The 144,179-nt window shown below is 33.2% G+C and overlaps 1 long non-coding RNA gene across 1 annotated transcript; it reads right to left on the minus strand.

The window, feature by feature from the left end:
* Nucleotides 1-6,045: 6,045 nt before the first annotated feature.
* Nucleotides 6,046-81,797, minus strand: LOC123614942 (uncharacterized). The gene is made up of 4 exons (XR_006722448.2): nucleotides 81,670-81,797; nucleotides 14,484-14,533; nucleotides 13,224-13,310; nucleotides 6,046-10,423 (listed from the first exon to the last, which is right to left on the minus strand). It is a non-coding gene; the product is annotated as an uncharacterized LOC123614942 (long non-coding RNA).
* Between the last annotated feature and the right edge of the window lie 62,382 nt (nucleotides 81,798-144,179).

A 144,179-nucleotide genomic window follows, 5' to 3' on the forward strand; every position in this document is an offset into this window, starting at 1 on the left:
AGGTTCAACAAAACAATCTGTTCCATTACCCAACACTCAGTCCCATCTTCATTTTTCTTTCTTTTCCTCATCTCTTTATGGAGAGTATTTTTCATTCCCATCAATTCATTGGCTAACCCTTTTGTTAAACTATATGTTTTATTTTTAGATTTATCTTATCTTTCCTTAATTTAAGTAATAATATGACATTTTTCCTTTTTATTAATTTATTTTTTTGTCAGGAGAGTAATGTATCTAAATTTAGGGTTTCAGTGAATAAACCTAAAAATGCAGCATTTAAAGACATAGTATTAAGTTCACTTCTATTAGATTACCAGATTTTTCTGTGTTACCCTGAGATAATATAATGTTCATATTTAAGCATAATAAATTCTACATGCTATAATGATTCATATTCAAAATAATTGAAATCATGCTGCTTCATAATTATTCAAACCCAATATAAATCCTTGAAACGTTTAAAATAATGTAAATGAATAGAGGAAGAAATTGGTTTTGGTAAAAAGCCTTGGGTAATAGTTACATGCCTATAAATTTGGAGGACAAATTATAGGTGACTGGATGACTGAAATGACTGCTTATTTCATAATGTGGGGGACATTTGCTTTTTTAAACTTGGAATCTTAAATAGATTACTGCACTAAGCAACAGTTCTGGCTGTATGCGTTTCTATTTTAAGGAGCAAGGAAACATGAAGCTGAGTTCTGAGAACTGGGAATAAACACAGTTAAAATATTTTTAGATTTCAAAATACTGAGAGATGGCCACACAACCCTGGCATCCCATAAAGTCCTACAGGGTGACAAATGAATTACCTCAGTCTCTCACAAGAACTCTGTCTTTCTTGAAAACTCTTGAGATTTAACTCCTTTGGCTATGGTGAATATTTAATCACTACCCCACTTTTTCTATCCGTTACTTCCTAATAGATTTCCTCCACTCCAGTCAAGTTGAGCCCAGTTTTTTTTCTCACCAGAAATACCTTTGATCTTACTCTTCTTTTAAAATACGTAGTGTTTTCATGTTTCTTTCAAGCCTTTTTTTCTTCCAATGCAGAAGTTAGTCTCTAAGAGAACAGGGGTATTGTCAACAATTCTTACCACTGAACCCCCAAGACAAGAATAGTGCTTGGGACATTTAGATGATTAATAAGTGTTGTTTAATTGATAACAATACATGAAAGATTATAATCAATCAATAAAAACATGATAGCCTTGATAATACAATTTAGTGAGTACATACTGTATGCCAGGTTTCTCATTTATTCTTTAATACTTATAATGACTTCCTGAGATAGAAAGCATTAGTCTCACCTTCACATATGAAACTAAAGCCCTAAGATTATTTTGACAATAATGTTTGAAGGTATATACCTTCAGGGTCATCTAGAATCTTTCCTCTTATACTCTTGATTAAGTGTATGTAATGGTGATATTCTGTATATCTCTACTGCCACATCACATCATGGATTGTTAGTGCTCTCTTTACTACTGGAGGTAGAGTCATAGTGCTTTTAACATTAATCAGGTCAAAGAACCAATTCCAGAAACATCAGAACCAATTCAGAAAACTGATCCTTAAGATTGTGGTCCTCTAGAACAACTCTTGGCACCAAAATTTTTATTAGTCAGGGTTCTTTAAGGATATAGAAGTAATTATATATATAATATATATATATATAAAACTCTATATATGGATATATAATTCCTTATATATAGATATCTATATGTGTGCTTTCCTCTTATACTCTTGATTAAGTGTATCTAATGGTGATATTCTGTATATCTCCACTGCCACATCACATCATGGATTGTTAGTCCTCTCTTTACTACTGGAGGTAGAGTCATAGTGCTTTTAACTCTAATCATGTCAAAGAACCAATTCTGTCTATATCTGTCTATATCTATCTATTCATCTATTTATTTACCTATATATATATAATTTATTTATACACACACACACACACACACACACACATATATAATTGGGAATTTGCTCACACTATTGTGGAGGTTAGCAAATACAAATTCTGCAGGGTAGGCTGGCAGACTGGAGACCAAGAGAAGAGTTGACACCTTGATTCCCAAGGCAATCTGGAGGCAGAATTTCCTCTTCCTCCAAGGACTTCTGTTTTTTTCTTCTTAAGACCTTCAACTGATTGGATGAGGCCCACCATGTTATGGAGTGTCATCTGCTTTTCTCAAAATTTATTGATCTAAATGTTATATGTTAATCTCATCTAATAAATACCTTACAGTGATATTTAGACTGATGTTTGACCAAATAGCTGAGTACTGTGGCCTATGTTGACACATGAGATTAAGTATCACTAGGCAGCAAAACTCAGTTGCTCTGGACTTCCAGAAAGCATACTCAGAATGCTTTCAGAATTAACTGTATGAAGGAATGGGAGGGGGCATTTACTCACTGGTCACTACCCCACCACCACACACACATCCTCACACACACACACAAAAACACACAAATTGGTTGAAGTATACCTTCAGGGGCACTAGACTCTTAATTCTTCCTGGCTGGACTAAATGAGTTTCTGTGGCATTGGAGATGCTCGTGGACAAATTTATAAAGACCTAGTTGCATCTGAGCTTGTAGATAACTGACCTTCAAGTAGCTGAGCTGAAATTGGGAGGGGGTAGAGAAAATGTACCTTTGAACATTTCCCTAGCCATATTTCTAGCCCTGACAACTTCACCTCTGTATCTATAATCTTAATTGTCTAATAATCACCTCAGACATTACATATCCTGATTAGCAACATGTTTTTCTCCACTTGCTGGTCTTCCAGTATTTTTCTAATTAGTGAATGTTGCCAATGCTCATCAATTTGCAGAGCCTGTACAGAGGAAGTTATCTCGATTCTATTCTTTGCCTGTACCAATGTATTATCTTGGCTTTACTTATCTTCAGTGTGTATCATAAACCTGGGTGTTTTTCCCCACTTGCACTGCTGTCATGGTACTCCAAGTCACTGTCAATTCTTTCTCAACAAACCAAAATACACTGCAGAATGAGCATTGAAAAATGTAAATCAGATCCTGACACTCATGTTCAAAAGAAGCTAGTATCTTTCCATTGCAATTATAATAAAACCCAAAGACTGTACATAATCTGCCCCTTCCCTATCCTTGAGCTCTTTCTTTTTCCTTTTCCCATTCCCTCATCCATTCTACTCCAGTTATCTTTCACTCTAGTGTCTGCTCAGTGCAGTCTTCTCAAGCAAGCCTGCTCATAGCCCCTTATCTAAAATTACCATCTTTTCCCTGCTTCTCACCACACTCTGTGAGTCACCCTGTTTTCTTGGTTTCATAGATTTATTAATATCTGACATTGTATTATATATTTCTTTATGTTTGCTTTTCCCCCTCATTAAAATGTAAACTTCACAAGGGCAAAGTTTTGCGTTATTTATGTCTTTATTTCCTATACCTAGAAAATGAGATGAGCACACAATTACACAAAATAAATAGTTGCTGAGTGAAAGAATTTTTATTAAATTCAGATGTGTTCAATAGTGGCTAAGAGGGAAATTTAAATATTACAATCAATTTTTGTATGACGTAATTATAATACAAAGGGATTCATTTGAAAAACATCCCGGATACTTTTGAAAAAAAATGTAAGCATAATAGTTGGAGTATGTTCTTACGTTAATAGGCGACTTACTAAGAAATATACAAATGTTAAATTTACTAACAATGCTATTCTTAATTTACATAGACTTTTAACTACTCAGATCTTTCCACCTAAACAATTACATAAGGCAAAGGGCTACAAAACTATACAGACATGTAATATGTATTTTTGTTTATATCTGTTTTGAAATTTAAAAATATAATTACAAGACTCTGTGGAATATATATTTTTTCTCATTTTAAGATAAAAATTATAAATAATTTCTCTGTTGTTTTAACATTTTTTCCTTAGTAGAATTACTTTTCATTCTTCCTATCACTTCTTTGTAAACAAGGATTTGGCATCTTCGATTCCATCCAATTTTGCCTCAGTAAATATGCACTTAAATGTCTAATTAAATGACAACAACTAACACTGAAATTTGAGGCAGATTCTATGCTAGACTTGCTATATTAAAGCATCCTGAAAATAACTCATACTGAAAATAAAACAAAGAACAGAAAATATTTCTCTGGCCTTAACAGTATTAAATTATTATTTGAATTCATAGCTTATTATTTGACATTCTCAAAAGAAGAACAATAACATTTTGAATGTTTAGTTGTAGTGCAAAAAAAAAGACGGCCTTATATTTAACCTTGAAATTAAAGTATCAAAAGAGTCATTGCTGTTATGTTTATAATTGATTCATGGTTTTTACTTAATATTTATTGAATGAATGAATAAGTAAGTTAGAAAGAAAATATCTTCCATCTTTTGTTTTATGAGCAGTCTGAAGTCATTCATGACCAAATTTGACTTTCGACAAAGTACCTTGAGGAACTAGAGAAGTATTTTAAAAGTTTTTTCAAATGGCAGATTTCAGACCTTCCTTAAAAAATCTCCAAATTCAAAAGCAGTTCCCCATTATGATGTTGACTTAATGGTCTGTTTTTCTCTATCTTACACAGTCTTCTCTTTATTCTTAATTATATAGGTTTAGACAGTTTTATATAAATTTTCTCCTATATCCAGTGTGTAGTAATATTTTCTCATGAAAATTTTTGAAAAGATAATTTTGTCAAAGAATCAATTCTCCATTCATATTGTTTCTATTTTTATTTCTTCCTCGCTGTCCTCCAATTCATCAACACTTTTCCTACAATTAGGTATCTGAATAAGATATCAGTTAGGTCAGACATTGCAAGAAATCATGTTTTCAAATGCCATGTCTCATTTCCGATACATACCAAGTCTGATTTCTGTTATCAATCCAGTACTTTCAGCCTAACTTGGTTTCAGATTCCATTTGACCATTAAGTGTTTCAATGTTATGTTCTGTTATTTTCCTCCAGGCACAATTCTTTTCTCAAATTGAATTTCTTTCTACTTTTTTCAAACCAAGGAGTGAAACTGATAGTTTTGAACACCCTTAGATGCTATCTTCGGCTTCACAGTGTAGCATCATCACCATCCTACATCTGCACAACACCATCCTGCACAAATCTGCCACTCCATATGTTGCATCATGCAAGGAGATTACAATGGGCTTGAATTTGGATCTCAGTCAGAGATTCCCTGGAGACATTCCACAGGAAAAAATATTGCTCAAGACAACATTTAAATCTTTGCCTAGAGCTACCCCCTACTCCAGAGAGAAATATAATGAGAATGGAAGCACAGGTCCCCAAATTCAATGGCCACTTTTGTTGTTGTTGTTTTTTGTTCTTGGTTTTTTAATCTTCTTTTTGAGGAATTTGTCCTGTTCTCCTTGCTGTGATTCCTTTCTGTTGGTACTGGCAGTTGCCAGATGGGCTTTATTTTTAAATTTAAATACTTTATATTGTGGCAGTGTTGCCCATTGCATCATATCCAATGCCAGCTCTTATTCCTTCAAAATACAAACACTTGGCACATCCTTAAATTGTTTAAAAATCAGTTACTAGGAACTTAATGTAGAGAAAGGGGGGAAAGTATATGTTTCTATCACTCCAATACTAAGAATTACTGAAGCATAGAATGGTTATTAAAGGGAATCTTTGCACCTAGCTACATGTTTCTTTCAGTCACAACTGGTGGGTAAATACAGCTCACAACATGCCAACAAATAATAAAATCTAGGAGAAGGTGAGCTATTAAAAAGATTCAACAATGCAGAGAACAGAGATACCTCAAAAAAACAAAGCTGATATATTCCAGTGCTCAGACTTTTCCCTTACCAATATACACACAATGGGCAGAAACTGGGAGAGCATTGCAATTTAGAAAGTCATTTACTAATAGCAAGAAGTATTCAACTTGAAAATACAAGCAAAAAATCTACTGTGTTGAAACACTTTTCTCTTATATGAATATATTTATATATTCATATTTATTAAAATGAGTAGAATTTATTTTTTAGTTACATAAATTTTTCAATAATATTCTTTAAATCTGGTTTGGCCGACTAGTTAGAGACTAAAATCATGTATAAAGGTACCTTCTAAATACCAATGACCAGTTCCATTATGTGTGCAAATTACTACCTGGGTCTCAGGTAGAATCCGTGAGTGAGCAAACCATCTTCTCATTATATCTTTCTGGTACTGAAAATTATTTATTTTTCCAACTTATTCATTCCAGTGGTCAATAGTATAAAGTGCACCTCACTTCTGTCTTTCATCTTTATTTAAAGTACCATCATCTGACAATTTCATCATTTCAGAACATATTTCACATGGAAAGGAGAATCATTGGCCTCTACACAATGACAAAATCATTACAAATCCATACACTAATGTGTGTACTCCTTTAGCAATTACTTTTCCCTTAGCCTTTACCCACTCCTCTCTAAAACTCTCTCTGCCTAGAGACACATTTTTCTCCTTTCAAAACTCAACTTAAATGCTTCTCTGACTCACAGGCAAAATTAGTTGCTCCCTCCTCTGCTTTGCCATTTCATTTATATTATACCTCTTCATTATGTGTTTCTCTTTAATTATGCTAAAGTGTAAGAATTAATGAGCAGAGGCAAAATGGATTTATCTTTATATTTGCCAACAAACTTATTTATTTCAAAGTAAACCTCAATAATAACTAATTATTGCAAAAATGAATTCAAAATGTCACTAGGTAAAGTTTTCACTTTGAGATTATTGACCCCTCCTTTCAGTTGTACTATAAAGATTTTATAAACAGACCAGAGATAAAACATGTGAAGCATTTGAGAAGAGCCAGGCACTAGGGAGTTATTAATCAAAGACAATGATTATGATGATGATGATAATAATAACAACAACAATAATAATAAATAGACAGTAATCATGAATGTGAGACAGAAGAATTTCAAAAAGAAAAACAAATAAAAAGTAAGTTATAGTTTATTATCATAGGACATGATCACTGAAGTTAAAAATTGCTATCTAGAGTCATCAAAAATATTACTGTAGAGAAGTGAGTGACAAAGGGAAAAAAAAGATAAACATTCAACTATGTGGTTTTATCATTGTTATATGTGACAAAAGGTGAAGTACTGAAAAAGTCATCATAAACACTTGGCATTGTAATTTTTCAGTGAGAAATCTGACATAGTAAGTGTGATATTAGAAAGCAAGATTTGTCTAAAAAATATATAAATGATTTGGAAGAAAGTACTATATTTTTGCCAAAGACTAATTCTCTAAGTAGAAAGGTTTTTGAATTTTTTGTTTTTGATGAAATGACAAAACAGTAAAAGAAATATTGTCCGTGGAATTGTCGTGCAGTGACTAAAGAAGAGTTACTGTCCTTGTTTAAATGTTTCCCTAAGACTTTTTTTGTGCTGCTCTGTTCATCTTTGTAGGCACCACCTCAGGGAGCTCTTTAGATCATGTAGATAGAATGAAACAGAAGTAGAAGTCTGATGGGATATGTTGAATCATGGGGCATCTTGAAACAACTAGCTGACGACTGAGGAAGACAGTTAGTTAAGAACGAAAAAGTAGACTGCTGCTGCTATAAACCCAGAAGGGCTTCTAAAGATTGGTAGAACAAGACAGCAAATGATCCTCTTTGCTTTCCACTTGCCCATTCAAGTTCTTCAAAACTAAGAGAAAAGCTGAAAAGATGAAAATTGTGTTGCAGTACAATCTGGAGAATATTAACACATCAGTCCTTCCCTTTAAGCAGATTTGTTCCAGATGAGAAGCCCACATGTAACATACACTTTGCCATGGAACCAACAAGGTTTTGCAACTGAAAGAGCACAGCAGAACTTCTTAGCTAAGAATAAATGTTTTGTGAGAGTTTAATAATTTTTTGTAATTTAATGGTATATTGATCCTTAATAGTTTCCTTGGTTCAAAGATCATTCTTATAATAACAAAATGAAAAGAAAAAAAACCTTTTTACCATTTGCCCTCATAACCCCTGGTTGCCGTTTTTCTCAACCTCTAATTATTTCATAGTTAATAAAAGAGGAGGAGTTCTTTCTAAAACTTCCTTGTGGCTCAAGGTTTGAACTCACGCTGCTGATTGTATCAGATTAACTGAAAAGGGAAAAGCTTAATTGTGCTCTACAAGCAGTTCTAAAATTATTTTATTTAATTGGTGACTGACCAAAATCTTTTTCTTTGCGGAAAAAATGAAGGAAAATCAACTTGAATTTTGACTAGCAAGAGAAGTTTAGTGTACATAAGATAAATGTATTTTAAAATGGAAGAACCACTAAACATTGATTATTATAGATCTGTGAAAGAATGAGATAATGTACTGTCTTTTAAAATTCATAATTTAAGTAAACTGTATTAGAATCACATAAAATTTGCTTTTGAAAATAACTTTGCAAAGAAGAAGGCTTTCAGATTTGTTCCTAAATTAATAATGGGATGAACATCTTTATATACCAGTTGATACATTATGAATAGAACAGTAAGGTCACAGTCTACAGTAAATTAACACAAATTTGTAGAAAAACCTCTCATACCTAACATAGCTACATCTTTATTGAATTAATACAATTTTCTACAATTAAATAACAGTAAATGCAATTTTCTGAAACAGTACATATCCTCAGTTTTACACAGCAGCATACCCTACAATAAAACCATAAAAGAAAACCTTAGGATGATATAGAAAGCCCTTTGCTCTTTTGAGTAAAGTGATAGGGAAATGCAACTTCATGGTGTTGATAGGATATAAGATGAGAGGCGTTAACTTAAGTAGAGCTGGCATTCAGTTTTCTCTAGGCTTTTCCCTTATCTTTACAAATATACTAAGCACTTTAAATTCTCAAAAACTTTTGTGTCAACAATTTATTTACTCAAAGTTTCTCATTAAGTATATTCATAACATATTGTCCTTAGTGGGAGAGGGGTGGTCAACCAAAATTGTAACCTAGGTTAAATCAGAGTATTTTCACATGACACTAATTTTACTCCATTGAGTAAAGATATGAGAATCATGTGAGAATCATATGAGTCAAATCAGAAGATTTAATGCAACATGTATTTTTAAAAATTACTTCGGAATATATGATTTCTTCCCTAGAAATGGTTCTTCTTGCAGAGAATGTGAAAGTAAAGAAAGTAGAAGTCTTTACAATCCTATTTAACCTTACCACTTCTCTGTGACCTGCTCATCTTCCATGCCACTTCTGGACAGTTTCAGTTACTCCTTTATTAATGAAGCCCTCTGCATTACCTCTTCCAACACTGTGCCCTTAACAGCTTGTAGCATGTGCATACCCCAACCCTCAAGAGGCTTAAGAGCACCTTGGGTACAACACTCAGCTTATTCCCACAGCTAATATGGTTAAAAGCATAATAGATAGTAGAACCCTAGTTTTTTGCTTGTTTGTTTAATGAATGACCAATGTTTTTGAATCAAACAATGTGATTATCTTTCCCAGATAACAGTGATTTTTAAATTCTAATTTAAAGAATTAAAGACAAGAGTTACATGTATCACAGCATAACATTGGAAAAAAAGTTTTTTCAGCAAGTATTAAATTCAATTTCTCCTAAATAAAATTACCTAGATATCAATCCCTTTCTACTTATTTACAGCCTCTGCATTTTCCCTAGTAATCAAACAACAAGAGACAGTTGATTATTAGCTGAAGAGTAGGATGGAGGATAGAGTAGAAATAGATGGTATTCAATTTGACACTGTATATAAATATATAAATGAACAACAACATCCAAAGGTTTTCCATGTTGATACTAAGAAGGAAATTTTTCAAAAGGTAAATTATGTAACATTTAAAAATTCTCTGCTAGCATAGAGTGAATTGAAAATCTCTACAAAATGGTCAACAAATGCTAGACATCTCTTTTATTCTAAATTAAACATCAGTAAAGGTATTATAATAGCAGCTATTTAAAATATAAATTAGGCTAAATTCTCTACTTATAGTTCAGAATGTATAACTGACCCTACTTAAAAAAGCAAGAGAGAAAGGGACAGAGAATAAATGTCTCAACTCCTATACTATCTTTATGTGGCATGAGCAGGATGTTTACAAACCCCTCTGTTGTGTCCATTTTAAATGTGTGAACAACACCCTCCAAGGCATGTGATAAGTAGCTGCTGGGTGGCTATAGCCTGCTGAGACAGGCCAATGGCTTCTTCATTGTGGCAACTTGGCTATCTGGCTTCTACTAAGTTTGCAGATTTGTGGTCATCTTCTTGTAAGTGTAACATTTCAGTCCTTTTTATAGAAAACATATCTCAAGAACAGTCTTTCATGGGTATTCTGATCAGGTTTGTGTCAGCTGAAAAGCAGAGTACTTGAGGAGTTGAGAGAAGTCTGCACAGTTTCTTCTCATTTTATCTATAGGAAAAGAAATGATTATCAGCTTTCACATGAAATGTATGATGTACTCGAAAAACTTCACTTTAAACCATCACTAATGTGCCAAAGTACCTCATTTTGAAATGTGAAGATCATTATAAAAAATATCATAAATTTTAAAAACAGTCTTGAATGTAGATAATACATTACCTCAAGTTATCTAACAGGTTCGACATTGATATGTCAGTGTGAAAAAGAGAAATATCAGACATAAATGGATGTTGTCTACACACCTTTAAAGAAATGCATCGGCTGCACGAAATGCACCTCTCAACAACAGGACTAAGGACTGGGTGTTGTTTAAGATATATGCAATGATATTATTCTCAGTCAGCTTTTGTCTACCCACCCATACCCTTTCTTTCCTCCTTACCCTCTCATACACACTTCCTAATACCGTGATCCTACAGGTCACTCTTCATTGGTAAGGTCAAGGCTCCCGCACAGTATTTAACCCTATTTGAATAAGGTTAATTGAATTAAAAGTTAGCTATTAAATTTGATTTTGTAAGCACAGTTGTATTTTTTTCAAAGAAAGGAAGTCTCTGACTGTGGTAAAAAGTAGATGTTGCAGTACACACATAACTTCAGGTCATAATGCAACACCTCAAGTTCCCCAAACCTCAGAATATCCCTTCTTTTAATACCTGGACAACACAGGTCCTCAAACAAAGCCTCCTTTCTACCTGTCTGCAGGAAATCCATACTTCCCTCTTCCTTGCTTCTTTCCTTCCACATAGCTCATTTACTATTGCTGAAAATAACCCCCAAAATCTGGTTAACTCAGATGGATTGCTATCACCTCTTAGGATTTGCTGAGGCATTTCTTTGGGTCAACTGTTACAATTTTTCCTTGCCACTTCAAGTCACAGTGGTTTGCTTTTCTCCAAACAGAACAAAGTAGAACTGATATACTTTCCAGAAATCTTAATGAAAATGAAAAATTTATAATGTTGTGAAGGAATAGGAATTTTAAAAAAAGATAATACAACTCTGAGAGTTCACCAGTATGGCCCATATTTGCCATGTTTCTCTTTGACTCCTTGGTCTGTCATGATTGCCAAGGATCTTTTTACTACTCACAGTGCCCTGTACACAGGGCTTTATTCACAGGCCAACTTTATTCTTACTCAGACCCCACTGTTGCAGCCTGAGGAGTACTAACAAATTACCTGCATTAATCTTTATAAATATTGAACCATATCCCCAATGCATATACAGCTTTAATTTTTAGATTAACATGCCTGCAGTTGGATTAATTCACAGGTATATCTTCTGAGAGTTGTGCACTTACATTAAATTTGCATGGCCCCCAGTACCTAACCCCAACCTGTCATCTCAGAACTAGGACAAAGGTCAAATATCCAAGTACAGATTCTACTCAAGTTTACAAAGACTTATGACCTCCACATAGCAATTCTGCAGTCAACTAATTTAGATCCCACTCTCATAACAGAAATATCACAGTTCTTTCCCTGCAATGAACCTCCCTCCTACACACAGAAAACAATTTTTAAATGTACATAAAATGAAAAATAACACCTTACCCATGTGTACTCAAAATTTTAAAGTCTTACTTTATTATAATATTGTTGCTTGTTGAGTACACGATTTTAAGGCATAAAAATATACACCCACATGCACACACATATATATGCTATATACTGAATGCTATGATTTCCTTAACTTTTTCCATAATTTGTAATTAAAATGATCAATGTATTTAGACAAAAGGCAAGATGTTCACATCACTTTCTTTGGTAGATGGAAATTCGTTTTGTTTGAATTTGTGCTTGAATGTCTAATTATGTTGTTTTGGGGACTCTGGGGATTTTATAATTACCTCTTCAAATGAAAATTGATCAAGGTTGAATATCAAAGGAACTAGAGAAAACCTTTTAAATACACTTGGTTTCAGAAACTTCAGAAGTATACTCTAGTAGGTGCTATTTCTAGTTAGAATTTAGTGTCTGTTTCTTAGTGTTCGGTACTATTCAGCTACGTGAACAATAATCTACCTAAAATTTGTAGGCTTCTATTAGGATTATCAGCTGATAAATATTTGGTGTAAAATGTAAATGAAACCCTGAACCTAGGTTTCTGTGTATTTACTTATTCTACAAGTTTAGTATTTACTTATTTTTTTTCTACTGAATTTTATGTTTGATTTGTTTTCCTCTGTGGTTTTTTTTTGTTTGTTTGTTTATTGTAAGATCTAAGGATATATTTATTATAGACTGCTACTTGTGTGGATTCAAATTTAGAGCAAAGATACATTAACATTTATGTATAATAGCTGATTGAAATTTTTCAAAGTAAAATGGAATTTTAAATCAAATACCTTTGTAATGCAACTCACTTGCATTTTCTATTATAAGGAAACATGAATTTTTTCTTCTTCTGAGTTGACCTGTGGGGCATGGCTATATCAGACTGTCTCCATGGTTTGGAGAGGGTTTCTGTATCAGTGTGTCTAAAGATTAAACTATGAACATTATTTATTAAAATCAAATGTTTTTATTCATGTATAAAGCTATCATCATTAGTAATTATGCATTCACGCCCAAGAGCAAACAGAAACATGACTCATAGGATTATATTCAAACAGTGGAAACAAAAAATAATAATTGAATTAGTTAGTGAAATGCGCCATCATAGGCAAGGGATAAATTGATCATTTAGCAGTAGACCCACAAGTTGATTTTTTCCTACTTTTCTACAATTATATGTCAAATTTGGGTAAAAACTATAACATATGAATATTTTTAGTCATACATACCTGTGGGAAAGCCATGGAGCCATTAATGAGCATTTCTCTTCTTATTTCTTCAAATGTAACATGTAAATTTTGTCAAGACAGTGCTCTCTGGGAAACATGAATAACAGGTTTTCACTTTGCTTTGCAAACAGTTTCTTACCTGAATTACTTTAAATATTTTTTAATTTGTGGGGGGGGAAATCATTTAGAGTGCCATTAATATTTGCTCTATTAGAAACAGTCACAGATTGTTTGCTGACTAATTTGTTCAAATAGGTCAGTTGTGACTTGCTGCATGACAGCTAGGAACTCTACACAGAAGTGCTGTGTCTGACCAAGTTATTCTTGAAATGATATTGTAATCACCCCTAATACCGCATGCATAAAAACAGCCCTAGGCTATTCTCCTAATACATCCTGTTAACACTTGTATATTGGTATTACAAGAGATATTGGTGCTCTTCTGAAAGAAAAAAAGAAAAAAAAATTCCAGAGAGTTTTACCCATTAAAATCCCATTATGGAAATTCTGCAAATTATTTGTACCCAGGGCTGGCCCCAGGCAAAATCCTGAACTTAGTGCTTGTTCTGGGTCTTGTGCAAGGTTTTGCTCTTAATGTCTGGAAACAATTACATGCAAGGTACAAAATGATAAAGACTTAAGGTGGAACCTCTCCTAATATTCCAAGTATTTTTATAAAGGACTCAAAAAACCCAAAAATCTTTATGACTTTTTGTGTATCTCAGTGAATGGTGTTACTACCCATTCAGTTGCCTGAGACAACAAATAAACACTCTTGATGTCTCCTCAACCGTGATATGCAGCTGTTTATCAAGTGCTGTTGGCTCTCCATCCTGAGGATGCCTTACATACCTCCTTCTCTTCTTTACACTGACTGCCAGTGCTTTAGTTCCAGTGTTCATAGTATCCCATGGGACTATTGCAATGCCCATCTCTGCCTCATCTCAACCCTATCTCTACCTTTAGCCTTCTTTTATTCTAGTCTTTCGTCTACAGTTCCTTAAGAGTTGTCTCTTTAAAGTACAAATATGACTTTATTTTCCCATTTTATTTCATTCAGTAGCTTCCTACAGTTTTACAAAATTTCTTTGGTTGTCAGGTCTAATTGTTCCCCAACATAGTCCCCTCAGCTCAATGAAGAAAACTAGGATTACCCAGATATAATGTGCTCTTTAATGTCTTGTTGTGCTTTGTTTGTTGCTGTTGTTGCTTGTTTATGTTTTATGTTATTAGTCATTGGCTTATTAGTCATTGGCTCACCAGCAATTGTGTCTCATGCATTGGATGAATGAAGAATGGATGAGTTGAAGCTAAAAGAAAAAAAAAAAACTATATGAACAATGCATAGGATTGTGAGAATATAAACAATCAGTTGTAAATATTGTGGAAAGCAGCGCAATTATATGTTCCAATATATTTTTATTTCTGTGTCTTTTTACCCAACAATTTCATTTCTTGGTGTCTATATGTAGGACATACCACAATATAAAAAATATAGCCATTATAATAAATAGTAAAATAGTAGATGCAGTTGAATGTCTAGCAATAATGGAATATTTAATTTATAGTATATCCATAAATAAATTACAATGTAATCATTAAAATTATATTCATCAAATATCTCTAGGAAGAAAAACTGTTTAGGCTATAATATTATTTGTTATTATTTTTAATTATTAGTAATTACAATTAAGTAGTAATGAAAGTATTATAATATACAGAGTAAATGTATAGCAAAATAACGAATGAAATACATAAAAAGGCAAGGCTGTTAAAATGAATTTGAAATGAAGAAGTCAGCAACTTAAAATGATTACAAATATATAGATTGTTATATATAAAATTCATGGTAACCACAAACCAGAAATCCATAATAGATACCTACATAAGAAATCAATAAATTCCTAGAAGCATGCAATTTTCCAAGACTAAATAAGGAAGACATAGACATCTGAATAGTAGCAAAATTAAATCAGTAACTAAAAAATGCCCCAATAACAAAAGTCTGAATTCAAGTGGCTTTACAGATGAATTCTATCAAACCTTTAAAGAAGAGTTAACACCTATCCTCTCAAACTATTCCAAAACATTAAAGAGAAAAGAACACTTCCAAACTTATTTTACTAGGCCTGCATTACCCTGACACCAAAACCAGACAAAGACAATACACACCCAACAAATTCAGGCCAATATCCCTGAAAAATATAAATGCAAAAATTCTTAATCAAATATTAGCTAACAAAATTTTACAATACTTTAAAAAGGATCCTATACCATATGATTCATTCCAGCCATGCAAAAAAGTTTTAATATCTGGAAATCCATCAGCGTGACACACCACATTTACAAAACAAAGGATAAATTCTCATAATCATATTAATAGATGAAGAAAAGTGCATGGGAAAATTCAACACCCATTTGATAAAAACTATCAACAAAGTGGGTATAGAGGAAATATACCTCAACATAATAAAGGCCATATATGACAATCTCACAGCTAACGTCATGCTCAATGGTAAAAAGCTGAAATCATTTCCTCTAAAATTAAGAATGAGACAAGGATGCCACACTCTCACCAGTTTTGCTCTACATGGTATTGGAAGTCATAGACATAACAATAAAGACAATAAAATAAAAACAATAGGTAAATAAAAGGCATCCAAATTGGAAGCGAAGGAGTAAAACTGTAACTATTTGCAGATGACAAGAGACCATACATGTGGAAAATCTTAAATACTTCACAAAAATTATTAGAATTAGTAAATAAATTCAGTAAAGTTATAGTATACAAGATTAATATACAGAAACCTATTGTGTTTTTATACATTAAAACTAATTTCAGAAAAGAATCCCATTTACAATTGTAATTAAAAAAACTCAAAATACCTTGGAATACCTAGGAATATATTTAACCAAGGAAATGAAAGACTTGTACTCTGAAAATTGTAAGCCATTGATGAAAGAAATTGAAGACAACACAAACAAATGGAAAGATATACTGTGCTAATGGATTGGAAGAATATTGTTAAAATCTCAATTCTGTCCAAAGAAATCTCCAGATTCAATGCAATCCCTATCAAAATACCAACTGTGTTTTTTCACAAAACCAGTAAAAAAAAACCCTAAAATTTCTGTGGAACCATAGAAGACTCTAAATAGCCAAAGCAATTTTAAGAAGAAGAAAGCTAGAGGAATCACACTCCCTAATTTCAAACTATACTACAAATTTATATTAATCAAGTGTATGGAGTTGTCACAAAAAAGGACACATGGGTCAATGAAACAAAATAGAGAGCCCAGAAATAAATCCACACACATTCATATGGTCAATTAATCTATGAAAGATAGGCAAGAATATATAATGGGAGAAAGACGGTCTCTTCAATAAATGGTGTTGTGAAAATTGGACAACTACAAACAAAAGAATGAAACTGGACTACTTTCTTAGACCATATACATAAAAAAGTCACAAAATGAATTAAAAACTGAAATGTAAAACATGAAACCATAAAACTCATAGTAGAAAACATAGCAGTATGCTATTTGACATTGGTCTTGGAAATTTTTTATTGAATATGTCTCCTCAGGCAAGCCAGCCAAAACAAAAATAAACTAATTGGATCACATGAAACAAAAAAGTTTTGCACAGTGAAAGAAACCATCAACAAAATGAAAAGGCAACCTACTGAATGGGAGAAGATATTTGTACACAGTATATTTGATAATAGATGATATCTAAATTATATGAATGATGCATACAATTCAATGCCAAAAAAACAAATAACCCAAATTTTTAAAATGGGGAAACTTTAATAGATGTTTTTCCAAGAAGACATACTGATGACCAAAAGAAATATTAAAAGATTCTCATCGTTACTGCTCATTAGAGTAATGCAAATCAAAACCACAATGAGATATCACCTCACATGGGTCAAAATGGCTATTATCAAAAGACAAAAAATAGTAAGTGTCGGTGAGGATGTGAGAGAATCCTCATGCACTGTTGGTGGGAATGTAAATTGATGTAGCCTCTGTGGAAAAAAAGATGGTGTTTCCTCGAAGAATTAAAATAGAACTACTATAACATCTATAAATTCCACTTCTTGGTATTTATATGAAGAAAACAAAAATACTAATTTGAAAAGATATATGTACTTCTATGTTCATTTCAACACTATTTACAGTACCCGAGGCATGGAAGCAATCCAGGTATCCATCAACAGATGAATGGATAGATGTGAGATACACACACACACACACACACACACACACACATACACTGTGGAATATTATCCATGAAAAAGAATGAAACCTTGTCATTTGCAGCAACATGAGTGGACATAGAGGGTATTATGCTAAGTGAAATAAGTCAGCAAAAAACAATAACCATATGGATTCATTTATATGTGGAATCTTAAAGTCAAAATAAATGAACAAACAAAACAAAACAGAGACAGACTCATAGATGCAGAGAACAAACTGGTGGTTGCCAGAGGGGAGAGGAGTGCAGGAATGGATGAAATAGATAAAGGGGATTAAGAGATACAAACTGTGTAATATATATACAGGGAATATAGTCAATAATATTGTAAGGAGTATATATGGTAACAGATGGTAACTAGACATATTGTAGTGATAATTTCATAATGTATAAATATATTGAATCACTATGCTGTACACCTGATTCTAACATAATGTTGTATGTTAATTATAATTCAATTAAAAATAAAATAAAGCTGAAATAGTTTCTACATGTTTATTGGGTACTTTTGTTTATTTTCAGGCTAATTTTCATTCTTTGTTCCTTTACCCATCAAGTTCTTAACTTTTTCTTAATAATCTGAATGATGTCTGCAAATGTAGGAATATCAAAGTTTGTTCTGTTTGTTTTATTATTTTCAAGTTTGTGATTTGCGTTAAATACATAAACTGGATTACAGGTAATTTTACATTTAAGATGCACAATCTAGTTTTTAAATTATTATTTATAAAATTACTTAGTTTTAAAAGTACTCACACATTAAAAATTTGATTAAATTTATTTCTATTGTACTTTTTCCTTATTTGTTTAATTTCTTTATATTGAATTTTCAGTCAACTCTAATTTCAACTGAGCTATTTAAGCATTAGGAATTTAGCAGTTTTATCAAACTGATGTGTAAAAACATGCAATTATCATTCCTTGACCCTTAGGATTTTTCAGGGGATTAATTAGCTTATTCAAAAGTGACTTTCTAATTCAAAATCAGTTCTGCTTGTAAAATATAAGGAGGACTACAAAATAAAAGGCATTTTTCCAGACATTGAAATGAGATAGATAACATTTTGAGCGAGGGGCTACCTTACAGAGTGTAGACAGTCCAAGATTCCTACCATAGGATCTGCTTCCATAATTCTCCATAATTTTAGGATTTATCCTCTCCTTTTATTTTTGAATTCATGGGTTTTCTCAAAACTCTGACCAGTAGCTGCAAGATCATGGTTAGTTGAATGGAAGCAAAGTGAGTAGAGGACAAAGGGAGAGTATAGGGAAAGTAGAAGCTCTCTGTGTGCCTATGCATTTGTAAATGGCCCAACAAGGTTTTTATAGCCTTTTAATGGAAGCATGTATGCTTATTTAATAAGGAATCCACTGTTATGGTGACAGAGAAAATAAGCTTCAAAACAATTTGGAATTAGCATGCTATCAGTCATTAAAAAATGAAATGAAATACAGAGAATTTGAGTAAGTGAGCCAGAGAATGTGACTAGTTCATCCCCTACTTATTTCAGAGTCAGTGGACAGAGGAATCTATGTTTTCTTAGCTATAACAAGAGAGTCTCACATTTACTATCATTGCCAGGAAGTGAATTCCAGCAATAGAATCTTTCTCTTAGTAGGCCAATCATGTCTGATTTTGCCATTGTCCTCATTGCATACACCTGCTATGGAAATTTAATATACTAAACAACATGCCTCCTTTTTCCTGTTGCTTCCAATTGGATCTCATACATTTGCATTTAGCTCAGAAGGCTGTCAAATTATATGCAACGATTCAGATTCAGCATAGTTTAATCACATCTAGAGACAATTAAAAGAAAATTTTAATCATCCATTTTCCTACTTTGACCTAATTTCTTATTAAGTCTGTGCTTTGTCTTGCATTTCAATTTTATAGAATATTCTATATAACATTTTCTATTTAAAAGGATAGAACATTCTTTAGAAATATGTTAATATGGTAGCAATAGGGATGCAGTTACAAGAGTTTTACGATCATTCTCATTCTTTTTTTAGACTACACTGTTTGTAACAACCCCTCTGACTTCACAAGGCTCAACATTTTTCCTTCATGTACATTTCTTTTGCCCTCTCACTTCCAGAATGCTAAGTTGAGGCCATCAACATCTGCCTAGAACAGATGCCCCTTAAGTTCTTCTAGAAACATAAAATTTCCCTCAAAGCCAAAAGTATAAGTATAATAAAGAAAGGCAGTTTTTTAAACACAGAATTTATTGTTTTCTGGTTTTCTCTCTGGACATGATACCATTTACTTCTTAAGAAACTTTTCACATGATTATTTATTTCCAAATTAGGTTAAATTTATGCTATTGTTTTTAACTTTATATTTTTCAAAACTAAGACTTGTTGAAGGCAGTTTAATTTTCATTAAATTAAATCCATTGGTAGTTTACCCATATTTTCAAACTGTAGTGAGTAATAGCTTTTTTGTTGCAAAGGACATAGAAATAGTTCAGAGGACAGCATGCATGAGTGAAAATTCATGAAAGATATTCGACTTCACTGGAAACAAAACAAAGTCACTTTGGAAAATGAGATATACATATTCCTAGTAAATTGTCAAATATTTAAGAGAAAGAAAGAGGGAAAAAACTCTCTTTCCCTATCCTTTGCACATTGGCTCTGTGCTAAGGCTCTTCTTCATCACTTGGCCAGGCCATTTTCACCTCTGCCATTGCCTTTGCTTCTTGCCTACACTGTGCCTGGAGATCACACAGAGGTGGAAAACCTAGTGTCTTCTCAGGTGTTTCCTGAGTGATGGTCGAGGCACGCACGCTTCTCTCAACTCCTTGGTAGGTATACATGAATGCTTTTAAGTGCCCTGATTTTCCAAAGAAACTCTCTCCCCAGCTTCTCCTTCTAGGCTATCAGTACATTTTGTATGTGTCAAGGATGTAATCTTTTGACACAGGCTGCTGTGGGTTGTTCATTTACCTTCCAATGTTCTTGAGAAATGTAGTTTACTTACCTTGAGGAGGTTCCTAGTTAGGCAAAACAAAGACAGACACTCTGCCTCCGTCTTTCAAGTAGCTCCCAGACAGGTTAAAAATGACAAATACAATTCAGTAAGGTCTGCTCTGCTCCCTTCATAATAGCCACAGCACAGGGGAGGAGATGGGGCCAGGGCAAATCAAAACATCACAAAGATTTCCTACTCTTTAAGTTGCTTTTCCTTGATTCAACATTTGCTTGGTTGCTGTAAACCTTTGTTTGTCAGAGTTCTTTTAAAGTTGACTCTGTCAGTTTTTGCTTTATTTTTAAAAGTTTCTGGAGAGAGTCATGTGGCTTGGAACACCTACTTCATTTTCGCTCCTATTACTCCCTACTTCTTTATATTTTACTACATTTTAAATTGCATGGTAAACAATGTAGATGATCCATTTTGTGGAGCTTTGTTCTGACAGGAGGTTATATTAGTGGAAAATTCTCTTCATCCTGTCAATTTTTATTGTTTTTGTTTTGTTTTGTTTTGGCTTTTTCTGATGAATTTATTTTGATTTTGCCTTCAGATTTAGGTTCTATACCCGAAAGCATGGCAGTTCCTAAGGTGCCACTCCTCTGGAGTCTCAATCAAATGTATGGGATACTCAGTGCTTTTACTTCTATAGCCTCTGGAATCTCTGTTCAGCTGTTTGTTTCCAGGCAGTCCCTCCTTATCAACTTTACAGAGTCCTGCTGTACAGGTTCAGCAACCCATCTTTGGCCTAGAATTTAGATTCTCCACATAGGCTTCTGGGTTATTTCTGCCCACGCTCCATGAGTCCTGCTCATGTCCAGTGTTCTTTCCTGAAAATTCTAGCCATTACAGTCATCCGAAACATATCTCTTTCTCTTCAGCCCAGAAAAGGCTGCTCTTCCTTTGGGCACTGTCTCCTTGCATGGTAATCTGGAAAGTGCTTGCAAGTGGAAACCTGTGATAACTGTGGCGCTCACCCAATGCATTGCCGTTCTCTCCATGATTCCACCTATTTCTGTTATTCAATGCCTGGGAACAGTTGCTTCACAGATTTTGTGTATACTTATAGTCAAACACAAATTATTCTGTCTTGACTGGACATAAAAAGTCAAAGGTATTCATTCTTAAAATGATTATATTTTTCAATGCAGTAATCTTCTAGGAAATTATTTGTGGAAAATATCCAGAAATTTTCACAATGTTATGTGCTCAGTTTCACTCACTACAATTGTTAATGTTTTAAAACAATTTAAAACAACCTATATTATACATATAACACATATGTAAATGGCCCTTATTCCTTTGATTACTTCTTTACAGTCATTTTCACTGTAAATCATTAATAGTGTGGAAAACATCTACATTATATTACATTATAAAATAGACCAAAAAATAGGATACGCAGTATGATCCAATGTTATTAAAATATTTGTGTTGGTATATATGTGTGTTTACAATCATAAATTTGCTCATATGTACCACTTTTATGTCATTGCAAAATATAATCAGATGAGTTATTTAAATGTTATTAATTCTTTCCTGTTACTATAAAATTAATGGTATAAATATATAATCTTCTTTCCTTAGTATTCCAATCAAAGTCTCATTTTCTTTTCCTTTGCTTCTCACTACTTGTCTTAAAGCAATCTGCATCTTTTCAACTAAATTGGTCTGTTTTACTAGGATGCTCAATATTTTGCATGAGTATTTTTGTCACTCATGACTAAATTATTCTCTAAAACTAGTTCTACAGAAATCCTGCCTATTCTTCAGCTACTGTTTCAAAGCCACCTATTTCATAATTAGATTTTTGTGACCAGATTTTTCTTCTGCTTCCTAAACTTTTGAAGTATTTTTGGTATTTTGTTTGTAGCATTCACCGCATTCTACCTTCCACTATAGCTATTTGTATATCTGATACGTTTCCTTTCTTTACTAGTTTGTAAGCTTTATGAGAAAGGAAACAATGTTTTATTTTTTCTCCTAAGTCCTTACAATAATAGGCCACCGAATAAATACCAAATATGTTTTATATCTCTCTTTATTTTACATTCTGAACCATAGATCTAAGGGCTCCTGACCTCCCCATTTTTTTTCCTCACTTGCTAGTTGTTATTTACCTTTTAATTTTGAACCATACTTCTATCAGACTGTATAGGAACCCTTGATGAATTTATATATGTGTATATAATTGTATAATATACGCATTCATGTATAATCTATAATGTATATAAATTGTAATCTCCTTTGAGGAAGAGACTCTTATTTGATGTAGTTGCATAGTACAGTCCTTGACACACAGTAGACACAATTATTATTTATAGAATGTACACAGTAATTAAGAAAGAGAAATTGGTGAGCTTTTTACACTAAAAGTATATTCTTAGTATTCATGAAAAACAAGCAAATAATTTCCCAATTGTATGAAGTTAGAAAAATAGAAAGAAAACATAACCAAGAACTAATCCATTACTTTCTCCAACCTTTAGAATACTGTAAACTTTGGATATATAACATTAAACTGGTGAAGGCAAGCTTATGGATTTTGATTAAAAATAGGACATTTATTTATGCAAAATTTTGACATACATATCAATAAAATATCTAACATGAATTTTTATTTTATGTGGGTCATTTAGTTTATTTATCTTTTTTGGACCTTTAGCTACATTTCTGCTGTTTATAACATACACATATTACTTTTAAAGTTTTATACTATTGAAAATATTTATCAGATGATCATGAGTCCTATGGTTATCAGTAGAGTAGATTATAAAATGTTTTTTATGAGTAGTGTAATAGCATTTACTGTCTAATGATGACTGTTTTCATACTTCAAAGATAACTATGTCAATCTGAATTATTTTTAGAAAGAAAAAAGTTACAATAAAAAAGTAGGTTAAATTTTTTAAAAGTTGATTCTAATATACACTGTAAAACATCTATATGTCTGTCTGTCAGTCTATTTATCTAACATTTAATTGCCTGGACTGCAGCACTGAAGGAAGAATATTTATCATTGAGAACAGATAGAGCCTGAAAAAAAGTTAAAGTGATGTCCCTCACAGGTCTGCCACCATATCCCCCATTGTAATCCTCCGTATATTTCTTAATAGCTGAGATGGCATTGCCCCTGCAACTCATCACTGACTTAATTATCTTTCTGCTCTTATCTAGCCAGGCCAGGAATAGAATAAGAAAATAAATGACAATCTTTGTTGTTAATATTATTTAAGCAAATTTCCTAAATGACAGTTACTCCTGAAGGAAGGAAATTATGTTGAATTATTGGTGGCAGAGAGTGAAGAGTACTGTTTCCTACCGTCACTCAAAAACTCTGAGGAAAACTTGTGTGTAGACAAATAATTGCATCCCTTTTAGGGCTATGATGCTCAGTAGCATGCATATTTATTTCATTTCTCTTTTAACATGATGTTGCTAAATCAGTATGATAAATATTTCTTTTTAAATTTCAGCAGTTATGAAACCCCTTTCACCTAATATCCTAAGGTGAAGAGATAGGGATCTAATGAGGGAAGGGAAAAAGGGTGAGAGTTGCTCTGAAAAGAAAGTAAGCAAGAAGAAAGTACAGTTTCCTTTTTTAAGTGTATCCTCATCAAACACAACAAACATATTTCTGTCTTCATCTATGAATGAGGAGAGGTTAAGCCTTGATTTGGCTAGTATGTATTCTTTTATATCAGTTAAGAGAAAAAGAAAGAAAATGAATTAGTGAATTTTTTTTTTTTGTCCTCAGGAAAGATGGGGAATTCTTTTATATTTCTACCACTGATTAGTTTTAAGAGTGAAAGTGCAGCACCTTTTAAAAACCTGGATACATAACTACACGTCACCAAATCAGCTGTAATTGTTGGATTTTTATTTAAGCCTTAAGCCTACATTTACCTACATATTTAAAAAAATTAGAAATCATAAGAAATCAGTAACTCAATGAGAAATTATTTTATTTGGCAATAATAATTATTGCTCTCTTATGATTATGATTTATAGACCATATCAGGACATCTTCACTTTGTGACATAATATAGAATAGCAATAATGACCATAGACAGCTGAAACTGTGCAAAACAATTTTAATAATCAATGGTAACAGTTAGAATTATTCTGTGATTGTTAAAAACTTTTGTCAAAATATTAAAAATTGTTTCACTGGCAGTTATAAATATATAGGGAAATGAAAAAATAGTAAAACGAACATTTAGTACACCATAATTAAAACTTTAGAAATATTGAAAGTTAAAATGTTTTATTTCTTTGTAAAAAACATCAAAAGCTTTTTGAATAATGCTTGTCTTCGTCATCTCATCATATAACTTATAATATGGAATAAGAATATTTTCTATGCCTTGGCACATTGTCATACTCCTTTCTAAGTTTGGCACAGCTCCCAACATTTTATGCTTTGCACTTTCAATGTCATGAACTGTCTTTGAGAGTTTCTTTAATGCAAAGCATTTTTGCCAATGCCACTTCCTCTGGAATATTTTCTTCCTTTTTGTTACAACTATTTTCTTCATTTATGAGCACCTAATTAAAAATTACAATATTAAGTGGAGGACAATATCATTTTGATATTTAAAGAATGAACAGATATCATAAATAATGTATTGTAGGGATTAGAAGAAAAAATTTAAAGGTTCCTTGTTGTCAAAAGATAATAGAAAACGTTATATCTGAGAATTCAAAACATTTATCAAATTGCTATGTAAACAGAAATAATAGAAAAGTAAATGTGTAAAACAAAAATTTTATTTTATTTTTTAATTTTTTATTGAAGTATAGTTGGTTCACAATGTTGTGCCAAGTTTTGGCAAAAATTTTAAATAAAACAAATATTATATAAATCATTTTGTGCAGGCCAATGAAGAGCAAAATTGACACTAGGGAAAACCAAGCTAGTAATTTTGATTAAAAATCCTGAAATAAGTCTCTCAAAGAATTAAAAAGAAATAGAGGAAAGAAGAAAACATTTTCTAATATAATGATTGGAATGAGAAGAAGAAAGACAGAGATGAAAACAAGTTTTTAGAGGCGATAAAGTCTTAAAAATACAGATTGAAAGTTTACCATATTATGGAAAAAAAAACACAAATAGTAAACTCAACAACATCACAAAAATTTAGAAACAAGGAAATGAACATAAATTATGAAAATATATATTTCTCCCATTTAGGAAAAAAGGTCAAAAGGTAAATAAATCTATTTATTAAAATACATAATAAAACAAAATATTGAATTATTTGTGATGAAACTAAAATCAACCTGGCCTCATGTGCTTTGCAACAAAAAATGCCAGAAGACAATAAGTAACATTCATAAATCTTTGAGGACAAAGGTTACATGACAATTTTTGACAACTATATTGACTTTCTCATCTTGAAGACCAGGAAAGAGAATCTCACTTATAATTAAATCTCACTTATAAATAAATAAGATCATAAATAATCTATCTAATTTTTAATTGCTTGAATGCATAATCTAATAAATCAACAAATTAAACAAGTCACAAATTCAAAATGGATAATCTGTGATATGAGTATTGAGAAAGTCAGTTCCAAAAGTTGTTGTCAATTGTGTTAGAGTTGAGGCATTTAGCTAGTTGGGCATCATTAGAGTGTAGCAATACTATAGTGGTACATTTAAATTACTCACAGAAGTGCTTGGCTTTGTTACTCTCTATTTATACCTTAATATGCTATATGATACTGAAGTATAAAATTATGGTGGCAATATGTAATTTAAGTGTGGCATAAATAATGCAACTACATAAACAAAAATGGGCAATGTGATAAACGGACTTCTTCCCTCTTTTCCTTTTGTTATAGCTAGAAAGTGATATCCCAGTATGACTTAGTTTTAAGGGACTATCCAATACTGTGGGTCTGCACCAGCCTAGTGTGGATGCCCATCTTCTCCTTTTGTTCCAGTCCCTCAATATTGCCCCACAATGTGTCTTAAATATGTCCTCTTTGACTAATCTCTGCTATCACCACACTAATCGTAGGTCACTTACTTGGACTTCAGTAGCCAGCCACCCACTACATCCATTGATTCTGGCATAAAAGATTCCAGTTCCATTCCATTCAACCTCAATATTCTTACTGATATAGAGCCTTCCTTTAAAAATGAAAGTTTGATGGCATGTATCTGCTTTACTTCTCCTTCCTTTGTTCTCACAAAGTGTAGGCTCCATAAAACAGACAAAATATATTGTATTAGTTTTCTACTGATGTGCAAGAAGGTACCACAATCATAGTGGCGTCAAAACACACACACACACACACACACACACACACACACACACACACACAGACATTATCTCACAGTTTCCACCAGTCAGGAATCCAGCTCATCATGGTTCAGTTCCCCCCAAGTTAAAATCAAGGTGTTGGCTGAATATGTCCTCATATGGACACTCAACTAAGGCCATTTCCAAGCTCTCTCAGCTTGTTAGCAGAATTTATTTGTTTATGATTCCATGATGGAGGTACTTGTTTTCTCACTAGCTGTTGGTCAGGCACAGCCTTTGGCTCCTAGATGCCGTTGAAATATGTCTCCCTCAATTGGCCCTCTCACACTTTCACTCTCTCTCCTGCTGATTGAACTCAAATGTCCCCTCTCTTCAGGAAAGGTCCACTTCCTTTTAGAGCCTCTCTATTAGGTCAGGTTCTGCTAGGAAAATCTCCCTTTTTAAAAGCAAACTGAGCCATATAACATAATCTAACAAAATGGGTGATATCCATCGTATTTACAGATGCCACCCATATTGCAAAAGAAGATTATACAGGACATACACATTGGTGGGGTGGGGGGCAGGGATCTTGATGGCCATTTTAGAATTTTGTCTACCACATGCATAGTATTTCTCACTATTTTATTCCCAGAAACTGTCACAGTGCCTGGTCTAAAATAAATTCTTAATACAGGCATTTTACTTCAGATCTCTTCCCTGAGTTCCAACTTGTATACCCATCTGCCAAATTCATTTCTCCACATGGATATCTTGTAGCTATGTATATTTATTGTGACCAAAGCAAAATGCTTCATTTATGTCCCTCACTCCTCAAGCCCTTCCATGCTAGGAAATTGTATTACCATTCAACTGCTTCTCAAGTCAAAACTTTGGCCTCATTTCTGGCTCCTCCCTTCCATTTCATCTCATATCAATCCATCCACAAATCCCATCAACTTTACTTCTAAAATATGTGCTAAATCTGATACTTCATTGTTTTTCCCTTTTCTTCATCCTAGTCAAATTCATATTATTCTCTGGCATAACTGTCGGATGCTTCTGGCATCACTGCTTCCATGCTCAGCCCCCACACCTCTTTTTGGTCTGTTCTCTAGACAGGTCTTTTAAAATGAGAATGCAACCATTTCTTTCCAATCTCATCTTCTAGCCCTCTCATCCTGTCTTCTTATGATCCAGCCTCAAAGGCTTTTACTTTTTCCCTCAGACATCCCTGCTTCAGCACCTTTTTTCTCCATAATACCTTTTTGCATGCTTGGTTCCTTTCACTGAAATTCCAGTTCAAATGTTACTTCTGCAGAATTGCTTCCACTGACTTCCTAAACAGAAGTTCTTCACATCTTTCTCATTCTCTATCAAGTCACCCATTTAGTTTTCTTTTTATCACCTGCTGCTCTCTGAAATTCTGATGGTTGTGTACGTGTTTGCGTATTGGTTTTCTGATTTTACTTACAGCAGTGACTGATACATGATAGGTATGCAATAAAAATATGTTGAATTAATTGATGCCACAAATGATAGGATTTAAATAGATTTTAAGGGGTCTTCCGCTTATCATTCTTGATAGGCTGAACTTCCTGACATTAGACTAACATATGCTTTAACTAACAATGGAAGAAGGAGAGCACAATCCCCTGGAGACTGCAGTGAAAATATACTAACTGGGGCAGCATGCAGCTGGGCTGTATGGTTTCAATAGAATGGACTAGTTCCATAAAACAACCTACTTAATTACTGTGAACAACAGTGTATGAAATCTGATGGTCAGTTTTGGAATTCATATCAGCAATAATTCCTGGAAAATTCTTCAATATCTAGAACATCCTGGATAAAGCAAACTGTGCCATGTAACAAAACCATAACATGCCATTCTGATATTAAGAGAGATGATGTACTTCAGATGCAAAGGTTTTGTGAAAGTGGCTAGCAATTATAAGAGCTGACCACTTTATGCACATTTCATGTATAAGGTACTATTATCTTTGCTGTGGAGAAAATCGAGTCAAAGAAGTAGAAGCTTGCTCAAGGTCCAACAACTAGTCATTAGTAGAGCTGGTATTTGAACCTAGGAAGTGGAACTTCAGAACCAGCGCACTCTTAGTTGTCAGACCACATTGTATATGGAAGGAGTAGGAAGTAAATGTTTTTCCTTTTCCCTAGAGTAGGTCCCATTTAGTATAATAGCATGCTTAATAAGGAAATGCAATTAAATCAGAATTTCCCAAAATGTGTTCCATAGAACACTAATAACTCTAGACAGTCTGTGAGGTGAAAATATTCTAAAGTAATATCATTTTAAGAAAACTATATAATGATAGTGCCTTTCTTAAGGAATCCTGTTTTGTGGCAACCTACTGAAAGCTCATCTGGCCCCAAGGCACTCCAAAGTACTGAAACAGAGCATCCTCACATTATTTTTACAATGGAACAAGTCTTCCCCACCACTTTTTTTTTTTTTACATTACACTTATTGATATCCCATAAGATAAAACACCTTTTGGGATCCCCTTTTAAGATTAATTCTTAGGACCTCAAAACATTTGGCAGAACTGGCAGCAAAATATCAGAAAAGAAAATGGGGGTGGTTGTGTTGCATCTCCATCTAGTAAAGACTATCAGCGTTTGCTTAGTTCCCACTTCACTGATAGGCTGTTAATGTACAAAGAAACAGATCGACTTGTGGTATGCTAATCTGAAGTAAATCAGCAGCACTTAGGAACACAGATCTCTATGTGGGTGTGCATATGGGCTGTGAGGAGGGAGAAACAGGGCAGCTGAGAAGGAAAAAGAAGCTTAGTTACATACATATTTAAAAGTCAAGAGGATGTGGTGCTTAATTATTTTTTTCTTTGATTCATTACTCCTCTAATCCTTGACTTTGTTACCTTTAATTTTGCTGATTAAAAGGTATTATGTGGGTGGGTTAGTCAGTGCTGTGGTGCTACTGAACAGCAAGTAGACAGTAGCTGCAGTTCTTTTTTGCAGCAGGACAGTTAAAAATGTAATCAGATTTGAAAAGAGGAGGGTAAAAAAGAAACACCATGAATAGACACGGATCTAAATAACTGCCTGGCTAGCAGACGGTCATTGCACGTCTCCAGAATTTGGATAAAATTCTTTTTAAAATTTGGAGGAGTCAGATTAGGAAAGAGATAATTTTTCTGATTGATCATTGCATACAAAAAGGCTTGACTTACGCATTTTGAAACAGAACACAATGTAAAAGCTGAAAAATAAACCATAAATACAATGCTGAAAATTTCCATATCACAGCTGCCCAGAGTGCATAACAAGGAGAGTATTAGTAATGTCCAGATGCACATAAGTCTACAGGGATGCCTCTTGCCAATAGCAAAATGAAAGGAATGACAATGTCAATCACATCCAATAGACTATGTTAATGTTTTTCAAACAGTTCTTTCACACTCAGAAATAGTGCTCATTAATAATGGATGGTACTGTATGAAGGAGAAGGAATGTTGCCTACAAAACTGATGGGATTCATTGTTCATTGCTCATCTCCTCTCAACAATGCACTGCATTTCTGCAGGATAATTTTTCTTTTGTCTTTAAAACTATGCCAAACGGATTTCAAACCTTTTAAACTAGTTGATTTCTTTCTTTTCTGAACATTTCATATGGAGCACTAATGAACTGCCCATTCTCACACTTCCCTCTTCATCCCTACCTTTCCCCATTTCAAGTTAACTCCTTTTTCATCATAGTTTTTGACTAATACTGTTGAAATGTGCAAGAAAGTTCTCAAGCTATCAAAACTGCCTTGAAATCCTGGTGGTAAAATCAAGACTGAGGGTTTTTTTTTTTCTTCTTTTTCTAATTCTACTGTTTCCCTTCCTCTGCTTGGCTGTTCAAGCAGCTGTCAGTAGAGCCTGTGGGTTTGCTGATATATTTGGAGGTTTCCAGGTTATATAATCAAATATAAAAACTGAAAAAAAAATCACTGAAATTCAGAAAGGTTACCAATTCCATGGAGATTAATTTCCTAATATACCACTTTCTTCAGGGAAGCACCTAATTATCTCTCTTTGACTAAGAAGCCATTTGGAGTCAATTTTGTATAATGACCTCCATTTTTAACATTTTTAAGCAAGCTTTTTTTGAAATACCTTTGAATATCAGACTAACTGCCTTTTATTCTGTTCACATTAAAAGCTACCTTTTAACAATGTATTGGAAAACTCATGTATAGAAATACAGGATACACATTAGAGCTATAGAAAATATTATATTTATACTAAACTTTAATGATAATGCTTTTCATGTAAAACAGTGAATGCTAGATACAAGTGAGAGTTTATGTTAAGATATATAGAAATACAAAGATAAATTTTATCTTTGGACATAGATCCAATTGCCAGTTAGTTGACAAATTCAAGTTTTTCCATCTCTGTAATTTAAATACAGGAGTGATTTTCTGTCATTTGAGATTCATTTGTCTCATTCATTCCTTATCAAGGAATGAAAAGAAGTGCTAGACATGCCAGCCTATTATTCTAGTTATTGTAGATCCAAATAATAAAGAACACATATGTGGTAGGCAAAATGATTACCAAACCTCCCTCCCCTGCCAAAGTTGTCAAAGTCCATATCTCTACCACTTGTAACTATGCTATGTTACATAACAAAGGGAAATTAAGGATGCGGATGGAATAAAGGTTGCTAATCAGCTGCTCTTAAAATAAAAAGATTATCCTGAGCTGGTCCAGTGTAATCACAAGAGCCTTAAAAGTGGAAGAGGGAAGCAGAAGAGAAAGTTAGAGGCATGACTTATGAAAAGAACTCCAAGTGCCATTACTGGCTTTGAAGATTAAGGAAGGGGACCAAGAGCCAGGGAATGTAGTGGCCTATAGAGGCTGGAAAAGGAAAGAGATTCTCCCCTAGAGACTCCTGCAAGGAACTGATTTCTATTGTAACCTTGATTCTAGCATAGTGAGAGCTGTGTTGTACTTCCAATACACAGAACTGTAAAGTAATAAATTTATGTTGTTCTAAGTCACTAAATTTGTAGTAATTTGTTACAGCAGCCATACAAAACTAATGCCGTATATCTGGATTTTTGGGGTGTGGTCAGATTTGTCTTTGCCTTTTAAAATGAAATAAATGACAAACCATAAGAATAAGTTTCCTCCAGATTTCCTTTCAAAAGTTCTGACCTCAGCAAGTTTGAACTGAAGAAAGGGAGAAGAGATAAAGAGGATAGAAAAGTACTTACTTCACTACTAATTCTGTGACCTGGCCTCCAGCTTTCTGGCTCTGGCATGTGTTAAAAACTTATTTATAGATATTTCCATGTGTTCTTTGATGTCTTCCCTGCCAAGAACTTCTGAACAGTCCTCCTTGTATCTGTCAAACTTCACCCAGATATGTGGATATATGGATTATTATAAGGAATTGACTTATCCAATTGTGGGGGCTGGTTAGACAAGTCTGAAGTTTACAGGGCAGCAAATCAAGAAGGAAGGATCATGAGCAGATTGAAACTCCATGAACAAGGGCCATTGCCTGTTCCTCACTAATGGCTCTCTCTTTTTCTCTATCAGGGAAGGCTTATGTTCTCTTTTAAAGGGCTAGCAAGTTATTGAGTCAGGTCTACCCAAGATTAATTAATAAAGTCAATTGATTAGGAACTGTAAATACAGCTGCAAAATCCCTTTAGAACAGAAACTTAAGATTAAACAACTGGGAGAAGCTGTGTGTACGTGTGTGTTTAGTTTCTTTTACTCTTTAAACCATTGCAAGAGAGTACTGTTGAGATGTCCTTTATTGCCCATCCAGGCACATACTAGAAAGTGAATTCTTGGGAGTGTAGTTTTTAGCCTAGAGAAACTGACACACCACAAAGTCATTATCAACTCTCAGTTTGGAATGTGTCTCTCCTGTCTATTCTGTAACATTTCAATCTCCCTTCAGCTTCTATTCCTAAGAGAATATGCAATTCTTACTATCAGGTATATTTTGCTCCTTTCAGAGTACCACAGATAGCAGGAATATCATGAGTCTGAAGGCTAACAAGTGGTCACAGATAGTGAGGAGTATATTGTGCATAGTTCTCAGTAATAAACAAAACAGAAAATGTTTAACATTTCATTTTGGAATCCTGTATCATTTCTCTTTGAATTTATCCCCTGCCATGCTTCTTGCTTACTGCTATCTTGCTGCCAAACTGAAATCACTTGCCTGTTTTTCACCCAGTGGGAGGCCTTTGCCCGTTCTACTGCCCTGGCCTGGGATGCTATCTGTAGAATTTGACAGGACTTTCTCCACTGGTTCAATCAGATCTGATCTATTATCACATCCATGTTAGTCACCCTTTATGCCTTCATACTACTTCATTTTTATTCCTAGAATCAATTACTACCTTCAATTTCATTGTATGTTTGCCAACTTCATTATTTTCTGCTCTCCCTTTGGATTTAAAGCTCTTTGAAAGCAGGAGCTATCTCTCTTGTGTTCAACATTGCATAGGTCTAGCAACCAGAACAGGACATAGCACTCTCAGTAAAATATGTTTCATTCTGAGGTTTACCTTAAGTGAATGAGTGACTGAAAATTCCCAAACATTAATGGAAAAATGTCTAGGCATTTAGATATCTTAATAAGTACTAGATACATTTTTCCAATGAATAAGTATTTCACTAATGCTCATAAGACAGGTTTTTTTTAATATTAAAAAGATAAGATTGACAGTTAATTATATTTTGAAAAGTTTTTGAGTATAGAATGATTATTTTCTTATTATTGGGAATTTTTAATATGCTAAATAGTAACTCTGAGATGGACAAATTCAGAGAGACCCAAGTTGGATCATAGTTCTGCCACTTCTCTGCTGTGTAACTGTGAACAAAATAAGCCTCAGGGTTTTTTTGTCTTTCAAGCAGGAGTAGTATTAGACACACAGATTTTAATGAGGATTACTCAAGGTCCATGTACAGTAAATCCTTAGTGAATGTTATCTACCTATTCATTTCTTAACATAGATAGAATTTCCCATGGAAGTTAACATGTAATTTTATTAAATAATCAGTAGTTAGCATGGTCTATAAAATACTGATAACAGCATCCTCTTACTGAATTAAATGTTTAATTTTAAATGACATGTCTAATTTTATTTTTTATTAAAACGTATTTTGTGTGGCACAACCATAAGAATGGCTAAATTAAAGGAAATGTCACAAAAAGAAAAGTGTCCCTGCCAAATGGCAAGAATAAGGAGCTAACTAAATATTCACCCAGAAGCCATATGTCCCATCATGATGTGATACCCCAGGGTTACACTTGTTGTTATGGTGTAAGTAATAGAATCTCATTTCATTCTCAAAAGTATATTGGTTTGGCTTAAAAATTATATTGTTAACTTAATTAAAATAAACAGTATGAAGGATGGAAAGAGAAGCTTGACTATAGATATTTCAGGGATAGAAGAAGTTAAAAAAGGATGTTGTGGAAAAATGCATACTTGTGTATTAGAAAAATTAGATAAGAAATCTATTCTTTTAAAAGCAATGTACTAAAATTGATAACTCTATATAAAACTATATAAATATAAACCTATAATTATATATATAATATATATTATCTCTATACATAAATGTTATATATATAGTATATATAAAATCTGAATAGTCCTAAAAATCATTAGAGAAATTGAATATGTTAAACAACTTCTCACAAAGAAAACACCAAGATGGTAATATCCAAAGAATAAATAATCCAATTTTAATGTAATCCTCACAAAGAGAGAAAAAGAAATAACCTCTCAATCTTCATAAGGCAAACATAAGTTTAATAATAACATTAGTTAAGGATAATACTAAAACAACAACAAAAAAGAAAAACTAAAAAAGCACGCTTACTCAAGAATATAGGTACAAAATCCTAAAGAAAATATTGACAAAGCAAAGATAAATACTTTCATCATATAAAATCCAAAGGGGTGATCTAGTGGACATATATATAACACATAACACCCTTAAAATGGAGGAATACACATTTTGTTGAAGACCAAATTGCTTTTCTCCAGTCTAAGTCTTTCTCTTTAGATAAAGTCCACACATTAAACTTTTTTACTAGTGAGATTTGATTAGATAGGCCCATAGGCCCACCAAATACAAAATTTCCAAAACTGCAGTTATCATCTATTTAATTAATCTTTCTCACATCCTCTTTTTTCCTACATTAACCAGTTCACCAAGCAAGAACTGTTGAAGTCATTATAAACTACTTCTGTTCCTAGTGAGAGGCTTCCTATTGGTTACTGAGTCCTGCCTTTTCTCTTGTTGGCTCTAAGAGCAGCCCTCTTCTTTCCATCTCCAGTGATAATACCTCAATTAGACCCTTGTTACTACCATTTAGACCACTGCCACAACCTTTGATATCATTATCCTCTTACCCATGTTATCCATTCTTCAGTCTCTATTACGTAAATCTGATCATTACTGCCTAAATAAAACCTTTTATGTTTTTCTATCCCCTTCAGTATAAAAATCTAGTCTCAACATAATATATAGTGGGTTTCTGGCCCCTGACCTCTAGATGTATTTCCATAGTCCTATACACTATGCTCTATCAATACTAAATTACTTGCACCACCTAAAAAACATTTAATTTATGTTTCTTTGCTTTTGCAAACACTTCTTCTTTTGCTTGTAATATTCTTTTTTTCTTCTTCTTCTTAAATGGTTGATCCATATTTTCTTCAAAGAAACCAATCACATGAATCATCTACTTTGAGATTCTTCCCAACTATTTTTTACCTTTCTCATGAAAACTCCCTCCCTCCTTTTTGGTTCCTACTATACTTATCATAATGTGGTTTAATTTTCTTTTAATTTATTTTTTCCTATCTAGACTGCAGGCTCCTTGAAAGAAGGGATCATGGCTTGATCTCTGTGTTCACAGTGCCTAGCATATGCACTCAGCGAAGGTTTGTTGAATAAGTGACAAATGAGTATAAAGAAGTAGAATGTGAAAGCGTATGTACTAGTATACATATGGACACTCAAAAATTTGAAAGTGATTCTTTCTATTTTGACTAAATATGAGTTTTTTTCTTTTAGTACCCTTTTTAGTTTACATTTTGAGAAATAATATATACATATATAGTTCTTAAGATGGACAAATCATTAATATGGAAATTCACTGATGAATGAGTTAAAAGTATGTGTTTGGACTTCTTGTATTTCTTTGTTCCTTTTTGGGTTGCTAAAAAAATTTAATATTAATTTTGAACACTTGAAGAAAAAGAAACAGAGTAACCAGTAGAAACTACAACAGTTTTTGGCATGTGGTATGCATTTGCTGAAGCAGAAGCCTGCCATATGCCATCCGTGAGATGCCACCCAACTTTGCCATCATGTCAGTGAATGCATTGTATCCTGCAGCCAAGCCACATGGGTATGACATGCCTTCCACTTCGGCATTTCTATGAACATTTTTCCACTTAATTCTGTCACACATGGTATCCATAATCTGTTAGGAGGAGTTCTGCCCATTTTGTCACCTTTAACATCTGAAAGCTCTTATGATGGTGCCAAATTGATTGTTCTTATTTGAATCAGATGTGAGTTATTCTGGGTAAAATTTCTAAAAGGGTTTCCAGTAGTCACTTTTCCATAAAAATTGGAACAAGAATGGGTAATGGCACATACGAGAAATCATTTGGAGTGTAGTTAATTGCATATGTGATTATTTTTTTACTCACACATGTGCATTGACCAAATATTTATTGAACTTTCATGATGTGCCAAGCACTGTGCTATATAGTGAGGAAGAATTAAAAAAAAAAAAAAGGAAAGAAAAAGAATACTAAACCAGGATACTCCTCTTCAAAAAGGCTGGGGGGAAATGAAATAAAGTTTAAAGTTTTTATTTTATTCAACTTACTTTATCTTATTATTAAAAATTATTTTTTCAAATTTTTGTTCACTCAAATTTTCTTCTTGCCATTTCAAAATAAAAGAAAAATACAGCCTAGGAATAGAGCTATTTTTTTCAAGACAGAATGCCATGTAACAATTTAGAATTATAGAGAAGAATCAGGAAAATTCTGTGTATAAACAATCAAACAAAAACTATGACCCCTTCTATGTGTATATTTTCAGTAAAAGTCATTTTGGGGCTTTGACAAAAAAGACTGCATGAAAAACATCTCTGTACAAGACTTCTGGTACTTAATTTGGAAGAAAAGAGAAATTTTTTTAACCTTTTTTTAAAATGTATATTTTGGTGATCAGATCTTTTTAAAAAGTGCTGTCCTCAGAATAAATGTCAAGTAAGTACTTAAGACATTTGCCTTTTTGAAAGAATGTTATAATTAGTGAGAAAATGTCTATACACTGAAATAATGAAATAGGTAATTTTCAAAGCTAATTTTTAAATCAAAGACAAGAATATGTGTGCAATATGAAAGTTTATGAATAACCATTGTTTATAAATGGAAAAGAGTAACTTTCATGGACCTTGACATTTGTTTGCCAATCAGAATTGAATTTCTGAACATAAGAACTTTTCTTACTATTCCATATATACTTCTACAGGCATTCATTCAATTTAGATTAAGGGGCCTTTATTAAACTCTGTTAGCATGTTTTATCATAATGAGAATTGAATTTGATAAAATTGAAGGTGGATTTTTTGGTTTGAGAGTTTATTTTTCCTATCATATAAATATTAATAAACCTGATTTCTTATTTTATATCTATTGTCCAGAGGTATAATGTAATAAAAATATCTGACAGTCTACATATTGCCTTAATAGGTTCCTAATCTTTAGTTAACATCACATTAAAGCCATAGAATATAGACAGAAAATTAGAAAGGATACATCTTCCGAGATTAAAATGAGAAAGCTATTGAATTCAACAAGACGTAAGGAAATAATAAAAGAAGTGTAAGGATTTGAATATTGTTAATAGTTTATATAAAAACAGATTACTCTATTGCCATTTTGATAAAAACAAACACAGAATGTTCTCTAGACTCTTACAATTCTAGAAAACTTATTGTTTAGGTAAGTATTTATATTAAGAGAGAACTTTGTTTTTTACCAAAATATATAACTTCTACCTGTTCCTTGTACCTCCAGTCAATTTTATGCATAATATCACCAGCACACTAATTGAATCAATAATCATACATGAGCAACAGTTAAGATTCAGGCAGCTATAGACTTAGAAAGTACTTGAATCTATTTAATAAAGATGGAAGCATTAACTGGATGATAAAGCAACTTGTAATGGTCATGGCTGTGGGACTGGCTAAATCAGACCTCTGTCATACCATCTTACATGACACCATGAGTTGTCATTGCTGTGATAATGAGCAAGACAAATATTTATGAACTCATTCTTGTCAATTACTATCTTCCTTCAGAAATGTCACTTGTATTTTATGCATCTCTATGAATATTTTGGCTGTGCCTGAATAAACTGGTCTGGTAGAATAAACTGGTTTGAGAATTGTGACACTTGGATCCTTGACATTGTATGTATCTAAGATCTTAGAAAGTCAGCTTCTTGGAATATTAAATTTCTATTCTGCAACATGAGGAAACTTAATAGATGACTTCAAAGGTGTATATCTCCAACATTCATGACTATATCGAAGATCAGAAAGTGCTTTGTAGTAGAATTACAGTTTAATAAATATGTGTAATAGCTTTAGATTCGTGCCTGTAGACATCGCTAAAAGCTAAGCATTTAGATATTCACTGTTCTGACCTTCATATTTTTTTCTCTTCCTTTGTTCTTCCCTTTTTCCATTCTTCCTTCTAATTCTATAGAGTAGAACATGTAGGAATTTTTTGTTTGTTTGTTTGTTTTGGCGTATTTGTGTGTGTGTGTGTGTGTGTGTGTTTGTTTGTTTATGTGTCTAAACACAGAAACAGACTGATGACAGAAATTTTCATCAGACTCCCTAGCGATGATGTTGGAAAATTTCAGCCCTATATTAAATTCCTTCTGAGTTTTCTGAGCTATGAAAAATTCCCTTTATCCCATACATTCTCAATTCTGTAAGTTTCCTATTCTTATCCACAACACACCTAGACATACATGAAATATTTTCTTTTATTCTAGCCTAAATTTTAAATTAGATGCTTCCTGCTGGTTGGGTATAGAATTCACCTGACATTATACAGAAAAGAAAAAAGTTCTAGTGATAGTAGGAAGTTTAAATGATTAGCAGATAATTGTTTTTCCTACCTTACCAGATGTAAAATTATTAAAAATTTGAAGAGGTACCTATTTTTGGACAACTGATCAATAATTTCATGTTTCTGTACGGAACATGAAAAAAAGACTATCTCTTAGACCTTAGCTAAGTTATTTGGGTAAATATTTACTCATCCACATTGTTATTATTTTAGTCAATAGATTGAATTTCTTTCTTGAAATCTGAAATATATTTTCTGCAAGTATACTTTAGTTTTGAAAACAGAAAATAAGAAAATATTATCCTTATTAATGTGGCCTTCATATATTTTCCCTCCAATGAAACTAGGCTCATCTGTTTTAAGGTAAATATTTATGGATTATTAAGAATAGTCATTTTCTGTATGACTGCACCCATCTGAAGTCATAGTGAAAAAGCTTTAAAAAGCCAGGCATTTGTCATTGAGAGGTATCAAGTGGGTTTGGAGTTGCAGAGCATTAAAGGACATCTAGAAATCTTTAGTAGACTCTGTTCACATGTTAAATTAAACTCAAACAAGGGTCTACCTATGCTGTCATGCTACCTATTTACTTTCCATAAATTTCTATTTACTGCTTTAAAAAATTTGATGTGAAGTTAACTGTCAGCCAGAATGCTTTTTGCAGTGGTTGAGTAGTCAGCAGTGAACACTAATGTGATCTTTATTTACAGGCATACCTCGGAAATATTGTAGGTTTAGATCCAGACCACTATAATAAAGTAAATATTTCAATAAACCTAGTCACACAAATTTCTTGGCTTCCCAGTGCATATAAAAGTTGTGTCTACTCTATGCAGTAACATCTTAGTGTGCAATAGCATTAGATCTAAAAATGTACATACCTTAATTTAAAAATATTTTCTTGCTAAAAACTGCTAACCATTAATTGAGCCTTAAGAGAGTCATAATCTTTTTGCTGGTGGTGAGTCTTACATTGATGTTGATGGCTGCTGGCTGATCAGTGTGGAGGTTGCAGAAGGTTGAGTTGACTATGAGAATTTCTTAAATAAGACAGCATGAAGTTTGCCTCATTGATTGAGTCTTCCTTTCACGAAGGATTTCTCTGTTGCATGCAATGCTGTTTCATAGCATTTTACCTACAGTAGAACTTCTTTCAAAATTGGAGTCAGCCGTCTCATAAACTGCTGCTGTTTTATCAACTAAGTTTGTTTACTATTCTAAATCTCCCTTTGTTGTCATTTCAAGTCTTCAAATCATCTTCACCGGAGTAGATTCCATCTCAAGAAACTACTTTCTTTGTTCTCCAACAAGAAGCAACACCTCATTCATTATCATAACAGTGATTTAATCACACATTCAAGTTCCACATCTAATTATAGTTCTCTTGCTATTTTCACCATATCTACAGTTACTTTCTCCACTGAAGTTTTGAACCCCTCAGAGTCATTCATGGGGACTGGAATCAACTTCTTTCAAATGCCTGAGAATGTTGATATTTTGACCTCTTCCCATGAATCATGGATGTTCTTCATGACATTTGGAAAGGTGAATCCTTTCCAGAAGATTTTTAATTTACTTTTCTTGGATGCATCAGATAAATCAGCTATGGCCTTATGAAATGCATTTCTTGAATAGTAAGACTTGAAAGTTGAACACTTTTTGATCCATGGGCTGCAGAATTGATGTTGTATTAGTAGGCATGTAAACATTAATTATTATCAGTGAACAGTGATGTTTTGAAAGGAATCTTTTTTTCTGAGCAATAGGTCTCAACAATGGGCTTAAAATATTCAGTAAAAAATATTATGAATAGATGTACTATCATGTAGGCATTTATGTCCCATTTATAGAGCACAGGTGGAGTAGACTTAGCATGTTCTTAAGGGCGCTAGGATTTTCACAATGGTAAATGAGCATTGGCCTCAAATTGTCTTTTGAAGCTAGGAATTGACTACTCCTCTCTGGCTATAAAGATCCTAGGTGGCATGTTTTTCCAATAAATGCTGTTTTGTTTACATTGAAAATCTGTTGTTTAGCGTAGCCACCTTCACGAATTGTCTTAGCTAGATCTGCTGGATAACTTGCTGCAGCTTCTACATTAACACTTGCTACTTCACCTTGTACTTTTATGTTATAGAGATAGCTTCTTTCTTTAAACCTCGTGAACCACCTCTGATACCTTGAAACTTTTCTTCTGCAGTTTCCTCACAGCTTAATCTTCACAGAACTGAAGAGAGTTAGGGCCTTGCTCTGGATTAGTCTTTGGCTTAAGGGAATGTTGTGGCTGGTTTGATCTTCTGTTGAAACCACTAACTTTCTTCCTATTAGCAATAAGTTTGTTTTACTTTCTTATTATTGATGTGTTCACTGAGTAGCACTTTTAATTTCCTTCAAGAACTTTTCCTTTGCATTTACAACTTGGCTAACTGTTTGGCACAAGAGGCCTAGCTCTGGGCATATTTAGGCTTTTGACATGACTTACTCACTAAGCTAATCATTTCTAGCTTTTGAATCAAAGTGAGAGATTTGCAACTCTTTCTTTCAGTTGAACACTTAGAAGCCATTGAAGGGTTTTTAAATAACCTAATTTCAATATTGTTGCATCTCAGGAAATAGGGAGGCTCCCGGAGACAGAAAGAGATGGGGTAATGGGGGAAAGGCTGGTTGGTGGAACAGTCAGAACATACATATTTATCGATTAAGTTTATTGTCTTCTTTGGGTACAGTTGTGATGCTTCAAAATAATTACAACAGTAAAATCAAAGATCACTGATCACACATCATCATAACAAATATAATAATAATAAAAAATTTGAAATATTGCCAGAATTACCAAAATATGACAGACATGAAGTGAGCAAATGTTGTTGGAAAAATGGCACTGATAGACTTGCTTAATGCAAGATTGCTGCAAAACTAAAATTTATTTAAAAAACATAATTATCTGTGAAATGCAATAAAGCAGTGTGCAATAAAACAAGTTATGCCTGTATATTCTTTTGTTAACTGACATCAAAGAAACAAATGAGTTAACATTACAAAATGCCTCTTATCCCCTAAGTTTTGTTCAGTCCTTTAAAGTTCTTTAGAATCTAGGTTTTTATTGCTTGTAGAGGGATAATGAGTTAGTAGTGGTTTGTTTACTCTCTAAGTGAGCCTACAATATAAAGTATGAATAAGAGATATTCCTAAAAAAATGAAAAATTTATCAACTCCCATTCTCAAATTATTTTAGATATTGCCTTGCAGATTTAGGTTTGCTACTATCAAAGAATAATATCTGCTGTAGCTTTGACAAAAATCCTTATGGATAAATTGCTATTTTGAAATCACTTGTTAGCAGATCCTTGGTTTAGCTTAAAAAAGAAGGTGGAATAACTAGAAGTTTACATATTATATGTGTATATTTTAATATTATATAATAGTATTTAATATTCATATATTACATATACACAAACATTTTAATATATTTTGTTACTAATTGCAAATTTTATTACCCATTCTAATTATAAATAGACATTGAACATTTATTTACTTTCTTACTTCACTTGTACTTTAAAATAAATTTGAAAGATCTAAATTTAAATATAGCAAACAACCCTGCCTTTAGGGTTATGTACATAAGGAAAAAAATCAAAGATTTTAATATAGTTTAACACATAATGCTACTGTATTGATCAATGGTATGTTATTAGCTATTTCAAAATGTCTTTTAATATATTAGATTTAGAGTTGCCTTTTTATTAAGGAATCATTGTCTGCATCTTTATTAAGATTCTAAAAATTTTATTAAGTTTGTTCAGGTGAAAGAAAATAAATTGTATAGAAAGGCTATTTTTACTAGTATGTAATTAGATTGAATTGTAACTTAAGAATTGTCATATAAACATTTTATGATAGGTTTATAACTTTTATTCCTCACAAGAGAATTGATTAACCAATAGTTTTAACCATTGTAAAGGTTACAGGTGTTATAATAGCCCTTTAATTTATGCTTTAAAAATCAAATCAAGATTTTACTTTATACAAACAAAAATATAAATAATTCAATGGGACCAATCCAATGTACTTTTTTTTTCATTAAAGAATGAAAGAAAAGTATGAGAACAGTGTTTCATTGAATGGAGAATATCAATATATATAGAAAAAAATTTTTAAAGAACCAAATAGAAATATTGAAGGTGAGAAGTACAATAACCAAAACAACTTTATTAGAGGGTCTGAAGAGCATTTGATCTGGCAGAAGAAAAATTCAGAAAATTTGAAGATAAGTCACTTGAGATCTTTATGGTCCAAGGAAAAATAAGGGGAAAATAATAAAGAATGATCAGTAGTCTCAGCGATCCATGAAACACCATCAAGCTTACCAAAGACACATTACTGGAGTCTCAGAATGAGAAGAGACAGAAAAAAGTGCGGAAAAAATATTTGAAGAAACAAAGGCTACCTACTTGCCAAATTTGATAAAACACACTAAATAGTCAATAAGAAAAAATAACTCCAAATAGGATAAATTCAAAAGAACTCACACCTAGTTACATCATAAGGAAATGAAAAAGAGAAAATCTTGAAAGCAGCAAGAGAAAATCATTTATTTAGTAGAGGGGATACTCATTAATAGTAAGAGCTACTTTCTCATCAGTAACTATGGAGACCAGAAAGCAGTGGGATGACATAGTCAAAGTGGTGAAAGAAAAGCACTCAACTAAGAATTCTATATTCAGCTGAAGTATCCTTCAAAAATGAAGGGGGTGCACCCCAATGTTCATAGCAGCACTATTTACAATAGCCAAGACATTGAAACAGCCTAAATGTTCATTGACAGATGACTGGATAAAGAAGTTGTGATATATTTATACAATGGAATACTACTTGGCCATAAAAATAATAAAATAATGCCATTTGCAGCAACATGGATGGCCCTAGAGAATATCATTCTAAATGAAATAAGCCAGAAAGAAAAATACCATATGGTATCACTCAAATGTGGAATCTGAAAAAAAAAAAAAAGACAAATGAACTTATTTATAAAACAGAAACAGACTCACAGACATATAAAACAAACTATGGTTACCAGGGAGAGAGGGGTGGGAAAGGATAAATTGGGAGTTCGAGATTTGCAGATACTGACTGGTATATATAAAATAGATAAACAAGTTTATACTGTATAGCTCAGGGAACTATGTTCAATATCTTTTAGTAGCTTATGGTGAAAAAGACTATGAAAATGGATATATGTATATTGATATATGACTGAAGCATTGTGCTGTACACCAGAAATTGATACAACATTGTAAACTGACTATACTTCAATTAAAAAAATGTAAAAAAAATGAAGGGGGAACCAGATATTCCTAGATAACCAAGAACTGAGAGTCATTGCTAATAGGCATTCCTACAAGAAATACTGAAGTGTGTTCTTCAGTCTGAAATGGAATGACATTAGGCAATAACTTTCACACGAAGAAATAAAAAGCACTGGTAATTACACAAATCAAAATAAAAAACATATAAATGTAATTAATTTGTATTTGAAACTCTTTTTTCTCCTGTATGATATGAAAGACAACTGAATAAGAAGTGATTTGTGTTAATGAGCATAAAATGAATAAAGGTATAATTTGTGTATGAAAACAATACAATGGATGGATGAGGGATGGAGCCACATGAGAGCAAATTTTTTACATGCTAATTCGTTTAAGATAGTATTATTACAAGTTAGTTTGTGATAAGTTAAGACATTGTCATTCACAGAAAATCCCTAAGAAAATGACTAAAAAAATACTATAATAAACAACATGGAAATTGATTCTAATGGTAGAAAATATCTAATTAATACAAAAGAAGGTAATGTTGGAAAAAATATAAGAACAGGAAAGACATAAGATATACAGAAAAAAAAAACATGGAAATAAATGAAATGGAAAATAGAAAGCAATAGAAAAAAATCAACAAAACCAAAAGTTGGTTCTTGAAACTGACAAATCATTAGATAGACTGACCAAGAAAAAACACAGAGATGATTCAATTTATTAAAATTAATAATGAAAGAGGAAATCAGTACCAAACTTACAGAAATAAAGGATATTTTAAGGGAATCCCATGAACAGTTCTATGACAACAAATTAAATAACATAAATGAAATGAATAAACTCCTAGAAGGTATATACTAATTCAACTGACTCAAAAAGAAATAGAAAATCTGAATAGATTTAGAACAGTTCAAAAGAGTAAATTAGTAGTCAAAAAACTTTCCGCAAATAAAATACCAAGACCAGATGGCTCTACTGGTGAAATCTACCATGTATATAAGAATAATTATCTTTTCTTCCTGAACTCTCTCCCAAAATATGAAATAAGCTGCTAATGACTGTCCCACGGTGATGAAAGGGAGCATGGAATATGGGCAGGAATAATAAAGTCCAACTAGTTTGTATCTTTTTATCCTCCTCTCACCACCACAGCCAGCCTTTTAAATAGTACGTCCAGGCTATAGCTTCCCACAAACCACATAACTTTTTTTTTTCTCCAAAACCACTTCTGTCTCACTGGATCTCCTAGCTTTTGGTATTGTTGCTGCATTCTGAATATCACTCCCTCCTCTCTATTTTCCCCAGGGTAGGTTTTGTCAGAATATGGCAAAAAAAAAAAAAAAAAAAAAGAGCTTAATTTTCGTTATGTCAGGAATCACAGGTGTCTTCTTTTCCTCTTTGCTTAGATGTATATTTTGTAAGTTTTCTTTGTTTCAGAATATAATGATAGAGGCTAGTTTAAGTATTTTTAAGAACATATTTTTGGCCCTCTCCTTCTAGTTGCATTAAACAAAAACAAACAAACAAAAAAGAACCCAAACTCCTTTAGAGCAGAGTGACTATCTCATCGCAAAAACTGTTCCTTTCCTAAATAGATATGATACTGTTTTTACTATGACAGTGACCGAATAGAAATTGACAATGCATGCATATGTTTTCTATGAAATTACTTTGTATACTAGAAAGCACTTGAATTTCAACAGCTATGATATCTTAAAGCTACAATGCAACAATTACAATTTTTTTTCTTCAAGTCCACCAAAGCTGAGTTAACCAATCCATAATTATACTTGTACACTTTTTCACTCTGCTCCAATTTATATTACTAATGTAATCACGCACACAAAAAAGTAAAAACAAAACAAAAGTTTTCAATCTCTGATGGAAGGTTAGTCCTTTTATTTTGCCTGCTCTACGTTCAGAGAATTCTCTTGGGTCTTTTTATCTTTGGTGAATTTCTTACCAAGTTACATTCAGTAACTGTCCAATTCATCACCAATTCATTTATTGCCTACTTAAAAAACAAGTATGTTATGGATGTCAGGTTAAACAATGCTCTGTGATAAAGGTTATCATAATGCTACCCTTCAGCCATTTTTTACACAAAATAATACTACTTCTTCCATTCCTCTTTCACTCACACACACAGAGCACATATTCACACACATACACCGTGATTTACAGTTTTAATTATACCTGAAAGATAGTTGTGATAAATTTTTTATGATCCTCAGAAATAAGCTCTTCTGGTAAAGTTTTCTGCCAAGGGCACATTGGTGAGAAATACCTGGCTAGCATTTGGCAGCTGTTCTGTACTCATGAACTAAATAAGCTAATTGGATAATTCCAGGTGGAAACTGACTTTGGCTTCATCAGCAATAATGTCTATAGAAGTGATAGAGAATTAATGTGTAACTGCCTGAATATCAAAAGAGTGAACATTTTCATCAATCATAAATGATTGTCCTGTGCATATTATTAAATAGTGGAAACAGAAATAAACACCAAGCATTTTATTTTTAAATCAATGATCAAATCAAAAAGATATGCTACTAAATTTAAATATATATATACACATATAGATCTGTGTGTGTATATATGTAGTTATATGTATATATATGTGTGTATACATATATACATATATACGTGTGTGTATACATATATACATATATACACACAAACATGAATCATGTATTTGAAGTGGTGAGAGTAGTAGTGTTCATCAGACAGGGTAAAATATGAATATTTGAGAAACATTAGTTACTATTCACTACAACTAATAATCATAAATGTATTCATTGAAAATTCAGAAAATATGATTAGTTTCAAAATACCTCATATTGACTTGACTAAATATTAGTTTCAGTAAAAATGTCTTGTTAACAAGATAGCTAAGCAATGCTTTCCTACCTAATTATATGTGCATTTCAACACAAAACTTATATGTTGTATATTTCAATACAAAAATTGTTTTCAGCCCTTAAAAAGTTGGAAACAAAGGGACTTGGTTTATAGTTTATAGTATTTTACTCATTAGTTTTTTTCTTCCTCTCCTCCCACCCCAGACATCTGAAATCAATGCATTAGTTTGTCTACCACCCATACCAATGCATGAGAGGTCAAACATATTTGCTGACCAGAAGATATATCATATTTTGAAATAATTCAACCAGTTAATGAGAATGTATATCTGTCTTTAAATTTAGTACTTTTCTGAGTTGACTTAGAGCCTCTTTCTGTTGAGTGGTATGCCTTTTATATTGAGTTAAATTAGTATATCAGAAGCTCACTAGTATTTTAAATTTAATGTTTAAGAATAAATTGTTAAGAGAATACCTTATGACTTGCTAAAATATTTTAAAAGAAATTTAACCTTTATAGAACAATAATTATATTTCAGCTTTCACTCACATTTGGTAGAAAATTATTATTTTTCACCTGCCGACGTCTACCTGTTTTCCCCCTTCCTTCCCACTGTGCCTCTCTTCTTCTGTTTCTTTAGGCAAGAATCATCAGATTTTCTTTTTTGTGTGTGTGTAACTACCATCATTCATTCTCTCTTCAGTTCAAGTATGGCCAACCCTACCCACATCTTTGGGTGTGGAATAGAGCTCAGGGTACAGCAAATTGAACATTTCTTTCTTCTGGATACAGTGTTTCATTCAGAGATGGGTATGTGATACATGCAAGGCCAATAAGGGCAGGGAAATGCAATTCTGGGACTTACGCTTAAACCTTTAGGTAAAAGGGAAATTCAGCCTCTCACAATGGCAGTCTAGTTTACTTTGCACCAAGGAACTACCTGAGAACAACTGAAATAACTGGAAGGGCTAATATAAAGCATCTGTATGAAGGGATTGGGAATTGAAATTCAGATGGTGAGTCTGCCATTTGATATCACATCCTTCTCAGATATTTACCAAGTAGAAGCTGAGAATGCGAAGAAGAGAATCTAAGCACACAGGTGTAGTTGAGAGGCTGAGATGTAGAGCAAAGCTTTCATCAGTTTTATAAGATAGAAATTTAAAAATTGGAGTATTCAGATCCTGATTTAAAAGAATAGTGATTATTTCAAAAGTTGTAATGACAATAAATGTTGACAGAAACACAGAAGCTATATAAAATATTCAAGTAGAATTCCAGAAATAAAAATTAGTAAATTCTTAAATTATAGATTGGCATACAGAAAAAAAGCTATCAGGAAAGATACAGAAGGTTTGAACAGCACAATTATGTACTTTTAGGACTTTTTTTTTTTAATTGAAGTGTAGTCAGTTTACTTTTAGAACTTAATGGGCATATATGTAGAACATTTCACAGAACAACTACAGAATACACATTTGTTTCAACTGTTTCTTGTACATTTATAGATAGTAACCATATGCTGCTCCACAAAGCAAGTAAACCTCAACAAGTTTTTAGGGACTGATAATACTCAGAGTATTGATCATAGTAGAATCAACATTAAAATCAATAACAAAAGATAACTAGAAAGTACTAAAATATTTGAAAATTCAGAAGTACTTCTATAAAGAGTGAATATTATGTTAGGAAATTCTTATTCAATGTTTTACACAATGCTTGGCATATAATTTTAGATTTTGAAATTTGTTATTATTATTTTATAAAATACAACCCTGTACTTAGTACTCTAAAATTACATGAGATAACATATCCCTTAGGTCTACATCAATGTTGCCTTATTCTCTACAGTTTTCAACTTTAGTTTCCATTAGTTGGATCCATTCTCAGGGTGTTTTCTGCTTTGTGTAACATGATGGTTGCCTGGAACTACACTTTGCCTTCTAACTTCTCAGCAACCCAAGTTAATACAATATTTCTATTCCTTAACAATTTAGCTTTCAACTCAGTACAGAAAATGGTGCAAGCATGGATATACCCCTGTATGTGTAAATCAATGCATAGTGAGTACAGACCATTTAACCACCAGCCTCGTCAAGAAATAGAAGATGGCTCTCATCTAGAAGCCCTTTTTCTTTGCTTCAGTGGGTCGAAGGAGCAATCAAGATGGAAATTAGCAAGTATTGAACATACTACATATCAAAATTCGTAGGATGCAGTTAAACGACATGATTAGAGGACAAACAATTTTGGACATAGCCTGGACACACATCCAGTGGGATATTATCCAAAATTTTGAGCAGGCTAATTGCAAGATATTTAAAGAAGCTTGAATAGTAGTTGTACAATGTGATACATGGAGTAAAGAAACTGCAGTCAATAAATTCAAATACAAGATTATTATAGTAACTCAGAAGTGAGGCTTTTATATATAGGTAGATAACCATATGAGAGTTGGAAATAAGGTAAGGGAGAAAAGATGTATAGTAAGGAATCATTGACTGTAATGTGTCGATTACTTGGCTCATGATGGAAAGGAGGAGTGAAGGGTAGCATTGTGACCTTGTTTCTGAGTGGCAGTGACATTTAAGAGAAATAAGGAGGCAGAAAAATGAGTTTAGGTAGATGGGCATTACTTACTATGGTCTCTACTTCTTGGTTATAATCATTTATTTTTGCTACTAAAACAAAAACAAAAACAAATTTGTGTCTAGTAATAGATATGCATCTTATGGCAATCTTAAAAGCATGTATTTTTACAAAGTGGTTTGGTCCTTCTGCATAAAGAGGAAAACCTGCAATACACACTGGCTGACTATGAGATCATCCACTGTCACCCCTATTAGAATGTAAAGTGTACAGTTTGTGCAAATATCAGACATGCTTAACCAAAATCGAAACTGGTTCTGACAATTGATAGAGGTAATTCTTAAACTGGAATCACATTCAGATTTACTGCATGTATTTCCCTATGCATTTGTAAGCTGGAATGCAAACCTGAGGAAAGATGAGTGGCAATTTTCAGAGAGTCTTTGAAGATATATGGGCCACAAGAATTATTCAAGAAGTCTTCTAATTTGAATCTCCCTTTAGCTACTGTTTGAGATAAGTGAGTGACAGTGTCATTTCTCCAGATGTTAATGTCCAGGGAGCTTGTCACTGTACTGGGAAAAACATCTGAAGATAGGAGGCAACTTGGAGAGGGCAGTTTTAGGCTTGTTATGTGCATACTGTTTCTGAGCAGAATCAAGGATCAGGTTTTGCCACTTTTGAAAATAAGGGATCAGTTCTCCCACCAATGGAATATGCTTGGTTTTCTGACTGCTTAAGATCACTTGCTTCTGCTTCATATGAGGCTTCTGTTTGGCACTGATTTCGTTATTTGGATACTACCATCATTTTTTTGCTTAATTAGTTATAACACATTTCTAATTATATTTTTAAATCCTACAATTTCCTATTTCAGCATCATGAGTGTGCAAAAATCTCATGTGTGTGAAAAGTGTGGCTTGGGTACATAGGAAAGAGGAATTGATGGCTGAAATTTGCAATCTTGTAACACTGATAGTTTTTCTCCAAAATAGAAAAATGCTTTAATTTGATTAAATTTAGCTAAGCTAACAGATAATTTAAATATATTAATAAAAATGATTTTGAATTAACAGTTTGTGAAATGTCCCTAAATTGCTTCGAGTGCCTAGAAAGTTTCTATTTCCATGAAGTTATATAAAACAAATCTTTTAAAAATTTATAATGTTAATATAGCATATAATTGGTATAAAACATGTTATCTTTATTTAGATATAATAGGAAAAAGTATAGATCTTGGTCTGCATATGACAAAGTTCAAATTAATAAAATTGTAGTTAATGAGTTCTTACTACATAATTTTTTAAAAGATAAAATTTGAGTTTTGAAGGACTTCATTTAAACAGGGACCAGTGGGTGATTATATACCGTGGCTTTATCCCAGAGTAGTTTAATACATGCAGTCTTGTAGAAGACACTCTCAAGATCAGTGAGGTTACCACGTGTGAAGGTGTGTTACTGCTACTGAATCACTTAGAAAGCAAGAACTCATCAGCACATTACTAGGGGATGTGTCACAGGTTTCCCAGCTGCAACTTTCTCTGTTCCTGTAGCAAACATGTCTGTCACTAACTATGGCTGTCATAGCTTAGCATTCATTTCCCCGGATATAGTGACACTAGAGTGAAACATGGCAGCCTGGGATAAAGAGATTTGGTGCTCTCACCGTGAATTACTCCACACAGGCTACTGATAAGCACTGCCACAAATCATGGATAGCTGGCAAGGTCCTCTGCTCTAATTTGTTTTTTAAATTTTCATTCGGGCAGTGTAACTTCATTACATCCCTGCAAGCAAGACCCCAGGCATTGTGTGAGGGAGATTTACGGCCAAATAAGACAGCCATTTCAGACTGCAAAGAAATCCCTTTAGTTGTACAGTATCTGCACTTTTCTTCTTCGTTTGGGGAAGTAGATTTCATATGGTATTACTCTTTTACAGATTTTTTTTTAGTCTATATAATTGATTGAGGGAATTTACTGCTGGCTATGAAGAAGCAACCAGCATTCAGTATTATCTCTAGTACAGTTTCAATGAAAATCAATGTGTAAAAACTCTCTTTAATTCCTTTACTGTTATTCTTTTAAGCATATTTTTCCTTTTCCTGTAAAAAGGTAAGAAAAATTCAGCAGATTGATCCAGGTGAGGGTATACATTCTGACAAAGGGCTGGAAGTATGATGGAGAATGTTTCATGTCAAACACCTTCAGCCATACTGTTGACAAACCAAATCTCGTCAAGTGCTGGACAGCTGCTTTCCCACCACACTGCCTCTCCTGCTTAAGTTGCAGCGTTAAAACCTGGCAGATCAACTTTTAACACTGACAGAAATGTTGCCTACTTACTATTGCTTGGAGAGTAAACAGTCCAACTGAACTATTAAGAAACCTTGACACCCATAAACAATTTATAAAAACTTCAATTTGGCACAATGAAAACAACTCAACTGAAAAGATTTTGAGAAAGAACATATTGGAAAGAAAACCTATTTCCTAGAAAAGGATAACAGAGGAGCCATTTAAAAAGCATGTGATTTACTGGTTGGAGGCAATCAAAAAATTCTACCCCTTCTTTTCCATTGAATTTTTGTTAGCAGTAGAGAATGTCTAGATCACTTTAAAAAATAATTCATTTTTCTGCCTTACTGATGTAGTTAATGTCACCATACATGATAGAAGTTTTATGGAATATTACATTCTGTTTTGATTTCTAGAACAATAATTATATTTTAAAACATTAATTAGATTTAATCTAAAGCTGAAATAGAGTGAAGAGATAAGAACAAGGCCTACCTAGTAGTAAACACAATAATATATAAAAGTAATTAAAACTTCACTAAAGCTTCCTAATATTCAAACATATGTTTTTAAATCATTCAGAGTTGGATCTAGGGTGATATATGTCTTTATTCTCATGTGTTTCTCATTCCTTTGATGAAAAGACTTTTTTTCTGCATTGAAACTGCACTTCAGTTTCAGGCTAGAAGGGTGACTCTAAATATAATGCAAAAACATGTTTATTATAATTTCAGTGAATGCTTCATTCATACACTTCTCACAAACTTGTCAGCGATGTGAGCAGTAAGAACTGAATTCTCAACTTGTAGCTCAGCAGTTCTAGTGGCATCAGGAGATACACTGATGGCAGTTACGTGGGCCACATCTGCCCTGCAGGCCCTCAGCCTGTGACGTGCCCAGGAGTGGTGAACTTTGACTGTCTTTAGTATTGTTTTTTGTGTTGACGCAATAAATCCAAACCATGTACATTTGAGATGTTGTTGGCAACATGTTTTTACATCCCAGGGGTGAGAGGCATTTTGTTATCTTTCCCATAGAGAACATACAGAAATATTAAAGTAGAAAACAAAATAGAATAGAAATGAATACTTTTGTTAATTCTATTTGAGCCAAGCCAAATGTTTTTCTCCCTAATAAAGAATATTGAATACACCATTATTACTTTTGGGTTATTGTACATACACATTTTGAAAACCATGCCTTTGAAGTTTATTCATTAGAATGGTGACTATCCTATTAAAGTATTTAACCTTATTCACTTTTTTGTTAAAATTAATAATAAAACATGTTAATAAATAATATGGACAATTTCTAGAGACAGCAATAAAAAACAGATCACATTAAGAAAAATGGCACCAATGTCTTTATAGTAGAATATGAACATGTTCTCTCTTTCTGCCTTATTTTTTTTCAGTGCACTGAAGAGTAGTGCAGTAATCTAAAGGTGCTCTGCTTTCTCCCAAAGAGTAAATCCATTTATTTCTGTATTCAAGAGCATTGAGTATAACCAAATGCTTCAGAGAAAACACAGCCCTTCCGATTGTCTGAATTTTAACTGGCCTCTGTGTTTAGATTTTCAATTTTCTTTCCTTTCTCCCTGCCAGTTTTGAAGAGTGTTCATATGCCTCACAATATGCTGAGCCCAAGATGATCAGCCAAGTCTTGGCTTCTTTGAGAGCTTAAACCCTTTAAACTCTGTGCTCTTTCCAGCTGGCAGGTCAGCAGCACTGAGCAGACACTGCAGGTTTCTGCTTAGTTAAGTTTCCACAAATGCGCCTCTGCTTATTCTTAGTGAGAATGGGGAAAGACTATCTGCCCCGTGAACAATTCTATCCATCTTCCTTTTCTTAGCTTGCTGTGTCTAATCTGTTTGGCATTGCAGGATTTTTCTTTTCTTTTCTTTTTCTATTCATAAGTTTTTGATTGACAGATATTATTAAAAACAAACAAACAAACCATAAGATGTTAATGTTTTTCACTCTTGGAGGCATATATTTACTTCTCATGAAAACTGCAAATGTTTCGCTCATTTTCTCATATTACATTAATAGACATGTTTGACAAAGTAATACTTCATAGATTTACTCTTCAGATGTTAGCTTTTATATAGAAATTAAGGTGACAAAAAGCAACATAGGCTGTCTTTAATGTCACTTCATTCTTCAAGTCTAAACTCTAATTCAGACATTTCCAACTTAACACTTCAACTCTTGTTCAAATACTGTCAGCTTTCCTCAGGGTTACAAGGATGACTCAAACCAGCTAAACCAAATTTGAATGTCTGTTTATTCTGGACATTTTCTTTAGGTCATTACTAAAGACTTAACATAAAAATAAATGGATTTAGGATAGTACTTAAATCACTAATGTAGCTTGTGAAAGAAAAATATTCAGAATGGGTGAAGTCAGCTTAAATGTATTTGAATTAGGATACAATGATTATATTGCTACATGTTCTTGATTTTTGTGTGTCTCTGCAGATTTAATTACAGTTTGAACTGGTTTTTGTTTGATCAGCTGTTTAACTTTCCTATGGTAGAACTCTGTAAATGGCTGAAATCAAAGAACCATGCAATAATGCCATATATTAGGTAATTATTAGACTTAACTATAGTCCAAATAAAAATAACTATCAATTTTGGCCTTATATGTAAAAAGAGGCCCATACCAATACACTTTATTTTAAACTGCTTTTTCTGAATTTTAAATCCTTCCTTCAACTGTCATTTATTTTTAATTTTTAGCTGGCATGTCATATTTTAATTTGTTTTCCTAAACTTTTAAGGGAAAACTTAATATTTTCTATAACTTCTCATATATTTTGTCCATCTGACTTATACAGTTCACCCTATATATCTTGTCTTCTTGATTAACTAGGGATTTCTGAACCAAGAGGTTTTAAATATCTTTACACGAGGAAACGATCCACATCTGTGTAATTCAAGTTTTATTTAGTGGCATGGAAAACATTACAGGTAGTAGTGGGGGAAGAAACACAGGAAAGTTATTGCTGAGATGGAAAACTAGGTTAACAGGAATGTGAAATAAGAATCACAAACTTCTATTTAAAGCCACATATAATAATGATAAGGATGATAACATTAAGTATTTTTGTCTTTTAGATTATGAGAAAATTATCAAAACCTATTTTTGCCTAAACTCATCTATCAACCTTAAAAATTATTTTTGATAACCCACTGTTCCTCTTTGTCTCTGCTAAACCCTAAAATCATAATGTAGAAAAGATTTTATTTTTGACATCTTCAACAGAAAGCCCACACCTGAGGATAAGAAACATAAATCTCAGGTGCTGGAAAGTCAGCCCCCAAGCTTTTGTAAAATAATGACTTTGAGCAAAAATTTTAGAGAGAAAAATAACCCAACCTAGTTATCGTTCAATCTCCAGGAAGGAAACACATGGCACACAGAAGGAATGATACAAGAGATTAATGTTGGGATTTCTGTTTTACAAAAGTGTTGCTATCATTTAAAAAAAAAAATGTAACAAGGGATGGTGAAGCATCCTACTGTTTTAGCAGAAAGCTGTTACCACCTCTGTGTGAAGAGACAATGGGAAAAGTTGATACTAGAATTCTGGTAACAGCTACAGCTATAGGAGAGGGCTGCCTGACACTTAAAGAGAAGGTCTCCACTGTAGTCAACTCACAGCCATGCAGTGAGAGATCTAGCCTTATAAATATCTTAACTTGACTTTTTTATTAACCACTAACATAGTGCTAGTATTTCCCAGTGACCAAATCAACTGGAAGCCAGAGAGTAAGGGATTCTAATTGCTGCAGTTCATAAAGATCAGCTTTCTGGGGCACAGAGCAAAGTAGAGGAGTGGAGAGCAAATCTGGAGAAGCAAGCAAAGAATATCAGTACAACTAACAAACAGCAATGTACAAAGTATTAGAATCATTAGCTAAATAATACATTTCCAGGTAAAGGGATAGTATACTTAAGAGTACAAAACATCGTATGTCATAGGAATTCATCCCTCTCCACTGAGAATGAAAAGTAATTCCTTCTTATTTCACTAAATCATCAGAAAAGATAATTTTTCATTATATATTAATGATTAGGTTTAAAATTAGTTTACAGAAAAAAGATGGTGCCTTTTTAAATAGAAAAATCAAATAACTAGAAAACTCTAGTACCTATCTGTAGTAGTCAAATGTTTACCATAGTATAGGAGAATAGTGTAATTGTTCTGATAACCTAAAAAATTATCCAGTCAAATGGTAATTGGTTATTAAAGAGTAGCTATTTAGTTTTTGAGTATAGAATCTATCTTGTGTGGATGCATTAAAAAAAGAATATTAAGTTGGTGAGACATAGAAATAAAGGGAACTGAGAGGGGAAACTATTTGGTTGCCAATATTCTAATCTATTCAACCTCAAAAGTCATAGTATCAAACACCTCACTTTCATTTAAAAACTGACTCTACCACCTCCCTATTTCCATCAGTGATGCCACCATGTTTTTAAGCTTTTTGAACTGTTAATCAATGCACAATGTTTTCTTCTCCTTCCCCATTTTTTGGTCTGAACTATGTGCATGTGCATTATGTTAAAATCATGCTTTCAACAGACATTCTTACAGTGAACACACACAAATAGAACCACACATGGATACACGTATGTGCACATGTGGGCATACAGGTACTTTGAAGAGGAAAATGCATACTATGATGTTCGTGGAACCTAAATTTAATTTCATATGGAATAAAAGATTCAGAGGGAATACTGCAGACAAAATTGTATAGTGATTGGAGCCAATATGGCCAAAAATTACAGAGCAGAAAGCAGCATTCCTTAGCATAGATAGAAAATAGAAGTATATAGTAAAGGATGAAACTGAAATTAGATTGTACTCTATATGTTAAATCTGGGAAGAGGGACAGTTATTACTCAAAGAATAACTAGCATTGCTTGCTGGTGATTAAAATAAGATTCCCTTGTGATATCTCTTTATATAAATTGTTAGTGCCTCTTGAATTTACCAGGGGTATTCTAATCCAGAACCTAAACCTCTGACGATATATAATATATTTTATCAACCAAAAAAAAGGAACCCAGCCCCATACAACTTCAGATATACTGGTCTTAGGATTCTGCTCTTACAGAGTTTAATTTAGACAGAAAGTTTATCTTGGCTTTTCGTGTGTGTGTGTGTGTGTGTGTGTTAGGAAAGGATGGAAACATGCATTTCACCAAAGGAAAAATGAGTATCATTTAACTGATTTGTAATACGATCCTTTAAGCCATTAGATACTGCTTAAGTTCTTTCTTATGTTTGTAGAATAAAATAGGAAGCAAGAGATCCAGGAGGCCTTTCTGAGTCATGCCCATACTCAAGCCGTTTGGTTGTATTGTGTGTTCTTTTCTACAGAAAGGTCACCAGAAAAAAATGATAGTTTCCCACCTACACATATTCTGGAAAATATCAACATATGTTTTTGCCCAATGATAACTCAGGAAAATTGTGTAAACAATGTTTCTGTTTCCTTTTGATTATCACTCAGGTTATGCTGTAGGAATTTGCATGTTAATATAGATTTTCTATAATTTGTGTAGTTTTCTGGTTTCAGCCAATTCTTTTAACAATCGATAATAGAGATTGAGAAGGGCTAAAGAGCCAAAGTTTCATTTTAAAGAATTACCAACTTAATCTTGCACTTGTCTGTAAACCTTTTATGAAATATCAGAGGATATAAGGGGCTCAGTAATTAGAATAGTTGCATTCCCATTTTTGTCAAGTGCAAAATACATTTTATCAGATCAAAATATTTCGGGTCAATGTATTGCATTTTCTTTCAAGATATGCCTTCAAAGTTTTTTCCTGATTATTTATTTGCTTTTTCATGAGAGGAGTTGAACTACTGTCAGGAATATTCTTAATAAAGCTGTTAAAATGGTAGCAATTGCAACAAAAATAAGAGCAACAAGCATATTTAAATGCCTAGCAGTTGTCAAACACAGGGCTATGTATCTTAAATGGAATTTCTCATTAATTCTTACAGCATTTCCTTTTGACCAGTGTTTGCACCACTTACATATGATGAAACTAAAGAAAAGATCTTTTGAATATACTGCCCCAGCTCCCTAGGACAGTAAATGGACAGTCAGATATTTCTGGTTTAATTTACACTCCTTCTGTGGTACTTCCTTAAACATAACCAACAGGGCTTTTTCCTTCTTTCTTTTTTGACAGCATAAACCATCAAAGGCCTTTCGAAGTTAGAATTTATTAACAATCACAGGACTAAAAATTTGGAGAAATTATTTCTGTCTCAATCTCACAGAGCAACAACAAAAATATCCTGGACCTTGGACTCAGGCACTACTTGGAGGGGAAAATATTCTTACTGAATTATCTTGACAGGAGCCTGAAAAAGTGTCAGAAGGTCAAATGGGCAGGCTTAAATGTTTGCAAAGTAAATTTATAAATAGACATTACATAGCCTCTGTAAATAAACTAAGAAAAGATATGTTAACTTATTCTTCTGTTTTAAATGGTAATAAAGAAAATGTATCCCCTAATTTAGAATTTCACTCCTCCCTTCCTGTAAAACTAAAAGTGAGGATCCCTCTGTATGTCTAGCAGCATGTGTTTAATGTTTATTCGCATTTAGAGTGATACTCTTTAAGAAAAGTAAATAATTATATTTTATTCAAACCTAGATAAATACTCTCAAGTTAGTAGCATACCATGAATGATAGAAAAATAAAGACATTTTTAATATATTCACAGAAGAAGGATGGCCCGTCTTTTGTTTCTTTTTAATTTATTTATACTTGGTCTTTGTCAGAAAGTATTAGATTTCTACTGCGTTTTATTAAGATAGTTAGGAAACATACAGATCCTATAATGAATCAATTATATTATTCAATAATTTGTTATATTATGCAGTAATTTGCTAGTGTTCCAAAAGCAAAAAATAATGTTTTTGGAAATTTGAAATACATTTGAAATTTCTTCCCGTAGATTTTTTTAGGGACTGATAACACTGTCACATATATTATAAAGGTATAGTTTGAATGAATTAACATAAGTTTTGTTGTTTGCATTCTATGCATAACTTATCACCAAAGAATAAAACAATTGTGCTTAGAAACTAAAGGAAGAATATCAACAGAAAGGATATCAGAGCTCTCATGTTGCTCTCATGTTGTTGGTCAATAGCCCCATATATAACTGTAAAAACTCTTTATTTTGCTCTTAACTCTGTGTGATTGCTGTAGGACACATCTCTCTTTCTAAAAAGAGAATTTAGCAACCATGAATAGTTTACATCTGACTGATCTTCAAGTGAGTGAACAGATTTCCAAAGGATACCTTAAGGACAGAACTTGGAAAAGTATTACGTTTGTAAACTTGGTGCATCGGTAGCCCAGGCAACTTAACTATCCTGGAAAAACCTATAAATCATAGAAAATATATATTTGATAATAACGTTTATTATTTTACAAAACATATCTTTCTAAATTTTTCTTCTGTATTTCAAAATATCTATTTTTAAAAAATTTTCTCCCAGCAAATAATAAAATTCCTCTCTTTTTCTAAATTATAGGTTACATGATTGAGATACAGGATAAGAAAATTGATTTGTATTAGCATACTCCATATTGCTTACTGGAAACGTTTTACAGCATATGACAGAGGAATACATGCGTTTTTTTTTTTTTAACATTTACTAAACATCTATTCCACATTGCTTATGTATGTCAAAAAGCTTGCATTCTGGTCCTGGTTTTTCAATTAACTTACTATGCAACTTGATTTCTGAGCCTGTATCTCATATGATAAATGAGATAATTAAACTAGGTGAACTACATGATATTTACAAATAGATATTATGTGAATTTATTAGGAATAGTTGTATATGACTATAATTTCATTTTAAATCTATTCATATTATCATTTTGATGGCTCAAAAAGATCTTATTGTAAGAAAGATTGACCTATAAAATAACAAGATAGTTTCTTTAGTGAGGTTCAGAGAAATATGAGCTGATTTTAGGCAATATATTTTGAGTTCTCTTTTTTCCTAGAGGAGGACCAGCATAGGAGACCAAATATATCTATGGTGAACTCAAGTTACATATAAGAGTTTAATTTTTAGTGTTTGAAAGGGAAATAGGAGTGTCCATAAAGAGGATTAAGCAAACACTGACCTTAAGATTAGGTATATGTGTCTGAACTTTTCAAAGATAGAGCCCCTGTATCTTCTAGAAATCTTCAGAAATTCTAATCATGGGAGTAATACTTGAATCTACTAGATACTATTGATTTGGTAAAAGGATATTCTTATTCTAGTATATTTTTTGGTTTTCTAATTTGTTTAATCCCATAGCTGCAGATGAGAGGTATAAAGAATTTGACTTCACTAAGGTTTTTCAACTTGTACCAAATGCCCTAATTAACAATTCCAATAACTTACCTCATAAATAGAGTTATACCTTTAGCCATATTCCCCAACTTCAGTCATCATGGTCTTAACCATAATGCAATAGAATATATTATATTTTTTTATAACTGTAATGCTATTATGTTTATTTCCCTGTCTCCTTCATTAATAATACTGAAATTTAAATTATGCTATTTCTGCCATTACTTCATTTGATCATCCCCCTATTTGCAAGTGGTAACTGCAGTGTTTGTTGGTTTTTCAAATAAGGCCTTTATAATATTACAATGGATGCTGGGATTTGCAGTTCAGAGCTCCATTCAGGACTGAAGGACACAGTCCCTGCTGCTGGCAGTGCTTCCAGCTGGTAGCCCTCTTAGGAAATTGTTCTCAGCTGGAGAGAATCATTTCACTCTTGGTCTTGCCCCTTCAAACACCTACTACTGGTGGATGCACAAATATATAGGCCCAACCCCTTCACAGTAAAGCGGAATGCTTCTGAGGAATTCTCCCAGACTCTGTATTCCATGTGGGATCAGCAGATGCTTTCAAGACTGAATTGCAGCCCAACTTTTCCTCTCATCTATTTTTTCTTTCTTCCCTTCCTCAGGCACTGATCCTGCACACTAGTATGCATTAAGAGTCTGCTTCCCAGGGATCCAATCTGAAAAGGTATCAAAATTATTTATCATCTTTGGACATTTTTTAGTTCTATACATAAGGTCTTAGCCATCCATATTCCTGTAAACAAAAAAGATTATGAATTTTCTTGCTAGAAATAATCAGATAAAATACAGTATGCTCTGTCTGTAATAGATTTTAGAGTACAGAAATCAGGCATATATATTTTTTCTAATAAAATATAATGAATATTCATTGTTTAGCTTTTTTTTTTTACAATTTAGTTGTTTGTTCTTTTCACTAATCTAAATTGGGTAATAACTCCCTTTGAGCATAGGTACAAATGTGACAGCTGATGACTTATTTGCCTAGGTTTTTCTGTAAGCCATGGAAAAAAAGAACAAAAAACAGACTCTTGATTTCAACTCTTTTTCTCTTTACCATTTAAAATTATCTTTAAAGGATTTGATCTTATATTTCAAAGATGCTTTCCATCTTTCCCTCTCTGTATTATTGTACTCAATTGTTCCCATATCTTTAACTTTTATTGTCAAATTATCATGGCTGTTCTTACATCTTTCCACCTGTGAAAAACAAATAGAAATATATTGGACAAATGTAATAAAGTGTAAGCTGGTTTTAGCAGAATCAGGTATTAGTTTAAACTCACTCCAACTAAGCTCAGTTTATGGAGTAAGGAAAGGATTCTAACCCAATTTTGGCATACTATACATGAGATCTGTTAAAATTTAGAATAATGCGAAAGACAATCAGAATGGGAATGGAAACAGAAGAACACTAATTGTCTAATTAAATCTGCTTCCTGGTTCTGAGTAGATGTGCCATTATATCTGTTAGGTCTTCTACATGAAGTCTAAAAATTCTTTACATGACTGATTAAATTGAAGGTTCTACGTTAATCACCAGCTGTGTGTTTATCTTTCATTTGTTTCTCTTAATTTAAATGAAAAATGGAAAATCAAGTAGTTATCTTCTACAGTGTTACAGGACAAGGTAGCATGCATATCTGGCCTAATTTATTTCAAAATTGGTAAGTTAAGCCTTTAAATATATTCACATATGAACTATCCAATAAACAGCTGCACACATTCAGTTCAGTTGAGCAGAAGAGTAACTATGTCTTATAATTACTCAATTATTAAACTCGTGTGTATTATTTTAAGAAAACTGTCACTTGACATAAATGATTTCATATGGTGAATTCCAACACAGCATGGTATCCCAAACCCAAAGTGTGCTGTTTGCAGCAGCTTCTGCACTTGCTGCTAATCTAAGGTAACTAGTGCTTCACTAGAACTGGGCAGATAAAACAATGCCTCAGGTAGATACCTCAAGAAGTAGGTGGACAACCTCATACCTCCCTCTCAGCAACATATTCCCACCCCTTTATCATAATCAAAAGAGCGTATTGATACGGAATAAAATGAAGGGCTGTCAGGTTTAACAAATATAAACATAGGACACCCAGTTCAGTTTAAATTTCAGATAAACAATGAGTGATTTCTTTTTTTTTTCTGTGTTCTTTCTTTTTTTTCTTTTTTATTGAGTTATAGTCAGTTTACAATGTTGTGCCAATTTCCAGGATAGAGCACAATTTTTCAGTTATACATGAACATATATATATTCATTGTCACATTCTTTTTCACTATGAGCTACCACAAGATCTTGTATATATTTCCCTATGCTATACAGTATAATCTTGTTTATCTGTTCTACATATGCCTCTCAGTATCTACAAATTTCGAACTTCCAGTCTGTCCCTTCCCACCCCGCTCCCCTCTGGCAACCACAAGTTTGTATTCTGCATCTATGAGTCTGTTTCTGTTTTGTATTTATTTTCTTTTTTTTTAAGATTTCACATATAAGCAATCTCATATGGCATTTTTCTTTTTTTTTTTATTTATTTAGTTTTTTTTTTTTAACATTTTTTATTGATTTATAATCATTTTACAATGTTGTGTCAAATTCCAGTGTTCAGCACAATTTTTCAGTTATTCATGGACATATACACACTCATTGTCACATTTTTTTCTCTGTGAGTTATCATAACATTTTGTGTATATTTCCCTGTGCTATACAGTGTAGTCTATTCTACAATTTTGAAATCCCAGTCTATCCCTTCCCACCCTCCACCCCCCTGGTAACCACAAGTCTGTATTCTCTGTCTGTGAGTCTATTTCTGTCGTTTATTTACGCTTTGTTTTTGTTTGTTTGCTTGTTTTTGTTTTTGTTTTTTAGATTCCACATATGAGCGATCTCATATGGTATTTTTCTTTCTCTTTCTGGCTTACTTCACTTAGAATTCTCCAGGAGCATCCATGTTGCTGCAAATGGCATTATGTTGTCGGTTTTTATGGCTGAGTAGTATTCCATTGTATAAATATACCACCTCTTCTTTATCCAGTCACCTGTTGATGGACATTTAGGCTGTTTCCATGTTTTGGCTATTGTAAATAGTGCTGCTATGAACATTGGGGTGCAGGTGTCATCCTGAAGTAGATTTCCTTCTGGATACAAGCCCAGGAGTGGGATTCCTGGGTCATATGGTAAGTCTATTCCTAGTCTTTGGAGGAATCTCCACACTGTTTTCCACAGTGGCTGCACCAAACTGCATTCCCACCAGCAGTGTAGGAGGGTTCCCCTTTCTCCACAGCCTCTCCAGCATTTGTCATTTGTGGATTTTTGAATGACGGCCATTCTGACTGGTGTGAGGTGATACCTCATTGTAGTTTTGATTTGCATTTCTCTGATAATTAGTGATATTGAGCATTTTTTCATGTGCTTTTTTGATCATTTGTATGTCTTCCTTGGAGAATTGCTTGTTTAGGTCTTCTGCCCATTTTTGGACTGGGTTGTTTATTTTTTTCTTATTGAGTCGTATGAGCTGCTTATATATTCTGGAGATCAAGCCTTTGTCGGTTTCACTTGCAAAAATTTTCTCCCATGCCGTAGGTTTTCTTGTTTTATTTCTGGTTTCCTTTGCTGTGCAGAAGCTTGTAAGTTTCATTAGGTCCCATTTGGGCTTGTGAAGAAATAAAAGCAAGGCATTTTTCTTTCTTTCTGGCTTTTTTCACTTAGAATGACATTCTCCAGGGATGTCCATGTTGCTGCAAATGGCGTTATGTTGTCATTTTTTATGGCTGAATATTATTCCATTGTATAAATATACCACATCTTCTTTATTCAGTCATCTGTCGATGTCCATTTAGGCTATTTCCATGTCTTGGCTATTGTAAATAGTGCTGCTATGAACATTGGGGCGCATTATCTTTTTGAAGTAGGGTTCCTTCTGGATATATGCCAGGAGTGGGATTACTGGGTCATATGGTAAATCTATTCCTAGTCTTTTGAGGAATCTCCACACTGTTTTCCACAGTGGCTGCACCAAACTGCATTCCCACCAGCAGTGTAGGAGGGTTCCCTTTTCTCCACAGCCTCTCCAGCATTTGTCATTTGTGGACTTTTGAATCATGCCCATTCTGACTGGTATGAGGTGATACCTTATTGTAGTTTTGTTTTGCATTTCTCTGATAATTAGTGATATTGAGCATTTTTTCATGTGCCTATTGATCATTTGTATTTCTTCCTTGGAGAATTGCTTGTTTAGATCTTCTGCCCATTTTTGAATTGGGTTGTTTGTTTTTTTCTTATTAAGTCATATGAGCTGCTTATATATTCTGGAGATCAAGCCTTTGTCAGTTTCATCTTTGGCAAAAATTTTCTCCCATTCCATACATTGTCGTCTTGTTTTTCTTATAGTTTCCTTTGCTGTGCAGAAGCTTGTAAATTTAGTTAGGTCCCATTTGTTTATTCTTGCTTTTATTTCTATTGCTTGGGTAGACTGTTCTAGGAGAACATTTTCAAAATGTATGTGAGATAATATTTCACCCATGTTTTCTTCTAGGAGGTTTATTGTATCTTGTCTTATGTTTAAGTCTTTGATCCATTTTGAGTTGATTTTTGTGTATGGTGTAAGGGAATGTTCTCGCTTCGTTGCTTTACATGCTGCTGTCCAGTTTTCCCGACACCATTTGCTGAAGAGACTGTCTTTATTCCATTGTATATTCTTGCCTCCTTTGTCGAAGATTAGTTGACCAAAAGCTTTTGGGTTCATTTCTGGGCTCTCTATTCTGTTCCATTGGTCTATATGTCTGTTTTTTGTACCAATACCATGTTGTCTTGATGACCGTAACTCTATAGTATTGTCTGAAATCTGGGAGAGTTATTCCTCCAACCTCTTTCTTTTTCTTCAGTAATGCTTTGGCAATTCTAGGTCTTCTGTGGTTCCATTTAAATTTTATTATGACTTGTTCTAGTTCTGTGAAATATGTCCTGGGTAATTTGATAGGGATTGCATTAAATCTGTAGACTGCCTTGGGCAGTATGACCATTTTAACAATATTGATTTTTCCAATCCAGGAGCATGGGATATCTTTCCATTTTTTGTCTTCTTTGGTTTCCTTGTGTTTTATAGTTCTCTGTGTACAAGCCTTTTACCTCCTTGGTTATATTTATTCCTAGGTATTTTATTACTTTGGGTGTTATTTTAAAGGGGATTGTTTCTTACTTTCTTTTCCTGTTGATTCATTGCTAGTGTAAAGAAATGCAACTGATTTTTGTACGTTAATCTTGAAACCTGCTACCTTGCTGAATTCTTTGATCAGCTCTAGTAGTTTTTGTGTGGACCTTTTAGGGTTTTCTATATATAGTATCATGTCATCTGCATATAGTGACAGTTTTATCTCTTCTTTTCCAATTTGGATCCCTTTTATTTCTCTCTCTTGCCTGATTGCTGTGGCTAGGACTTCCAAGACTATGTTGAATAGGAGTGGTGATAGTGGGCATCCTTGTCTTGTCCCAGATTTTAGTGGGAAGCTTTTGAGTTTTTCACCATTGGGTACTATGCTGGCTGTAGGTTTGTCATATATAGCTTTTATTATGTTGAGATATGTGATTTCTTAGTATAAGTGTGTACCAAATATCACATCCTGTATTTTATGTGGCATCTCTGTGTAATAAGCTTCCAAGACAGATAATAAGAATATATACAAAATTCAGTAAGGAGAACAGAAATAATTTACTTATTTCAAACAGAGGGAATTTAATACTTATTTCAAACAGCGAGTAGATCACATGGGTTTTAGAAGGCCTAAAAGAGCAAAGGGGAAATAATGAAGTAACTCAGACATTAGTAACTGCAGAAAAGAGCCATGATCTGCCGGGCTGAGGGACCGTGTGGAGGGGTTTGGTGCTTATTTTCCTGGAGCCCACAATGAAAAAGAAATTCTGCATGGCTGTAGGTAACCTTGACAAGGGACCTGACCATGGGTACTGCAACATACAGGAGGTACTACCCAAGTCAGCAGAACCCCAGAAATATGTCAGTTTGGATAGCAAGACCAACAGGAAGGATCACAGTTCTCAGACTGCTGACAAGAGGAAAGCAACCTTCCAGAATGGGTGTCAGCTGCTGCTGAACTAATTAATGATGATGTCAGTCCTTAACCAACCATTGACAGAACCAGCCAGAAACCAACTGGCAGGGAACTCTAAGAAATATCATTTCCCAGCTCATAAAATACAAAATGGAGCACAGAAAAGTGTGAATAGAGGCTTAGAGCAAATCATCAAACAAAGACAGAAGAATAAGGTTCAGAAAAAATTGAGAAAAGAACAATAATTAAATTTCAAAATGATGAAAGTAAAGAATTAATAGCTGAGATGATAGAATTAATATGAAAGACAAAGATTTTATGTGTATGTAAATAATTTCAACAAGAGTGGTTAGGATAATATTTTTCTTATAAAAATGAAACTATCAGATTTCCTATAAACTTAACAAGGTAAAATTAACATCATTTCAACTAATAGAAGAGAAAAATTGCCAATGTTGGAGATCAAATAATCAAATGGAAGAAGGGCCCAGAGAATGTTCTTATGCTGTGGTATAAACACATGAAGAAATGGAAAGAATTAGAGAAAGTAATGAGACATGGAGAAAAAATCTGAAAGTTCTAAAGTCAATCCTATGTAGTTACAGAAGTAAAGAAAAGAGAAAAAAAAGTATTTATACAATAAAAAGTACTTCTTAAAACTGAAGGAGATTTCAGACTTTAGGGCACACCTTGTGCCAAGTGAATGAGATAGCCAGAACACCTTGGTGAAGTTTCAGAATCCGAAGAATAACTGAAATGTAATTCTGAAAAGCTTCCATATCCAAAACTCTAGGTCCTTGCAAAAGAACAAATATTGGACATGCATCAAGAACTTTGGCTTCCAGGAGACAATAGAACAATGTCTTTAAAGTCATCAGGAAACACTTATCTAAATACTTCTAAAAAATGACATTCAAAATTAAGGAAAAATAAAGCCAAATAGAATTTTAGTTTATTTATTTCCAATAGAACTTTGAAGGAAATACACAAAGATATTTCATCAAAATGATAACATAAGGAAAGAAAGAGAAAGATATAATTAAAAACTAAAAAATGGTAATGAGCAAAGAAACCAATAAAACATGATAAAAACAATTAAGCACACACCAGCTAACACAGAAGAAACTTTTCAAGTGTAAATTTATAGAGCATCAAAAGTAACCCTAGGAAAAAAAGAAAAGATTGAGTATGCTGAAATTGGTAGATCACATAGGTAAATCTAATAAGGTAGGATTCTGAATGGAGCTAAATAATGATGCTTTGTTTGCTTTATAAACCTTGACAAAGAAACAGAAATAGTAATTGGAACAGCAGAGAAAGTACACACAAGCAACAACTTCAACAAAACTAGGTTACAATACCCACCCACTTACTATCCAGAACGCAAATGCAATGGCAGGACCCTCAAAGAACCCCTAACAGCTGTGCAAAAGTAGCTGGAAGAAGAAAAAGAGAGTTCTAATGGCTCTGAAAGTCTAAGAATCCAGAAATTGCCAGCAGATAACCCCCTACACATTGAACAAAATAGATAAAAACGGAAAATAATCTATACACTATAATTTGTGGGTGATAGCTTAAAAATATTCACCAAGCCCAATAATGGGCAGCATGAAGATCAGAGGGTCTTCATGTGGTTCATCGCTGCACTTTCAAATATGGTAGCCACTTGTCACATATGGTCATTAAATTAGGCTAGATTGCAGTTTACCAAAAATAAAAGATACTCAGGTTTTGGAAACTTGGTGCAAAAAAAAAAAAAAAGGAAGAAAGAAAAAGGAAATAATATATACTATCAGTTTTTATTTTGGTTTAAATTTGAAATGGTATTATCTGTGATAAGCTAGATTACGTAAAATGTATTGTTAAAATTAACTTCACCTGTTTCTTTCCAGTTTTTGTGATGTGACTAGTAGAAAAGTAAACATTGCTTGTGTGACGCTTATTTTCATTAGACAATGCTGCTCTAGAGGTTCAAAAATATCTCAAAAATCTTCCTTACAAACTGACAGAGACTTCCATTAGAAAATGCTTGGAGCAAAGTAAAACTTGAAATAAAAAGAAATACTAACAAAAAATTCAAGCACATGATTGAGATATCCAGAACACCTTGGGGTAATAGGGTTCCATAAGAGGTAGTCAAATCCGGAATGTTAGACTTACAGGAAAAATGACTCAGTTTTTCTGACAAATCAATGAGATGGAAAAGGGAGAGTGATTTTAAAGAATGAGACTTAAGAAATATGACCAACACATGCAGCATGGGGCCCTGTTTGCCTCTTCATTCAAACAGAGCAAATGTAAAAAGTATCTTGATACCACTGAGTGTTATAAGGAATCAAAAGTTGTTAAACAGGGAATTATAACAGGCCCTAAACTAGAAATCTTGGTGTTGCCATGGCAGAATAGCTTACTACTAATACTACTGAAACAAAGAAAGGTTATGTTTTGTTTTTGTTATGTTTTATCTTGTAGTGATGTATAATTACTGTTTTATTACTTTAATTATTTCATTCTGAACATGAAGTAGTTTATTATTCATTTAATCTTAAATATAAGTTATCTTAGGAGCAGGGTGACTAACTTACTTATTAAACTCCTGCAGCAGCTCTGCCGTGGAATTTTAGCCAGCTCTCATGTCCTCAGACCTAGAGTTGTCTCTCTAAGGGTGGGCTTTATTTTTAGAAACACAGAAATAAACTGAACTATAGGACACCAACTTACTTAAAAGTATTTCTTATTTGTTTTCTATTTGTAACTTTGAAAAATATATACTCTTCTTTTTCAAGAAAATATTTTTTAACAAAGATGTAAATTCACACATATGAACATATGCATATATACATTCACACACACATATAAGTGTATGGTTTTCACAGATATTACAATAGAAGCATAGCCAAAAAATATGTAGTAACTTAACAGGATTGCCATTTATTTCCAAGGTCTTGTTTACAATGTGACATCCACTTTGCTTACTCTGCTAACAATTTTACTTTTTTCATTATCCAGGACTTTTTATGGAAAGATACACACAATTGCCTTTTACAGCATTCCAACATGTGTAGTCAATTGTCCAGAATAGTGGGATCCCCAATAAATATGACACAGCATTTCTTTTCAAGATAAACCATACAACTGGGATAATTTAATAAGGTTGAATGAAACATTGTCATTTTAGAATATGTATTCAGTGATGACAACTGCAGTCATCTCTCTTGTGTAATTTACATAGTCAGCCCTTCATATCTACAGGTTAGATATCTGTGGATTCAACCAACTACAGATCAAAAATGTTCAGGAAAAAAATCCAGGAAGTTCCGGAAAGCAAAATTTGCATTTGCCTTGCCCAAGCAACTATTTACATATTGCACTTACATTGTATTTACAACTATTTACATAGCATTTACATTGTATTAGCTGTTATAAGTAATATAGAGATGATTTAAAATGTATGGGAGGATGTGTTTAGGTTATATGCAAATACTGTGCCATTTTATATAAGAAATTTGAGCATCTGTGGATTTTGGTATCTGTGGGGAACCTGGAACCCACTTCCAGTGGATACCTAGAGACAATTGGTTGTATGTATGTGTGTGTGTGTGTGTGTGTGTGTGTGTGTGTGTGTGTGTGGAGAGAGAGAGAGAGAGTGAGAGTTTGTGTGTATATATATATGTGTATATTATATACAGATGTGTATACATTAAAATGTATAATATATCAAAGTGTCTTGTGTATGTATGTATACCCACATACATATCATAGAATAAAGCAAGTCTGTATTCTGATCACACATAGTTTAGTAGACAGAAAAGTACATTTGTGATACACATGATTTAAGAGGTAAAAACATATATTTGCTCCCTGTTAAACCGTACGTAATCAGAATAGGAATTTACCTTGCTTCCTTGATGCGTTCCTGATGTTTAATGCCACACAAGTTGTTAAATGCACAGGATACCAGTAATGTTATTTTATTGCTTCTTTCTATTTAAAAAAAAAATCCCTCCCATAATTAAAGTTTTTCCTTTTCTTAAATTTCCAAAGCAAAACATAAATATAATCCTACTGTTTATTGCTTAAAAGAATACCAGCCATCATACAGTCCTTTAATTTTTTTAACTTTTAATAAATACACTATCTATATTGAAAATCATGTCTATTAGAAAACATATGCTTAAAATTGTATTTTTTCTCTACAGTTGCATCTTCTTTCCTAGCACCCTTATTTACCAAAGGAATAGCAGACCCATTTCTGGGAGAACTGAAACTCTTCTGATGTTTGATTTTGGTTTGAGGCTCTCATGGCAGCCAGTATATATAAAATATATACTATACAAATACTGTGTATATGTTGTACTTCTGTTGGTACTAATTATATGTTTCTGTGTGTGTGTGTGTGTGTATGCATATAGTTGCAGACAGTAGGCAATGAGTAGGGGTTTGGTTCATAGGTAGGGCATGGGTAGTCTCTGGAAAAAGTGGCAAGTCAATATTGAAGATTTCATGGGAAGTGATCAGGAAAATATCCTGCTGAAGGGAAGTGCTTCTTTGTGATAGGTACAATGACACAAGAATTTGAATAACATGAAGAGAATTATGCCTAAAATAGAGCTGGTTAGTTACTGTTCTGTACTGATGTCCTGCAGAAGGACACTGAGAGACTGTAGGATGGCAATATTCAGGTAATGACTAAGTGTGAGAGCCAGAGGGCCCCTGTGGCCACCTATAAAGAAGCCTTTGTCTTCTGAAGCGCATGGCTGAAGTCATAACATTTCAGAGACATTTGAATGTTGAGCCAAGGACAAGTTACTTAAAGTCAGATCCTGATGGGGAAGACTTGGGATCATCAAACATGGGACAGGTGATATATAAGGATATCCTTGAAGATACTGACTTTTTAACTTCCCCTGGACTTTCTGAACTTGTACAGGGGACTACTTTTATGAAAACAGTCAGCACTGTTGTTGTGGTGGAGGGAGTTGCAGAAACACTGTCACGCAAGGCAGTAGATGCCCTCTCAGGAGCTACCCTCATAGTCTTTCCTGGCAGCCAGGCAAAAAACTAAGGTAAAATTCCAGCATAACCTATCTAGGAACTTGCTTGGCTGATAAAGGAGGAAAGAGATCACACATCTAAATAATTGCAAGAACTAGCTGGCATATACTCTCATGAACAAGAGTAATACTCATGGATTAGATTTTTAATTTCTTTTTAATTTCTTTTATTTGTTTTAATTTTAAAATTTCCTTATTAAAGTATAGTTGATTTACAATATCATTAGTTTCAGATGTACAACATAGTGATTCAATATGTTTATATATTATACTCCATTTAAAGTTATAAAATATTGACTGTATTCCCTGTGTATAATATGTCTTTTGATCTTTTTTTTTTTATACATAATAGTTTGTACTTCTTAATATCCTACCCCTGTCTTTCCCCTTGCCCCATCCTTTTCCCCACTTTGTATCTGTGAGTCTGTTATCTGTCATGGGTTGAATTTTAATGATGCTTGATCAAGTGAGCCAGAATTGATGAAAGAATAAGGAATTGACACAGGGGTGCTTTCTCAAGGGATGAAATTTAACCTTCTGGCCAGGACTTCAGGTAGTTCTTTGAAGTTTAGAAATACCTAATATATTATAGAGAAATACCTAATAGATTATAGAGAGAGGAATCAAGAGGCTAAAAGAAATGGGCATGATGAAATGGATATATTATGAAAGGCTAGAATAACAGCAATGGATTGTATTTCTTGAGATGACAATACTGCAAGTGTCCAACTTAATAGCAACAGCTACCAACACTATGTCTCCAATAAGACATTATTTCTTTAGATGAATAATCAGCCACTTTCAGACAAGTTGTCTGCATTGGTTTCCTTCTATCCTGGAAGTGCCAGACTTTCATTCTGACAGAATTAGATAACTATTCAAGGTGTGAGTATTCGTTTACTGCCTGCAAATCCCTGACCAGGACTAAAAGCTAGGGGCTTACAGAATATCTGATCCACAGATATGAACAAGGGACATACTTCATGGTGAAGGAGATGTGGGAGTGGGCCCATTACCATGGAAATCGTTGATTTTATTATATACTATACTACACTCCTAGAATATTAGAATGACCTTCAGAAATGAGGATGAAACTACAACATCTGAAAGAATGGGGTACCATCGCTCAAGACACTGTATTTATTAGATCAGAGAACTCTTGTGATATATTCCCAATAGGAAGGATACATGGTCCCAGGAATTAAAAGATGGAAGCTAGAGTGATCCCTTTTGCCATCACTCTTAATGCTCACTGAGGGAGTTTTTTGTACCTTTGTCCTCTCGGTTTTGGATTCTTAGAGTGAGTAGTCTGATTCCCCAAACAAGGCATATGGTTAAAAGGGGACACAGTAAGGGTCCCACTGAACTACAAATTAGAGTTGTTACCCAGGTACTCTGGCATTCTTGTGCCCAGGGACAGGCAAGCAAGATGAACCGTCACCTCCTGGCAGAAGTAATTAACTCTGAACAGCAGAATTGTTTTGTTTTGTTTTGTTTTGTGTTATTATTGTTCTGTTTGTAGGGATGTTTTTACACAAAGGGGACAGGGAAGAACATGTGTAAACACAGAAGGTACACTTGAGCACTTTCTGATATTCTTTTGCCCCACTGTACCTGTGAATGGATGTTTCCAGGATTGAGAAGGATACAATTCCCAAGGGTAGTAACAGCTCAGTAATGAAGATTACCACCTGGGTAAACAAGCAGGACCTACTCAGGTGATCTCTACGGGTGAGGAGAATATAGAGTGGCAGAGTTGACCCCTGAACCTTTGAGGAGAAGCAGACCTCTAGCAAAGCTTCTGAAATCTATTGCCATATTTGCACCAAAACCTTGCTTCCCATTGGCTGCTCTAAACCAGTATCTGAATACAACAAGATATTACATGAAGGTAGGCTCACTTCTGGAAGAACCTTTCTCCCATGGCTGAGTGGATCTTGCATTCTCCTTGAGAGCCTAACTAAATTTTCTTCGGCTTGCATGGCAGTCTAGGACACTTCTACCAATTGTTCTTCCATCTTGGGTCAAACTTGTATTATTGTCTGACAGCACTCCCAGACTTTCATAGTTCCATCCCCATTTTCTCTCACAAGTAATTTCCTTAATAAAGTTTTTGCACATCAAATTTCTGTTTAGCATTTGTATCTTGAAGAAACCAGATCAACACAAATTGCAAATTATAACTCTAAATGTGACTTCGATCTCTTTCATAAGATCAGCTCTATTCAATATTATAATTACTTCTTTCCAATGTTATAAGCCTATCAAAGGAAATACTTTCAGACTTGTATTAGAGTAATGAATTTTTAATTGAGGCTACTGAAATCCACAGAGTTTAAATGATTTGGCTAAGATCACACAGTACAGAATCTACTCATCTTCTGAATCCTATTGATTTTCTGCTAATTGCTTCATATCTACGAAACTTTTTTTTCCATAATTTTGTCACTCTTCATCAAGCACCATCAAGAAGTAGGGATAAATAAAGCATTTGAGTTCCCATTAATAATAGACACTGGTACTCTGGAGGTATTAGGAAATTTCTCATAAGCATTTTCCTTTTCTGTTCTATAGCTCCTTCAATAATATTGTCCATTATTGTCCAGGATTTTGCTGTCTGTCCATCCATAAGGAAGTATCTTAGTGATATCAGGGCTGTAGGTCTGAGTCTACACTTAAGTCATGATATTGTACCATAGTCCTAAAAACATGATACCATGTTGTATTAGAACTTGCAATGATGTGGCATTTCTTTGCTTCCCAATTTCAGAAGAAAAGAATAAAAGAAAAGTCAGAACCATAGGGAAAGTGAATATAAATTCCAGTTTGTGAGAGTCTTGATTTTGTCTGTTCTGATGTATTTATTAAGAGCATTCATTTTACTCTCAAAAGTGACCAAGTTTTAATGATAAAGTACATGGCCATTAAAATATTATTTTGTAATCTGTACTCTGGATATCTCAGTCATAGTGTTACCAAAAATCATACCCCTACCTGAAACTGCCTATCCAAAGGTCTCTGCTTAGGAGAATCTGACAAAGAAATTTACCATGCCAAAAAGAGCCATTCATTGGACCAGTTTGAGTACTGATCCACATGCAGATCATAGATATTGGTCAATGGCCCTGAAAAAGAGCTCTACCCATTAGGCATCTAACCAAAGAACTAAGTGGAGCTGTCTTGACAAGGGATTATGATGTAAATTGGTGAGAAGAGAACAGATCTAAGAAAAGAACCTATAAATATACCTCACAGGATTTGAGACAGTGGCATAAGCTTAGAGTTGTCACAGATTCTGATTGACCCTGCTTCCAGTCCATGTGAGTCCTCTTAGTAAAATCTATCTTTCTCTAATATCATCTGAGTTTGCAGATGCTAATCCCAAAAGTTCTTACCAGCACAGCAAATAACAATTAGAATTCTTTCCTTCAAGTCTTCGTCTTCCTGTAATCCTTAAACATCTCATAGTCCTCCTTTTTTCTCCCTTGTGGTGATTTATTTTCCAGGAGACCTCTCACTTTTAATGCAGATGAATCCTTCTATGTGCCCAAGAGGGAACCTCTATCTTCAGATCCGCTGCAATAATTAGCCTATAGGATTATGTTGCTCATATCTGATGTCATTCAGATGATTTTTTCAGGCAATTCGGACAATCTTTTCTACACTACATTCTAAGATCTAAAGCATGTGGACTACATGTTTCTCCCATGTCCAACGAAGAACAATAAACAATAAAAATTATAGTCTTGAAAAACTCTACAGCTGTTCAGAAAAGGAAAGAATCATGTAGACAAACAGGGAATCAAAACAGCATTTCAGGGAGTTTCTAGCTTTCTACTTTCTAGCTTTCTACTTGCCACGGTGCTTTACCTTTACAAATTTTAACCATTCTTTGTATTGTATTCCTCATCTGTGCAATGGTCATTACAATAGTACCTGTCTCCTTTGGCTAGTTGTGAGAATTAAGTGAAATTACATGTAATGTATAGTTTTTAAAAGTGTGCAATATTCCTTTCCTTTCTGAAAAATGAAAACATTACAGTCCAAAACTCAATTATTCACAATACTTAATACTTTTTAAATCTTTTTCAGCAAGAACACTGAAAATTATGGATTGATATTAGTTTATACTATATTCTGCACTTACCTGAATCCTTAAACACAGAGTACAGACCAAGATTTAACCTATTTTTGGTGGCTCACTTACCAGTACAAATAATTATGGTACTAGTCTGAATTCAATGATAACTCAATGCTTGGCTTTGAGCTCTGTCAGCAGGAGGTAAGAGTATATTTAAAGGCTACCAAGGAGACAATCTGACTATTACCCTTTGTTTTAAATTAATGGTTGATTTCCCTGTCATTTTCCTTCTTTAAGTATTAATGATGTATGTCAGCAGCCACTAACATTCCCAGTCCCTGTAATTACCATTTCTTTACTATTTCTAAAAGATCAGAGACATTGCACAAGCCAGTGCATCCTGTATGACTGTATACCTGTATCCCATCCTTTTTCACTGCAGTTAAAATAGCAGTCACACTTCCAATATCTATCAATAATACTCTATCTACCACCAGTGATAGGTTCTCATTGCCTGCTAACTGGTAGGTGATTCAACCTCCATCCATCATGCCTGCTGCCGAGAACCATTCCTGGTAACAAATTTTTTAGGTAATATTTTCTAGAAGCAGAGCCTGAGGCAGGATTTGAGCATAAATGATGTACTGAAGGAGTAATCTTCAGCAAAACCTAGCAGGGAGTGGAAGAAGTAGGATAGAGAAGGGAAATGAGCTGGGCAAAGATGTGGCCTCAAATAAGCATCCTTGGCTTGATGTATGGGGTGGGCAGAAATTTCTAGGGCACAAATCTCTACCAGAGTTGTATCCTCTAGAGATAAGTGGTCAGCCTGCTTTGCTTGACAGCTGTTCCCAGAACACAGGTAGGGGTGCAGGGTATTTAACCTCCAGGGAAAGGGGGCTTCCATTAGCGGAGAGGTATTCTCCAAAGAAAAAGGGCAGTTGTGGTGGTGTGTGTACTGGTCATTGAAGGGGAATCTGGGGCACAAACAGCGTCTACTACAGGTAGACCATTACATAGGTGCAATTTACAGAAGGGGAAGCTCAAATGTAGGAAATGGAGAGCTTCAATTACCTGCTCCAAGCCTCACATCTTGGAGCTCACATTAAAGCCAGGTTTTTCTCACCAGAGTGCCTGCTCTTAACCAACCTTGCATATCACCTCACACAGGGAAACAAGGAATCTCACATGGATTTAGAAGAAAAGGAAAGAGTGGAAAAAGTGGGGACCAATTCAGGGTAACAGTGTGACTAGACTTTATTCTAAAAAGAGGAATGTCAATGAGAGAAATCAAGGAAGTATAGATATAGAATCGTGCTTAAAATAATTTTACTTCAGTTCTCTTTAAGTTGTCTCTAGAAAGAGATAAGACCAAAACATTTTGGAACAAGGAAGAAAAAAAAATCTAAAGGAAAAATGATGAAAGAAAGAAGATACAAAAAAGAGGAAGCATTTGAAATAAGCCTACAGGAAAATATATCTTGATTCGAACTATGGGAAAAAATGTCTATATATACACATTTTTAAAACAGAGTCTCAACATAGCTATTTTAAAAGGGGGCAAGGGAGGGGCATGGGCCTACCAATATAGCACAAGAATTATATAATATCTGGTTCTCTGCATCAATAGAAACATCAAATTCAAAAAAGTCTTTTAATTCTTTTGAATGCTATTTTTAAAATTAATATAAGACATTTCAGTGTGTCTATGCTGATTAACAAAATTGTTTAAATAGTGTCTAAATAGTTATTTTAGAGCTAACTTTAGTATCTGCATTTTCTTTCTAAAGGGAAAATGTGAAAAAATATTTGATATTACTTTCCAAGTATGGATACTTAAAGTTTTGAAGATACTGTCTTTTTTCCCCATATGCTTGGTCATCAGCACTCTTTATAATCCCTTAACATTCTTAATCAAACCTTCAGAAGCTTAAATTATTATTGAGCAATTTATTTAGGATTATGGCTTAATTCATGATTCTAAAATGAACATACTATCAACTTCTAGGAGTAAAATCACAAGTAACAGCATAATCGTCTAAACCAAATAGGGCTTGAGCAATTTAAAATACCCAGGATTTGAAGGAATTAATAGATAAGAGGATAGATTCATTATGTGGTCAAGAGGTCATTTCATAAAAATATTTTAAATTAAAAAATTAAAAACCTTTTGGTTTTAAGACTGAGGATGAAATGAATTGGCGAGAATTAAAGAAAATGTTGAGAAAGCCTGCAAATTATGCACCTGATTGAAGGGCTAATTAAAATTATCTTGAAGGCACTGAAAGTTTGTATCTGTGAATTTTTCTGTCTGTGAATGACATGTTCTTGTATTATTTTCCAAAGAAAAATATGCATAATAAACTAAATAAGCTCCAGAGAAATTTCAGATAAAATGTAGTATAAAGTTCAGTTTTATGCTTCATTCATGTCCTTCCTATGCTATTCCTAGACAAGTGCATCTAACTCAGAGTGCTATAGGAGTACACCTTTACTTTACGAGCAGAGAGTAATTTAGGAATAACAAAAATCCTATTCCTTTGCCTCAAGTTAGGATTCATTGGTACTGCAGATTTTCCCATAGGATCAGATAGTAGCTAGATTTGAGTGAAATCCACATCTTTACCAAGATGCTTTCCCTCACTAATCTACAGGTTTCACCTCAGAACACTTCCTCAGTAAACTACTTGCATTAAGAGTCCCAATATCAATTTATGTTTCTATGATATCAGTGTACTTTGCAGTGCTTCTGAAAGTTTAGTCTGTCCTAGAATCATCAGGTGGCCTTGTGAAAACACAGGTTGCAGTAGGACTGAAGTAGAACCTAAAAATCTGCATTTCCCATAGTTCCCAGGGAACCTGTTGCTACCCTGTGGGTACCATGTTGACAACATTGTTCTATGATAATCAACCTAAGACAATGAGGAAATATTTATAAATTGATTTATTGAGTAAACTTAAAAACAGTCATAATTTATAGATATAATTTAGCATTTTGATGTGTAAAATAATGTTACAGATTAAAAATTTTAAAAAGCCTCTATAGGTGTAAACTAACACCTAGTACTAAGGTTCTTTTTTTTTACTTCCACTAAAGAAAACTTCAAAGTCAGAGTTAGGAAGTCTTTGACTAGGCAGATATTCTCTGGTCAACTGTTGATGGAGATCTACAAGTTAGGGAGAGTTTACTCCAAATGTGTGATTTAATACTTTTCATATACAGTCATTAAAAGTATCTCCTCTCAATCTGCCACCTAACTTAGAACTTGATGCATTTCCCTTTTGATGAAGAAATATTTAATTTTGATGTGTTTACATGCATCATATTTTTCCTTAACAACGTATGCTTAAGGTCACAAATATATTCTATTTTTGTTCTCTTTGCAGTTTTACTCACACATGTAGGTCTTTAATTCATCTAAGATTATTTATGCATGGTCAGAGATAGAAAAACAATTTTATTTTGATCTGCTGGTAAGCTGATTTTTGCATACCATTTGTTTATTAGTCTCTTTCTTACTGGCTTGTGATGATAGGTATATTTTCAAGTACTGAAAAATATGTATCTTTTTCAGGAATATCTATACTTTACATTGACATATAAAAATATTTCTGCATTAATACCACACTATTGAATTATAAAATATAAAATATAAGTTAATATCAAGTCACTTTCTTTGATCTTTTTTTGAAAATATTTGTAACTGTTTAGGAACTCTGTTTTTCCTTGTATGTGTCTGTTGATTAATTAACTATCCTTGCCCACAAGGGCCTTTTATTCTCTTATAAGCCAGAGTCATCTTTGTAGAGATGAAGAGAAGTAAGAATTAGATTCTAGGCTTGGGGAAAGAATTGGAAACATAATATGGGTCAGAGCCAGGAGATGTTAGGATCTTGGGAGCAGCCAAAATAAACTATTTTGCATTCAACAGAAAAGACTACAAGGGCCTTACGGTTGAGACATATACTAAGTTGGAATGAAAGTATCAGATGATCTGTAGAAACAGAAGAGATAAGACATTCACCATCAGTGCATCTGACTGGTGTGTCCATCTTTATCTTGGAAGGACTGATTTGATTTCCTCCATCACGTGCTATTGTTGAGCTTCTTGCTGCCTTTGCTGAATATACTTTCATTTTGCTGTAAAGTTCTTGAACCACATCTGCAGTACTCTACACTAATATTTTTCAATATATTTATGCAAGTTCTTTATACAGGTGGATAAAAAATAAGATATAGGAATCAAAGAGAATCAATAGCTAAATTATTATAGAGAGAATTTTTAAATCTTCTAAATGACATAAAACTACAACTGAGCAACTAATGATATGTTAATTATCGCCCAGGTTAATTATGTAGAAATCACAACAGAATATTAAGAATTTTAACAAAGTCTTCAAAAATAAATCTCTTGAAATTTCTTGACTATGAATCTGAATACATGCATAGACCAAGATTAAAAGATGCCAGACTCAGAGGACTTCACTAAGGCTCCAATGCTCCACAGACACAATCTAATGGACAATCAGTATTCCTGTGAGAGGGACTTGAATCATCATCACTTACCAATGAGACATCTACAACCTGAAGAAGCAAATTTGATTGTGGAAGAAATATTATCGGGGACTCTAGAAACCAGAGAGACCTCCCACAATTGGCTATTCCTCTGATGACTTCTTGATTTTGAAAGTTCCACAAAATTCTTGATGCTACAAGAACCGGTTTACCCATGTAAGCACCAGAGGCTTCCACAAAGGAAACAAACTATTTTTCAGCAGAAAAGCAGTTGTAAAATTTGAGTATCTTGTTCAATTACTTCCCATAGTCCAGTAATTGGAAAGAAATGGCCTCAAAAATGCACACTTACACAACAAGCCACAGGCAAGGGATGTCACCAGAAGCTGGAGAAAGCACAGAACAGATTTTCCCTGACAACATCCAGAGGGAAAAAGACCCTGACAACACCTTGATTTTGGCCCAGTGATAAGACCAATTTTAGATTTTTGGCATCCAGACCTGTAAGGGAATAAATTTCTGTTATTTTAAACTACCATTTTTGTGATAATGTGAAACACCAACAACAGGAAATTAATACAGGGTCCACTTGAATAATCCAGGATAATTTCCAATCTCAAAATCCTTAATTTAATTATGTATTTTTCCATATAAATTATACTTACCCTTTTGCTATATAGGTTAATGTTTACAGGTTCCAAGTATTCAGATATAAAAATCTTTTGGGAGACAATTACTCAAGCTACCACACTAGTCAAAAATTTATTTGGGGAATTGCCCTATATTTGTTTATTGTACTGTCCTTGTCTGGTTATGATATAAAGGTTTTATTAGCTTCCTGAAATTTTGAAATTTGCTAATAATGCCTTGTCTATGAATAGATACATTAACTTACTAGTAATTGTAGAAAAATACACAAATTTGACAATGAAATTTCACTTTATCCCTACCCAACTGAAAAAAAAAAATTAGGAAATTGAATAATGTCAAGGCAGTCAAAGATTTAAGGAAATGAAAATTCTCAAACACTATTGACGAAATGATAAATTACTGCAGTTATTTTTAAAACAGTTTGGTGACTTTAATAAAATTAATTATGTAAATAAGTTTGACACCGCTTTTATTTTTTGGATAATGCTGTAGAGATACTCATGTATAGGGAGTCAGCTTCAAGGGTATTGATCAAAGCATTATTTTTATAGCAAAGACTTGAAGGCAACATATTTGTCCACATTGGGGAAATGGAAAACAAACAGCTTTTATATGCATTCCAAAAAAATTACTAGATATAAAAATATACTTTTAATATATATGTATATATATATGTAATACAATGTTAAAATAAAAATTAAAGACCTGTTTGGATATAATAGAAGGAAACAGGGAAGGAGGATTTATGGAAGGTAAAGTCAGAGAGATTATAGGGTACTATATTAGGCAGAGTTCTCCAGAAAAACAGAACCAATGGTCTGTCTGTCTTTCTTTCTACCTATCTATCTATCTATCTACCTACCTATCTCTCTCTCTCTCTCTCATATTAAGAATTATTACAAGGAATTGGCTTACATAATTATGGAAGCTGAGAAGTCCTAAGAACTGCAGTTGTTAAGCTGGAAATGCTGAAGAACCGGTAGTTCCAGTTTCAGTCTATGTCCAAAGCTGGGAAAGACCAGTATCCCAGATCAGAGATAGTCAGGGAGAAAGAGAGAATTTTTTTTTTTTCACTCAGCTTTTTATTTCATTCAGGCCATCCACTGATTGGGTGAGTCCCAGCCACATTGAGGAGAAAAATGTGCTTTACTCAGTCCACTGATTTAAATGTTAATCTCATCCAGAGATAATATTTAACTATCTGGGCATCCTGATACATCCAGAGATAATATTTAACTATCTGGGCATCCTGTGACCTAGTCATATTGACAACATAAAATTAACCACCACAGGTACCATGCTTTGAAAAAAGAAAATGAACTGATATAAGATAGCGCTGCATATGTTTAAAGATAGACGCAAACATGCAGATATATATATAAAATATATATATATAAAATATATATATATATAATAAATATATAAAATTTAAAAGGGATGTAAAATAAAATAAAAGAGGGATGCAAGTAATTAGTTTCCTCCAGAGTTTGGTAGGGCAGGGATTTAGAGAAAAAAATAAATCAAGTGGTATGTTCCAACTTGACACTTAATATTGGGAAGCATATTCAACTCCACCTCGGTTACCTATTAGTGAACTTGGTAGGATTTGAGTACCGTGTTTTCCATTCTAATAACAATTTTCTAGGTACAGACCAACGGATCTTATCTAAGAACTGCCAGCTGAAGAAAGATGAATGTATTTTACAAAGTGACCTATCCTTACTTTTCATTCTTTTTATCATGATTGGAAGTTTTACAATACATTCTAATGAATACTTTGCTGAAAAAAGAACTAATTATCCCTTTATATGCCAATCTTTTATTCTTTTTTCCTGTCTACTTTGTAGTAAGATATACAGGAAACACAGTTTCTGTTTTTTACGATAATACTATAGTTGCTCTTTCTTCACCTCATCCAATGTCAGCTGGTGTATTTGAGGGGAAAAGGGACAGTGCTACTATGAATTTTTTTAATTGTATTTTTTTTCTAATAAGCTGTCTTTACTTCCAAGATCACCCTAGGATAAAAAGTGCCGGCCTAACTTTGTTCTCTTTAGCTCCTTCCTAGGAAAGATGTTATATTTTGTGAAATTTTGCAGGCTCTTACATGGTGTTTTCCTGGCCTGGTAATTTGCATTAATGGGTATTCAAGGAACCAATTTATACAGCTCACTGATGTAAGTTATAACAAAGTCTGGAGACATGTGAGGACACATTTTCAGTAGGCTTTTGAAAATGTGCTGACACATTTTAGGAGTGCATCTGTTTTTGCTTGCAAAAACTCACATTTATGTGTGTAACATGAGAAATTGAATGCACAAACAGGTGGTTTTAAATGGTTTTAAATACTCAAGCAGAATTTAAATGGAGACACTTACAACCTTATTGGAGCCTATTGAAAAATTTTCCAAATCTCACATTTAAACCAATGGCAAGTGTCTTGGTATTCCTGATATTTGTGACTTTATTCTTCTATTTGAAAAAGCACTAGATAAGAAGACTTATAGCTTTCTGAATTTGCTAACGAGGTACTGTGTGAAGCTGAGTAAGTTGTAAATCTTTACACTTTAGTGTGTCAAGCATTAACTAAAATAACATATAAATCTAAGAGAGTGGACATATATATGTAGAAAACTATAAATAATGTATAAAATTTTGTATTATAAAAGCAACATTAGGTCTTTAGACATCCATTTGAACATTAAATGCACACACACATATAATGCATATATGTATATATTTATATACTTTAAATTTAAATCCCTTCATATGAGTGATGGTTGAAGTCATTTCAGTAGAAGATGCTGCCAAGATGAAGACCAAGGACTGCATCTGGAGGATGCCAGATTAAGATACGAGCAAATAAATAGGATGAATGAAAAAAAGAAGGAAAGATTTAGAGGTAAGAAGATAATTAGAATAAAGACATATATTCCAATTTCAGGAAATTATCAACGTGTTCAAATGCTACAGAGGCCAAGTAAAAGAATTTAAAGTCATATATTAAATTGGGCGATCAGAAGTCCACTAAGAATTTTGCCAGTTCTGAATCCATCAAGTAATGTTCAGAGGGGTTCAAATATTAGAAGTACTTATCTTGGGCGGAAAAAGGAATGTGGAGGTAATGTATGTGGGGATGGGATTGGAGGGGACCAGGATCAAGGAAGAATTATTTAATATGGAAAAGTCTTCATCATGTTTGTAGCCTCAGGAAAGTAATCAGTAGACATAGAGAAGCTAAATATAAATGAGAGGACAACCAACTGATGCAGTAAGATTTAACAAAAGTGTTTGAGGAGAAATAGTTCAAGAAGTTCTACCATGAAATCAAGCCTGTGCAAATATCCACAAAGACTGTTGTATTTGGCTATTTAGAAGGTAGTATGTCCCCAAAACTTGTTATACATCATCCCTGGCTTCTATGGAGTTACAGGTTGGAGTAGCTAACACTGATTCTGACTGAAAAATAAAAGAAAGGATTCATATAGTCTGATGCCTAAGTTAAGTGATAAAGTTATGCCTTGATTAGATTGTGGATATGATTTGTTGAGAAACATCCCAGGTCTCCAGAGTTTGGATACAGATGCAAACTATAGTGACTATAAACTTACACCTCTTTTTGAAATATCTTCATATTTTTTCAAATCAAATACTAGTGCATATATATATGTGTGTGTGTGTGTGTGTGTGTGTGTGTGTGTTTCTTGAGAAAGAGCTCTATTTCTCATGGCACCTGCCATTTGGTAGATCTGATTAACATAATATCATTTGGATGCATTCATATATTCATGGCACAGCAGACTGAACAGACAATGAGAAGTATTTGAATTGCTTTTCATTGAAAATCTTCTATCAGTGTTAATGTCAAAGTGAATGAATCTTTACAAACCATATTAGCCGTTAGACCAACTAGAAGTAAAGTAAATCAAGTGGCATATACTCTAGCCTAATATAAAATCAGTAATATTTGTTTCTGAATCACTTTTTTATGTTAATTTATATTAAAAGGTGGGAAATCATAAATCCTCAATGGTATTTCCAAGAGGACTTAGAAGAAATATAAGTATGTATCTAATTTCAAAATTTTGTGGTTATTTTACATTTCATGTACATATGTCTTGCCTCCCCAACTAAATTTTAAAATCTTTGATGGCAGGAAATATGTTTTTGAAAGTAGGTATCTGACTGAGAGCTCTTTGAGGACTCTTAGTCATTGTTGTATCTGTTTACTAATTACTTTGCCTGGTGCATAGATCTCCATGCTGCATTGAGGAAGAGCGTGAACAAATGGCATAATTAATTTATAAATGCAATGACACAGTTGTTAATTTAAACACTAGTTCTTTCCTGAGGTACCCTCATTTTTCCTATTGTTTCCATGGAACAAAAGTAAACAATTACAGCAACCTGAGCAGTGTTTTTTTGTTTGTTTGTTTTTATAAAGGTAGAGGACTATAAAATAAATAAATAAAAATACTAATAAGACATTTGAACCTTCTTAACCAAGCAGAGTGATAACTCAGAACCATAAAGGTACATGGACATATTGTGAAAACTACTGATATTTTTGCTTTCAGCTCTTAGTCTGAGTCTTTATAAAAGTTTTTAGATTGTACAGAAACCTGGGAATTGTCTTCTCTTTAGTCTGTGTCTGGGAAACATCACAGCTGTTCATTAACATATGAATTTAGTAGAGTTTCAAAATTCCCCAATCATTGTTATCTCTGAGCATATTCTTTGTTGTGAAGGGAAGTGAGTTGTTATTTTATTTATCTGAAGACTGTACTGTGTGTCAGTAAGATAAGCAAAGTGTCAGGAATAATCATACCAAATGCTGTCTACCACAATAGCATCCAATTATGCTTTACGTGTCTTTTATGGAGAAAAGAAGTGGAGTTTTTAAATTACTCACCATGACTTGATGAGTTGAACATTTTAATGAAAGTTGCTTAAACTCTGAGTAAGATCATTAGAGATACTAATAACATAGATTTCAGACCTGTCATATGTCACAGCACATAAATTCCCAGAAAATTCCTAAAAGGTACAAAAATTTACTTTAGCTTTCAAAATCCACAGAGTTCACATTAATATGGGTGAAACAAGGAGCAAGACATACATAAATGTAAATATCAAACAGCTAACATTTGTCTATGGGGATTTTCATATATTAGAGGTTAAGAAATGAGCCTCCTAATGACAAGAGCCTCCTTAAAGAAAATATAAACAACTCCCTGGGGGGACCTCTCTGCTTACCTTTTCCTTTTTGTAGTTGCCTCTGATTTTGTTTTTTTTCTTCTCACCCCTACCATAGACAGGTCTGATATGAGTTCAGGGATGGTTAAAGAAATATGTTCTGGGAAGCATAACAAAACTAACCAGAACTATTACCTAAAAATAGGTTTATTGACAGATACAGAGCCAAACAAAATAACAACATTTCTATATTATTTCATTTTCTTATATGGGGAAGTTGTATTATGCCAAGGTAAGTGCAATCTCTTAGAAAAGTAAGTTTAACAGAGAGTTAAAGGAATGTAAGAAAGAATGGAGTAAAACATCTATTTTAATACAGGATTTTATTTCAAAGAGATATCACTAGAGGGAAAAGGAAAAGGAAAATGATGAAAGGGATTTATTTCTCATTAAATACATTTATACATTCAGTGTGTACTTCCTCTGGCAATCTGAAATACATGGGTCTATTTTAGCTTTTAGTTTATAATTCATTAACCTCATTCTAACAGTATAAAGCCTGTGAATAGTCTGGTCTTAAAACACATCACACCCCTCAAAGCCCACTACAGGTCATTATTTCCTGCAGAATAAAGAGCAAATTCATTAGTCTGAATTCATTAGACTGAAGTTTAGTATGTTCTCACTTGCATTTGTAGTACAACCCTCATACCACATGTTCACATAGATGTGATTACTCTCCACAATTGAAGCATTGAGCCAAGTGACACGTTTTGAAGAATTTTGCAGTCTAGTTCTTAAATATTTTCAACTTGACATAAGCCACAGTGGGGATATTTGTACCATGGAAATTGGCAAATGCAACTTTTTTTTTTTTTTTTTTTTTTTACTTCAAAGAGTCAATTTTAACATTTGGTAACGTGCCACTGCTCAGTTCTTCAAACATCCCTGCACTCTTCTGGCCATGTGCCTTTGGCATTCTGTTTTGTCCCTAGACGCTTCTTTCTATCTTTGTTGAATTTCATCTGCTTTATCCATCTTTCCTAAAATCCCACTTATTTGGCCTATTTCTAGCTCATAATCTCTTCTCTTGCTACATTCTTTGTCTTTTGGGCTCATCTATATCCGTGACATATACAGCCAAGTCCCATACTGTCATCCAACCTTCCTATCCATGGATCCTAAAATTCACATCACCAAGAGTTACCAGTCCTCTGTGATTGCTCAAAATTTAGCAATTAAAAAAAGTTCAGATTTATCAAGGCACTTTTACTACTCTTCTGTTCTTATCTGCTGATGTCTAAATCTGTAGGCTACAGCAAACTGTAGAAATTCTAATCTAGTGAGAACAGATCTTTCCTAAGCATGAAACTATTTCTACTCATCCAAATTCCTTTTATAAAGTTCACTGTGTTGCTGTGGTGGGAGGAATTTACTCAGGTAAATAATTTCTAGTTTGAATGCTACCAGGAAGATACTTCTGCTCGCTCCCTAGCACTAAGTTATTTTGTTTATAGCCTCCTCCTATTGGCTTCTATGAAAGCTACTTAGTGGCAGCAGATGAGTGGCATGCTTAGATTGTTTTCTTTTAAAGTTTAACTGTTACATGTTCATCATGTAAACTTAATTAACAAACATACAGATGTATTTCTTCAAGTTTTGCATATTTTTGTTGTCTAAATTTAATCAATATGAAATTAATTTGCTAATTTTTTACTTATTTTTTAACCAATAAATATTAATCATGTACTCTATACCTGGAGCTGGAGACATAGTAGGGGCACAAGAAAGTCTCTGTGCTCACATAGATTCCCTTATAATGCATAAGAGAGACAATTGTCAAGTGAAAAAGTGTGGACACACAGTGATAAGTGATGTAAAGAACAATAAGGCAGGATAAGAGGATTAAGGGCACTCATAATTAGATACAGAGTAATTTCCTACTGAAAGTCATCTTTATAATAATCTATTCTAAACTCTCCTGTGTAACAGGCAATTTCAATCTAACACCTCCTTGCAAAAGCCTCTTACAAATGTATGAGTGTGCTATGCTAGCCTAATAGCCACCACTTACCAATGCTGCCAGAAACCCTTATATGTATTCTAACATCTAATCTGTCTGATGTTCAATATTTAGGTATTATTACTCCTGTTTTGCAGATATGGAAAGTAAAGTTGTTTTTTTTTTTAATGTTTACTAGGTAATATGTTGAAGTATTGAACCATTATTCAAAATTAATTTTTTGTGTGTGTGCTGCTATGGCCTATATCTAGCTAATGAATTTTATTCAGTCAAGAAAGGGCTTGTTTAAAAAAATCATTTAAATATGGTAATCAACTAAAAATGTGAGTTATGTGATAGGATACTATCTTAATATACTGATGATTGATGTGAATTTTCCGCCATCTGTATTTCTCTAAACCTTTCCCTAGTCCCTGGGGTAAACCTTAAGTCTATCTTCTTAAGGAGGTGTTTTTATAGCTAAATACAGTTAAATAAATTAAGTTCTTAGTTTCTGATGTTCAAAATCCAAGATCTGGGTATAATATTAAAATAGTCTTAAAATCTTCTTGGCTATGTAATCTCAGAAAATTTTAAAGCTCTACCTAAAAGCAGAGGGGACCTGTACCCTACTTTTAGCTAAAACCTGGAGACACAGCAAAAACTCATCTCCCTCATGTCATAAAATGGCAATGGGCCTTAGTTTTATCTACAATCCTGATTCTCCCTGTGCTGGAGCATGGTGTTACAAAGATGGTAAAAAGCCTCAAGAGGTCTGAAAGAGTTCCAAGCAACCTTCAGTGGTGCACAAGTGGTTGAAATACAGTTGGATCTGGAAAGGCTTGCATTCAGAGCAAGGAACCACACATCAGCAACCTTGAAGACTAGGTGGGGTCAAGCATGTGTTATGAATGCCAGCATATAGAGATGACACAGTTCAAGGAAAAGGCATTTTACCCAGTGTCTTGGTGTTCGACTGCACCCCACAGGCCTACAAGCCTTGTACTTGCCCAGCTTTGAGACCAAAGAAAGAGCCCAGAGTTAGCAACGGAGACAGCAATGGTTTGATGGACAAGGGGCTTTACATGTCAAGCAAGGTCACCCCACCATGTGTGGCAAATAGCCAGGTCAGCAGGCAGGATGTGGCAGTAGTCTTCACTACCAGGGGATGGGTAGGTACCAATTATAGGGAGAATTAAGTCAGGTGGCTCATCCTTTACCAGGGAAGCTAGCAGAAGGTCACACTCCTCACTGCCACTTTGATAAGCTATAATGGTGGGGATATTCTGATCTAAAGATTGAAACAGTTTCTAGCTGGGGCTGGAGGCAGGTATTTAGGAAGGATGGTCATGTGAGTAGGGCATAGGTGAAGCAGGCACAGGTTGAGCAGGGGATGTACAGAGAGCAAGAGAGCAGCCATCTTGGGTGGCCTAATCATAAACTAGAGGTAGCAAAGGCTATCTGGATAAAGATGCAACTCAGTGAAAGTCACTGTGAGTGCTGGGGTATTCTGAATGTACAGAACCAGGTTCCAGACACTGATGGAATGAAGTCTTGACATAGCACATTGACTTGCATTTTTGAAATATAATGTCACATTTCTTGCCAGTTTGCTTTGATGGACAAAGTTTGTAGCCACTATGAAGGGAATGTAATCTTAGAATTAAAATAGTCTAAAATATTTAAGAGGTAGAAACTGTCTCTTTACATTAAAATATGGGGACTTACAACAATAGACTGGAGCAGAAAATAAAACATTTTATTATTGGTAGATGTGATAGGTAAAAAGAAAAGAAAAAAGGAAAATAAGAGTAATATCTCCAGCTTTTGGACTATAGAACATATGTTTCTCTAAAACTTGGGGAAGGAGACAATTGTGTTCAGTATTCAAATCAAATGCTGGACTTAAATTAGCTTAGATTTATGTAGGATTTAACACAGAAGAAATTCAAAAGTGAGCAACACACAGAAACTTAAAAAAAAGAATTGCTGACCAGAACCTGCATAGAAATATCAGTGGGTGCCAATTGGGTGCCAATTGCTAAATAATAATAAGAAGAACAAGAAAAATATCAACATCCAAGTTTCAAAAAATTAATCAGCTTTCATGGCATTCATCTATTTCCTGTTTTACTAATTGATTGAGAATCTTTGTAATGTTCTTAATAGAAGATAACATAAAGCAAGACTGTGCATTCATACCTATAACACGCTTCTTTTTCCTTTTACCTAGTTATAAGCTATTTCTTCTAATCAATAGCATTAGACAGAATTAGGTCCTAGAAAACAAAATGCTTATTTAAATAAGATAGCTTTGCCATTTATTCCTAAAGTTTGATGCTGGAGAAAAATATAATTATGGTAAACACAAGTTTCAGAGGCCTCTTTTCTGTACTAAATAGTGTAACTTGATTTGAAATAATTTTGTCATGTGTGTTCCTTTTTACACACAAAAAAAGAATGTCTCTGTCTCTTAGTCTTCCATTTCCAGTGTCGTTTTTTTAGAGCGGCGATCCCTTGCAAAATGTAAGTCTCAAGCTACACTGCAGAATCTATTTTTATAGAAGGAAATATCCTTCTGTATGATCCTCAAATGAAAAGCTGTCATCCATCTTCTGAATAGGCTTTATCCCTCCTTCAATGGCTAGTTTTTGAAACTGCTGATGACTAGAAGCAATTCTTTGTAACTCCCTAAATAAAGACATCAGTCTATCAGCAAAAAACAGTACAAGAGCTGGAAGGGGCAGCTGTCTCCAAGGCAGGGGGGAGGAGGGAGGGTGCTGGGGAAGAGCACTTACCAGCTTAGTTAAAAGCTGCTCAATGTTATTATTGAGTGTGTGTCAATGTGATGTGTCCTTACAATTTAAAATGCTGCTTCAAGCAAAAGGGTTTTTTTTTCTTTTTCTTTTTAATTTATGCTATATTAACCTAAGCATATAAATTCTTCCATGCAAAAGATTCTTACCCTACCATCAAAGGTAATTAAAGTCGAAAAGGAAACTTCAAAGCCAAAATGAGAACTGAATCTTAAAATGATCAGTTCATTTTAGGATTAAAGAAAAAGCATTATTCAGAGTTTCTTAGAGAAAAGCAAAGGTGAAGCAAAAAACTCTATAGTGCCTCATCCACATAGCCCACCCCTTCCTTACCCTGACCTTGCCTTTTTATTGTACTCTTTTTGTGAAGTAGGATATATTGTAATTAGAATCAGTGAAAAGTACAGTGTGATAAGCTATTCAAAAGCAAATGGACAGAGTGAGAATTTATCCTTCATGTAGCTTATGTATTTTCTTTGTAGACTCTCCTCCTCCCTCCTGCTGATTCTTAGAAAGATTTTAGTATCTTCTTTTTCTCCCCCATTTTGAAAAATCATAAAATTACACCTTGGTATATAGATCTTTTAAAAATCTGTTTTTCTGGGCTTTTTTGTTCAGCTTCTATAATGTGTAAATCATTTTCTTCAGTCCTAGAAATGTTCTGGAATTATTTTATTGATGATTTCCTCTCTTCCATTTTCTCTTTTCTCTCTGTTGGCCTGTTATATGGGTCTCCTAATTTTCATTTGTTTTCCCCCCATTTAGTCTTTCTCTGTTCTGTCTCTGTCTTAATCTCTCTCAGGCTCCATCATACATACATTTACACACACACACACATACAATTTGTCTTTTCTTTTAACCTTGGTTTTGAAATGAAATATCAGTAAGATATTTGATAGGATATTTCTTTCCTGTCTTCCCTTCACTTTTTTTATGGTAGGCGATAGATAGATAGATAGATAGATAGATAGATAGATAGATAGATAGATAATTTCTAGAGCTCATATTAATTTATCAGAACTCCTAATTAGATGCTGTAAATTCACTTTTACTTGTCATATTTTCTAGGACATTCTCTTTTTGTTCTTTTTTCCCAGAAAATTTTCTTGACTTCTTTTAAACATTCTCTTGAAGTTTCAGTTTCTGTTTTTGTATTTTTAACTTTTAGTAGAGCTTTCTGATGTTCTCTGATTATTTACCTCTTTTCTGTAATAACTTGTTTTTATTTCATGGATGTAATATTTTATCACTTTGTGTATTGTGTGTGTGTGTGTGTGTGTGTGTGATTTCTGCCTTTCCTATTATTTCCGTTTCCTACTAGCTGTTTTTATTTTTTTGTTGTTCGACTTGATTTGTTTATACTATTCTCTGTCTTTCAAACTAGGTAATCCAATGTCTATTCTATTAATATTTGAGAATGAAGCACTAAAACTGAATTGTAAGGTCTGTGAATTGATACATGTGTCAGAGAACTTTTAATTGGTTATTTTTAGTGTGATATGATTGCTTGAGGGTGTGATCCTGTCATTCTATAAAGGACAATGATCAAATATGAGTATTGGGTATGTTTTTTTCTTGGTATATTTGTTTCCTCCAGATGTGAGTATTTTTTTTTTCCTATCCAGTGATATAAACCTGTCTACCAGAGTTCTATAATCACAGCAAGGCAAATGAATCAGAGGAGAGGATGGGTCTCACTACTCGATTTGTATTGTATTCATTATTTGTCCAGGAAGTATATGTATGTGTGTTCACGTGTATGTGTGTGTGTGTGTGTGTGTGTGAGATACACAAGAAAATTCCCAACCGAAGGAATGTGAATATAAAATACCTGCATCTAAACCAGTGTAGTCATTTTCTAAAGTTATGTTTTTCTGTCAACTGGAGAGGACTATAACCATTGAGAGAAAGTGCTAGCTACTGAGAAGTGTTTCCAAAACTTGACTGTGCATTAGCATCAACTGGAGGGTGTTAATTTACTGTATTTGACTATTCCCTAAACCATGCCTACTAAGTCAAAATTTTGAGTTATCAGCCCCTAGGGTCAGTTTTATTATGATTTTTATTTTATTCATTCATTCTGATGCAAGTGAAACAATGAGAAGCTTATAATAAATGGCCAGTAGTAAAAGGCCTTATGAAATAAAAAATAAATTCTCAGAAATAAATTATCACAGTGCTAAGAGAGCAGTAAATTAGGAAAATTTCTTTCTCCCAAATTCTTATTCTTTAAATTGAGATTCTTCTAGGAAGTATTGAATTAACCTTCGCTTAGTTATTGCTTTATGCTTTCCGTTTAGGCTTTATTGTTGCTTCAATTTTCTCCAGTCTTTCATTCTGTAGACTGAGTATAATTCTTAAGTACATTATCTTTCCCTCATGATCTGGAAGTTTACACCTAACTTACATTGCATTCAAATTTAAGTTGAAGTTTAAAAATGAACTACAACACAAATATTTATATCCAAGTTCCTCTAATTATAAACACTTATATCCTGTTGGTAAATATCTTCTAGGATTAAATTAGCAATTCATCATCTTTTATCTTGCTAGATTTCCTAAACTTTAACCCTCTCCCCAAGAATCAGTAGATTTTAAACACAGGTGATTGTTATTTTTATTATTTCAGCTATGTAACAGACATTTTTCTTATTTTAGTTTTACCCTTATTGAGGATACAAAGTATTATCACTTGTTACTCTTTCCACCTGACATAGTAGTAAGAATACTCTACTTCTCTGCAAGATTAATGCTTATGTCTAACAGATCCACGGTGGCATATTTGTGTAATTTGAAAAGAGTTTTCAGTACTTTGCTCATTTGGAAAATGGAGAAAGATGGTGTATTCTCTCTCCTAGCTGTTCTGTTTCCATATTTATTTTATCTATTGTATATTCTTCAAAGTATGATTACTAAGAGCTTGTTGTTTGTTTGTTATGTGATTAAATAAATTTAACTGATTGCAAATATGATTTAAATTGGTAAAATGGGATTAGAAATTTTGATTTGGATATGGGCAATATTTTCCAATAATCTATATGTGATTAGAAAACAGAAGGACTCTGAGGGGAATCAAGAATATTCAAGTATTGCTGACTGGTACTCTCTTATCAAAAAATACAGAAGTCAGAATCCAAGAGTCTCAGGTAATATGAATCTGTAGTAGAACTTCAGTACTTTTCAAAGATTAGTGATTTTTAAGTGAAATTTGATACGTAGTTACATACATTTAAGTTATTCTACCAATGCAAGAACAAAGAGCAGTAGAATTTTATGTAAATATGTCATCTGAATTTCTATCTTATATAATAAATGTTTTGCTATTTTATTTAATTGAGAAATGTAAATACATTTATTATTTAGTGTTGCTGAAACCAGTTTCTATGTAGGTCAAAAGAAGGAAAAGTTTTGGTGGGGGAAAAAGATACTTCCTTTGAATTGTTTGAGTAAAATCAAAATCAGACATCTAGTTCTCTGAAATAATACTTTTTGTGAATATACAATGTAATATTATCTGCCTAAAAACAATTAAACAAAGGAGTAACATAGTAATATGAAATAACGATGAATTAATGAGTTGCATATAAAATATATGAAATATGGTATAGGGAAATTGGACTGTTTATCAGTTTATAAGATAATAGCTTTTGAAACTTTACAGAGTTTGATAAGTATCATACAGAAAAGCACTGATATGATTAAATTTCAAATTTTCTATATGAAAAAATAATTTGGTAAAAAAGGAAATCAAGAAGCTAGGGCTATATTTTTATTAAGAATTACTTAAAAGGACTATTTTAGTAAATATGAAAAGTTTTATCTATGTAAATGAGCAAATAATATGAACAATAGAAATAGAATTATGAATGATAAATAACATTTACAAATAAGGTTACTATTGCCAGTAATCAGGATACAAAAATAAGAAGAGTTTTGAGATACAATTTAAAACCTATTGGATTGCCCTGAACACTAATTAACAGAATATTTCATGCCAGTAAACTACTAAATTTAATAAAATAGATTATTCATTGCTTGCAGCAACATACCAAAGGCATTTTCAGTGATCCCATTCACATTGTTTAAGCATGCCACTGTATGGAATTTATCCCAGAGAAATAAATATTTTTTCATGAGGTAAAAATGACTATTGCATGAAAAATTTGCTCCATTGATATAATACAATGAAGAAAACATAAATGTTATAACTAAATAAATGAAAACACCTTAAATATCCTACAACAAATGAAAAATTAGATTATATTGCACTGAACTCATAGAATATTAGGCAGTGATTAAAATTAAAATCGTGAATCATGAAGCCAATCATAAAACATGAAAACATGCATTAAATGACGTGAAAAAAGAATCACAAGACAAAATTATATAATATTATAAAAAGCTATATCATATATGAATGCTTGCATATGCACAAAATCACTTTCATTTTAGGTTGTGGGCTTAAGTTTCTACCTTTTTTTACAAAAGTGTAGAAAAACTATCACTGTAAATAATAATGTTTTCTTATTAAATTATTGCTATCAAAAGAGAAAAAGTGCTATTTCAGAAAAATGAACAAAAACAAAATCTTTCAATAAAGTAGGTATATAACCTAGTTAAATTGCTTGAAATAATTAGAAAGCATACATTCTAATAAAATTTAAAAGGAAGGATAACAGTTGTTAAATTTATTTCTTGTCTGCATAATTTTATAAGATGATTTCTTTATACAATAAATTAATGTCATAAAAGACATTGTAGATGTATTGTTGATTAAGTACAATAAATGTCAAACAAAATGGAAAGATTTAGCAAAAAAAATCATTATATATATAAAATTATGCGTGTATAACTTCCACACACATACTTAAATAAAAAGAAATAAATCAATGAAGAGCAAACTCCAGTGTTCAACATTTACTCTGTATTGGAAAAAGGTACAGAAAATACTCGTTCTGAAAGAAACACGTTTTTAATGGCAAATGTAGTTCTAAGCATTAGACTTTGAAAAGATAGGAGAATGCTTTTTAATGAATGTGAAGTAATATTTCAAGGGAAAATTATTCTCTAATAGAAAGTTACTATTCATAGAAACTAATTATAAGAGAGGATTTCACTAATTTTAAAGGTGTCTGACTAAGGTGAAAAATTAACAATAAATCATATTGCCATTGCTGATCACCTGGTGATGTGCCAGCACTTTGCCGTGTGTAAGTTTGAGCACCCATGGAGTTCAGTGACCCATTCACCACAGATGCAGTTTACCACAAGATTGTTAGATGTATAGAATGTGAAATCATTATGTATTTTAAAATCCTGAATTCCGATGAAAATTCTTTTCTTTTTCACTTAGATATTCATAATTCTTTACAGTGACAAGTAATTACTCTAAGTGATTAATTAACATTTGAACTTTAATTAGCTAATGCTGCATTTGTAATTTTATAATTTAAAGGAAATATAAATGAGTCAGCCATTATAAAAATAAGTTTTGATTCAATTGATTTTCTTGAGCTTAAAAAAAGTGTCTTTTTCAAACATTTTCTTCATCAGAAGAAAATATCAAGATCTTGACCATGTTAAATTTGCTAGCATTTATCCAAATACTTTATGTGAAAATCTAATTGACCTCATATCTTCATAGCTCACATGAGGTTTGGTAATGTTTTAGCAAACTACTGGTGACTTAGTATAGGAAACAAACAAAACATACTTTTAAAACATAATCCTTCATTTCTGAACAAAAGAAATCTAAGCTTCTGTATTGGTACTATATATTGTTCTATAAAATTATTGCATGTTTTTAAAAGAATTCAAAAGAAGCAAAAGGTTTTGCATATCAAAACAGAAAAATCCTAAACTAGCACTTTCAATAATACACAAAGAAGTTAGTGTGAAATAAATGAGATTTCTGCAGGGAGCATCCACATATATCAAAAGACAGCAGTATCATTTTCTCTATTGATATTGAAAGTTTGACAGTCTTCTTAAATTTCATTTAACATCATTTCTTAAATGATGTTTGATAAATGATGCATATGCTTTAATATTTTTTGCCAGTGTATTTTTTCTTAAAGTTATGTCCTACATGATCAACATTTTTGAGAGGGAAAGATTCTTGTTTGAAGAGAAAAGAATGACACCTAAAACCTCTAATATTTTAGAAGAACATTGTCATATTTTTATTTGCCAGAGATTTTTCTATATGTTTTGTGTGTATGTGTGTGTGTTTTCTAAAAAAGGAGAACAAAATCTCAATCATAATACTTGGAATCATCTGTTATTTTTAGCCAGATTTATATATGTATATATGCTTCCTTTTCTACTAAGAGAAAATAGTAACCTGGGATAGTCAAAAGATTCATTTATAGGATCTGCCGAGACTACTTGTTACAGCAGTTCAATACCACAGGTTGATTAACTTGTTATGAATATATTATACTTATTTAATTTACATTTAAGAATGTTTTCCAAATTAGCTCTCAAGATAGAAGGTCCTTTTACTGATGTCTTTCTTCATAGCTCTTTTCAATCTCAGAAAATCATTCTGTCTTCTTATCCTCTGCTTGTGAGATTATTTCTAATGTACCTCCTGGGAAATGTTCTCTTTGAAATTGGCAACACTTAATGAAAAATATATACATATTCATCATTAAAAGGAAGATACTGAAAAAATATTGCTGGTATATAATCACTCTGAGCAGAAGAATTATTTTGAACATGAAAGAAATCATTAACTGTAAATAATCCAGGGATCAAAGATCTGACGGGAGAGGGGGTGGAGTGGGCTAGAGGGCAGACTCTCCACCCTGTGTGGGCTATCTGAAACACAGTTCAGAGAGGAAAAGAGTTAGCACAGTTGTGCCAACACCAAGATTTCCTTCAGGATAAGGCCAAGAAGCATTAAAGGAAGCTACGTCAGCCATTACAGATAGTGGAAAGGAGCATGATTTTTGGTTAACTGCTTTCTGCTTCAACAAACATATTAATGATAAAGACCTTTTCTATAATTCTGGCTAACCTTTTAATGAAGGGAAATAAATACATGGTTTTGGAAATGTACTTTTCTTCACTAAAACTCTTTCACTCCAATTAAATAATGAAGATTCTATTTAATGCATTTCTGGTCATACAAATTACCTATGCAGATTTAGGATTATCAAAATAGATCATTAGGCTCAATCATGTCATTTTGGGATTTACATTTAACAACTATCCCTACTGTTAACTAGCTGTGTGCATTTAAAATTGGGCTTAATTTATGAAATGTATCATTACATACCATTTTTCTCTACATGATATTATTTTGCATATATATATATACATATAATATATATATTAGAGTTTTATCAAAAAGCACACATGTTAAGTGTTAAAATATTTCTTTATTTTGAGAAATGCCACTGCATCAGCTAGGGATATATTTATTTTCTGGATATAAATTTTAAACTTTTTGAAGTTGGCAATTCTATAATAAATTTTTTGTATCACTCAGTTTTAGGACTTCAGAAAAATACAATTAGAAAAATAAAGTGATGAACAAATTCCAAGATCAAAGAAAGCTGAATAACTTCCCAAAAGTTAGTTATTATCTTTTGTTCTAAGATGACAATATTTAGCTCAAAGACTATGATGCATACTAAAATACAAGAAAGTATATTTTTCAGGGTAATAGTGGAAATAAGATACATTGAAAAATGTTAAACTATTTTCTACTTCTGTTTCATGACAGATTGAAATATTCAGAACCTATAAATCAAAAAATGAAACATAATAGCAAAAGTAATTAGGTTTAGAAGAATCAAGAATATATCCTCAAAATTATTGTATTTAGATGAGAGAGAGAGAGATGGAGAGATAAATACAGGGATAGAAATACATAGCTACACAGAACTTCTAAAACAAACTAGATGTATTCATAAAGTATCATCATACAGATGTTTTGATATTATGGGCAAATTTCCAGATCCACTCTACTAGTTTGTATAGTTCTGAACCTTTTTCAGTTACCCATTGGTTCTAGGGAAGAAGTAGAAAGAGAATTGTCTTCAAAGTAAGAAAAAGATGTTTAATTCTAACTTGGCTGTTTATTAGCAGTCTGACATTGGGCAATTTAGAGAACCTGTCTGAGCTCCAGATTGCTCTCACTGTCAAAAATGAGAAGAAGAATAATACGTAATTATAAGGTGATTGTGATAATTAAATTAAGGCATACATGGCATCACAGTGATGAGCAATTGCTAGGTGTTCAATCATATAATGTTTTTTTTTTTTTTTTCCTTTTACTTCCAAGACTCAGAAAAAAGTTTGAGTACCTAGGTCCTGGGATGGACTGAGTTGGGAATAATTTAGATGAAGTCAGTGGGCTTTCCTGATATTAACTGAATTTGGTATTTTGGGACTGTAAAGAATGCATACTACTTATACAAAAGTGGGGCTCGAAACTATGCCCTTTTCTATTTCCATTGGTTATAAATTGACCCAAAACATTGTATTATATGGGATTAGTACTATTCATATCCTATATCTAGCTGATAAGATCAGTGAGTGCAACATTATAGCAAAATTACTGCTAGTTAGGATGTAGTCTTTATTTTCTCCAATATATATTTTTTGTGGTTTTTATGATGTTTTGCCTTTGAACATTGATCACAAGCAAAATGTTACAACTGTAGTTATAACGGATGCTTGAGATTTACTTAATACACTTACATTACACTGTGATTATCATTGAATATATTTTTAATCCTATTAGGATATTGAAACTTTAACTTGGGTGACCATTTGGCAGCATCACACCTCCAATTTTGACAAGTTTATCTCAAATTCTAAATAAAAGTAAATGCAGAAGCAGGAATGGACCCAATAATAACAAGTGCCATTTCTGCTCCCATCTTGTGTATCCAGCATTAATACTGTGTCTAAGTCTACCAGAATCAGTAAAAAAAAAAAAAAAATTGTTTTAAAGAACTTATATTTTAAGAAAGATAAATATATATAAACTCTATATCTTATAACACCTTTCAGACAGGCTGTTATTTTTGTAGTATATTTGGGAGTTGGTATAAATTTTGTTTGTTCTAAAAGATGAGAGATTTGAATTTTTTTTTAAAGAAAATTGGTTTATAAAAAAGAGACAAATGCTATGGCTGGCTTGTTTTGATTTATCAAACTGAGCTTATTCTCATTTTCATGCCATCAGTGCAATATTTTAGCTAGTAAACTTTAAAATAAAATTTATAAGTACATGCAATATAGTAATAAAGCTATAACTTGTTAATATATTCGTATACATTCTTTTTAAATACTTCCGCATATTTGTTGATTGTTCAATTACTGATCTGAGACACAGGCATTGCTTTATATTTTATTAAATGCAAGTTTACATCTGAAAATTACTCTGACCTCTTTCAGCAAACATATTCCATTCTGAAACAAACATCAAGATGTTATTGGCACACCATAGTTTGCAATCAGAAAAAACATTTAACTGGGTCTTCAGCCATTACCATATTTTACTGTGTTATTATCTTTTCAATAGCATAGAACAGAAGCTCAATAACAAAAGGACCTTTTTAAATTTTAAATTTATCACTGACATGAAATAAAAATTTTTTATAGTTTCTTTTATGAATTGTACTTTTTAATGCAAGGTTTTTCTGTTTGGCAGAATCAAGTCAAGTAGTGTTATTTTATTAAGTGATACATAATTTATTTTGAGATATTGTGACATTTTCTCTCAAGAATAACTTTAGGGGGCACTGTGCTGCCAGTAGAGAGCTCTCCATGGGCTTGAGATTATCTTGTTTTCTTTCTTTGCATATGAAAGTATCTTAGCAAGTTTTTTAAGTAATCATGTCAAAAGTGTTAAAGTTTATTAAATTTGTGTTTTTTACTACAACACTGCCTAGAAAAACAATTTTGAAAGTTGTTGGAGAGAGTATGTTTCCAGAAAACAAAAAGTTGCATTTCAGTAGTAACTTGGAGCTGAAAGTTGTTATCTCCAGTTTGTTTTGTGTTTAGGAAACAACCCATCTAACAAACACAGGAAAAAGCAGAAAGGCATCTCACCTGAAAACAAAGAGGGTGTAAGAATATTTACAATAATAATTGACTGTATTGTAACTGAGAAAAAATATTATTAGTTGTCTGTAAAAAAGAGTAGTTAGCCAGAATCAAAATTAAAGGTGTAAAGAGTTTTTAAATAAATTTAGTTAACAGGAAGGCCAATGGGAAAAGAGAAACAACAATGACAACAAAAATAAAACAGTACCAGCATATATAGCCATTTGATGTTTCCAGTGACTTAGCTCTATAAACCTCTCCCCTACCTCCACCCCTACTCCATCAATCATCTCTGACATCTGTATTATATTCTAACTCCAAAGCAGGCCTTTTTTGTCATCTGGTGAGATCAAAGTAAAGGCTTCTGAAGAAACAATTCAACCTGTTAATGGAAAACCCTTCCCTCTGCATGCATCTTTTAGTTTGTCTGATTGTAATAAATTAATTCAGTTGCTTGTGATAGAGCTACCTGGAGGATTTCTGTAGCCTACATCCAAATTATACAGCATTGGCTGTATAACACTTATACATTTTTATTTTAGATATTTCAGGAACAATTAAAATGTTTGTCTTTCATATTAGAAATTTATTATTATCTCCTCTTCTTACATTTTCAGGTGATATTTGAGGGTAATGCCTATAACACATGTGTGGATTTCATAGTAAGGTACAGAATTGATTGATTCAGAAGAGAAAACACATGTTTCATATACCTTATTACCTTAGATATGAAAATTACATGAAGAGGAAAGCAAATAGGTCTGAAGACACCACAAATACTGAAATAGAAGATTGTTAAAAAACAGTGAGAATTTTTTTTTAATATTGATTTTGTGGAAACAGATGAACACTCATGCTACTGGTAAAAAGGAGTTTCGTGTATGTAATTGATCTGTTCACAAGGGGTCGTGAGTTGATGTTTAGTATATTTCAATTTACTTGTTGTTTTGCTACTCTTTTTAAAGCCCCGTTAACTGTTATAATGGTGGAATAATACAAAGAGTATGAGTAGGCAAATAAGAAGAATTTAACAAACATTTTGTTATCATCAAATTTTTATGACAAATAAGACCAAATATCTAGTAGTGTTCTTAAAAAACAAAAATGAAAAGATCTAAGAAACATTGTGGGTGGGTTTTTCTTTGCTAGAGAATAGAAATGGTGAATAAATTCAGTTCAATTCCTGATTATTTCTTTAATTAAATACTAAAAAGTTTTTGTAAATGGCTAAATTAATTTTAAAGGCTATTTAGCTAACTTTAAACCTGCATTTTTAGAATCATTGGTGCTTCAAGTGAATTACTTTCTCTTTCAATTCTATATTATTGTAACCTATTGGGGAATTATTTGCTGTTATGATATTTAAGGACACGTAAAGTTATCAGGATGCATTTTTTTTAATGTCAGATGTATTCAGGGCTTCGGAATACTTTTTCTCTAGTTGTATTTCTAAGCATTCCAATTCTCTTAGGGCTTAAATCAATGGGAAGAATTAAGAAGAGTAGAAGAAAGAATATTAGATAATCCCAGATTTTATATCTTTATCAGTGTTCAATGGAAGAATTTTAGGAGATTAGCAACAGGCTAAGTGGATTTGTTACTTCCTCCTGTGAAATTTAATAATGTTCTTTATCTCCTGTTTATGGCTTTGAAGAAGTTCAACAAAATTTTTAAAGGAATTTCTTGAAACTCTTAGATATGTTCTTCACACACACACACACAAAAAAAATCTCTTACTGTGTTTTTGTGTGTGTGTGTGTGTGTAGTTCTTACCTAAAATAAAGTTAGTGGTTAGGTACACAATCTGCTTTGCACTGTCTGTAGTGAATTTCTGATTATGCCTGGCACTTGTAGATGCACACTACCAAGGAGCTTTTAATATCATAGTGTATATGTTTATTCTTTAGAATATGGTTTTATTTCACAATAAATAATTTGCCATTTTTGAATATGTGTTTGAGACCCAAATTCTAGGTAAAAGGTAAGTACTTTTATTCCCCTTTATTAAGGTTTACAGTTTTGGTTTTTTTATTTTTAAACCTGGAGATCTACAACATTTTCTGTAGGGTTTGATTATTTAAAAAAATTAAACTATAAAGAATATATCTATCTATTATTTAGGTCTTTTTTATTTATTTATCTTTTTATTTAGATCTGTTCTTTTCATGGACTAGATTTTCTTTTGACAATTATACACTGAATTGATGGAAAGAATAGAACTGTCATATGTTAATATGCACATATATGCAAATACATGTATCAGTAAAAAAAAAAAAGAAATAATTTAGTTTAAAATTTCTCACCCTTGAGTAAGAATAATATTCAAATTCAACAATGTTTTCCTGAAGAATATATGAAAACTATAAAGCATACTTACAGAGATAACTGAAAACATTTGGCTCATTTATATTATTAAAAGCATTCCCAAAAATATACTTAGATTTGTTGCGATCCAACATTTTAAGAGTGAAGTGGAATGGCTATTTGTGGACATAGAAGAATATATTTATGTATAGAAAAAAACCAGTTTTCTTTGCTAAGAATATTTGTAGAAAAGTCCTTTTTGACTAAATTTTGTCAGCTTTTATTTATTTTTTGAGTTGTTTATACAAAAGTAATAAAATAAAAACCTCAGTCTCCACAGGGATAATTGATTTGCCTTTTTTTCTAACACTCTAATTTTCAGTCTTTGTTGGTGCCATCTCAGATCTTCTATTCAGTGTACTCTGGAACCAAAAGCATCAGAGTTTCTCGGGATCTTGCTAGAAATACAGAACATTAAGCCTTGCTGCAGACCTACTGAATCAGAATCTGCATTTTAACAAGATCCCTAGATGATCTCTATGCCTCATTTTTAGAAGCACTACTGAAAGGTAATGGAGTCTTGAAATAAAATTTTAAAGCAATAACCAGAAAAGGCTAGGATAGAATTAAGGAACCTAGTGAAATATATGTATTGCTACCCCTTACAATTTTTTTTTTTTTTTTACTCTTGAATCATCTGGCTTTGTTTATGTTCAATGCAAGTATGCTATCTTTTCTCCATGTGTTCTCATTTATCTCCAGAATCCCCAACCCCTGTTATAATAAAAGAATACTGTACAAATATCAAATTCTCAGTAAGAAGTCATAAACACTGAAGGGTATCTAAGGAATGGAAACTTCACCCCTTTGACTATGAAACACACAAAAAAGGCAATGGCTGCTTAGTTGATGGCTTCTTTAAAAAGCACTAATGGAGTCAACTTCCTCCAGCAATGCCTGTCTGACTCAGCCACCCATAGCGTGAAAATCTGAATACCTCATTTGAGTGTTTTTGGCTTCTTAATTGAACTATAATCATGAAGATGTTTTGCTTCATAGGAAAGAAAACGGTGACTATTTTATGGCTTTTGCTCATTCATTGGGAAATTTGAATTTATTATAAAAACTCATCAGGAATTTTAAAAAAATTGAGCTATTTTACTTGGCTAACAGAAAAACTAATGATTAGGAGGAAATGAGAACTTTTAAAATCTTTTTCCAAACCATAATATGTATGGAGAAATATATTAATAAACATATAAGTATAGTTCCTGGAATATATATTTTATATATTATCTTTTTTTTCCTAGTAAGTATAAAATGGCAAATATGTTGAAACAATAAGTATAGGAACAGATTTCAAATTTTTAAAATTATATTCTTACTTCAGCTCCATATCTGAAGATATTTAAATATTTTCAAAATATTTAAACTTTATGATTAATGGCCTTTAGCATAAAATAGTCATTCTAAACCAGGTGTTAGCAAACTTTTTTTGTACAAATGAGATGGTAAAGGCTTTGTAAACCATACTGTCTCTGTGTCAACTATTCAACTCTGCCTTTGCTGAAGGAAAGGAACCATGGACAATATGAGAATAGATGGATGTGACTATGTTCGAATAAAACTTTATTTACTATATGAAACAGCAAGCTTGATTTGGCCCATGAAAATGCCCTTTCTAAATATTTTTATTTATAAATAAACATTTTAAAATAAAGTAAATAAGCTTATTCAAAATCCTAAATTAGTACTTTCCTGTGTAATACACGCTTAAAAATAAAAAAAATATGTATTATTACCTAAATTTCAGGAAAAACACTCATTTTTACTAGTTTCTGCAGACTGGCATTTAAATAAAAGTAGATAATTCCCAAGCCTCCCATTACTTGGATTCTGCAGCTTAGATTTAAGGGTCTCATGAGTTAAAATAATGCAATATTTACAACCTTTCATTCCATGGACAATTTCATTTTATTTGGCTCAAATGGAAGGGGATTTGACTCAGAGATTGTTGGGTTTGGCATGTACTCTTGTACCAACTAGTGCCAGAAAAGAATATTGAAAAATAGGCTTATGTACCCCTGGAATAAAATGTTTACCTTTATGTTTCTCTTTCTTCTGATAAATTTATAAAATACTGACCATTTTTGCCCCTTTCAGACTAGATTTCTTTGCACACATATCAGATATTTGTTGGTTATCATCTAGATTATATAGTTTACAATGTTTCAGCTGTGAATATTGGTATATTTAACAGATCTCATATTTTCTAAGATTTACCAAAAAACTCCTATACTGAACATTTCAGCAAGTCATATTTTATTCCAGAAATAGTCTTCAGTCTCTTTTAGATATTGAAGGCAAGGGATGTTTCCCAATGTAAATCATGTTTTCTTTGTAGTAGTAGTAGTAGTAGTAGTAGTAGTAGTAGTAGTAGTAGTAGTAGTAGTAGTAGTAGTAGTAGTAGTAGTAGTAATAATGATAATAATAATAATAATAATAATAATAATAATAATATATTATTATTATTATTATTATTATAATAGACTGATTTAACTTCCAATTTTAATTCAGCTATTATAATTAGTAGATAACATTTTTTAAAAGAGACAAGGTTACTGACATGAATTACTTTTTATATTATTTTCCATGATGTGACTTAATATTAAAAAACTGAAATTTAATGGAAATGTACATCATAATATACCATTTGTATGGTTATTTTTATTAGAATCAGTATTTTATACAGACAGTAGACTCTAAAATGGTTATGAATAGGAGTATGCCCAGTCCCTAGATCTACTGCAGATACTGAGATACACAACCAAAAATTAATACTATTAAGACACAATGTCTTTCACAAATACACAGATAAAAGGAGGGAAAATGCTGCCAGAGTCAGTTATATTGAATTAATCCACTTAAAGCTCCTACATTTCAAAGAATTTCTATGTATTTAGAAAGCCTTTAACAACACTTCTGGCTTCCTTGGGGCTCCTAAAGAGCTATGTGGTAGCAATAAAAAGCTCTTTACCACAGGGATCCCTACAATTAAGAAAAGCAAAGATTGTAAAAGTTTGCTAGTTTTGAAATATTAGCTTGCCTCCTACTTAAATCCAAACAAAAGCACACTATGACTCTAGGTCAGCCCAATACAGAGAAAACCCAAACTCTGATTTGCCCCATACAAGGCACTATAATGGAGTGGAAGCAGCAGCTACTTAATATATGAGTTAAAATTACCCGTGACTGAAGTGAGCACATCAATCAAAAGTTTTGGCATGTAGTGAGCCAGACAAACCAGTGTGGTGAGCCTGAGGGCAGGAAAAGCCTCTGTTCTGTATTCAACAGTTTTCAAATTACCATGACATCCCTTTGCATACACCACCCGACTTCCAGCAGGTGGATTTTTGAGGCATTGTGCTTGGAACACAAAGATGGATGAACTAAGAGCATTTGAGATAGTTTCCTGTTTTGTTTTCTGACAATTTGGATTGCATAAAGCCTTCTAGATTCTTAGCATTTTTTAGGTGTTGGGAAAGGAATTAATACAGATCACTAAGAACAGAAAATTCAACAGAGATGGAACAGAAATATCTGTAGATGCTGATTTATGTTTTAAGTAAAAATTGTACATCCACTTGAGCCATCTCAATATAAGTGCAATTTGTTACTTTAAGTGATTTCATTCAAAGCCCTAATGTTTCTGTTTGTTTTTATCAATTTCAATTAATTACCAAATATCTTGAAAACTGAAAGAGAGCCTTTCTTAATAATTATGTGTCTATTTTAAATAGGAATTTTGTACCAGCATGTCTAGGAGGAAAGTGCAGTACACAGTTTTGGCAGTATACATCCCATCTTTCACACATGCATTCAGTTATTGATCTCAGAATGAATTCTGCCCACAGCTCTATATAACTACTTTCCACTAAATCTCTGAGGAGCAACGACTGAAAATCTAAGAGCAGAATTTGCTTCAATAAGAACATGGATCTGCAGAAATATGATCAGATAATTCTGCCTGCTTTCTAGTTCATTTTTCACTATGACATAATATAAAGAAGTAGGATACTCTATTTTATTCAAATACCATATCCATTGTTACTTTTATTAATTAATCATATAAAATAACTCAGTTCTGAGTTAGTATTAACAGTATTTTTAAAATATTATGGCATTAAAAATACTATAATTGCAGAGTAATAAAAGACTCATGTCTCACCAACTTTAAAGCAAACAAAATAAAAACCGGATAGACAAAATATATGCTAAAAGGGTTTTAGTTACAGGATTAGAAAGTAACTGAATTAGTGAATGCACGTTGTATGAAGTGCTATGTTAATGGTATAAAGCTGGCAAGTAAGTGAGTTTTTAACTTTAATAATTGTGAATGGATCCTGGATGAAAGAAAAAACAAAGAAAAACCTCTCGATCATTTTTACTCACTGATTTGACCAATTGAGACAACTGTGAAACTAACATCTAAATGTTATAATCTCTGAGTTTCAGGGCTCAAATGATAGTTTTCTCATGTAGCATGCCTCTTTTCTTCCTGTCCTTCAATTGTTGCATGTAATTATTTAACTATATGCATGTCCCTAAAAGGGGCAGAATGCATAAGAGAGAGATAAGAGAAGTTTTTAAAGAGATATTTAAAGTACTTTAGTTGTATTCACTATGTACCCACTCTACCATATCACTTCATATATGGATGATGGAATAAGCTTAAAATTATAAATATCTCCTGCAGCATAGGACAAAGTACACAAAGTATTTAGCCCAACAGTTTCTATATTTCCAAAAGCACGTTAATCTTCTAACAATATGAATTTTATGATTTGACTTTAGTATATGCAAAAGATACAATTGTAATACAAAACACTAAACTTGAAAAAATAACATTGCCTTGTAAAACTGAACAGTTTGCAAACCTTACAGTATAGCAATAAACTCAGAAGAATATATCCAAGAGAATATTGGCACAAATGTACCAGGAAGTGGTACAAAAATATTCATAGCCCCATTGTCTGTTATGGCAAAATACTGAGGATAAGGTAAATTTTCACTTGCAGAATAATGCATTAATACATTGTAGTATATGTACAAAATAGAATATTATACAATAGTGAAAATAGACCACAACTAAAAGCAATAACATGAGTGAAGCTTGAAAACATATTATTGACTGAAAAAAAAGTGAGATCAAGGAGTCAGTATTCAACTAAAAATATATTAGTCAGTGAGAAAACTGAAGACAAAACACAAGGAATTTTTAAACACAGATAACAGAATGTTGGGAAACAATACAGGTGAGGAACACACAGACAGATGTAAGTTATTTGTAATATTCCAATTCTCCAGTTAAATAAATAAATTAAATAAAAAAAGATGATCTGGCAAAGGAAAATTGATAATAATGGTTTAAAACCAGAAATTATGATCAATCAATTCTGTGTACTTTAGATCCTTAATAAGAAAAAATAGGAATGACTGCATGTATAAGTAAGCTTGGACTGCCATACAAAATACACAGACCAAGTGGCCCCAACAATAGATGTTTATTTTCTCAAAATTCTGAAGGCTAGAGGACCATGATAAAAAAGCCAGCAAATTCTGTTTCTGGTGAGGACTCTTCTCTTGCTGTGTCCTCACATGGCATCTTCTCTGTGTGTGCAGAGAATCTCTGATGTCTCCTTCTCTTCTTGCAAGGACACCAATACTGTCCAATTAGGATCTCACCTTTCTGACCTCATGTAACCTTAATTACCTACCTAAAGACTTTCTCTCTAAATATAGTCACTTTGGAGTTTGGGGCATCAACAGATGAATTTGGAAGAGACACAATTCAGTCTGTATCACTGCACAATGGTGATGACATTCAAATCTATTTTTATAAATAAAATAATTTAAGAAGCAAAATACTATATATATACTTATATTCAATACTTAATATAAACAAAAATAACAAAAATGAAATATTTTGCTTATTTAGAAATACTTTCTAAAATAAAAATATTCAATTTTATTCCAGTTTCTAAAGAAACTTCCCAGTATGTAGAAGGAATGAAGACATGGGAATATAGGAAAATAATATGATTTTTTAAAACTAAAGATATCAAAATTATATATCTAAATATATGTTATTTTCAAGTAAGTTACAGTACTTAATGATGCATGCCCTCAAAAAAAGTGTTGATTTTTCAAATATAGAAAGTTCAGTCAAAGCCAAGCCTTGACTATAACTATGTTAAGAACCCCACTTTGAAGTAAAAAAAAAATGAGAATTATACTAAAGTTATATCTTGGCTTCATTATTGAATTGATTTTCTTACATAACTAATTTGAGGGTAATTGTTGAATGATAATGTGAGTTCTCTTTGTTTGATTAAAACAAATCTTCATACTTTGTAAATACAACTGGTGTATAGAAATACTCACTTGACAGGACCTTTTTGCTTTGGCAAAGAGTAATTAAAGCCATTGCTTTTATTTATATTTGAATTAACCAATTTTGCAGTATTGAGAAATGTCCGAACGATGTATAAAATTATATTTTCCTCCAATTATACAGATTTAAAAATTTGATGCCTTTATGAGTCTACATGCTTATCAGAATAAAATTATAATTAAATACTGCAGAAGTAAGACATTATATTATTATTCTTTTAAAATTTATTTAGCATCAACAAAAGCTGTTTAGAAAATTTACTTAGGATATTTTTGTCTTCATTTCAAGCTTCTTTTTTAAGCTCTGAATGGACTTTAGCCAGGATGCACATTTATATATTTTACAGACAAATGAACACATAGACTCATCTCTGAAATTTACAGCTCATCAATCTAGCTATTTTTCTGATGTTTCCTTTTTAATTATACTTTTTAAAACTTAAATGATCATGGAAGAATATTTGGCCATTCTTATAACCCTGTGATTTTGAGTCATGGTCTAGGACTTTGCTCTGAGTGTTCTTCTGCTACTTCTTTTGTAACATTACTTACGCAAATATGGAGGGCAAGAACAAAGGTTATCCATTTACAGAATTGTGTTTTAAAATTATTTCCCTATACCTACTTGGTGCATCTGTTTCACAGAAGTCTCAGTGAGGTCAGTGAGTATTGAAGGTGTGTGAAGATTTGGATCAATGCTAGTTTATGCTGGGCTACTCTAGATCGGTATTCATAAAAGCCTGCTGAAGCGCTGGTAGGAGCAGCAACAAAAACTCATTAGTGATGGAGCTCCTGTCCAGAGCACGGCAAGACTTGGGCTGCATGCCGTACCATGCCAATGTTTGCACATGTGAGACTTCCAAAATGGGGGGGAGATGAATGCAGGGGATGACAATGACTGAATGAATAATCAAGACTGAAAGAACCCATAAGGCGAACAATATGTTTGCAAGGTGAGAGCCAGGTTGAGAATAGCCTTGAAACTTAATTAATAAAATTAATCAGGACACTTTACCTACCATTTTCTTGACTAGTTTCTCAAATTGCAATACAATGAAGCTCTGTGAACACACTTATTGCATATAAGTGCATTCCTGCACTCTAAGGTCAAACCTAAGCTTTTCAGAAGCACAGTGGTCCCATTAGTAGCTGCTTTATGTACTTGCTCCCAGGAAAAAATCCTGATGAGGTTTTCCTTCACTGTCCTGTGACTAACTCATCCGATTTAACAGTAATGACCTCTGCTGAGAGTGACTTCCTCTCACAGGAAGACACCTGGAGACCCAGATGTTCCTCGGTGAAAGGACTGCGAAAATTGGTGACTATGTAATAGGTTTAACTGGTTCAAATTAAGAAGTAAACGCGATTTGTCTTTAATGATCCACCAACTTACTTTGTTATGAGATTTTTCATCTGCTAGAACTTAAAATGCCCTTTTTAGACTTAAATAATTATAATTTTTAAATAACCCACACTAAGAGGAGATCCTTTTTAGATCTTAGCCATTTAAATTTAGTATTTTAGCTTTAGACTTGAGATTCAAAGAATGAGAAGTGGTATTTCAAACATTATGTCAGGGAGTCAGTTAGAGAGCCACTCTTCACATTACCCTATGCAGGCTGATGATATTCTGCTTTCAGATAACACCAACTCTTTTCTAAGAATGAAAAGAGCCCCCTAAGCCAGCCTCTTAACCAAACTAAGAAATCCCTGTAGCTACCATCTAGACAGTTCTTCAGCCACAGAGCTCCTTGATTCATGACGCAAGTAGTTTCACTAACTGAAGTCTCCACCAGAGCCTTTTTTTAAGCTAGTGAGCTGAAATCTAGTTCTTGTTATTTTTCACCTTCCTGTGCTTCCATGTTTGAATCATAGGATAAGCCTATCTTTCCTTTCTGTAGTAAAATAGATTGATTTATTTGATGCAGAAAAGTATAATAGTGTATGGAAAACTTTTTGGTCAGAAATTCTTTTTTTAACCAAATAGAATAATGATAATAATCTCAAAAGTAACTCTCAAATAAGTATACAGCCAGTGCTAAGTACATTATGTATATTAATCCACTTAATCCTCATAAAACCCTGTGAGTTAGCTGTCATTACTATTATTTCCATTTTACAGGTGAGAAAATTTAGGCACAAAGTGGTTAAAAAAAATCTGCCTAAAGTGCAGAGCTACTAAGAGGAGAAGTGAGACTTAATTAAAAATTCTTCCAAATTAAAAGTGCATTTTAAAACAGAACCAGCAGTCTCATATATGAAATGTAAATGACAATAACAGTTGACCATTCTGTTATACTTGATGATTTTTTTGGTGGGTAGGTGGTATTACCACAGAGACTACTAAGTACAAGCAGGCATAAGTTAAATAACAAGTCATCACAGTGAAAAATGGAACATTTTATCAAAGAAAGAGGGATTCAAAGAGAAGAAAATTAAATAAAATATTTTGGGTAGTTTGAAAAATAGTTTTATTGATCAATTGCAATCAGGGAAGCACACAGTAAAAATGTACATGAGCAAGGGTACAACAACCTCGGTATCCTATTCCGATTGGGGTAATGTTCAGGTACAAGCATGACTGATTTTAAATACAAATTCTTACCTAAGCAATTTGGTCCCTTACATTTAACACTCAAGCAAATGCAGCACATATACCGTTTCTTCATGTTTGCCTGGTTTCCTAAATGTTTGAGTAGTTAGTAAAAGCAAAAGGCTTAAGTGACTTCATAATTTAAATACATTAATCTTACAAATACATTTGAAAACTAATAAAGTAAAATAAAGATAAAAATATTATTTTAAATATGTTTTAGTTATGATTTGAAAACACTATCTGTTAAGATAAGCATGCTGTTTTCTACATATGAGATTATTTTAGAAATTGACAATTTTTAACCCACCATCAATAAGTATTGATTTTTCTCATAGTGAGGATAAATTGCACTAATCCATTCAGAATCTTCTTGAGTCTCAGCAATAATCAAGAACAAACACTGTTGTGCACAACAGCAGTCAAAATAAATGGGTAATAGACCCAGAAAAATTAAATTCCAAACTTTAGCTTTAGCATTGTCATGCTAAATAACTTGTTAAACTATTAAATAAAATATAACTAAATTATGAGGATATATGACATATGTTCACTATTGACACTCTATTTCTTTATTTCAAGCAGTTCTTACTGAGCATCATCAAACATATAACAGATATCACATCCGTGATAGCATGGATTCCATGCATTGTGCTGCTTTCTAAGGTGCCATTATTAGGTAGACCCTTGCTCTTTCCCTCAGGGAGACTGCAATCAACTAAATAAATTCACATAAAGGTATATGTACTACAGTTGTAGTATACATTCTTTTTCTCTTTCTCCTTATCTCTTCATAAATATATATTTATAAAAATACATTGAGATAGAGCGAAAGGGAAGGAGTGAGAGAGACACTGTAATGCACAGCCTATTTGCTAGTTATTTGTGGACAGAATGCTTTAATGATTTTGTGATAATAGAGGGAAACTTCACCATGGAAATGTCTTTAAAATAATCTAAAAAAATAAGTAAATACATTAATTGGAGAAGTTAGGAAAGGGGCATTTTATTGAATGGGGCTTGCCTGTACCTAGGTATTGAGAGGCAAAATACATAACGGGTACTTAAAAAGCTAAATGCTGCAGATACACAGGTGGTGGGTGGAGTTGCTGGAGTGAGTTTGGAGAAGTACTCTATTACTTATGGCATCAAAGCTATTGGTTTTAGGATGCACCTTATTGTACTTACTACTGAGGAAAAAAACTGCCAATAAACTATAACACAATGTTTCTTATCAGTTGGCATATATGCCTGTATATCTGCTTCCTTATAGATATAGATTCCTATTCCACTGTGATAGACAGATAGATTGGTAGATAGATAGTCAGATAGACAGACAGACAGACATTTTTACCTATTCAGTGAACTCTTAAAGATCAGTCATTGATCTTTATCATGTATAAATTTTGTAATACATAAAAAGAAAACAAATTGGTTGAGTGAAACAAATTGGTTGAGTTGTTCCAAAATCATTTTTATGCTCAAGTCCATCTATCTAGAAACATTCTTCTGAATAACTTTGACTCATAGCCATCAATATCTGTGTTTTCCACACAACAATGTTCTCTTTGCTATCAAAAATACTTTCTAACAAAGCGTTCATCTATTGTTTTGAGGATTTTTTCCCAAGTATTTGGCACCCATTTTGCAGATTGAATGTGCCTATGAAGGCGAAGGCAGCTTTGTCACAACTGCTGCCATTATCATCCTGATTCAGTGTCAGAGTATGTAAAAGTAGGTTTCTAATGGTGAAGTGTCTTAGAAAAAATCATTATTTTGGGGATAGCATTTTGCTACATATGTTATGATTATGTAACAACTTTAAGTCAAAATATATATTTTTGGAGCAGCTTTACATGATTTATGGACGTAGGTATGAGTGATCTGATTTTGGTGTTTTTGATAATATCCATGTTCCTAATTTCTGTTTACCACTGGTTCAACTCAGCATTTCAAGTTTTTCATAATCAGACTTACTTTTTGTTTTGTGTCCCTACAGTTAATGATAAACATTATAATTAAAAATATAGAAGAAAAACATCTAAATCTTCAATTATTTGAAAAGCATTAATTCATAAAATTGAAGGAAATTTTTATAAAATTGAGGATCAGCAATTTTGATGTCTACCTGGTACATTTAACAAAGATGGGCTAACCCAGTAGCCACAATTTATCAAAGCAAATTCTCTCACTGAAATGGAAAAAACAATTAACATGCCACTTTTCTTATGATTTCTTTGATTGTGAAGCTCCATAAAATACATTGTATATACTCTGCCCTTAACCTGAGGTCAAAAGTCAGTAATATGATTAACAGTATCAGTGGTGAGGACATAAACTAAGGATGGGGGAATATGTTTCATAAGACTCCCTCAATTATTTAAACCCTTACTTCTGAAATATATATTTAACTATACCAAATCATTTGCTTGTTTAGGTTGAGATTGATGGCAAGACTAGATGAATAGATGGATAGACAGATACATAGATAGATAGATGATACAGAGGGTAGACCTGAAAACAAACAAGGCCTTGAAAACAAATCTTTCAGAGTTGTGTTTAGGCAGGAGAAAACACTGTGTCTCACAACATTGACATCATTGGCATAGAGGCTTTTAAAAGGAAAACAAATGTGTAAGAGGATACTATTCACTCTAAACTAGAAACACAGTGTTTAAAATAAAATATAAAAATAACACAGCAGCAGCAACGAGAGCATCACCATGATAAGTATTTTAAAACACAACACTAAAAATAAAAGGCTGCAGAATATATAATATACTATTAGTTGGTTATTTTTTGGATTGTAAAATGGTAGGATTAGGAATCTCCCTATATAATACTTGATCTTGATATTACAATATACTTTTTCATCATGCTGTCTTTTCTTCAAGAACTCAAATTGAAACACACGTGGATACAATACTTATAAGATACATGTTCTGAAAATTCCATCCACAGAAAATATTATTAATATTATCTAAGTGTTCCTGAGTCTTAATTTATTTTCAAATATTCTGATAGAATTATCCACATTTTGAATATACTCTGTATAACTTGTTTCCTTTTCCAAGTGGAAAATTTATGGACATCTCAAAAAGAATTTTGGTACAAATTCTATTTAGGTGACACCCAATTCAGAAGATTAGACAAATCAATGTTTTGAGTAAGCATACTATGGCCATTCTATTCATTGCTTTTCCTTACTCTCCTTAAAGAACTGCAGTTGATTTTCTCTTAATAATTTACTCATCGTGACAGTAAATCTAATATTTTTTAAAGTGCATATGTTTAGATATATTTTTGTCTTGCTATATAGGTAGCATAATTAAAAAGATTTATCACTGTAGGTCTCTAAAAGCATATCTAAAAATATTCACACACCATAAAAAGAACTGTCAGTATTTTTCAGGAGTAAACCAAGTTGAATATTTTAAATTATTATTTTAAATGTCACAATGTCACAGGAACTTGTATTAACATTAATTTAAAAATTTCAGATACTATACACTGAATTTATGTTTAGGGCAGTGCATTTGGCTAAGAATCAAGGTGGTTTTGCTAACTAAACTACAAATTAAATATGATGATTTACTTTTGGTTTCATTAAATTCAGTAACATGTGATAACATGTTTAACTCATGTGATTATTATATTCCATAAAAGTATTCTGATGGACTGGAAATTAGAAACAGAAAAATTAAATATAAAATGAGCGATTAATCACCAATTTTTAATCTTGATAATAGATGCCCAATGATCTGACTAAACAACACTGCATGTACAGTTTCCAACAGCTTTATAAAAACCAAAGGGAGGTCACACATTGAGAAAGATTATAGCTGAGTTGGAAAAAAATCAGGCTCTAACACCAGATGTCAGTTTCATTAAAGTAAAAGCTCCTGATACTGAGAAATCTGCTGATAAAAATACTCAAATCCAGCAAATAATTGGGTCAAAACACAGATTTCATAGGCTACACAGACTGTGGGGGAGTGAGATGGGAAAGGTGCTTTGGGTATGTGGGGAGACAGTGTGATTCGAAATATGAAAGGAAATGAAAAATCAAACGAAACAGACTAAGCCTCCACACTCTTTTCTTTCAAAAAGAAGCCTGGCACAACAGAGTTTATTTCACTTTTGGCCAAGGAAATTGTCCTTTTAAGCTATGGGAATGAATTGTCTCTTTTTAACCGCCTTTTCTCCCTGCAGTACCTAATCACTGTCTGTCACACTTTGATGTCATAATCATCCACTGAAGCTCCACCGTTAAAGAGTAAATCTGCTTAACTCACAAAAAAAAAAAAAGAGGAAAATTGCACAGAGGCACTTGCTTCCCTTGCCTCAATGGCAGCCCATTTGAATTACAGAAGTGCAGTATTATGTCACTTTGGTATTACCGGTGCCATTTCAAAAAGCAAAAGCCCATTTTTAAAACTATATCTTAATCAGTTCAAATAGAAACAGCGCCTATTTGCCATTAAATGAGCATAGTGTTTCTGTGTGTGTGTGTGTCTGTGTGTATGTGTGTGTGCGCGCGTGTGTGCATGCATGAGCAGCATGAAAAAGGCATTAAACAGCTAAAGAATGTTAGTGTACCTCCAAGCTGCCACTTTCCAAAGGCAAAGAGCTCTTAAACTTTGCATCTACACTTTCCTATCTGAAGGAATATTTTGCAATATGTGTTCACTGCTAAGGGATATTTGACATCTTGTCCTCTTCACGTCATATGAAAGAAGAATTCAGTTAATCTTGTAAATTGGAAAATTTTTACCAATAATTGTTTTATAATGACCCAGTATGATTTTTATTATTTAATATTTATTAAAAGTGAAAACCTAAATATTTATGTATTTATTCTTGACATTGATTTACCTAGTAATAATTACTCAATAATTAAAAATCAATAATTGCTTGAATAATTTGTTTTTACAAACAATCCATGGTATAGTTATTATTAGAACAATTTCAATACTAATGAAGGAATTTTTTTTCCCTTTTTGCTACACTCTACCATTCTGCAGCTGGATGCCATGTTAAAAAGTTCACAATTTTCAGGAAAAAAACTGGGTTTCCACACAAGTGGTCCATATTCTTTCTTCTGCAAGCATTTTTTCAGTTGGATTCCGGTTTTCTTTGAGTTATGTTATATTCTCCAATAAGAATGTAAAAAAAAAAAAAAGCTGAAAGAAAGCTAAAAACCCCACTTTATCAGTTTCATGTCAATAATACTTTGTTGCACCATAATGACTATTATATATATTAAGGAAACCCCATAGGAAATTAGCTCACTCTACTTTGTGTGTAAAATACTAAAAGCTTCTCTTTGGAACAGAGCATTTGAACTTCTGTTTAATTGGTTCCCTGCTGCAGCTCATGCCCTTTCCCTTTTCATAATAATAAAAAAAAAAAAAAATTCTCAGAAAAAGAGAAGTTCCTTTCAAAGATTATTTTAAATCAACTTCCACAGCAAAATATTAAATGTTCAATAAATGTTTTATATTGTGAGATTTTATAAAAGCACTAAATGAACGGCTGCATTAGATGCTCAATGTTTATTTTATATAAATTGGATAATCTTAGGTTAATCTTCAATCCTTTAGTAAGGTGGTGAATTCATTTCAATGTAACCTTCCCGATTTAATGGATTTTAGTACTGTGGTTTCCCTTACCATACTGTCTCTAGCTGTCATTTCCTTGCATACATTATAGGAAGATATTTTGATCCTCAGCCTTCAAATGTCCTCAGTTTCATGGTTAGGACATTTGCCCTGATAAAGTAAATAAGGGATTGCTTTCCATTGTTCATATTATGTAAAGGTTTGTTATTCAAAAGTAAAACAATCCAAATAAAATATTAAAATATAAAATATTTTCTAGCCATCTTTCTATCTGTCATAATACAGTCAAACTTACTGAATGCATTTCAACCTAACCATTCCTTTGTTCATGATATCTATGATCTTGGAGTTTATAATTACAACTTTTCAATCACAAATTTAGGTGATTCTTCCAGAAACAAGAAAGCTATGGCAAGAAAATGAGATATTTCTTATCATAAAATGAGGACAGATTGCTTTCATAACTTGAACAATGGAAGCAGTACCAGCTTCCTGGACATACTTTGTCAGGTTTTGCTTTTTCTTGCATGTGATACTGTGATAAATTTTGAAAGTTTGCTGATGGTTAAATCCTTTAAAAAGGAAGCTTTAAATCATAAATGTAAAGGGATCCAACTCCATTGTAAAACTGTCCACTGTTTCTTCACACCAAGAGGAGATGCTATTCACTAACAGGAGAAAGGGTTGACACAACAAACAGTGTGAATCACAGTTCACTCAGGGCTTGTGCAGCTGTACAGGCAGAGCCTCCATAAATCAGGATCTTTGGGACTTTCTTCTTTCCCTCTACCTCCACTCCCTTGGAGATTATCCATTCTGAGTTGCAAAACAGCATGTACTGTATCTAAAAGTCGCTAGTTTTATATTCTGCACCATGTCCCTCACCTCTCACCTCAACCTAGCTCATGAGGCAGGGCTCTCATAGATTTAGTTAATGTGAACATTTGTAAGTGAAGTCAATTTGGAGATTATGTTGGCAATAGCTTAATTCCATCAGGTAAATTTTCAGTAAATATTTAGCAATTTAAAAACCATGATGTTCTTATTATGGAACTACTAGTTAGTACTACTTTTTCAATGGACTGATTAATGAGATGGAACAATCATGATAAATAGAGGCTACTTTCTATTATCTATCTATCTATCTATCTATTTATCTATCTACCCATATCTAAGTCTATACATCTATATTTAAAATATTGCATTTGTTAGAGTTGAAAAGCCTCTATTTACAATGATGATTGATAGATAGATAGATAGATAGATAGATAGATAGATAGATAGATAGATAGATAGATAGATTAGGAAGCCAATCAGAGAAGTGATGATTGCATGAAGGCACTAACCTTGTTAGTCATTATTGACAGAATTATTTTGCAGAATTAGTTTACAATTTACAGGCAAGAAAGTAATGATCTTAAATGTCATATCAAGCATTTTGCTGCTGAGATACAGGATGAGAGAAGTGGCATGACTGTTTCTGAACTTTAGAGAGACACATCTGGAGGCATTTTGGATAATGGCTTGGAGAAATTGATAAGGAGAATGCAGGGAAGCTAGCAAGAAAATAAAAGCAGACATTCAGATCTGTAATTATGAAGACCTGAGTTAAGGATTCTGCAGTAAAAACAGAGAGGAATCAGCAAAACTGGAAACATTCTGTAGGATGCACTGAATATGTTTAGGGACCAGCTAGAAGTCAGTTGTGGTAAGGATAAGTGATGTTGTTTTTGTTGTTGTTGTCTATTTTGTTTGTTTGTTTCTCCAAACCCAAGAATTTTGGATATAGAAAACATAAGTTTGTACTGAGTGGTGACTAAGCTTTCTGGCTTGGATGCCTGGGAGGAGCATGATGGCGACTAAGACACAGGTACAGGAGGAAGAGTTATATGAGGAAAAACCAAAAAAATTATTTTAGAAGTTGAAATCAATTGTTCTACTTAATAACACAGAATTAACAATAAGAAAATATTTATAACATTTTGTTTATATTATTTTATTACTTGCCTCTTCTTTCTTCATAGCCCTGATACCTGCCTACTCACCAGCCAGTGGAGGCACCCTGCCCTTCTCTCTGGCAATACCAAATTACTCCCAGCCTGATCCCAATCACACAAACAATTTCATTCTCTGTATGTTTATTTAGGAACTTCCAAATATCTGCATTTTTCCATATAGTGTAACTCTGTCTATCCTGTGAGCCCCTGATCAAGAGTTCTCTTCTTTGAAATGGTCCCTTCCCACTGCCTTCACCGCCACTTCATAGCCCTTGACTCACATTGCTGCCATAGCATTATTTCAACTCCTCTTCCCCCTTCTGCTCAAAAGATAAATAGATAGTGAGGACTTTAAGAATAGAGGCTGTGTTTTATTCATACTTGTGTGTTTGACACTTACACAGTATCTATACAAGGACCTCAGTATTTGTCCATTGGATTGAATTAAAGAGATGAAATATGCCACCGATTAGCCAAAAACATTGCAGAGGAATTTAAAAATCAAATTTAATAACCCATCTTAACCCATGTCATCAGAGATTTCCCTGTCCATTGAAATGTAACTGTTTGCCTCAAGGGTACTTCTCCCTCACATCATTCCTGTTGAAATTCCAGAGAATTCTCTAAGATTTCCTTATGAGGGCCTTATGTTCTCATGTTCAACTCTGGATCTACACTGTTCCTCAGTGACATAAGTCCTTATCTCACGTCACTGTCTCTTGTGTGTTGCCTGTGTTTCACGTTGTTTGGGAGGTAGGCATAAAGCTGAGTTTTAGGTGAGTCTCACAGAAAAACCCCTCCATCGCCAAATACGTGTATATATATGTAGTGGGCTTAATTAAAGAGCCATGAGACTTAGGGTGCTAATTTTATAGACATAAATTACCTCAACTCTAATATTTGACATTGCACATAGTTTTTCTAAAAGCCATTTGATCGTCTACCAGAGAATTCTTTAGTGATCACTTCCTAGCACATTGTCCCTAGCTTCACACTACCTTTTTGATTCTCCGATGGCTTTCTCCTCTTTCTGCTTCATTACCTCCCTTCAAATTCTTCTACCTTGATTATTCAAAGTGATCCAGCTGTAACCAACCCACATTAACCCCTGCATCCACCTTTGCTGCTCAGATTCACTCAAGAAGTTACAGTTGTACATGGTGGGTTCTTTTTTCCCCTCCATAACATCTCTGTACCAAAGTTACACTGTCTTTAGTAAAAGTGAAAGTGAAATGAGTTTGTTATAAAATTAGCCTAGAAGTTTGCTTCCAGTACAGAGTAAGACTGTAAGAAAAGCAGTCTTCCTGTATCTTACAGTACTATTGCTTACAGTTTATAATCTTAAATTCTTTCATTTCAGTGTATATTTTCTTTCTTAGTGCCTTTTTGGCTTTTTTTCTACAGAGTATTCATTACACAAGTTTTGTCTCTACTGTCAAAACCCTGGGCATGGGAAGAAAACTGATCCACTCTTTTTTACTAGCCTTGTACTCCTCCCCTTGCCATGACATATTTATTTACATGTACACTTTCAAATAAATTTAGATATCTTTTTGCCTTCCTTATGTTTATCTTCAGTATAGATGTAGGACAATTGTTAGCGTCTTGATTTCTTGACATTATTTATCCTATTCTTATCCTGATTCTCAATGTTTATTTTTGTTTTGTTAATTTTGATTTTTTTAATGTTTACACTTAAGGCTTTGCAATTCAGTTTTTTAAGCAAGATTAAATGCTCTGGGTTTCATAGCCTAAGCTAAATTGTCAAGAAAGCTCTTCCACTGAGAAATCATTAAGCTCTTTCAAAACCAGAAATCATCTTAAATCTTACATATTCTATCAATCTTGTTTTGTTTTGTTACCATCATTAGGTCAATACCATCTCTTTTGTCTCTTAGACATATGGTTCATAGCCATACCATTTCTCATACCACATTCCATGTATTCCAAATCCTGTTTCTTCCTTCACATCTCTAAAACATCATCCAAAACAAACAGTTCTTTCTTCTTCTTCTTTTAAAAACATGTTTTCTCTTGTCCCTGGAGGCAGATACTTTCTCTCACATGGTGGGTCTGAAATGTTTTGAGAACAGATGCTGTAAGAGAAATAATCTTCAGGACACAAAGCTGCAGGAGGCACAGAATTTATTACTAGAATGCATCTCAGAACCTGGCTGTTCCTCCACCTCTTTTATCCTTGACCCTGGATGGCACTTGGGTAATGCCTGTGTTTAAGTGAACTATGTGCCTTTATGTTCAGTACAATGCTTCACTGTCTTAAAGTGCTCCCAGGTGTCTTTATTAGTTATTTAAGATGTTCTTGTAATAACTAAGATACTGATTTTAATAATAAAAGAAAAATATCGACCGCAAGGGTGGCTACCAGTCCAATTATGAAGGAATACCCAATTAAAAATATGCAGAAGCTTATTACCTGTGTTATCAAACTAAAATGTTTTGAGACTAGTTCATCTTATAAACTCATATTTCCACAGGGACAACGTGACATTTTTCAAAGAGGCTTTAAATGAATGCATCCTGAATGATTCTTAAAGTCAGAAACATAGAAAAAGTTTAATATCTAGGAGGGAGTAAACAAGAGACTGATGGCAAAAATTGCTTAGTTCATCATTAATTCTGCTCACTATAAGAATTCTGCTTCTTCTCCCTTGCAGCCACATGACAGAATTACACTTCATTACTGTCTTGTAGTTAGCTGTGGCCATATGGCTTGCTTCAGCCAGTGAAATCTAAGTGGAAGTAACACATGCCTTTTCCAGAGAAGAACTTTCACATTCCATCTTCAATTTGCCACATTCTTTTTTTCATTCTGGTGTGGCAATGAGCAATATTTGAGACCATCTCTGCTCCCTCAGCCTAGGCCTCCAAAAACTTCACTGAGCAGAAAGCATTGGTGCCACATAAGGTCATGCAGGGTAAGTGAGACACCGCTTTATGCGGTTGGGATTTGTTAGTTGTTGCTGCACCATATCCAAGCCCAGCCCGTTTGACACGTTTGCTTGTCCAACATGCATCTTTGCAAAGGACCCTGGATACAAAATGTTTCCACTATTTACTTTATATAGATTGTTAAAATGAAACAAAGTTTTCTTTTCTCAAACCTTGGTGATTTTACACATTAAAAAACTAGAAAAGGAAAGTTAAAACTTTTACTATCACTCTGTTTTCACCAATGGACTACTTCATAATGAATCTCCATTTGGAACGGAAAAGTTTTTTTTTCCTTCTTGTAGATTATAAAAGTGGGGGAACAAAACTTCTCTTTTCTTTGAGACTCCTGCATGGCTGAACAGAAATATTCTAGCAAAGCTCATGACAAATATTCTTAAAGCATGGTCTTGAACAAAAACATGAAAGTTGAGAAAATAAAAAGTTCTTAATGTTTTGAAAAATTACCCCTGGAAATGCTTTATCAGCAACCGCGATATGTATTAATGAAGAATCCAAGTGAAACATTTCTTCAAGGATAGTAATTTTTACATAAATCCTACTTAGAATTTTGAAATCGAGATCTGGAACATTATGTAGAGTTGAAAATTTAGATATTAAATTGTTTCCTATATTTAAGATGTTGATATTTAAATGAAAAATTAAAAATACCAATTTCAAAATCAAAATTATCTCCTAAGGCAAATAATAATTTCCTGTTTACTTTTTTTGTAAATTTATTTCAAATGTGTATTTGTTTTTTAAGTAGAACATTTAATTTTTAGTGCAGTTATTAAATAGGTATTTACCAAGTTTAGATATAAAACACTGAGTGAGGTATAATGAGTTATATAAAATTATATAACATGAGCTCCAACTCCAATGTACTTACTATGGGAAAAAATATAATGGTATCAGAGAAATATAAATATTGATATAAATAAAATTCTCTAACAATTTGAAGGAAAATATTATTAGTACATACTGTCTTTTCTCAAAGTGGTAGTTATCTGGACGTACATAGGAAAACTACAGATCCTTACCTGACCCAGATCTAAATTATTTCGGTAGATATTTTCAAAATGAATGGGATTAAAGTAATAATGAGAAACAATTAAGTTAGTAAACAACAAATATATCAAAAACACCGAGTCATTGATTCACGTTTCTTAAACATAAATTTGTAACTTTTCAATAAATGGGATTGTTTTAAATTGGCCTCCTAAGTAAGTATCATGTAACAATGGTTTCTCTTTTTCTGGATTGTCCATTTCATTCAGATTAAATTTTGTGTGGTTAGTGAGAAATATGTACATTTATAACTGCCTAACTTTGCCTAGCTATAGTTAATTTGCAGAATTAAAGCAATTCATTCCACAATATACACTACCAACTAGTCTTTACAACTTGGAATAAAGTAATTTTAATAGTCAATTATCATCTAAGTTCACTGGAATATTGAAATCACTGTTGACTATTCATTTACATAGATAAAAATAGCATAACAGAGTTCTAAACTTGAGTAATAAGTTGAAATGTACAGTTGTTTTTTGTATTCTAAAGAACCACTCACACTGCCTAAAATTGCACATTTAAATCAAAGAAACCGAAACAAAGAGTATAATTTTATAGGAAATATGCATTATATTCCAAGTCTTGTATGCGTTTTAATTTTTTTCTCTTCTTTTGTTCTAATAGTGATTTTTGCACAACAACTTCTTAAAGTATTTAAAATTATTAAAATTTAAAGTACCCCTAGCTTCTGTAGCAATGCCTTCCATAAATATATTCAAGAGAATTATTCTTACAGGTAGAATATACTTTAAGATTGAAAAACATTTTACTGGTAAAGAAAAGTCTTTCATCCCAGTAAGGCAAAAATAAAATGATTTCTTGGATTTCCCACATGTCTGTATGTCTAAAGAACTCAAACATAACCTGATGGTGGAGGAAAAATGTCCTTTGTCCGGCCACACGGCCACACTGATCCTAGCTCGATGCTCTGTAGGCAAAGGTATGCTATTGATAGTAGTATTGAAATGTATCTACCAGATAACTTGGAAAACTACTACATTTTCTGATGAGAAGGTGGGAGAAAAGCTGGCTCTTAACCTAAACTTTCATTTGCTATAGTTTAGATAGTGTCCTAGCCAACAAGAAATCACTTTCTATCCATAAGAACATTGTTATAAAAGACTTTATTCAGTCTTATTTCAATAGTTTTTTCTTGGTAAAATGAAGGATGAATTAAGTTGATCACAAAAGACTTTCACTACTCTGAATTACCTGCTTCACCTTGGAAAGCCACACAAAATGAACCTCGTAAGCCTTTTGAAAATGACCTTTTTTTTTTCTTTCCCTGAGCAATGATTTATCTTTCCTCTCGAAAATCCGTTTTACAAAAGGGAGTATGATTAAAGGAAGCCAACCAGCACAAACACTTGCTGAAGATCCTGCTTATCTGGAACTCACTTGACAATGTATGTTTTTGGGGTTGGGAATGCTGCAGGTTCAAGGGATAATTCTGCCTTTCAGGCACTTCAATTTATTTCATGCCTGAGCACTGTCATTGTGCACAGACAAGATGAAACGCATCGTTGTGTAAAGAAATTGAAATGGAATCCTACTTGACCCAGCAGGATGGGGCATTATGTTTGACTCAGTAGTGATTCCTGGGATAATATCTAATTCCAGGAGGAAAATTTCTTGATATGGCCACCTGCTGTGAACGGCTTTGTCCAGGGATCACAAGTTGTTCTGGGTGACTAGGCTCAGGACATGCCTAGAAGAATGCAGCCCGTCTCCTGCTGGCATTTAGATCTCTTCATTTTCTCCATGCTTTCTATTCAACAGAAACAACTGAAGGGAACAGGGGGGTTGGGAGACTATGAAGCACTGAACACACTCCAGCAGCACTGAGAGTCAAGGCCCGCTTGACCCAAGTTTCTTATTTATTTAATTTTTTAGAGAACCATCATTATTTCTTCACAGGGCACTTTTTAATTTTTACACTTCTCAGACCAGCCCCCTTGCATGTCTTTCTCTGTTCAGTGTGTGTGAAGTATTTACTTTGAAAAGGCTGCACACCAATAGATTAAATAAAATAGGAGCACTCTGTGTCTCACAAGAGGGAATCGTGCAGACAGTTTTATTACTTCTATCAGAGAACAAAGATTTTTCCCAGCATGCAGAGGATTATTAGGCCAGAAGCAAATAAATGAAATGTGTGATGTCAAAGCTTCAAATGCGATCAAGAAAAATTGTCTAATTGATTTTGCTGCAATTATGGCTTTTGGAATACAGTTCCTCATGTTTTGCTTCTGAACTTTTCTTATCTTTTAAAATGTCTAAAGACAAAAATCTAGAGAATATAGTTTAAATTATCCTCCCTCACAATGAAACATTCAATAGTTAATATGATCATTATCAACAATTTACAATATATTTCCCCCCCACCCTGCACCCCACTCCCCACATTTTTAAAGAATAATGATGCCATGACATTCATTATCCAAATTCAACATTTCTTATCGTGGTTAGTTAAAAGTAAATTCAGTGAATAATAGGAAACTTCTTAGTGGGTTTTCATTTTTTCTCTTATTTTCTTAATTTCTGTCTGAATATCACCTTGAAATTAGGATTTAGCTAATTTTGAAAACTCACTTTCCATTTCTATTTTATTTTTTCAAGATAGCTCTGAGAAGAAAAATAAATGACTCTTTGGTTTCCCAAGTAAAAGAAACAATACTTAATCTAATGAAAATGAATACTTCTAAAAAATATTATGCATGATAATATATGTATTAACTATGTACACATATATTCACAGTATATACAAATACAACAGTTTAAAATATGACTATATATGATTCACACATACATCCTATGTAATACAATATACATATCTGTATTGTAATCTCTTTATGTAGAATACACTTATGTGTTACTGCAAATGATTACATTTTTCCAAGTTTTGTTTAATTGTAAATAATTTCCAATGCTGTGAAATCTGTTTAGAAATTATTCAAATTTTACATTTTAAGCCAGCAAAAAATCAGAGATACTTGATTAGTATGTGGGAGTAGTTTCTGTACTCCCTTATTAAATATCTCTAGATTTATGTCATTCAAGTTATACAGGAATCTATTTCTATAAATTCAATTAGAAAATCTGAAATCACTGACTTTGTTAGTCTTCATTCTTTAATACTGCTTCAAGATAAGAAACGTATGCTACAAATAAAGATTTTAGAATTTTAAAAAACTGTACTATTTTATAAGGCAGAGTGGCAAAAGTGTAAATGTATTCCTTTTACTAGATAAGTTACATATGTGCAGCTTTGGGATATAGGTGTATTTTATAAAAATATGATGTAAAATTTCCAAATAGTTTTTTCCTTTCCTTTCCTTTGCTTTTCCTTCGTGATAAATTCATTATAAGAGCTGTTATGCAGGGTTATGTGAATGGAGGCTAAGCACAGTGAATGCTATCTGTGGTGGCTGCTTGTGAGAGGTTTAGCCCAAGCAACTGTGATGAGGAGGGGATCCACACAGAAGGGTGGCCTGATTCAGTAATTGAAGCAGAGTAGTTTAAGGAGAGGTTTCCTGCTGAAGGCATTTGGGCATGCTGTGTCAGAGCCCAGCCAGGTGAAGAAGACATGTGTGGGGGTGGCAGGCAATATGGAGCTTTAGTGCCTAAATGGGATAAAAATGGCATCTCCAGAGGCGAGGAGATTCAAAGCAGCATGGGTATCAGAAATCAATTAGAGTGAGGAGGGCTTCTGAATAAGAGAAGAATCATCTATGGATTTCGGAGTTAATGCGTATGAGAAGTCTGTTCGTAGGAGGAGTGGCTTAGCTCAGGTTGGAGCTTGCATAGGAAAGGAGAACATCTTTGTGGGAGTCTGGGGGTGTGATCTGTCAGGGGTGTATGAACCAAAGCTAAGTAAGAGGGACACTGGCAAGGAAAGGCTGTTGACATGGAGGCAATGACAATGAAAGATTGATTATATAAAGGAAAACTTATTTAAATGAATAAATATATTGACAATAAGGATAGTTATGGGAGGTGGGGGATATATATGAGAAGGTAGAAAATAGAATAAAGCTTTTTTTTGTTCTAATGGAATTGAAGTTACCAGAATGAAGTTTGAAGATTTCAATATATGCAGCTATTTACAGAAGTCAATAATATGAAGATATGATATAAATATGTGTATGTATGTACATTTGTATGTGTATGCTTATATGTGTACATGCATATACAAACCACACACACATACACACACACATTCCCTAACTCTGTCAACTGCAGAGGCCTAGGAATAGAGACACTCTTACAAAGATAGGCACAAATAGTGGCAGATCTTGGTTTCCATCTACTGAAAAGAAATAGAGCACCTAGAGAAATAGTTTATTTCAAGGCAGGGCAAGGAAAATTAAAAAGTGATGTGGAACATTTGCATGTATAGAAATGAAGAAGTGCTCAGAGAATGATGAAGACATGCCAAAAGGCAAAAACTTGAGATGGCTTCCGTTTGGTAACATTGGGATGATTCTGATTATTAAAATAAGTAATGATAGTAACAAATTGTAAGTCATTGAATAAAATGGGAACCCATAAATTAATGAATAAATTGAAAATTTGATTAGAAACAGGATAACTTCATAGACCCAAAGTACCTCCACACAAAATTATGGTTAATTACAAGAGAAACAAAAATGTAAAAGCCTGCTAGACATCATATTATCCATGTGATCAAAGTTAATACCACCAAGATAAGTACTTGCAGAACTCTGAAAATCCACTTCTCCGTAAGAATAATGAAAACAGCAGAAGGAAATGTCAAAATTAAGTTTTGAAGAACTCTGGGAATTAACTAAGGACTTCTAGCATTTTGAGAAATGCTTATTCAAGAAAAATGGCTAAATCTGCAGTTGGATCCACTCCTTTATGAAAACAAAAAGTAAACCAACAGCAACAAAACAGAGACCTCCCCCTTCACAAAAAAATGGCTGAGAATCAGTAAGAACAGTGAGCCCTGGGGAAGTTTAACTTACCCTATCTCCATCACTTCTTCATAAATCACTAGAAGTGTAGAAAATAAGCAGCCTCACAACCATAGTTACAGTGAATACAGGAGCCTAGACAGCTGCTGGGGAGAGAATAATGGGTTTGGAGGTCCCCCCAAAACTTGTCCCTTGATGACTACCATTATTTGACCTCTCTGTTCTTTTGCTGGAAAAACCTCATTCAAAGTCTTGTTTTGTTTGCCCTAATTTAGAGCTCACTCAGTGAGAAAGACCAATATTTCTCATGAACATGCATGCAAAAATCCCCAACAAAATATTGGCAAATCAGTATAAAAAATGTATAAAAAAAATTTTATGCTAAGACCAAGTGGAATTTATCCCAGGTATGCAAGGCTGGTTCAATGTTAACAAATTAATTAGTGTAATCAATCACATCAACTAACTAAAAAGGGAAATAATATAATCATATAAATATATGTGCAAAAAAATTTGACAAAATCCAGAATCCATTCATAACAGAAACTCTTAGTAAACTAGGGAAAGAGAAGAACTTCCTCTTTGATAAGAAGATGATAGCAGCAAAACAACATTCCAAGGAAGCCAAGAAAATGGGGGAGGATGTACACAAATTTGAAAGATGTGACAAGTTTGTATGTGCTGAAGGATAAAGTGATCATTATTCCCTATTAAGAACAAATTTTATTCTGAGAAAATTTATTGAACTAACCCAACTGAAGAAACTGTATCACATAAATATCCTATGCCTGGCATCTGAGTACCTGAACTTTCCCCCAATTGCTTTTTTCACTAAGTACTTTAGCAGGACAAGTCACAGAGTCAACAAATTATCTAATTCTTTACCTCAAATAGGTTCTAAAAGAAGAGAATTGGAAATAGCTATGTAACCAACTAGACTCTGGCTAAGTGTTGACCGGTAATTTGCCATATTTAAGCATCTTTTATTCTCCCTCTCAGAAAATGTCTGGAAGTCATCCCAGTAGTGATATTCAAGGATGCAAATTATCACCATACTCCCCTGTGAAATTACCAGTAATTATTTCAGTTTATTACTGGCTATTTATCATTCAAAATTATTGTTTTGGTTCTGTGTCCTTTCTCTCCAAACTGAAGAAATTCTTTTTCATCAGTATGCTAAACTAATAGCAATTCATTAACTCACAAATTAGGGTATTCAAACTACCCCAATATATTTGATTTCTAGGTTTTGAGAAATCATAAACCTCATCTACCTCATATATTGAATATTTTGAATATATTAAATATTGAAAATGCTGAATCTTAATAAAATATATTTTCTTCATATTTTCCTCCTCCACCAGTCATTTCTATAATACCGTCCATGCAAATTAAATACATAGACACATTCCATGATGTAAATTCCTCTCTAGCAATATAAAATGATTACATAAATAGGTGCAGATGACAAATTCCAAAAGATAGCTAGATATTCAGTCAAAAATAGAATGTTCAATTATCCATTCTGCCGTTGGTTCAGAAAAATACTCATTAAGGAATACCTGCTCCATTTCAGGTATCTTGCTGGATGACTATTAACAAGACAGATATGGTCCCTTTGATCCCTGACTGTATTTACAGTCCCAGAGGTTTTCATTCTCGTGCGAGACAGAAACTAATATTCTTTCTATCCTTGGAAAGAGGAAAATTAAAAATCCTTTGAATTGAAACACTCTGACTGCCATGAGGAAATGGAATTTGGGAGTAGGCAAAACTTGAGACAGGAAGATATGAAGACTTTTTCCTTTAACGTGGCCCTGGATTGAGTAAAGCTGTCTCTGAGCCTGGGTCACCACTGCCTAAGGAAGTATCCTAGTCCAGATGTCTACATGAGGAAGATTCATTTGCAGTTTTATTTCCATTAGGAAAGGATCCATCTTCTTGTGAGGCTTCAGTGGCCCCTCTGAAAGAGCACAGAGAAAACAGACTTTGGAGCAGAGGACAGAGACCATTAGCACACTGAACTCAGACTAGACAGTTGGCTCACTTTGGCTTCCAGAAACTTCCAGAAAAAAGCAAAATATCTTCAGCAAGATGATTTTTCTGAATTGTTAACTTGCTTTTGCATTTTTTTACCCATATTTTCCCTCCTTTTCCTCACCTTATTCAAACAACCAGGCCATTCCTGGCTCATTACCACAAGGGAGGGAGATGTTACTGTGGAAAATAGAAGCTAAGGAATCTTCCTGGTTTCAGTTTCTAAAAGTGCAAAGTACTTAAAGCAGAGATCTCAGATTGGTAGCCTTCAGCCAAATCTCTCCTGGAGAAATGTTTTATTGGTTATTTTGCAGTATGTTGGCCCACACATTGTTTTAAATTAGAAATAGTGGCCAAAATTCAAAATTGGAAGATTTAATATTTATATCTAGCTTTCTGGCTTCTCTAGAAGATTTAGAAGATCTTACAACTGGGTTGATATTCCCAGTGGAAGGATCTGATTCTCAGCTCTCTGTTTTGCTGGGTCACATATTCTTCCTTCAACCGCAGTCCCTGCCCACGTCACTGTCTTCCCTCCACTGAGGCACAATATCAGTGACCTTTATCATCTTACACCTACCAGACTCACTATGTTACCTGTCTTGAGTCTGATGATACCTAAGAAACACTTGTCTTCATGGAATTGATAAGATTCTCGTTATAGACAGAACTGGGGGTAGAAATTATGTGCCATAAAAGAAGAGTATTTGAGGACCCTGCAACTTTGCCTGGAGATGACAGGAAATTCCAGGGATGGGAGGAGAAGTGATAAGAGTGTACAGTTAGTGAGTCAATTTAAAGAAAGCCTCCATGCATTGATTTCCTAGCAGAGAACAGAGAGGCAGCAAAAATCCCAACTAGACATCTGGTTCTGAGAACTGGGGATTTATGCCCCAGAGAGGTGGCAACATTTGAGTGGAAATAGTTCTGTGATGTGCTTGGACATATGTTGAATTCAGTAGTTTCAGAGAAATCCCTATATCCCAGCATGACCTGGAAGCAACAGAATGATTTCTGTGTGCCAATGCATGGCACAGAATTAACTGTGAAGGCTGCTGTACTTGAAGTCATCTTGCCAAGAGAAGTGAGAGATATCCCAGCAGACACCTGCTTGAACCAATCATGTGGAAGACCAGATGCTAGCACAATCATGTCCACCCTGTTTCCACGAATTCCTTGGTTTTAAATGAATTTTTGAAGAATATACATTTTCAATTGACAAATTGAATTTCTGTATATTCAATAAATAAATGAAATAATACATCATATGTACCTGGATTTGTGGACTGAGATAAATACTCTCCAAAATTTAGTGTTAAAAGCAGTACTTTGAGAAAAATCTATAAGAGAAAATAACAACTGAATATCCAGAGTAGTAGTCTGTCTTAGAACAGACAGATGCCCTGGACTCCTCCTTAGCCATACTGGCTAAAGGTGATCATAATCTCTTAGGAAAGAGAGCTATATCTATTCTACTTCTCTCATTTATATTACCTACCTAAGCTGTGTGTGTGTGTGTGTATGCTGATTAAGTTTTGATTTTAAAATATAGTTTTGTAAAGCAAGGTTCTTCTCCTTTTAGAGTATGCATTTTCTTCAGAAATGATTTGTTGTCCTGATACAGGACAACTCTGTGAAATTGTCAACCTCTCCACTTCTTTCTATGAAGAATTTATCTGGACTCTGTAAAAAGTACCTGAAATTTATACTTTAGGTCTTACCTGACTCTACCATCGATTCTGTAGCCCAAAGTGGGAAAAACCCAATAAGCAGATGCAGCCCTGATAAGATTTATTTCTGCCTGGGTGTGTTGCTTGATACACTTGCACCTGATACTCTTGGTGTTTTCTTATGAACAGATCACGTTTTTTCACTTCTCCTTTTGAGAATTCACATCAAGTGGATTCAGATATCACTAAATAGGTATCATCACTATGCCCTTTGCTTTTTCTGACCCCTTCTTCAGTAGTCAAGTGTACTTTTCAAAAATGAAACAGATGATGAAACAGAGGGGACAATGTTCAGAATAAAAGTCCACATAATGAGTGTCTATCAACACTACCATCTCACAGTTTGCACGGAGATGTGGTGAAACAGCAGCCTCAGCAGTGCATTAAATGAAAGTCTCTGTGGCTAATTCATCATGGATTTGAGAAAAGTATATGAATAAAACTAAATATTTATATATTCTTTATTACTTTTATTCTTTTCTCTTATGTTACCATGTCCTTTCTCTGTTAATACTTTTCCTGGGATCTGGTTTTCTATCCCCTTAGGACCTTTCTTGGGGGTGGTCCCTGCCCTGCCCCCTACTTTTCATTATTTTGGTTTCACTGTGGTATTTCTGGTGACACTGCAGGACTTCAAAGTGGCCCTCGCTCTGTATCATTTATCAACTTTTCTTACCAATTCAGTGTCACTTTGAAGTCTCATTGAGCAGCTGGCAACAGCGCAGCAGGCCTAAAACAAGACAGAACTGTCAGGACCCAGGAGCTAAACTGGGAAACAGTGTCCAATATGAATAACTCAGAAGCAATGTAATGACAGCACTATGATGTATACATGTTCAACTGCCTCTAGGAAAAGCAGAAGTATAAGATACATATAATATATATATGCATATGTACACATATTCTCAGCTTTAGGGAGCATTTAGTATTAAATCATAGGCTGTTTGAACATAAAGGGAATTCAAAGTTCAACGACACAATATGAGGAAATGGAATGACAAAGAGTTAAGTAGCTCATCCAGTGTTCCTCATCCGGATTGAGAGTAGTACAGATGGACATAGTCTTGTTTCACTCAGTCTCCAACAAGTTCTCATTCTACCTTTTAGGATATTGCCAAGATACATGTGTGATTTTCTTAATAATCATCAGAGTTTAAAAATCAGCTATTTTAAATTGTCATTTTTCTTTTTAATTAATATGGTACTAATATTTGATATCAAAAACTTTTGATTTAGACCTATAAGTTTTCAACTGATGTTCTTTCAAAGTATTTCTATCCTGACAAACCTTAGATTGAAATTTGTCTCCAAGTCATCTGTAAAATATTTTTAAATGTCATTGCATTTTTACTCTTTTCAGAAAGATAGGTCTATCTTCCAGTCTTTCTATTAAGTTTTTCATTTTTTTGCTGCTATGCTTTATGTTGCTGAGTACTCAATCTTGATCTTAGAAAATGTCTTTTTTATAACAACTTCTCTTATTTTATGGGTGATATTTTCATTAATCTCTCAGAGAATAATAACTGTTTTTGTTTTTACTCTTTTTCCCCCACATTGTCTCTCTCCAACAAAATACATTTTTCTCCAAGTTCCATTGTTATTTATTTGTTATTTTTTGTTTATATTTCCCTTCTGATCTTTATCTTTCATGTTAGATTTATCAGAAAATGGAAAATCCTTGACTTACCATAGTTAATAATGAAGGACCAAAAGACTATTTGGAAATTCTGAGTGCAGGCACAGCACCCCAAATGTGAACTTCATTTTTACCTAATATGCCTGGACCACTTCACTGGGGACTTCTAATGTAAATATCTCTTTTTGCAATGGTTAGATTTTGAGAAGCAAAATTCCTAATCCCATACCTTGAATAATAAACCAGTCTGCTAACATTCTAAGCATGACTGAGAGAGGAGTAGTGGGAATCACAGAATTCAGCATGTAAATGATCATTTGATTACCCTCTTTTGAGCATGATATGCCCCTCTACAGTGGACTGCATGTCCGTCAATCCATATACCTTCTGTTAATCTCTCTAATCTGCCATCACTATGGAGGAGCTATGGCGGTCTAAGGACCTTTTATATATACTTGAAACCAAGTCTCCTGTTTTCAGCCCCACATTCAATCCCCTTCAGCGATACCTTTTGCCACCAATCCATACCCCTTTGGATGGCAGTGCATAACATTGCTTTCCTTTCAGACAGTTTTCTCACTTCTGATAAGTCAGATATTCTTAGCTCCTCTGCTTTTACTTATGAGAATCATATTTTAATTTTCTCTATTCTTCAATTTTGTAGATTTGTCTTGACTTTCATTTCCCATTCTCTGGGGGTTCTCTGAGTGAGTATTTCATGTATTCAATCTTTTATCTTTAAATTAATGTCTAACCTCTTTTTTGAGTGCTTGTATTGTTATTAGTGTTTGTAAAATCAGTAGGGAAGAACTCGACTTTTTCTGTCCCTTAATATAAGTGCCTGGTGGAACAAATATATGAGAGTACTCCAACTCTGACAAGAACAAGCCAAATAATTCCCAAGATTTAATCTTCTTATCCAGGTGGTTAGACAGGAGATTTCTGCCTTCTTTATCATGTTCAGCCATCTCTTGCTCAATAGGATAACTTTCCCAATAGAAGAACCTAGCTTTCTTTAGTTAAGGATAAATTAGCAAATGCCCTTCCCTATTTGAAGACATGAATTAGTCAAATACATGTTCAAAATGGATTACCCTTTTCACTGTCATGAGTTGGTAGCATTCCAAAGCCTTTCTGAATTAGGCTTTCAACGGTAGCACAGTGAAGAAATTTCATGAAGCCAAAGAAATCCAATAAAAATTTGAGAGGCTAGGATTTGCAGTAAGAATTGCTCAGGGAAAAGCAAAGGACACTCTAATTGGAACCATATTGACGCCTAGGATGAACAATTATCAGGAGATTAACTGATCTGCAGATTTATATACTCAGTTTACTTGTAACTGGAGAAACACTGTCCACAACTGAAGGAGCACACTCTTTCGGAATAGGGATTAGCTGGGGACAGTACTGAGTTGGAGAGTATTTCCTCCCCAAATCTATATCCTTCCCACAACCTCAGAATGTGACCTTAATTGGAAATAATGTTGTTGTAGTTAAGATGAGGTCATACTGGAGTAGGGCAGGCCCTTAATTCAACATGGCATGCCTCCTTATAAGAAGAGGAGACCCATAGAAACAGAAACACAGAAGAGAATGTCAGGTGATGACAGAGGCAGAGATTGGGGTGATGTATCTATAAACCAAGAAATGCCAAGGCTTGCCAGCAACACCAGAAGCTAAGAGAAAGGCATAGAACAGACTCTCCCCAACAGCTATCTTTCTCTTAAGTCTCTTAACTTTCTCTAAAATGTGGCTCTGTGCCTCAATTTGGGACTTCTAGCCTCTAGAGAATAAATTTCTGTTACTTTAAGCCACTCAGGTTGTGGTAATTTGTTACGGCAGTTCTAGGAAAGCAGTACAGGCACTGTTGCCCCAACTCACAAGATGGAAGCTTTTGGAAGGATGCTGCACCTAACAGAATATGTAGCTGGAGCCTAGGGAAGGCCAACTAAAAATTTAGATAGAAAAGCTTGACCCTTTGTAAAGTAGTTCAAAATTTCCATTAAAAAATCCAACCAGAGATAAAGTTGCCTCCAGAGGTTTCCCATGGTCTTCCTAAAATTTTAGAGCCCTTGAAGTTTTGGACCAGAGATACAAATGCACTCCTCAACCCCTTACATGTAAATTCTGTGGGGAGATTTTTCATATCATGAGTCATAGGGCAGTGACCTGAGGAGAATTCAACAAAAAATTTATTTGTACCTGGAGAGTAGAGGTGGACCAGACACAGAGTCCAGAGTCTTAGGAGGATGCATGTAAAGAAGGTACTGCTCTTCGACTAGGTTTTTAATCAAAGTCCTTACAACTCTCAGGTCAAGATAGGCTCTACCTAGCCTCCTTACATGAGGATAGTACTTCTCTAAATATCTTAGGAATTAAAGGAAGAAAATGCAACAAGAGATAAAGAAGAAAGCTACTTGTGAAAGCAGTCATTTCAAAGGAAACAATTATATTTTATCGAGAAACTACTATATACCTTCAAGAAAACCAAACCATACATAAATTCTATGAATCCATAAATAATGATAGTAATAATGATTATAATGTGAAAATTAGAATGTCTCCTCACCGTTTTAGTGGTAGAGCCTGGGCCATCTGACTCTACAGCCTGTGGCTTTAATCAGTACACCACACCACCGAAAGTTGAGAGAAGCTGAGGTGATTAAAAAAAAAAAAGGCAAAATACCACAAAACATACAGATTTGATGGATACAGGAGAAGTTTTTTTAAGTAGTTTAAAGAAATAAAAATATATAGACAAATCTAAAACATTTATTTTAAAAAAGAAAATTGTCACCATGATAAATCAAGTCATATTGGAATATAATATGACAAAAAATATGCTTAAGAAAGTGAGGGGGAAAAATCAAACTGGCCTATGATGGTGTCTAAGAGACTAAAAATGGAGGAAAAATACATGAGAGAATGATTATTCTAAATACTAGAACAAAACAAGTGAAAGAAAATAGTACATTAGCTTACATGTACTGAGGGATTTTATGTGCCAAGTATTATGTTAATCTCTTTACAAGTATTATTTTATTTTAATCTTCAAATTATCACATTAAGCACTATTGATATCACTATATACAGATAAGTAAATTAAAGTTTGACAATTTTATACAGCTTGAACAGGTTTTCATAGCTATGACACGATGGAACCCAAATCCAGGGGCAGTCAGATTGGTTCCACAGCCTTTAACTTCTGTGCTAACATGAGCCAGTAGGAATTTTCTCAATAATAACAATATTATTCTGCTCTGTTCAATACTGTGACCACCAGCCAGCCACATGTGGCAGATGAGCAATCTAAATGTGTCAAATGTGAAGTGACTGAGAAACTGAATTTTTAGTTTTATTCAATGTCAATTAACTAAAAATGAGTTAAGAACATGTGGTTAGTGACAACTATTTTGGAGAGTCAGTTCTATAGTTATAATGTCTATAGACATATAAAACAAAAGGGCTCACTATTCTGCAGACACACTTATGAAAAGTAACCAATATCCAGATGTATCCTAAAATGCTGAATCTCAAGATGGAGGATATAATCTACCATGTATCAGTTTCCCTAACTTTTTATTCACACACAGGTAAATAAATTAATTTGTTCTGACTAGAATCATAATACTAAATGCCAGACAAAAATGTCTTAACAATGAAATAAAGTCACCAATTACAAAGTATGTACACAAATGCAAAAGATTTAATGTATATTTATAAATTTCATTTAGAAAATGTATTGATTAAAATAATCCCATCTATAATAGCAAGCAAAAATATTAAATACTAAGAAATGGAATGAATGAGAAAAGTGCAGGATTTTTATTGAGATAAGTTTAAACATCTAAAGATCATACATTTACTTGAGTAAATAGTTATGACGCCTTTCTACATGTTAACATTCACTCATATAATTTTGTCAATTCTCCCTAAACTGATCTGTAAATTAAATGCAATTCTAATAAAATTATACTAGCCAAAAGGACATAAACTGAGTTAAAATGAAAAGGGAACACTCAAAAATTATTAAACCATATATAACACAAGAAAAAGCCATACCTTAATATTTTTTATTAAATCCATAAAGATATATTACACACATAATGAAAAAGATGTAATAGAAAAAGTGGGTTAGAAATATAAAAAAATAGAATTAACAAAATAATTTACAAACATCTGGTCAAGAGGAGGTACAATTTTCATTTTGAAAGACCTTAAAATTTTGAAGAGTAGTAATCACTGTGTTTCCAGATTTTGGAGAATTATGTTAAGAGTTAGTAGCTGACAGTTAACATGTGCCAGATTAGTTATAGAATCAGTAATGTCTGTTGGTGGTTCTTGGTTTTCTATATGAACAAGTAATTTGCAAAATGAGCTTTAACACCTCTTGCGAGTGGACTGAGGATGATTCTGTGTAATTGTGTGGCACCTGGAGACTTGGCCAAATGACTCCACTGAACGTTCTTTCAAGGGAAGTTTAGAGAAGGCAGGTAGAATCTCAAGTGGGTAAATGATCAAAAGCCACGGTTCTCACAGAGAAGGCTAAGTTGTAAGAGAAAGAGGTTGTTTAACCCCTTTCATAGCATTTAAAGGGAAGTGAACATATACCAAATCAATTGTTGCCCTGCACTCTGGAAAGGGACTTGCACTACCTGTTTTTGATTAGCATGGCAGGATTATGGATACTGTCATAGTCAGTACTGTCATACAGATGTTAAGGGCAACACAGTGATTTTGATAAAAACTATTATTCTCAAATGAGATATCTGAATAACATTTTTAATATTGTGTATGATATATTTAAGCTTTATGAGGACAAACTTTTTTTTGTGGTCATTCTTGTGTCTCTACCCTTAGTGTCCAGCATACATTTGAAGCACAAAAAATATTTAAGTGGATGAATTAATTGATGTTCAATTAAACTTTTTCTCATTCTGTCCAGTTTTTAATGTGCAAAAATTTTCCCTGTAGTCACAAATCTACTCTTGAATTAGGAGACAAATGTTACACAATTTAAACAGAAACATTGTATTCACTTCTTACAACCGTATTACCGATAAAACTTGTATTTGGGTTTTAGTTTTGAAAAATGAATTCAAGGAGGATTGTAAAAGAAAGGAGAGACCATATGTAAAAAGGAAATTAGGAATATAAATTTCACTTATTTTTACTCAATGGACTACTCATAGTTGTTTTACTTGAAGGAAGAATAATGGAGGTGACATAGGTCAAATCTATTACAAGATACTCAACTGAACTTCTAAAGCAATATATCCTATGGCCATTCTTGTAGTCTTTCCTGCTACATTAAATATTGTTTTTCTGTCTCTTCCAGTTTTGATACAAAAAAGCATTTTAGATGTTTTGAAAATGTGTTCTCAGATTTGATGAGAAAAATGTGTTTCTCCTTTGGTGCATTCAGATGCCTAATTTACATCTGGTTGCTAAGAAAGCCTCTGTGAATATGTGTACGCGTGTTCGTGTGTGTGTCTCGTTGTATGCACACATGTACATGTACTCTTGTGTGTTCATTTTCTTACTCTCAGAACTGATGTTCATAAAAATTGATATGTTTCTTATAAAATGGAGTGATAAAATAGATATATGGCAAATACTTTTAAGTAAACACTTTCCCACTATCTTCATTGTCATTTCTTATAAGAAAAAAAATGTTTGGTTGAGAGAGGATCTCTATTTTAAGAGCAAACTATAAGAACTACACAGGTTTTATTGCTAAGTACATACTAAAAATCATTTTGCTTTGCTTATGTTTGAATGAAATAACAGCATCATATCTAAAAAGTTAAATAAAAAGAACACTTAAATTATTCCCTATTTTTCTCCTGGAAAGTATATGTAGATAAATTTAGGGACAGTCTATCAGGGGCTATTATTTTTTGTAAAGCTACCTGGGATATATTATCTCTTAATGACAATTATGGTAGGATATAACAAAACACTACTTGTGAGATTACTGATTTAATAGTTTTCTTTTGCTGCTGCAACAAGTTATCACAAATTTAGTGGCTTTTTCTCCAACCCAAATTTATTATTTTGTAATTCTGGAGAAATTGGAATAGTTTATTATTTTTGCTATTTTTAATTACAGTATAGCTGATGTATAATAGTATATAAGTCATAAGTGTACAATATAGTGATTCACAATTTTAAAAGGTTATACTCCATTTATAGTTATAAAATATTAGCTATATTCCCCATGTTGTACAATATATCTCTGTAGCTTATTTTAAATCTAGTAGATTTTACCTCTTGACCCCTTACCTCATAATGCCCCTCTCCCCACTAGTAACCACTGATTTACTCTCTACATCTGTGAGTCTGCTTCTTCTTTTATTATATTCACTAGTTTGTTGTATTTTCTAGATTTCACATACAAGTGACCACATACAATATTTGTCTCTCTGTCTGACTTATTTCACTTAGCATAATGTGTTCCAAGTCCATCCATGTTGCTACCATTGGCAAAATTTCATTCTTTTTAGTGGCTGAGTTGTGTTTTATATATATATACACACACACGTACATATTATTCCATTATATATGTGGTGTATATATATATACACACACACACACACACAGTGCATCTTCTTTATACATTTATCTGTTGATGGACACTTAGGCTGCTTCCATGTCTTGACAATTGTAAATAATGCTGCTATGAACATTGGGGTGCATGCATTTTTTAGTGTTTTTGGTTTTGGGGGTATATGACTGGGTCATATGGTAGTTCTATATTTAGTTTTTTGAGAAACCTCCGTAATGCTTTCCACAGTGGCTGTACCAATTTACATTCCAACCAATGGTATACATAAGTTCCCAGGGAAGTCAGTTTCACTTGGCTAAAATGAAGGTACTATCAAGATGTCCTCCTGGAGGCTGGAGGGAAGAATGCATTTCCTGGCTTTTCCAGCTTCTAGAGGCAGCCTTTCTTCCGTGAATCTCAGCGCCACATCATTCCTAACTGCTTTTATCATCACATCGGCCTCCCTCTTATAAGAACTCTGATTACATTACGTCAGTTTGGATATCCAAGATAAGATTACCATCTCAATATCCTTAAGTTACTTGCATGGAGAAAGTCCAATTTGCCATGTAAGGCAACGTACTCACAGACTCTTATGACCCTGGACCTTTCAGGGTCATTATTTTACCAAACACAATAGTTTCTGCACAACATTTTAACTTGACCATGTGAATCACAGAAGATATTTTGAAAACATAGAGTTTATAAAATGAGCAAGTGAAAACAGTTTCTTCTTTTATCGTTCTTGCCTAAGTCCTTCCTGGGTTGGAACCCGAGGTTAAGGAAGTGGCAAAATATTTGTAGGGTGCTCCTGGCCCAGCCTGGCACACAGTATGTGCTCAGTTTAAATATTTATTCGCTAGAGTATGGAATCTCTTTCTTTCATGGAAAACATCAGAATAAGTTTGATAAGTATGTTGTTGTGTTCAGAGGATGGGGTAGCAGGTGGCCATCAAGGATCTATGGATCTTAGATTGTGAGGAGACTGCCTTACTCCTCCCTAACCATTAGGCATCACATCAGCAACCGGTATGGCAGGCGAATGACAATTTTTCTCAATCATAAAGAATATTTTGTTGTTACGGCACCTGAGGTTACTGCGGATGAAACATTAAACTAATGTTAGGAATCTAAGTCTTGAAGAAAATGTGTTTTTTCTACCTTATTTCCTCTTACTTCAATATGAGATTACCTAAACTTAAATTCACTTCATGGTCTCAAACACAGTGAAAGCTCAGAGATTCCCACCACAGAACCACATTTTGCATTTTTCAAAAAAGAGTTTAAAAGTACAATCTGAGCATGTGCATGTGTGCGTGGATCTAACTTCAATATTAAAATTTACCATAAACAATTCTTTCTTACTCCACAAAGAACATTATATCTCTCTGAGTCTCTAATGAGACAAAGAATGTACAGTTCAAAAGATAAAGAAGTTAAATGAACATTAGCTACAGATCTTAAAGGGTTAGAAGCAAAATATTCCACCTAAGAGAAACAGTTTCTCAGTCAGAATATTTTATAGATAACTTTTTAAAGAAATGTTCATCTGGAGATTGAAGTGATTTACAAGAGATAAAAAATAATTAAAGAAAATTGGTTGAGTAAAATAGTATAAAAGAGATTTTAATTCAATGATTTTCTTGATAACTTAGAGAATATGTATAATTACATACAATTTTAAAAACAGAAATTTAATTTATTCAACCAGGTTTAGATATGGGGCCAGCCTTTACTAGTTGAAATGTAGTGCCAATCATAGCAAATCAAATCCACAAATATTAATTGATCTTCTGTAATACGTAAGAGTACATAAAGAGAGACTGTGTCTATGATGTTTAAGAAAATTTAAAATCTAATTTGATGATACTACATTATTTTAAATAAAAATTTGCATGTATGGCAGCAAAGGTGTGTAAATTGGAAAGACAAGAGTTGGGGAAATTCAGAAGAAGACAGTGTACTTCAGATTGAGTAATAAAATGATCAGTGATAAATTTTTAAAAGTTTCTGTTTGATAGAAATTTATTTTTCATTATATACGAAAATTTGACATGTGTCAGGAAGTTATTTAGATCAAGATGAATATATGGATCATGTTCCATTTCTTCTTTTTCTTTTCAAGACTGTTTCAATGGTATAGGACTATAAGCAATATTCTTTGGAATTGTGCTAGTTTTTTGAGACCAAATAATTCTGTTATGAAAGGAATGTGACAATGAATATATATATATATACGAATATATATATATATTTATATATTCATGTATAATTGAAAAATTGTGCTCTACACTGGAATTTAACACAACATTGTAAAATGATTATAAATCAATAAAAAATGTTAAAAAAAACTATAATTCTGTTACTCTCAAACTTTATGGACAGCTAAGAGAAAAGGTAAAATAGAGATAAATAGATTTGCTATTGTGTAAAATTAATCACACAATATCAGTGATGTTAAAACAATAAGCATCCATTCCGTACCCTCACATGTTGGCTGGCTGCAGAGAAGTTGTAGATCATATCTAATCTAGGAGAGGTTTGGCTGGGATGGCATTGGTTCATACCTTTCTCCTATTCCTCCTGGGACCACTGGACTAGGCTGGGCACATTGACTGCATATTGACTACAGAGGCAGAAGTAAGCAATCCCAACAAATACATTTTAAGCTTCTGCTTGCATTGCATCTCTTAAAATATTATTGACCAAATCAAATCAATTACTGGGTTATATGATAATTCTGTGTTTAACATTTTGAGGAATTGCCAACATGTTTTCCTCAAAAGTTGTGACCATTTATAATCCCACCCATGTATGAGGACTCCAGCTTTTCCGCATCCTTGCCAACGCTTATTATTGTTTGTCTTTTTTATTATAACCGACCTGGAAGAATTTACCAGTCAACCATTTGATTTTGTATTTTATTTGTGAAAGATTTATTTTATTACTAACTCAAATTCTTTAGTTGTCATACGTCTGTTCAGATGTTCTACTTATTCTTGGGTCACTTTCAGCAGTTTGTGTCTCCCTAGACATTTGTCCATTTCTGAAATTTTAACACACAACTGTTATTTTTAGTCATTTGTAACCCTTATATTTCTTATTATTCATTACTTTTAGTAATTTGAGTCTTTCTTTTTTCTTGGTCAGTCTAGCTAAAGGTTTAGTCATTTTCAAAATCTTTGTAAAGAACCACCTTTTGGTTTTGTTGAGTGTTCTCTATAGGTTTTCTGTTTTTTATGTCATATATTTCCAATCTAATCTTTACTATTTTTTTTCTTCGGCTTAGCCTGGGTTTTACTTTCTCTTTTTTTCTAGTGTCTTAAAGTGGAGGCTTAGGTTATTTATTTGAGATCTTTCTTAATTTATAATAAAGACAGAACTTTAAATTTCCCTCTAAGCACTGCTTTTGCTGTGTCTCATAAGTTTTGTTATGTGATGTTTTCATTTTCATTCATTCACCTCAAAGTA

The sequence above is a fragment of the Camelus bactrianus genome, chromosome 8 (assembly GCF_048773025.1).
Source record: "Camelus bactrianus isolate YW-2024 breed Bactrian camel chromosome 8, ASM4877302v1, whole genome shotgun sequence".
Classification (NCBI taxonomy): Eukaryota; Metazoa; Chordata; class Mammalia; order Artiodactyla; family Camelidae; genus Camelus; species Camelus bactrianus.